Source organism: Brachycentrus maculatus, unplaced genomic scaffold (genome assembly GCF_059751285.1).
Source record: "Brachycentrus maculatus isolate JH-2025_06_01 unplaced genomic scaffold, ASM5975128v1 h1tg000126l, whole genome shotgun sequence".
NCBI classification, from domain to species: domain Eukaryota; kingdom Metazoa; phylum Arthropoda; class Insecta; order Trichoptera; family Brachycentridae; genus Brachycentrus; species Brachycentrus maculatus.
In genome coordinates, this window is record NW_028280879.1 from 290419 (window position 1) to 434597 (window position 144179).

A 144179-nucleotide genomic window follows, 5' to 3' on the forward strand; every position below is an offset into this window, starting at 1 on the left:
CACTATTAAACATTTTTGTATTGTAATTAAAAACCGATGTTATTCCTTCAATAAAATAAAAACAAAAATAATAAATTCTCCGATTGCCTAACGCTTTGGTCGAAATGGATTTTGTGTTCGGACTTTGACATGATATTAATCAATCCTGTGATAGAATAGACTAACGCCTTTGGTTAAACCCCCAAAAATACTTTAATTAAACTGACAAATTCACTGTGTATTTTGAAGCTAGCCGGGAATTTTATTTGAAAACGAGGATGTTTCTGTAAAATGTCAAAAGTAAAATGTCAGACTTTTCTTCTTATCTTATGAATTAGGATCGTAACCAACTAGGGTTGTGTTAACAATACTCATTCGTACCTCTCAGCACCTTGATTCCCGAGATACTCTCTCTTCGACATATTATAGGAAAATAAAGAATACCAAGACCAATACCATTTTTTTATTTATATATTTGCATACCTCATAAAGCTCAATTTATGTAGCTGGGAAGTTCCCTTGTTGAAGTGAAGTGCAATGCAAATTAGAGGCCATTCTCACAGTTTTCAATAAAATGATTTTTTTTTTCTAACGATAGCCTCAATTGGAAACATCGGTAAATAATGATAAGGTGTTTTGTTTAATTAGTATTTTTTTACAAAATACAATCGTGAACCCTCAAGATCAACACTATAAACCGATTACAGGCATTGAAAATATATTTGCTTCATAAAATGCTACGCATTCCATGGACCGATATGTTCAGTAAAGTGAATATGTTCCAGGAATATGTTAATATGCATGTAAGTTAAAAATGGTTTTAAGATACAAAAAAAAATATTAGATTTTAGTGAGTGAATTTGATGTGTCACTTGAGCCTAGTACAAAAAAGAGATTTGAATCTGTATTTAGTCTACAATAATGAGCGTATCGTGACAATAGGTGTCACCTGTCAGGAAAACAATGAATCATGTCGATACGTTCATTATTGTAGACCAAATACAGATCTAAATATTTTTTGTACTGGGCTCAAATAACACATCAAAGTTCAAGTAGCCCCTTTACGGTTCTGAAAATGAAAAAAAAAATGTTGCGCTTCGAATGTTGTAGACAAGGAAAATGTATTTATACGTATTTGGGGCATTAATAATCCCCGAATGGCGCTTTATTCCAAGTTCTGCTTCGCTAAATGCTAGTAGGGGTCTTTCACTTGACTTTAATTTGACACCTCCGTCCGCTTGATTACAATGAAGCTATCTAAGGCAACTAGCAAAGTACCGGCCGGCACTTTTTCTCTCGCTTAAGAAGTGATTGAAAACTTCTTACACAAATTACCGCCCCGGGAAGAAGTTGAGATCGCCGCGCCGGGCCGTCGGTAAATACATGACGTACTTCACTCTATAGGTTTGAAAATAAACAAAAGTTTTTTAATTAAGAAATTTACGAAGCTTTTCAAAGAAGAAAGGCGTCCATTGCGGTCCGCTACATTCCGCGAGTGACTGCCGTGCTCTCAGTCAAGTTGAAAATGGCCTTTGTATTATTACACCTTTTTGAAGACAGACGTTTTTACCAAATTCTCAATTTTGTCCTCAAAATTAATTGTTAAAAATCTAATTTCTTAGCCAGCGATTCGATAATCGATAATTGGACGAGAATTGAGAGTGAAATTTCAAGCACATTTCGTTACATGAAAGAGCAGAAAGATACAAAAGGAGAAACCAAGCTATATATTCCGACGCCACGGTAGTGGAGCAAAATAATGCGATGTATACGCAACGATACAAAGCGGTAAAATAAGATAGTATTGTACGTTAGTGCGTTGTAGATGTACACGTCAGGTGCTATATATGAACATATAAAGTACCATGCGTTGTGTAAGTAATATTGATCATTTTATTTTAACAAACTCAAAAATTGATTTCAAGTCCGAAAATACACCAAATGATTTTTTTCTTGAATGTATCGAATCACGGGCATTCATCTCAAATTTAAGTTATTACAAAACATTAATATTCAGCCAATTGAAACACTAATCAATGACAGTGTAATTATTCAATCAACAGATTTTATCATTTTTTTATTATTTTACTTTTGAGATGCTCTTTCAAAAGTAAAATAATACAAAAGAAGTCTCATTTATTCTTTTTTTTAGTTATTTCAACTTCTATGGCCGGTACGGTACGGCCCTACACGTGCTTTTTTAATCTTGTTTTTATTTTGTACAAATACACTTCAGTAAAACAACTTAGTTAAAAATACAGTAGGTACCTAGAAAAATAAATTCGTGTAAATATCTTTGTTTTTATTTCAAATATCAAAAATGTTTTGTTGCTTTGTAAATTAAACGGAATTATAATTCTGCATAATTTAGGTCCAAAAAAAACTCGATATAATGTACAAGTAGGAAGGAGGGGGTGTCTAATAAAATCGAAATTCCGTATGATGAAAAAAGGTTGAAAATAAATTAAAGGTACAACCTTTTTTTTTAAATATGAACACTTTTGAAATACAAGTAAATGAACAATATAAACCGAAAAACAAAAATTCATTTGATGTCTTCATATAGCTCACATATCGCTCACTCCTTTCAACAACGTCATATATCAAAAAAACTTGATTTTTCAGGAGATCATTTTTAATGTTTAAAAAAATAATGAAATGTATTGAAAATAAATATCAAGCCACTTATTGAACTTTTTACTGTGCAACAGATCTTTTTCGGTAATACTTGAATGTTTTTTCTACATTTGAGAAATATTTAGTATATTTAAAAAAATAATTAAACAATACCTTTTCTAAAAAATGCAAAAACAACACTTTTTGCCCTGTAGCGGGTAAATATTAAGTTAAAAATATGCCACTTTTGCTAGGATATAGTACATTTTCTGGGCGTTTCGAAAACATGCACAACTGAAAAGTGGCGATTTTTGATTTATGACGTTGTTGAAAGGAATCAGCGATACGTACATATCATATAATTTTTACATAACGTTTCGTTTTTATTAAATTTAACCGGATTTTTTGTTCGTTATATCCGAAGTTCGTTAACTAGAGGTTCGTTATATCGAGGTTTTTCTGTATTTGAACATTTATAATTGAAAAGAGAAAAATGAAAAAAAAGTAATTAAAATATAGTAGTCTTTTACATCTTTGGAGTAAAGGAAAAACAAATAATAAATTTATATTTTAAGTGATAAAAAGTACCAGTTACATTATTAAAATGACTTCTAGAACTTTGGAGAAATAACTTATTCATAGAAATACAGTTATTAAAAAAACCTTTAATAATTACTTATTATTTATTCTGTATAATTTAAAGAAAAAAAGCATTGACTCGCCAGAATTTCCCAGTCGAATCACCAGGGCAACTGACACCTTAGCGCTTAGACTCCTTATCCAACCCCATTCAAGTATTTGACCGATCTGATTTTGCCGAGTTTTCTTCGGTCTTCCTCGGCTACTCTTTTCTTTAACAGCATTTACCTGATTAATTTGTTTTATCATTCTTTCTTCGCTCATTCGTTCCACTTGTCCAAACAATCTCAACACATCATTCATAATTTCATCGATAATACTCCCATAATTGCATTCTTCCATTTCTGCTTTCAACAAGCTTTCGCTTGGTGTTTACAGCGGTATTTTCACAAATTTAAAACTGTAAAATATTATTTTTAAAATAAAATAACATAGTTTTAACCACTTTTTTCTAAAAAAGTGGTAAAAACTAAGTTATTTTATTTTATAAAGTTTATAAAATGTGCCACAAAGATCTGCGGAAAACATTCAAGAAAAAAAAGTAAAATATTGTGACTGTAATAGTACAAGTACTTACTTATTTTGTAATACTCGTTTATGTGAATTACTTGAGTATTCTGTAAAATTATAAAATAAAATTAGAAATATAATTAAAAAAATAAGACACCAGTTACAATTATGGTTGTACAATATTAGACTGGGCCACTTTTTTTCTTTCTGTTATGGTGCCTAAAGGAAGTGGCTGCATTAATAAATAGAAGCAGAGGTCTCGAACGTACCTCTAACAACCCCCAGGGTAAGCTTTATTATTACACAACGGGAAATTAAGAAAAAGAATCACTGAGCAGTGACGCTATAATTACCACCCGACAAGATACAAATCGTGAATGTTAATTACGATTTCACGAGAAATGAAATACTTGCCTTGGGTTTTATTAACGTCCAAGAAAGCATAAACACCCCATTTTTATTAAATACAGATCTCGTGTTCTCTTAGTATTAAAACAACTAGGTAATTTTTGGATAATGCCGACTATTATAAGATTTATAGTTCCTTTGGCCCAAAATTTTATACCTGATTCCAACCTGGTATGGAATGGAAGAAAAGCAAGGAGCTGGGGAAAGAAGGTAGAAAGTAGACTGAATGCTGTTGAAACATGATTGTGCAATCCATGGGGTCCAAACAGGGGTTTCTCCATGGATTCGGTTTGATTTTTTTTACAACATTTTAAGTGTGTCCAAATACTTGTTCACAAAATCTGGATTATCTCCAATTACAGGAGTTATTTTCATATTATTTTTTGACATCTCATCAAAGATGAATAAGAAAATGGAAGTCTTGGCATTTACGGGGTTGACGAGCGTCATAGGCTGGATTAAGTGATCACTTTACACACGTGTTCACCAATTCTACCCATTTTTGACAACCACACTGCTCAAATTCTTCGAAGTTCTAAATGCATACATAAAGAACTTCGTATACTAATATAAAAGTTTCTGCTCAATAAAATAAAAAGCTTATTTTCATCTCACCAATAGATGTCTCTATGTAGTGAAGTTCTAGTGATCCAATAAAAATGTTTCTGAATTGGTTCATAAATATAGAAGTTCCAAGAATTTGAGTATTGTGGTTGTCAATAATTGGTGAATGTTACACGTGATTACTTAAACCAGCCTATGACGGTCGTCAGTCCCATAAATGCCCAGAATTCCATATTCTTTTTCATCTTTGATGAGATGATTTTTAAAATTATAAGCTTCACAAAAAATACAAGATTACGTTTTCAAGCGATTCCTAGTACGTAAATATAATCCGTCAATCGCATCTTGCACACATCTAAAGTCTCTGATAAAAAAGCTTCCTCAATCTAATAATCTAACATAGATGGCTGTTGTGAACTCATATTCACTTTGTCATGAGATCGATCACATATATATAGGAGTTCCAAAAATTTCAGAAGTCTGGTTATCAATCGTGAGAAGAGAAGTGAACGTTGCACGAATGCTACGCGCAACATATATACGCATATATTTATATATATATATATATATATATATATATATATATATATATATATATATATATATATATATATATATATATATACGCATTTGTGTATATGAACATCACTGTCAGCACGCATGACGTTATAAATAACCTGTTTGTATCTGGGGTCCTCTACGACCGGTTACACAACATATTATGAGGTTGACATATTTATTGAAAGGGAGCCCTAGAAATGGAATTCAAATAAAACATAGTTCCTTACGCCTTGATTAAAGTTTGTTCGATGGCGCCTATCGTGCGGATATCGCCATTTTCCTGCACAGCTTCCGGGGGAACGGAGTACAATGCAAACTTTACAACGTATAATAGAAAATATTTTTGGGAAATAATGTTACAAACATCGCTAGAATGGAAGATAAAGCGTCATAATATTTTCTCGCTGGAGGGGACTGAACGTATTTTTTTGTCTGTGAATCTCTCGATGTTTGAATAATAATATAACATTACATTGCGAATATAAGGACTAATAATTGATGCTTTAATACTTTTAATATATTATTGCAAGAAAAGCGAGATTACTTAACATTTAAACCAATTTCCTTGCATATTTATTTTGTTGTTCATAAAAAAAAAACAACATAATATTTACAAAAAAAATAACAAAATATAATGAAAATTAAATTCAATTAAAACTAGAACTAGAACATCCAAACTTTTCAGATATCTGTTATCTCAGGATGGTTCGCTAACAATTTTAGTCGTTTTTGATCTGATTGTTTTTTAAATTCAATGATAAATATGACTAACACAACGCTTGGTACCTCAAATATTTATTCAATTGTCATTGATTGATACTTAAATAGATAATACTCATTTAAAAGGTTTGTGATAACTACAAAATGAGATATATTATTATCGTTGTTCACACTACTTGGAAGAAGTTTCATATTTTTGAAGCAGTATAAGCTTAAAAATGCCATTTAAAACACAAAATTTTAAATATTCAAATATACTTGATAATATAATAACTCTTTACGGATATAATTACACAATCATAGGTCACAAACGTAAAAAACGAAAATAAACACAAATCAAAATTATACATATTTCTAACACAACGCATGGTACAACGCTGTTGATATATAGCATCTGAGGTATACATCTACACTATCTTATTTTTTGATATCTCATCAAAGATGAAGAAGAATATGGAAGTCTGGGCATTTACGGGGCTTACGACCGTCATAGGCTGGTTTGAGTGATCACTTTACACACGTGTAACATTCACCAATTCTACCCATTATGGACAACCACACCACTCAAATTCTTGGAAGTTCTATATATATGAACCAATTTAGAAACCTTGTTCATGAATCACTAGAACTTCACTAGAGACATCTATTGGTGAGATGTAAAGAAGCTTTTTATTAAGCAGAACTCTTATATTAGTATGTGAGATCCGAATCCTGGATTATAATCACACACATGAGAAACGCCAGAAAATACCATTTTCGTTTTACACTATCTTATTTTATGGCTTTGTTTATACGTCACTCTCTTTTTCTTCGCTTCCGTGGTATTGAAATGCATTCATCTCGACTGTCCAAATTTAAAACACAGTAAGGGACATTTTTTGTAGTACGTTTTTTTTTGCATCTACTTAGTCCAAAAATACAAAAAAATGTAATTACTTCAAAAATATGTCCCTTACTGTGTTTTGAGTTTGGGCAGCCGATCTCTCCCTCATTCTCTCTACATTATATCTTTCTTCTTTTTCACGTAACGAAATATGCCTAATAAACGTGACGGGTCTTTTTATATATATTTTTTTATTATTATCAAATCGCCGCCTAAATAGTTTCAATTTAAAGCTCCCCCACAATGGGATTGCGAATATACCCAATTCAATTCAATTCATAGAAAAAAGGAAGCTTCCAACTCTTTGTTACAAATTACACAGTGCGGTGGAAATGTAAATCAAACCAACTTGGCCAGCTAGTGTAGATTGTGAGAATTGCACGGCCATGTTTAGTGTAGTGACTCCGTGAACTGGAACTTCCGACAACAAATCCGCCATTCGACAAGTTTGCGAATGCTAATCCGACATCGTTATGTTATGTGAAATCGGCGGACCAGTTGACACGGTATCGATGGATTGATTATTCAATGATTTCATGATCGGCGACCTGAATATTGTCTCTAATATACAGAAGTTAAATATTAATTTAATTTGAAAACTGGTATAATATATATTGATATAATATACTGGTATAACATACTGGTAACTGCTATAATATACTGGTAATCGCGTAAAAAATTGTTTGATCGTTAAATTCGTTCCATCTTTTAAGGAGATATCAACTCTATCAAATAAATATGTTCGAATAAATTCTGTAAATTAAAAGCATTGTTTATTTTGTGGTATGGTTATGAACACTGCCTTTATCATTCATAGTTCGCATCGGACACAAAGTGAACGTTGAGTGATAAGGAGATTATGAATATTTTTCATTTCGTTTATTGATTCGGCAGTCACTTGTGGCTTTGTATTCATTTTAAATTTAAATTTCACTTCGTAAATACCACATTTAAAAAAATATATATTGCGACACGTATTTTTATTATATTTAATAGATAACAACACTTTTTTTTAAATAACGCGGAAATCTTAGAATCATATTTACGAAAAGTTATTAACTGCAAAAAAGACTTGGCAGATCAACCAGAACCTAAAATCTGGTGGTGTCAAAAGTCTGCGTAATTGGAGGGCATGTATAAATAGATATTTGGATGTGAAGGAGGCGAGGAGTGTATGTCAGGACAAAAGAGTGTGGTTTTCCATCCTTTCTGCCTATCCCTGCGGGGAAACGGCGTGATGGTAGTAGTAGTAGTAATAGTTTGAACTGCAACATTTTAAAACGATAAAAATTCATAAAAAATATCAATTTTAACAAACGCATAATTAACAATATGACAATTATTAAAGCCTCCCTTCTTATCATCCGTTTATCTCCTGATGAAAATAAGCAACAGCTCTAACTCTATCTTAATCCTTCAATTCTATAACTTTTAAATTCTTCTAACCATATAATTTACACACGTTGTAAATTTTAAGGTTTTAGGGTTAAATAATAAATACATTGCATTAAAAGGATATATTAAAACGTGCAAAGTGAACTATACGATACAAATTAATAAGCTTATTGATGCTAGATTCTAGGTAAATAAAGGGGAAGTAATAAAGAAGGGAACTGAGATCCTCAATCAGTTGGTAAAAGTTAAACTGAGACAGTTTAATTAAGTAATTCAAATGGCCATCTTCTATAGAATAGAACATCGATTGTAGGATTGATTTAAGCGCATTTTTCCACCTTGACGTCTAATTTCCGGTCCCGTATCAATGGCGCACCGTCCCGTCCAATTTTCGCTACTTGGGAAAATGAGGCGTCCGCCAACATCCGGTCGGATCCGAGAGGGTCCGGGCATTTGAATCCTTTTGGAACCATTTCCGACCATTTTTTCTCGCGTTCATCCTATCCCAAGGAGCCCGTGCATCGTTAATACAAAATTGTGAGAGTCGAAAGAGACTTTATCGCGAACTGAATTATCGAATCTCCATTTTTTTTTTGGATTTGGAAAATTACAGGTAAAATTCAATTTTAAAAAAAAAATTAAAAACATGAGAACTAAAATTTGATGAAAATTATCGGTCTAATAATTATTTCAGGGGGTCCCAATTTTATGAAAACGTATTAAGAAAGTTGGAAGAATGGGTTTGAAATTTAAATTGTTTTTTTTTTATGAATCAAAGTAAAAGAAGTTTTTGAAATAAATAATAAAATATAAAAACAAAATATTAGTAGATAAAGCCTGTAAATAAAATTACGATACCTCATCGAAATTTCAAACTTCAATATCTCAAAATAATTGAAGTTGAATAAGTTTTACTTACAATATTTTGAGTGTTTCTAAATCTCTGATCTCAAACCTGGGTTTGTCCACTAATGAATTATGTTGATTGATATCACAACATAGATGAACTAGACTATAGAAGTCTGGGCGTTTACAGGGCTTACAACCCGAATTATTTAACATACAAGTTAAATACGCTTAAAAACAAGACCCTAATTGAAGACTTTTTAATTTGTCAAAAAAATGTTTCTAATACAATTTTTTGAGTGTTTCGAAATCTTCGTTCTAAAATTTAAGGTTGTGCACTTACGAGTTTTTTTCAATAATATCGCAACATAGTTGAAGATTAGAGAAGAATAATAATCGGGAAGAATCTAACATACATATCATAAAGGCCTCTGCTTAAAAAACATAGATGGTGCCTAAAACTCGCATGTGAAATAAATAGCCTATTGAGGGATAAATTACACTTCCGATTTTCGAGTTGTTTGGTTGTCAGTAATAAGAGAGTGGTGAATGTTACACATGTATAAAGTGATCACTATGACAGGTCGGCAGCCCTGTAAATACGTAGACTACCATATTCTCCTTAATCCATGTTGAGATTTCAATTGTTTCATGTACATATTATTCATTAAGCAAGTATCGAGCCTCCGCTGATGAAAAAATATACACGAAAATCCAAAGCTTATTTCGTTCCGCAAAATTTGCATGATACGCCGGAACGATACCATAAAGTTATCTTTAAAATATTTGTCTTGAAAATTATCGTCAAGTCAGGTAGGTTTTGTTAATTGAATTAATTTGTGATAAAATTCCAAATCTCGCCAAGTTAAAAGTTTAATTTGCATAAATGTTCGCCAACTCCCTCTTCCCGCGGCCGCAGAGACGGGTCTACCCTCCGATAAGCTTTCCCCATACGAAGATGAGCGATTACTTTAATCATCCGATCTATCTCAAAGGAGATTACGCGCCGTTCAGGTGTATATATCTCCATTAGATAATTATTATTCCGCTCGCGCTATGTGACTCGGGGCAAGTTTTTGACTGCTTAACCTGCGATAATTGTCGAACTTTACTGAGCGGTAAGAAACACGCTTCACTTATGACTACATCCGACAATTTACCGCACAGGGCCCCGGGCCGAGTCATACCGATAAAATTATTGCATTTAAACCTCCTAGAACAATACTTTTAATAATATATTTCATTAAGAAATTAAATTACATGCAAATACACACACACTCGTGTATATTTTTAAACATATATGTGTATTGCAATGCTATTTTAATTCTAGCATTGCTGTTTTCAACAAGTCACAGAATATTGATTTTTTTTTAAATGTTGCCCTTATCGCTTTTCATATTTGAAATATATATATATATATATATATATATATATATATATATATATATATATATATATATATATATATATATATATATATATTTATTTATATATATATATATATATATATATATATATATATATATATATATATATATATATATATATATATATATATATATATATATATATATATATATATATATATATATATATATATATATATATATATTTATTTATATATGTTTTTTATTTTTTTTAATTTTTTTTTTTATTAAACTGTTTATACTTTATAAATGTATAATTTATGTAAAATGCTTCTTTTGGCAAAGGACAATACACGATACTTAAAATGATTTATATTAAGCACAATAATGATTAGTCAACAAGTTCTTAGTAGTTAATTGAACCTTCGGTTTCTGATTTAAATGTCTACAACACTTACGCGGAAACGCAACCCAATTAAATATCGTAAAATGGTTTTCGTAAAATTTCAAAATGGATAAAGCACTTCCTGTTTTACAATATTTTAATTATTTTCAAATTTCCGTATGTATACAATACTCTGTTTATAATCGAGGAATAGTTACCAAGATTTAATTAGATGTAGACGGAAAAATAATTTTTCATTGAAATGGAAAGATTTTGAGAATTTAGGCGGATTATGACCTGTCGTCGGCTGTTCTTAGTGATCATTCAGAGTTTCATTTTATGCGCTTACATAGTATTCATTCCCATTCTCATCAAACTCATAATGAATCTTGGCAAATAGATTTCCTTAAGTTATTCACCGATTGATTTGAAATTTCAACACAACTATATATTCAAATGCGTACGTGTTTTCACTTGATCTTTTCTTTCTTTTTCATTTAACATGACTGAGCACACAACAATGCATTGCCGGTTGAAGATTGCCCTTAATTCATCTTTAACTCAAAATTTATGTTTTCAAATACGATTGAAGACCCTTGAAAGGCTGCTTTATTTTATTCCTTGTCTAATTAAAACACAAATCGCTCACTCCTTTCAAGAACGTCATAAATCAAAATACTTGATTTTTCAGGAGAACGTTTTTAAAGTTTAAAAATATAATACAATGTATTAAAAATAAATATCAATCCAATTAGTGAACTTTTTACTATGCAACAGATCTTTTTAGGTAAAATCTGAAGTTTTTTCTCCATTTGAAAAATATTAAGTTTATTGAAAAAATAATTAAACAATGCCTTTTCTTCACAATGCAAAAACAACACTTTCTGCCCTGTAGCGGTTAAATATTAAGTTAAAAATATGCCGCTATTGCTGGGACATTTTCTGGGCATTCCGAAAACATGCACAACTGAAAATTTACAATTTTTGATTTATGACGTTCTTGAAAGGAGTGAGCGATATGTAACTGTTTATATTTTATTAAATATACTATATTATAGTAAATTATTTTTGTTTAATATATTTATCTTTGATACGTTAGGGTTTATTGACATACGTGGTTCCTGACCCAAGGTTATCAATTGATTTAAGGGTAACTATTGATTTGACATTTCAATTTAATTTGACGGTATATCTATATATTCAACAGGAGATCGGTTGATATTTACTTTTCGATTTCATTATTTGAAAATAAATACGTCATACAGTTTAAAGGGCAGGTTTAGGTCCTGGTAAACATACAAATTTCACCCCTCAACTACACAGGAATGAGTTTGAAGCTTTACATGGGGACAGGTTTGATATATACCACTGATGTTAAAACAATATCTCATTTGCCGATCAATAAAAATTAACTTTTTTTATTTCAGTTATATCAATGAAAATTAAGATAATACCATTTTTAACTCTTGTTGGTCTTTTTTCAGTCACACTCATTTATAAATTGCTTTTTTTAAACAATAAAAAATACTTTCACTTATTCATTCGGCAGTCACTTTGTGGTAAAATCTATGTATTTTAAAATAAGTTTTACTTAGTAAATACCACTATTTCTTAAAATCCATTGTGACACGTGCTTCGATGCATTCCACATTATTTTCAAACACCGTATGAAAAAATACGGTTTTTGAAAATAATGTCAAATGCATCGAAAAACGTGTCACAATAGATTTTAAGAAAAATTAATATTTACTTAAAAAAACTGAAATTAAAAACGAATAAAATTTTTTTTTTCCTTTTTTATTTTTAATGTTTGGGGTGGCACAGTAGTAAGTGGTGGTAGTTTTTTGAATACTAAAATGAATAAATTAATGGAACCAGGAATATCAAAAATATATATTGTATTTCACATGTAATATATTTTACAACATTGTTTCGACATGATGGAACAACAAGCCATAGTGCGTGAATTTGCATGACTGTTCTAAAAAACATATTTTTTGATGACTTGAATCCAGGCAAGGTGATTTTAAATAACCGGCAACGTCATCAGATTTAACCAGTCTAGATTTTTTTCGTTAATAGGCCTAGAAGTTTTCGTTAATAGGCCTCAAACGCTACGAGCTTTAAAAGCCAATAATTACTCGAAAAATTTGAGCGACAAACCAGGAGATGCTTCTAAGAGTTATAGATAATTTTTAACCATAACTTCAACAATGTTTAGGATAGCTGGTGGTTTTTTAAATTACCTTTATTTCCACTTTAATGGAAATTGTTGTAAAATTTCATTATATGTGTAATTAAACGTATGATTTTGACCTTGGTCGTTTATTACTATATCCATAATGATACTCTTAAAATTGTCAATCCCCATTTAAAAATTGTAAATCCCCACTCTGTATTTAAAATAAATTTTTTTATGTTTAAATTTTCAAAGAAATATATAAATAAGTCCTTTTATTTTTTTAATTAAATAAATTGTTACACACTGGAACAATTCAAAGAATTCATAAATGGTCGGTTTCGACAAAAAATATATCTATTCAAATTTAATTTTTTATTGAACGGCATAAATATGTATGTTATGTATGATAATAAAATAAAATAAATTACTAAAAAATCTGATCCTAAAAAGTACTTCTAATCACCATTCTTATGCAGATAATATGAACCCGAAAATACTTCAACTTATTTCAACAGTCGAAAAACAGTGTTTTAAATGCTCTATTTTTAAAACAAATGCTTTATTCAACATAGAGATTGACTCTATTTTTAAAATAAATGCGTCATTTAACATGGAAATATACTCTTTTTTAAAAAACAAATGCTTCATTCAACATAGAGATTGACTCTATTTTTAAAACAAATGCTTCATTGAACATGGAAATTTACTTTATTTTGAAAACAAATGTTTCATTCAACATGGAGATTTATTAAATTTTTAAAACAAATGCTTCATTTAACTAGAAGATTTACTCTATTTTTGTTTTTTTATTTAAATGTAAAAGTTACGAGGGAAAACCGTAATTCAAATGAATTAATATGTTCTGTCCGCGAAACCTTTCAGCCGGTTTATACCCTAGAGATGTTTTAAATTGAAGTTTCAGCTGAATTTAAAGCAGGTTAAATACTTACTATTTTTTTTATTTGAATTAAAGACACTCCGATGTGTTTGCATTTGTTTAACCTTTTTTCTAATAATACACTATTTGAAAATTTAGGAAAAGTTTGGAAACTGAAATTTCACGATAATATCGAACAGTGGATTATTCACCCTACAGATAATATGTCAATATTAAATTCTCGTTACACAAGTGTGTAACGTGATCGCAAATGCTAAATCGTAAGTACCAGGATGCTTAAATTTCTTTATTATAATTATTAATATTCGTGTCGGGTTGGGGGTAGTGTCGTAGACTCGAAGTTAGTAAGAAGTCAGAGTTTCTGGTTTCAAACCCACTCTACCACAATTTGATCCCTATTTCTAATAATCAGATGCACAGGCTGGCAGAAAAAGTATGAAATTGAAATATGTGTATAAACAATAAAAACACAAATGCTTTTCTTTTCATTTAAAAAAAATAAAAAAATGAACGACAGATGTTTCATATCAAGTTGAGGCACCTTTGATATTGACATATCTGTAGTATTAATAATCCTGTGTCTGATATAATAAATTATATTGACACTATTGTTTAAATTGAGGATTAATATGTATTTTTGAATTTTTATGGTGTTTTTCGTTTTTTCCATAACGGAATGATATTATTTTTCATTTCTAATTGTCACTATCAAAATAATAATAAATTTAAATAAAATGAAGATATTTTTTTTAACAGGGAGTTCAGTTATACAATAACGTCATGGAGAGTACCCTAATGAGAGAAAAATAAATAAAAAGTAAAAAAAAAATACGAATTTTAATAATCTTTCTAAAAATAACATTTGAATTAAAAAATATATATATATTATCTTTTACTTAGTAAATACCACTGTTTTTTATCAATATGTATTATGTTTCATGTTTCGATGCGTTCAGCATCATTTTCAAGCAGTTAAACTTTAATTCAAAATTTATAGATTTTAACACAAAGTGATTGCTGAAATAATCAATGAAATTAATATTATTTTACTTTATTTATTATTATTTTATATTTGTATGTTAATAATTTTATATCTCAAATTTTAAATTAATACTCGTACTCGTATGTGCTATAAAACAAAGTTTCGTAGAGTTTATTTCTAATGAAGTTGGTCGTAAGGAAGTTGCGACGCGTTTTCGGATTTTAATCTGAAATTAATAAATTTAGACGGTTTTGAGTGACTCGATCCAAGTAGCAACAAGAGCGAAAGACAAAAAACAGTTTCGGGGACTTTCGTTAGTTGGGTGCAAAGTTCTGGCGCTATCCGCAGCGGCGGCTGGCAGCAGGAAGCGGGCAAGATAAAACAATGTTGTTTACTCGCGGGCGGGGGCGGCCGCGGCGGGGGCGGCAGCACGCGTGCGCGGGGCCAGGGGCGGGCGCTGGAGGCTGAGCGACGCATCAGTCTTCGTCGACTTCCCCCGAGCCCTGCACGCGCCCCGATGTCCCCCAGCAGCGAGACCGCCGTGGCGGACTTTTCCCGACTTGCGGGCCTCTCGACGCGCGGCTCGCGAGTGCGTCAACCGGGACATGTCGACAGCCACTTCTTGTCTTCGCTTTGTGGTTGAAACTTCGAACAAACAGTGCCAGTGTTAAAAAAAAACTATTATCGAGTGTTTATAAAGTTATATTTATTCATTGTTTATAATTGTTAGTAACCTACGTAAAATTATAAATAAGTTAACTACGAGTTTAATAGTTGGTGACATTTAATCTGTTTATTCATAGAATATTTATTGTAAACTAAGTTGCTGTTATTACTTTAAGGTAAGAACTTTTTCTGCAATTTTAAAAACTTTTTGCGTTCTTTTTTGTTAAAAAAAACTTTTTCTGTTGTTTCTACAAAAAAAGTTTTATTTAAATTTACCTTTTCAGTCTTTTATTTTAAAATACATTTTGTATTCATTTTTAATTATAAATTCAAACGCATTACATTCTTAAAGGCAATTTTAAAAAAATACCTCTTTGTAATATTTATTTCTTAAAAAGCCCTTTAAATGTAGTGAGTAAGGGAAGATTTTTTATGAGCTATCTCCGAAGTAAAACTTCTGTAAAGGGTTCCGAACCAAATATAAAATACGTACAGCATGCAACATCCTACTTCGAAACTTTGTCAACTTAATAAAAAACAGACATTCGAACAAATAGAAACCATGAACATACACAAAGGTAAGAAAACATGTGAATATATCGTGATATTTACTCGTGTAGACGCATCAAACTGAAAGAAGTGGAAAGCGGAAGAATCATTTGTTAGAATGTGTTATTCTGTTTTATATGTTGCCTTCGCATAGGCGCTAACGTCACACGCTCTATTTATTTTAGGGAAAAACACTCTGTGTTATTAACATAAATAGCTTCATTTGGTTGAATTATTTCTATTTTCGCCGCTCCTAACATGTGCCGTATATTTTCCAAATGAGAAAATGAAATTAGCCTCCGCTAGGAAGTCAAGATCACAAGGATCACACTTAAGGTGTTTTCAAATCACCCCTCTTCTCTCTCGCGCTACCAGACTGGAATTAAGATCTACGATATGATTTTTATGTTCATGCCATATAAGATCTTTATGACTTGGGAGAACTTTTTCTTCATTAACTACACAAACGATGGAATATGGTCGGAGATGATACGAAAAAAATATGAAATCGTTAAAACAGTTAAAAAAACAGAACTTCAAAAAAAACGGTAATTTTAAACCATTTCCTTAATTTTTGTCATTTTATGAAAATGCAAATGAAAAAAAAACATTATATAAAAATTGAATAACTAACCATCGCGCCGCTTCTCCGCAGGGATAAGCCGAGAGAATAGGACGCCACATCAATCTGTCTTTTCAAAACAATCTTCACCTCTTCCACATTCGTGTATCTAACTAAACATCGCCTCACTTTCCCGCAGGGGTATGCAAAGAAAATAAAACGCCCACTAATCTGACTTTGCAAATATCTTTGCCTCTTCCATAATCGTGCATCTCCTCATACAAACTATCTGATTATTCCTACTCCCGCTCTGACCCTATTTAAGTATTTGAAATAATTGATCATATCAAGTTTCTTTGGATTTATTTATTCACATTATTAAGGTACAAAATATTCATGTTTTTATATTCTTTAGAGCATTATAAAGTTACAAAGTATTGGCTTTCACTTTAATATATTTAAATTGACTTGAAAACTGAATACATCGAATATTTCAGATACAATGATACTTTAAATTAATAAATACTTACAGTAAACTACAAACTAAAGGGCTAATTGCGGCCGACATATTTTGATGTGTTTTTAACGGGTTTGTAAAAATAGTACTTAATTATAATTTTTTGGTTATTTCAAACAATTTTCTTAATATTTGATATTTTTATTAACGTGTAGATATAAATGAGATCTTTTTTTAGATACAAAATATTTTTTTGTATCTCAAAAATACAAGGTTTTCTGAATTCTAATATAGATAGCGGTTGTTAACTCAACCACGAAATGTTAAAGATTTATTATATATCTTTGACTTCTAAAAAAAAATTGTGTGAGCTAGTGATTTTGTTTAGAATTTTCACTGATGTTTTATTTAAAATTTTAGTGGCTTTAAACAAAAAGAATAAATCCACTCACGAGTAGGCATAGGGTATAAATTTAAAGCCCAAGTAGGGCTACGATAAGCGGTGTTGCATTAGCCGTAGATAGATTTTGGAGTCACTTGGGGATTAGGTAATTTAGAAAAATAGTCTGGGTTTTAAGCCATTAGGGACAAGGGCTTATAAGAATTGGCATCATAAAGTTAAATTCTCGTTGACAACAAGTTACCAAATAGAACGGCTTATATTGCACTAAAATCGGTTGATTGTAACACTTTTTATAAAGGATTGAAATAAAGCGAAAAACATGAACTTACTTTTTCCCCAACCTATTATATTATAAATATAATATTTTGTTTGTCCAAATACTTGTTCACAAATCTGGATTATCTCCACTTAAGTGTTATTTTTACATTTTTGACATCTCAACGCAGATGGAGAAGAATATGGAAGTCTGGAAATTTACAGGGCTTTTGACATGTCGATGAGGGCTGTTGTGAATTTACTTGTTTTGAAATTGATCAATATATCTAGGAGTTCTATAACATTTTGTAATGTGGTTGTCAATCGTGGGTAGAATGGTAAATATTACACGTGTGTAAAGTAATCACTTAACCAGCCTATGACATGTTGTAAGCCCTGTTAATGCCCGGAATTCTTCATCAATGTTGAGATGTCAAAAATTTAAGGGACTTGAAAACTGGATACTTCGAATTTTGAAGAAACAAAAGAAACTTAAAATTATAGTCACAGTAAAACATGGTCTTACAAACTAAAGGGCTAATTTCGACAGACACAACTGAATGTGTTCCTGACGGGTTTTATCTCAACCATTAAAAATTCCTACTCCAAAAATACTCTTATTTAACAAAATACAATTTTCTGGATAAATCTTATTTTAATTCACAAATGAATATTTATAATATTTGTAAAAAATATCTTATGTAAAAACGATAATAAAATATGATGAACTACAAAATACAGCCTTGTAATGTAGTTAATGTATACGGGAATGTAAAATATAAATGTAATAAAAAAACAAATATTTAAAAACTCGTTATTCATAGTGCTATTTACAATTTGAAATGTGTTGTTTGTTCTGTTACAAAAGAAGTTCACCAGCATTAAATTTGTCAAATTTAACGATAATATCTTGAAATAACAATAATATGAGATAAAATCATAATAAAATGCGAATCACGCTTGGAGCACGAGATCCATTTAAAGAAGCTAGCCATATGAATGTCTTCGTGTAATATCTGTTATGCCATTAATGGGAATGTCGAAGCTATTTTCAAAATGTTTTTCTTCAAAAAGGTCTCTAAAATATCTTCCAATACTGCTCCAAAAAACAAGGCGATTTACTGAATCCGTTTTCTCAGAACGTCAAATATTTTTATAATAGCTAAAATATACGACTTATTTAAAGAAATTTTATCCCATAAATCAAAGATAAGCACCATAAAATGATTCATTACTTAGAATATGCACATCCAGCACCATAAAATACCTATTACTTGCGGAATTAATAGTTATATGAATAATATATTAATTTCGCTTTAAGTTATAGTTACTATTTTTTTTCTTTGTAAATAGTAAAAAAAATCTTAAAACGTTGCTTCAACGTAAATTTGATAAAATGAATTATAAACCTAAGCCAGAAATAACATCGTTATCATGAAACTCTTGCCCGATGGTGCATAGGGCACTGCACCATCCGGTAATATTGAATACATTTTAGAGTGAAAAAAATCACTTATATTTATTTGACTCCCTCTCCTGGGAATCAAACCCGAGACCTGAGCCTGTTGACCATTTCACTGCGGAGGTGGACGAAGCCAGAAAGCCAGAGACTACCATTTTTTTCTTTATAAAATTTAAATAACAGTTACATAAATTAAATTTGTATGAATGTACTTTAAAAATATATATTATTTAGTTGAAACATGCAGAAATCATCTTTACTTATGATTTTTTTTTAATTTACATAAAAAAGATATTGAATGTTGAAAAAGTTTTTTTCCATATTGTAGTCGTACAGGAGAAAGTGATTAACTGATAAAACGTAAAATGTTCAGGAGGGCCATTTAACTCACATTTGGTTGGCAACAAAATAAACATCAATGCAGTAAGTCATTTTAAACAAGTCAATATATTATACTTCCAAGTTTAAAGATTTTTTCAGGACTATATTAAACTCGTAAGGTATCAAATTATCAATGATCACGTTTTTGTAAAACAATGCACTTGGTCACTTTCTCCTGTATGACTGCGTATAAATAAAAACGATAGAACGTTATGAAATTTGATGAATGCAATTTATTTATTTATTTATAATTTTGAATGCGTCCTTTTCAAATCCATTTAATTCTTCGTCTTGCCATCAAATTATTTGTCATTATAAATAAAATTAAGTTTACAACATTTTGAGTGTGTCCAAATACTTGTTCACAAAATCTGGATTATCTCCAATTACAGGAGTTATTTTCATATTATTTTTAACATCTCATCAAAGATGAAGAAGAATATGGAAGTCTGGGCATTTACGGGGCTGACGACCGTCATCGGCTGGTTTAAGTGATCACTTTACACACGTGTAACATTCACCAATTCTACCCATTATTGACAACCACACTACTCAAATTCTAGGAAGTTCTATATATATGAACCAATTCAGAAACCTTGTTCTTGAATCACTAGATCTTCACTAGAGACATCTATTGGTGGGATGTAAAGAAGCTTTTTACTAAGCAGAAACTCTTATATTAGTATGTGAGGTCCGAATCCTGGATTATAATCACACACATGAGAAACGCCAGAAAATACCATTTTCATTTTTATTTAAGCTTATAATTTGACCAGATAATTTATTTACAATATTTTGAGTGTGTCCAAATACTTGTTCACAAATTTGAGTAGTGTGGTTGTCAATAATGGGTAGAATTGGTGAATGTTACACGTGTGTAAAGTGATCACTTAAACCAGCCGATGACGGTCGTCAGCCCCGTAAATGCCCAGACTTCCATATTCTTCTTCATCTTTGATGAGATGTTAAAAATAATATAAAATTAAGTTAGTTAAATTTTAAATAGAATAATAATAAGCGAAGTGCATACAAAGAAAAGTAAAATAATTAGATATTCACCATTCTACTTTCAACACTGCTCAAAATTTGGAAGCATATTTGTATATATTGTATCCTTTAATTGCATAAACGAGTTTTCGGCAGCATGTATGGTTATGTCTATAAAATGTAAATATTTCGATAGGAATCATAAAACGTCCTACGAAAGGTTGTAAGCCCATTCATAGAATATTTTAAGACAAAGACTTGAATACTTCTTTTAAATTATATTAAGATGTGAATATAAAAAGCACACATTAATTGTTTCTTCTTCTTCCTCTTCTTTATACAGGACTAAGTCCTGTCACTCTCCGGTCCGCTCCTGGGAGGTGGAAGACCAGCTATCTCTCCATCGTTTAGGTGGTCTTCCTTCGCCATTTATTGTTTATTGTTGTATAGGGTTTTCCAATAAGAGGTTTCATTTTGAATAGCCCGCTATCTGGACAGCTGTCAATTTTGAAGCTGTCATCTTTTGATATTTGACAAGTAAAAACTACGCGATTAATAAAAATGCAACGATACACGCTTCAACAACGCATTGAAATTGTTAAAATTCACTACAGAAATGGTGAAAATTTTGCAATCACAGTTCACGAAACTAAAGAACTTTTTGGTCGTCGTGAAGCGCCTTCTCGGCCAGCAATAGTGAAACCTGTTAAAATATTTAACAAGTTTATTATTTAAATGACTTTTGAATAAATAAATTTTCTCCACAACACCTTAGCTTACGGTACGAATCCCTTCTTACGTCGTCTTATTTCATTTGTTTCACTAATTATTCCAAGAAGCGAAGTTGTTATATGAACCTGCCTTTCATTCGTAAGTCGCTCACTTCAACAACGTCTTGATGGTCCGAAAAGGAACAAAGCAAATCCTGGTGTTGATTACTTCACAAACCTATTAACGCTTAACGATTGAATAAAACGATAACATGACAATGGAAAATATTTCCGTGTTTCCTTCATAATGTTTAGTTTAAACTGACAGTGAGATAAAAGACAAATGAGATAAAAAATGTTTGCACCGTGGGCTTGATAATCAATAGAAAGTATTAATTTATTTATTTTAATTTCATCAAAAATATGTAAAATAATTATAATTACAAATAATAGCTCACTGAGTTTTCCTGTATAAAGGGGAACATTTTACAAAAATTATGTGAAAGATAATTGGTTATGATATGCAATCAAATACAATATGGATATTATATGAATGTCTGTTCTATTTCAGATCAATTTTATCCATTTTTAATTTACAAATAACCTTTTTATATTTTATCTTTACTTTTAATGACTTTAAATAGATAATGGAAGCAGTTTGTTCAACTTTACTGCATAATAATTTTTTGACCAAAAGATCTATGTGTTAGATTTTGTTTGACGTGTTTCTGTGTTTAGGATCTTGTAGTTCTACGAGTATCTACGTTACCACAAAGTGTGTTAATTGTGATTTATGAACATTGCTGGGATTTCCTTTCTTGTGTTATGTGCGAGTAATTCTTAAATGCATTTGTAAGGATTGTTTAGCATAAAGTTGTTTGACTGTCATAAGTTGTAATTTAATGAATATTTCCTCTGATTAAAGAAAACGCTTGTTTTATACCACTTGAATTAACTCAAGTGGTATAAAACAAGTGTTGTCTTTAATCATTGTAACATGTCATACCACAAAGTTAATGCCGAAACAATAAATAAAATATTTCCTCTGTTGGAGTTCATCTCGTAACATCAAGTCTATTTTATAACGGTTAGTAATGACTTACGTTACTGAAAATGAAAATATTGCTCCGACTGACGGGAGAAACTGAAGGAAATCTTAGTACCGGGGATACGTATTGATGGACATGACCGATTCTTCAGGATAAATGATGGGAAAATTAGAGAGCAGGAAAAGGAAGTCCTGGATCTGTAACGTAAGTGGATCGGGACTTACATCCTGAGAATCTCTCTGCCGGAACAAAGAGCTGTTCATGGTACTCTTGTATAACAGCCTTATCATTGGAGAGGGAACAGATACATTTAGAGTAAATGAAAAATAAATCATTAATTGATTCAGCAGTTACAAAATGAAAACATCAATCTTTGAAGATGTTTGATTGATACCAAAATGATATCCATAAAAACAGAATCAATACAGTATTCACAAAAAAATTTCCGTGTTGTATCATTCGGGCAACATTTTCCATGAAAGTAAAATTATATTCTAACTTTTCTTTCGTAGGGGAATCCTGGAAAATAATGTCAATAGTTTGTGTAGTAGCCTATGTTTTGATATGCGTCTGATAAGACTACAACTCGAAGACGTCAAATATATTCTGTTCTTTCCTTATCAATTATTTGGAAAGAAAGCATACATACAAGGCTATGAAGAACACCAGAGCTTTACCGTAAGTATTATTTTTTTTTTTATTTCGAAAACTTTGGCATAGCTTTACTGATATTCTTTACACCTTAAGTTCGTATCCCCATTTACGAAAATGAGACAAAAAAAAGCAATACTTTAAGTTCCGAAACGGACTCCAACAAATGAAATCTTAAAAAATTCAAACTGATGACAATCTTAAAACTATACGCTAAAAAAATTCTTACATAATGCATTTTAGAATTACTCACACAAATTATGATAAAAATATCAATGAATAATACGCAAAATACATCAATCACCGATAATACACACTTATAAAAATAAACATAGAACCACGAGATCCAGAACACAGAAACACATCGATCAAAATCTAACACATACCTTGCTTGGTCAAAGGAACTCGCGTGTCTCAATAGCTTTTTAGAAATAGTATAAAACTGAAATTAAAAATAAAACAAATATTATCACAAAGTGACTTCTAAACCAATCAGTGAAATTACAACTCATTTATTTTTATATATAAGAAGGGTTTTTTAAACAAAAAGGTCCAGGAACTCAAGAAAAAAAATCAAATATCATTTTAACATTCATTACAATACCAAATATTATCATTTTAACGAATAATGTAAATATCGATTGTAATTACGTACAAACATTTTTTCGTCTAATTGATTTTTAAAATTTAAAAATATATATATCCGTGGAAAAAGTGTGTTTGTGTGAAAAAAATCCGCGTTACATGGAAAAAAGCTCTACATACTCGTAAAAGTATGTATTGTAAAATGTTACTTGTGAAAACTCAGTGATGGCACATTATTAAAAATTATGATTGATATCATGTGTATGTTAAAAAAATATCAGTAAACTCTTTTTAAAAGAATTAAGACACTTTCGTAGTTGTTAAGAATATTTATAGTATTTTGGCAAAGCCATCTAATTTTAGTATTTCGCCTAGCCTTGTAAATTCCCTATCAACTGTTTTTCTGAGCGTCGATTGCTTTTAACGTGTACATTATGTTATGCTGTTTATCAGATCGATGCAGTGTAAACTTGATCATTAATTGTACAAAGCCAAGGCGATCACTCCTTCGGGAATGGAAACTGGGGCCTAAAACTCGATAGCCGAACGCACCAACACTACACCATCGAGGCGTTTAAATTACAGCCCCGTAATTAACGTTTAAGATAACCTGGTTTATTCAGACTACCGACGCTCTAGCGAGGGCGGATACAGGACAAATAAAAAAAATGATTCTGTTTTTTTAAAGTACATTATAACAATATGTACTTCGATGTCAAATATTTGTGGATTTGAAAAACTAAATCAATTGAAGATAAAGAAGAATATGAAATTCCGGGTAACTACAGGGCTTACGATCTGTCGTAAGCTAGTTTAAGTGATCACTTTATACACGTGCAACATTCACTATTCTACCCATGATTGACAACCATACTTCTCAAGTTTCGTAACTTGTGCATATACATTATTAGACACGTTCTTTCACATTTGAGTTGTTGGCACCATTTATGGTTTGGTTAAGTCTTTTTCTTCACGAGTCTATAGCTGTGTGAACATTGGTTTGCTTCTCTCATGGTCAGTCTCAACCCTCTTACCTTCACTCGTTTCTTCAACATAATCAACGCATACCAGAGATAATTTATATAGTAAGAGTCCATATAGTAAGCATAATTTTATATTTTTATCAATCTCATAATTTTACAAGTGCTTTTATTCACAATAGAAAACAAGATATTATGTTTTTTTTAATTGAAATCCAGTTAGATATGAAATATAACAAGAATACCTATAAAACTTGAAGTTTGACAAGTCTCTTTTCATCTTATTCTTCCTAACGAGAAGAAACTTACTTTGGAAACTGTTATTAAATACATGGGCATTTTTGTAATTTGTGATGGCTGCAGGCAACGAGTTGAATATTTTTGCACGAGGAAAGTAAAGTTCTTCTGCACGAAGCTCTTGTGAATGGATGAGCTTTTACCGTTACTTCTTATAGCTGGTTGCTTAAAAACATATCAATTTCTTATCTTTTCTATTATTTTCCAAAAGTACATCAGTATTCATTAATGAATAATTGTCTCAACACAAGAATGACTTCTATTATCTCTATCTCATTCCTCATTACTGAGGGTTATGACTTTTGTGGAAGCAATGACTCTTCTCCAGTTATTCCTTGATTATTACGCTGCACGTAGCGCTCCAACCAGCAAGGTACCTGCTGCTGCCTTATTTTGATCGGTCCGTCGTGTTAGTATCTTCTTCTCCCTTTCTTCCCCTCCAGGCTACTGATCACAACCAGCCCTCCAGGCTATCCTAATTGCCACGTGCAACGTGTCCAAAGAACTAGAAAATCCCTCGTGCAAAGACATTGGCCAGAGTCAAGCCATCCAAGTGAAGTTCCTGGAGAATGGACGCGTCGGACTTTTATTATTTACAGCAAGGGTGGCCAACACGCAGCTCGCGGACCGCGTGCGGTCCGCCGGGTGTCTACATGCGGCCCGCGGAGCATTTCACACATTTTTTCTTCAAGTGTACATAAAACCACCAAAAGAACTTTCCATCGTGCGTAGTTCGTATCATATCCTATATATGGAAGTATCTCACTATCGTGACAATTTCTTGGTATATTCGTGTTGACAAACAATCACAACATTTTGCGAACGACTTTTAAATACACATTCATAAGACTACAAGTTTTAACTGAGTGCTAGAGCGACTCAAAGTCAAAATGCCATGTAAAAGCTAGTTATACAGTAGCCATGATACTAATAAAGCATATTTAATCTCAAATGAGAACAATAATTGCTGACGAGCATTTGGAAAACTGTTTGCGAGTAGCAATAACATCAATCGTTAACTTATTAACATTGATTCACTTAGTTCTGACAAAAAAACAGACATCTCACAAATTAAAAAAAATAATTATTAATTTTTATTACTTGTATTGCCTAACTCTTATCTTATTAATATGTTTGATTAACATTTTTGTTGAATCTTATAAATGAATTCATTTCATGTTTGCTTTGAATAACAAAAGAAATTTTCTTTTACGGCCCGGAAAGAAATCTGATTTCAAAATTTTGGCCCGGTTACTGAAAATGTTGGCCACCCATGATTAACAGATTTTTAGGTAAGATAGTGGATACTAAACTAAACTGTTTTTCCATTAAATTAAATTAATTTACAACAGCAAAAGAAGGAAGAACGAATATTGCGGTAAACTTTATTTCCAATATTAGTGATCTTCTAAATTCTAATATCTCTAAATTCCATCTAAATTTACTGAAATTATAACTGTCTAAACTAACTAACTAACAATCAGGGGTAGGTAGAGAGAATAGGATGCCACATCAATCTGTCATCGCTTATAATTTTCGCCCGTTCCACATATATGAATCTCCTCAAGTAGTGTGGTTGTCAATCGTGGGTAGAATGGTGAGTGTTACACATGTATAAGGTGATCACTAAAATTAGACGATGACAGACCATAAGCCCTGTAAAGTCTCAGGCTTTCATATTCTTCTTACCTTGTGTATGTTGAGATATCAATATTTATACAGTGATGTCAATATTTATCAATGAGTATCAATATTTATTTATCAATATTTATAAAATATCACTAAAAATATTGTGAATATAAAATGTTGGTTATTAATAAGTTAGGCAAATGAATTACATATAATAGAAGTGTGGTTGTAAATAAAGTATGTTAGAATGGCGAATATAACATATCGCTCACTCCTTTCACGAACGTCATAAATCAAAAAACTTGATTTTTCAGGAGAACGTTTTTAAAGTTTAAAATTATAATACAATATATTAAAAATAAATATCAAGCCATTTACTGAACTTTTTACTGAACAACAGATCTTTATAGGTAAAACATGAAGGTTATTTCTCCATTTGAAAAATATTTTGTACATATATTTTAAAAAAATAATTAAACAATACCTTTTTTTCAAAATGCAAAAACAACACTTTCTGCCCTGTAGCGGGTAAATATTAAGTTTAAAAATTTGCCTCTTTTGCTGGGATATACAATAGTACATTTTATGGGCATTCCGAAAACATGCACGACTGAAAATTGACGATTTTTGATTTATGACGTTCTTGAAAGGAGTGAGCGAAATGTGTAACTTAAATAAGCCAATGTCAGTTCATTAGCTCTGTAAATGTCCAGGTTTTCATATTCTTCTACATGTAAGCTGAGACACAATATTATTTTATAAAGTGGAGACAAACCTAGAATTTGTGAACAATGATTTAGACACACCCAAATATTGTGGAGTTCATTTTACACAATGTTATGCCATATATGAGCCCCTGAGGCTTGCACACTTTACCTTATGGTTTGGAATAAAAAATACAGAAAATTAATATTTTGACACAATATAAATATGAATATAATAACAGAAATGTGGGTATCAAATAAGTTGGACGAATGTATTATTTATAATAGAGTTTAGACTGATATTCATAACATCCCCGGATGGTGATATCATCAATCACTGGACCGGCTATGGGTAGGTGAATCACTTGACAAAGATGGATTTGGTCTTTAATCACATCGAGACAATGATAATTAGGTATAATTCGAAATCTATTCAAATATTTGGATATCAAATAATAAATCTTCCATTCGGAACAGTTAAGGGAATACAAACATTTTCATTTTATAACATAAATAAATTATGTAATTCACGACATTTGAGTGTGTCCAGATAAATAAATTATATAATTTACAACGTTTTCAATGTGTCCAGATAAATAAATTACATAATTTACAACGTTTTCAATGTGTCCAGATAAATAAAATATATAATTTACAACGTTTTCAATGTGTCCAGATAAATAAATTATATAATTTACAACGTTTGCAATGTGTCCAGATAAATAAATTATATAATTTACAACGTTTTCCATGTGTCCAGATAAATAAATTACATAATTAACAACGTTTTCAATGTGTCCAGATAAATAAATTATATAATTCACAACATTTTGAGTGTGTCCAGATAAATAAATTATATAATTTACAACGTTTTCAATGTGTCCAGATAAATAAATTACATAATTAACAACGTTTTCAATGTGTCCAGATAAATAAATTATATAATTCACAACATTTTGTGTGTGTCCAGATAAATAAATTATATAATTCACAACATTTTAAGTGTGTCCAGATAAATAAATTATATAATTTACAACATTTTGAGTATGTCCAGATAAATAAATTATAAAATTCACAAATTTTGAATGTGTCCGGATAAATAAAATTTTATAATTCACAACATTTTGAGTGTGTTCTCAAATCCTTGTCGACGAATTTGGGTTTTCTGCACTTTGGAGCTATTTTTACACTTTTGATATCTTAACACAACACTGTACCCTTGAAAAAAGTGAAATTTCTTTAAGAGAATAATATTAGAGATATAGTGAGAGAGAAAGAGAGGGAGAATGAGCATTTCAACAAGAAAAAAAATATTTTTAAAAAAATTATGAAAAAGATATTAACACTGTCATTGAATGGTGTTTCAATTGATCGTACTGATATTAATGTTTTGTGGTTACAAAAATATTAGATATATGTCCGTTATTCCTTTTTTTTAGATAATGTCTCTTACTCCTTCTCTCTACCTTATATCTTTCTTCTTCCACGTGTAACTAAATGTGCCTAATAAACGTGACGCGTCCTTGAAATTCACTCTCAATTTTCATCCAATTATTGATTACCGAATCGCCGCCAAAGAAGTTTCAATCGAAACAAAATGTTTTCCATCTTGATCAGAACGGAAAATAACAATTTGTTTCATTCTCATTCTGCGGGCGTCCATTTATTACCGCCGTAATAAATATTAAATCGCGTATTGGTAATTGATTATCACAATCGCATATCTTGGAAAATTAGCCCCGGCAAGTCCTCCATCCGCCAGTAAAGCTACCCCTTCTGTAATAATAATTATTTGAGACAGTAAGCCGGCTACGTAATAGGTATGAAGCCCTATAAAATATGAACGAACTCCAAATTAGGACGAAGGCTTCTACGTAAAAACAAACGGAATGTATTATTACGCCAGAGCCTCTAAATTCGTGTCCCAAATTAATTCGTATGAACATTAATAAAAATTATCCAATAGAGACTTGTTAATTTTAATTAACATTATTTTTTAAGTGAAATATTGTAGTCCGCTTTTCGCTAATCGATAATTGGACGAGGATTAAGAATGAAATTTCAAGGACGCGTCACGTTTATAAGTCACATTTAGATACATGGGAGAGAAGAAGGATATACCATAAGGTTGAGAGAAAAATAATAAAAAAATATTTTTAATTTAAGCAAAATAATTCGAGAAGAATCTTAAATGCATGTCGTAAAGGTCTCTGCTAATTGAAAAACTACAAAGCTAATCGATGTTGCCATCGATGTTGCCGAAAAAATAGCATGTGAAAGAAGGTATCCATTGAAAATTAAAAATAATACTATCCAAAAGGCACTTATTGATTTTAATAAATATTAATTTTTAAGGGAAATTTAGCAAGCCGAAATTTTCTTATCGATAATTGGATGAAAATTGATTAATTAGTTTCAAGGACGCGTCATGTTTATTAGTCACATTTTGATACATGAAAGAGAAAAAGGATAAAACACAGAGAGAAGAAGAAAAAGAGCCATACATTACGGGAGTGTAATTAGTTAGTCAATTAATTTGTAGTGGTAAAAACCAATATTTCTTCAAATCTATTATGACATGTGTTTCAAATCATTCTTGCAGAATTTTTATACGGTGTTTGAAAATGATGCGGAATGCATCGAAAGACTTGCATCACAATATATTTTAAGAAATAGTAGTATTTACCAAGTAAAACTAAATAAGGTAGATTTTATCGCAAAATGACTGCCGAATCAATTAATCAGATCATTTTACTTTATTTTATGCTATTTGCGCCTTTGAGGCCTACATACTTTACCCTGAGATTTAAAATTAAAAATTAAAATAAATGAAATAATAAGTTTGATTTTTGCCCTGTAAAAATCGCAGGGCCATCTAGCGTTGGAAACTATCTGTTCCTGTGTTCCCATTGGTTAATATGGCCGCCCAAATCTCCTTTGGCGCTCATCCATTCGGACTGTTGCTAACCGAGCGTTCGTCATATTGTTTCTTTCTGGAAACATGCCCCCATTGTCCTCTTCATATGAAAAATTCGAGCTGAAATTGAACACTGACAAAGATCAGTCTATCAGGCACTACCATCGACGCAGTATTCTGTCGTTATTTAGAAAAGTTGCAGTTAAAATTATTTGTATAATACTTCAACTATCAAACTCATAATTTATTTCTTATAGTTTGAATGAAAAAAAACCTGAAGAATAAAATGCATTTTACAAAAATTTTAATGTTTCCAAATACCATACTTCGGACATACTCAATATCCAAGGATAAGATCGCACATACAAATGAAAAAGTTTCTATACAACATTTTGAGTGTGTCCAAATACTTGTTCACAAAATCTGGATTACCTCCAATTATAGGGGTTGTTTCATATTATTTTTTGACATCTCATCAAAGGTGAAGAAGAATTTTACTGAGCAGAAACTCTTTTATTAGTATGTGAGGTCCAAATCCTGGATTATAATCCTGTAGATAAAAACCTTCTTTTCATCTCACCAATAGATGTCTCTAGTGAAATTCTAGTGATTCAAGAATAATGTTTCTAAATCGGTTCATATATATAGAACTTCCAAGAATTGAGTCGTGTGGTTGTTAATAATGGGTAGAATTGGTGAATGTTACACGTGTCTAAAGTGATCACTTAAACCAGCCTATGATGGTGGTCAGCCCGAGTTTCTGCTCAATAAAAAGATTTTTTTCATCTCACCACAGATGTCTCTAGTGAAATTATAGTGATTCAAGTACTATGTTTCGAATTTGAAATAATTTAAAATATTTAATATAAACAGAAAAAAATTAATAATATAAATAGAAGTTCCAAGAATTTGAATGGCGTGATTGTCAATCATGGGTAGAATTGGTGAAAGTTACACTTTTGTAAAGTGATTACTTAAACTAGCCTATGATGGTCGTAAGCCCCGTAAATGCCCAGACTTCCATATTCTTCTCCATCTATGTTGCGATGTCAAAAAATAATATTAATTAATACGTAATTTACTTATGTACGTGACATTTTTTCCATTAAATTCCACATAATTATTTTCTTATCGTTAAATAATAAAATCGTCAACAAATGCAAAGAAAACAATGCATTAAACCAACAGATCCTAAAAACAAATTTTCAAAAGGATATAAACTCTGTGTTTTCAAAATGTATTTTAAAACGTACTATTCTCGATATTCCAATACAATTCAATTTTTTATCTATCATTTTGGATAATTTAGACTAATAATTGTTTAATTTTTGTTAATTTGTTTAATTTTGACTAATATTTGAATAAATATTTTTTTTAAATTTAAATATTTGTATTTTTATAAGCACCTTCCTCTGTAAAACTTTATTACGAAACCAAAATAATAAACTTTACATGGGATAAAAAGCAATACATAGTCACAAATGTACCCTTAATCTGTGAAAGGTCGTATGATACGTCATGTTTGTCATCAATCACAAGAGGCGGCCGTAGGCGTAAGATAATATTTAAATATTTTTAGAATTAATTTTTATATATTTTCGCTTTATCAACAACCTTTATAAATATGCTTTAGCTGAAATCGCTCACACCTTTCAAGAACGTCATAGACCAAAATTCGTCAATTTTCAGTTGTCCATGTTTTCGGAATGCCCAGAAAATGTACTAAATCCCCGCAAAAGCGGCATATTTTTAACTTAATATTTACCCGCTACAGGGCAGAAAGTGTTGTTTTTGTATTTTGAAGAAAAGGTTTTGTTTAATGATTTTTTTTTAAATGTACTAAATATTTTTCAAATGGAGAAAAACCCTTCAAGTTTTACCTAAAAAGATCTGTTGCACAGTAAAAAGTTCAGTGAGTGGCTTGATATTTATTTTTAATGCATTGTATTATATTTTCAAACTTGAAAAACGTTCTCCTGAAAAATCAAGTTTTTTGATTTATGACGTTCTTGAAAGGAGTTAGCAAAATGATGTATATTGTGTATACATAACGTAACCATTTATTTTTGTCCTCGAAACGGGACATCTACCAATTTTTACGTCATAGTATGTATAATCGAGAAAACACGTATTTTTTCATAGTTTTATGTATTAATCAAAAGAAAAGGAATTTCGAAAAAGAAAATAAGTGGAGTAAATAGCAATAAAAAGGAAAATATTTTGTTATTCAGGCTTAAAACGGGACGGTCTCGTTCAAAACAGCACGTATGGTCACTTTTGTATACGGCACCATATACGCTATAGAAGTGAAACTTTAAAATAAGTATAAGAGAGATTTTGTGTGGGAGACAGAGGGAGGGAGCATTCCAAAATAAATACAATACAAAATTTCCATAAAAATATTCCGTTTATTTAATATTTACACTGTCATTAATTGATGCTTAAATTGGTTATACTGATATAAATGGCCTATAATACTTGGATCGTTTTCTAATATTGGTACCAATTAAATAGATTTGTAAGTAATTTTACTGATTGTAGCGCCATCAGTTGAAAATTTTTTGAAGTAGGAATAAAATTGTCGTAAGATGTGGTTACATTACACCACTGCACTTTCGCCACGTCTTAAGTTGAAATCCTGTTTAGATAGACATTTAAAATATTTTAAATTTAGATTGAAATTTAATTTTTTAATCTAGATTTAAATAAAAAAAATATATATCTAGGTTTGATGCTCCTACACTTTAGGATAGAAATGAAGCTGATCTTTAATACTTTAAGTTCCAAGATGAACAGAGGAAATATTTTTAAAAATTACATCTTATAAAAGTCAAACAACTAAGTGCTAAAACGATTCATACACGTGCATTTAAGAATCACTATCCCATAAAACAAGAAAGCACCTCCTAATGAAGCACACGAATTCTAATTAATACAATTTATGGAAGCGTTCAAAGAACTACAAGATCCAAAATATAAACACACACCAAACAAAAAACAAAAACATAATGGTCAAAAGACCATTGATTATTATGCAATGAAGTAGTACATAGCTTCCATAAAGTCATTAAAAATAGAAAATAAATATACAAGAGATAGTCATAATTGGATAATGGAAGTGGATAGATCTGAAGTAGATCACATCATTCGGCCACGTCCTATTTGATTGGATTTCAACAACGAATTTCTTTCGTGTAATTGTATAAATAAATATTGTAAATAGTGCCCTCGGCACGGGAAAACGCAGTGTGGGCACATTATTGTAATTTGTATTTTTTTTTATGTGAATACCAAAAAATACCTTAAATAATTATTGACGATTAATCAAAAAATACCTTAAATAATTATTGACGAATTTTAATTTTATCATAATAAAATTAAAATTCGTCAATAATTATTTAAGGTATTTTTTGACATCTCAACTAAGATGAAGAAGAATTGGCATTTTACTGGATTTACGACCGTTATAAGCTGGTTCAAGTGATCACTTTACACACGTGTAACATGCACCAATTCTACCCATGTTTAACAACTACACTTCTCAAATTCTTGGAACATCTAAATATATTGATTTAATTCTAAACAAACTGTTTGAATTGACTAGAATTTCACTGGAGACCTTTACGATGAAATGAGAGAAGCTTTTTATTGAGCAGAAAGTCTTTCGTTTCGATTAGGAGTTATTTTTACAAATAACCCCTAATAGGAGATAATCCAGATTTGTGAACAAGTATTTGGACACACTCAAAATGTTGTAAAATATTTAAGGTAGTAGATGAACTAATAAAATATTTAAGATTCGCATAATATAACCTCGTCCAACAAACCGTTATATTATATTTAAATACTAATTTTTAACGTGGTGTCATATTACACATTAGCTTATTAATGTATCCTTTATATGGATAATATTTTGGTTGGTTGGAAGATATTGCTTTTTAGCAACTAGCCCGCCAATGCACCTATTTATTTTCTTTACATGAAGTTTAATTAAATAAATAAACAACTGAAGTTATCGCTTACAAAAAGTGTTATATTCTCCTTAACTTTCGTTACAAACATATCATATTAGGTCCTAATACAATAAAAAAAAGCTTGAGGACAATTTATTAGAGGGAGTGGCATAACGGACGTTCATGTATAAAAGATGGACACTTTGTTTTGTTAACAATGAACGAATTCAAGGCGAGTTGAGCACAGAACAACTTGAATTCTTTGTATTTAAATTTCGACACTAAGGAACCTTTTCACCAAATTAATAACAAAAAATCAAAGTCCTATTCATAGCTCCATTAAAATTTTTCCCTGGAATCAAAAACGTAATATTAGCATATTGTAGAATTGAGTTTTGACAAGTGATTTAGAAAAATTGTACTACTTTGAGCGAACGAATTTTAAAACGTCTATTTAAAGAATAATCCAATTAGCAATGTATCCGCAGAAAGGATGAAAAAACGTGGGATAAATTTCAATAAATTTACACCACGATAGATATCGAATTTTGATAGCATGAATTTTAATTTTTTTATTTCTTTCGTTATATTTAAATGAATTTGTGTCACTCTACATTATTTATTTAAAGAAAATATCCAACTTACCTTAATAAATAAAAATGTTAATTTTAGTTTGTTCAAAATCTCAAACCTCCTTAAAAAATTAAGTATTGAAATTTTGACGCAACATTGCATTCGTGGATTCGTGAAGAGATTAAATTATGTTTTTAACCACAATGGCAGCACCATCTGCGGAAATAACAGCAACACACTCAATTCTTAATATTCCTCATGGCGAACAGTTTGTTTACCGACAGCTTGCTTCTTTACAGCTGCTGTCATTGAACATTTTCAATGTTTTAGATAACATTATAATTTAAAAGTTTTTTTTCATCATATTTTCATTGCTTCATCTAGCATTGTGAAATTATGGACATTACAAATAAGTGGGTTTTTTTTTCATTCTTTCCCATTTGACCAGACTGAGCCACAGTAATGCGTGACCGAGTACAGCCTCTATACAGTATACAACCACTCTCAGAAATATTTGACTGCCGGTTTCAAGATGTACCCATCTCTTCGTCGGGATAATCACTACAGCAGCATGCAAACAATACTTTATCGCTCACTCCTTTCAAGAACGTCATAAATAAAAAAACTTGATTTTTCAGGAGAACGTTTTTAAAGTTTGAAAATATAATGCAATGTATTAAAAATAAATATCAAGCCACTTATTGAACTTTTTACTGTGCAACAGATCTTTTTAGGTAAAACCTGAAGGTTATTACTCCATTTGAAAAATATTAAGTATATTTAAAAAATAATTGAACAATATTTTTTCTTCAAAATGCAAAAACAACACTTTTTGCCCTGTGGCGGGTAAATATTAAGTTTAAAATATGCCTCTTTTGCTGGGATATAGTACATTTTCTGGACATTCCGAAAACATGCACAACTGGAAATTGACAATTTTTGATTTTTGACGTTCTTGAATGGAGTGAGTGACATCTTACTACTATAACTCTAATCAATTACTACAACTGGAATTACATAGTTACAATTACACAAAATGTTAATCACATGCGATTTTGGTCGACCCAAAGACCAACATGCACTAAGTGGTTTTATATTAATATTATTAACAATTTATTGAAAAAAAAAGGAAAAATTAATAACCACAGAGTTAATGTTTTAAGTATTAAAAATATTAGTATATAATTTTATAGCACATAAAATACAGGTACAATACTTATAAACAATTTTCCATTTATATTATTCCGAACAAACTTGTTCATCTTTTTATTTATGCTATTTTTTATCTTAAAAATTATAATTAAATTAATAACGAAAAGAAAGTTATTTTCCTTTGCGCATTTCTGTGCGGCATTAAAAGATAAAGTTCCATAATCAAAGTAAATAAATTTCAAACCGAAATAAACAGCACAGATCTTCTGCGGAAAATATTATTTAGTATCCATCTCAATCGTTGAACAAATACCCTTTCTACAAGTTATACCGTCAGGTTCTTCTAAGTTGTTCCTACGCGGCTAAGAAAAAGGTTGTTTTCGCGATATTTTTACATTTATCCCGGCAAGCTGTACTCCCGGTAGCCAAGCATGAGCCCGTTGCACTCGCGGCTGAATCGCTCCAGAGAATAGGTGATCTCCCTCTCCCTCTTCAGCCCTACGACCGCGTGTCTAAGCTTTCCTCACTTCTAGCCAAATGCCCTGAAAGTACTGCAGAAAGCGTGTGCAACACAAGAGTGTCTATAAGACACACTCGGCACTTTCTAAATGGATACATTGGTGCATCTACTATCCACAAAATAAGAAGCAAATTCCCTAGAATTGCATCTGAAAAACATCATCCGACTTTATTCTTTGACTAATTTAAAATTTTAATTTTTCGTCAAATACGTACAAAATCCAGCATTATGTACTTTGAAAAATAAATTATATAATCTTTCAATTATTAGCAGAACGGTGAAAATAACACAGCGTTAATGGTGATCCCTTATATCATTCGATTACATGTGATTATCTAGACTTCCCTGTAATAAAAAATATGTGCCTGTTGAGATATCTGAAAAAATATTCTTTAATTTTTAAATTGCAAAATAAATTTAGTATATAAATTGAATGCCTTTTTGAGATGTTATAAAGTGGAATCGTGTCGTTAAAACAAATATTATCTAAATGTTCAAATACTTTCGTTTATCCTTTTTCATGTTATATTAACACATAAATGGTGCAAAAAGCACAGCAGGTTATAACTGAGTCGATAAAGTTATCTATTCTAGATAAGTATTTTTAAGGTTACGATGAGTTGATTTTATTCTAGTTGAGTATTTTTGAGATTACGATTGCTTGACTTTATTCTATCTAGGTATTTTGAGGTAACGATAACTTGACTTTATTCTATCTAGGTATTTTTGAGGTCACAATTACTTGACTTTATTCTAGCTTAGAATCGGAGAAGTTACAGATGTAAGAGACACTTGAGGTTACAATTGACTAACTTGACATTATTCTAGCTCAGTATTTTTTTCACTACGTTTTCTTTAAATTTACTAGTTTCCTATAAGCTTCGTATTAAAGACAACAATATACTATTAAATCCATTATATCCAATAACGTTCAATTATAAAAGGGATAAAAAAAATATCCTCGGCGTAAAACGTTTCCCCATAATATGGAACATAAATGGGGTTTACGCGTAACACTATGCTTTCAGAATAAATTTTTCCTTGTTTCTGATAGCCGCCTCACCGGAGAACGGTTTAACCTAACACGGCGTAGTAACCGCGTGTGTCATTTTATTATTTACTACGCAAACATATTGTGATTCCGGTCAAAGTAAGGGTAGGGTTTAATAAATCTCATTGGCTGCCAATTTCAAAAAGTATTATAAAATATCGAAAATAATAATTTACTTCGTTTCGAGTGGCTCTAAGATACGGCTCCCCATCGGAGTAAACGATATAAAATGTTGCTTTAACAATAATTTTAGTGTGTCCAAATACTTGTTTACAAATCTGGATTATCTCTAATTAAACGAGTTATTTATCATATTATTTTAGATAGTTATCTGGTTAAATTATAAATGGAAATAATAAAATAAAAAGGTATTATCTGGCGTTTCTCATGTGTGTATGTGATTATAACCCATGATTCAGACCTCACATATAAACATAAGAGTTTCTGCTCAATAAAAAGTTTATTTCATCTTTCCAACAGATGTCTAAAGTAAAATTCTAGTGATTTAAGTACAATGTTTCAAAATTGGATCATACATATAGAACTTTCAAGAATTTTAGTAGTGTGGTCGTCAATCATGGGTAGAATTTATGAATGTTACACGTGTGTTAAGTGACTACGTAAACCGGCCTACGACGGTCGTAAGCCCTGTAAATGCCTTCATCTGTCTAGAGATTCAATTTTTTTTTTTAAATAACTCCTACAATCGGAGATAATCCAGATATTTGAACAAGTATTTACACACACTCAAAATGTTGTTTATGTTATAATTCTCGCAGCAGACTAATAAACACAAATCCAGACATCTATATTCTTCTTCATCTATGTTGAGATGTCAAAAAATAAATGTTGTTTTGTATAAAACCGATAAAGATTTTATTTTTCAATTTTTTATCGCGAAGATATGTAAATATTGTTCAACATTGAATGGCATTGCAAATAACAGCGCTGCGTTTTCATCGAGGAACGATATCTCAGCGTTTATTCACATATTCCTGCTTCTGGCATATTTATTTATATGGTAGATATTTTTTGCGTTTTACAGGCAGCATTTATGGTGGCATCAATAAACCTCCGACGCGCTGAGTCAAGCCTGTCAACCGCCTCCTCGCTCCTCTCCCGGCTCTGCTCTTCACATAAGGGATGATCCTTCCCTTGTTGTCAAACTTGTCACACACTGCTTTAATGGTATCCTTAAAAATATTTGTCATAGCTCAACTTCTGTGTGCTACTTGTCACTCATTTATGAACTTTGGATAAAAATATTTTGCCTTTGACGTGAGACGTAATTTTTTATTAAGCGTGCAATCATACGTTAAATATGATCTGCTCAATGATTAAAGAAAACACTTGTTTTTTACCACTTGAGTACTCAAGTGGTAAAAAACAAGTGTTTTCTTTAATCATTGTAACATGTCTTACCACAAAGCTAATGCCGAAACAATAAATAAAATGATCTACTCAGTTTTAAAATATGGAATCTAAAAAGACCAAAGAAAACGTGGTACAATCAGGTATGTCAAATACTTAAATACGGCTGGGTCAGGAGTCAAAATAATCGTCGGGTATGTATGGGGAGATGCGTGAATGTCGAAGTGGCGAAAAATGTTTGCAAAGACAGAGTGGTATGGTGTTCTATACTCTCTGAGCTCTAGGTGTTAATACACCACCATTCTTCAATTACAATACTTACAAATGGCATGTGATTGAATAATTAATATATCTAGGTGTTTCCAACATTTTAGTAGGTTGTCAATCATGGGTAGGATGGCGAATATTACACATGTGTAAAGTGATTACTTAACCAGCCTACGACAGGTCATGAGCCCTGTAAATACCCAGTTTTTCATATTCTTCTTCATCCATGTTGAGATGTCAGATTATAAAAAAAGAACTTTACTCACACAAGTCTCAAGAAAGCATCTCCAGTAAAACAGCTAAATTACCAATAACACACTACATGAAAGCATTTACAAAGAGCCGCTAGATCAAAAATACAGAGATACATTAAACAAAATCAAACACATACCAGTTTTGGTCAAATGAGCGTTGAATATAACGCAATAAAACTGTTACGTGCTTCCATTATTTATAAAGTCATTTAATAATTTTGTACGTAAAACATGGACGGAACGCAAAATGCGTCGGATTATCAGAAAATACAGAAAATACAGATTTACAGAAGCACAAATAATTTCAGTACTCAAAAATGACTATGTATTGTTCTCTACATCAAAAGCTTTGCAATGAACTGTTATTTTTTATAGAAAAAGGGTAATACAATAATAAATTAGGAAAAAAATTCGGATCAACTGGAGTGGCAGACTAGCCGAGGGCGACGGGGGTCCTACAGTATTAATAATTACATAATGTCGGTGGGAAGATTTCAAATGGATCGCATCATTCGGCCATGTCATACATGACTGAATGCATGTGATACCTTTTTCAAATACTTTTATATCAAAATTATGTAAAAAAATCCCTTTTTATTACAATAATAAAGGAAAATGTAGAGCTAAAGAAATATCTTATATTTATTTATATTTCGTAGTCGTACAGGAGAAAGTGACCAACTGACAAAACGTAAAATGTTCAGGAGGGCCATTTAAACGTTTTTACACTTTTGTTATCAATTAAAAACAAAGAAATAATGTATTCACGATTGTGATTATTTTTGTGTGAAAAGAAATGTTTACCAATATTGAAATGAGTAAAAAATATTTTTGAAAATTTACATCCTAAAGTTTTTAAAATTACTTCAAGCAGTTGGTCACTTTTTTCTGGCAAAAATTTAGGAAAAAATGCAGATAGTCACTTTTGATTCTTAGAATGAGAACGGAAACGTTAGTTACAGATACAAAAGTTTAATTCAAAGCATTTTATTTTATTAATTTAAATTAAGAAAGAAACTTTTTTTTGGAAAATAAACTAGCTGGTTACATAACATTAAATTACACAACTTTTTAAAAATAAATATACAAAAAGTAAAGAAGTATTATTCTGACTCAGATTCAGAATCTAAGTTTGGTACTGGTGCTCTGTCCTCCAGCCCGGGTTCGATTCCCAGGGGGGGTTGAAAATAAATATTAGTGATTTTACACTGTAATATTTATTTCATATTACCCTGGACTGGTCCCTGAAGCGCAGGAGTGATCATCCTGCCTTCATGTAAGTAACGATCAAGATAACATTGCATCAATACGATGCAGTGCCCTATGCACCATTAGTTGCGGATAAGGGTCAGAAGAAGATTTGAGATCTAACATATCGTCAAATCTTAATTCATGTACATTATATGGATCACTCTTTCTTGATTTTTACATATTTTCATCAATAATTTACCTCTACTGGCCATTTGACTTTGAATTTAGTCACTTTGTTTCTCTAGAAACATTTAAATGTCAAATGTTTCATACAGAACTATAAATAACTTCATGGCGTTGAAAATTGTTACAACAGGCAATAATGTCCAAGTGTCACTTGGTCACTTTTGCTTGTAAAGAAAATGAACATCAATGCAGTTAGTCATTTTTAACAAGTCAAAATATTATACTTCCAAGTTAAAAATCGCTCTGGGATTTTTTTCAGGGCAGTATTAAGCTAGTAAGATGTCAAATAGTTAATAATCACGTTTTTGTAAAAACTGCAGTTGGTCACTTTCTCCTGTATGACTACGATTTGTTCATATATATATTTAATGTATATATATATATATATATATATATATATATATATATATATATATATATATATATATATATATATATACATATATATATATATATATATACATATGTGTGTGTGTGTAAATCAGAATTACGCTCAGATTATTTTCCACAGCATTCCCAGATCTAATACAGAAGCATCTAGGTTTCCTGACAGACCTTCTCTTGCAAAACAATATTTTTTAACTAAGTTACGATATTTATTGTGAATTTACATTTAAAAGTTTTCAACGCCACCAAATTTTCTAGGAGTTCCCCGGTAATTATTTTCCTCCAGTCCAGAACATGGTTTCACCAATTGATCGGTTAACTTTGATATTTTTACAAGTTGGCGATTAAAAAGGATCCAGCGCAAAACGATATCAACTTTACGAGTACTCACTCACACCTAAGGCTTGTAATTTTTCCCCCATAACGTAACAACAATTTGTTTTATTTTCCTTAAAATTAACCTTATAACATGGTGATTAGGGATCTTTGTTACCTAAAACGAACACAAGACAAATAAATATGTGAGAATACTCCCCACAAGCTTTTATGTTCTTTTTTTATGCCGACATAATATCTAGTAACTCCTCGGATACCTATAACACATCCACCTAAGTAAATTTTATTCGCCTGTTTTGGTTTTACTGGGGTGCTTTATAAACATAATATTCAATCCAAGCCTGAATAGTACCTTTTTGTCCAGCGGAGGGTTTTTATTACTTAACTACTCTTTAGTATACACACTGCCAATTTCGCAAGCTTTGGTCATGTGTATAATTAAAACTTGGTTTACTGATTTTGTACAATGATATTCCCTGTCATTTTTTGGCCGTCATTATTTTTTATTTAGATACCACGTTCACGATGTGAAATTCGATCATCCTGCGGGGTTTGTGTAAAGGCCAGAGTTATAAAAAAAAGGAAAATGCGATGTTTTCACAAAGGAACTATCCATTCTGATGTGTTTTCAAATCCTTAATTTCACATCTTGACTCTTAACGTATTACTTTATTTGTTAATGAAAAACTTGTAAAATACCTCTTACTGAGTTTTATTTCATTACACATCACTAGTTTTGAAAACTAACTGACATCTTTATCTACAGGTGAAAAGTAAAACCCGTAGATGAAAACGTTTGTTAGTTTTCGAAACTAGTCGTGTATAATAAAATAAAACTCATTAAGTGATATTATACAACTGCTTTAATTTTTAACTAAGTGGTTTTGTGTCTTATATTTTTATGAGACATTTTAATTCATTTATTAATAAAGCAAATTATTTTATGTTTATACATGTATGTATATATATTTATATGTATATAAAAAGGGAGTTGATCAAACTTATCATGCCTTGTGTGGGGAAAGAGATTCATAGTTTGACGCCATGAAGCAATACTGTTTATTTTATTTTTAAGTAGGGCCATAATAATAATAAGAATACCATCATTATTTCGACCATTAACATGATAAACAATTTTGTAAATTAAAAGCATTGTTAACTTTGTGGTATGGTGATATAACAATCTCCTTTTCATTCAACGTTCACTTTGTGTATTACCACATTTTAAAAAACACTTCTCCTTGAACACCTTTGAAAAAAAAAACTTTTTGAAAACAAGAAACTTTGTAGCAAGTAAAGTTTAATATACTATATTTTTTTTTAAATTAAATTGATAAACAAACATAGAATTCATTGAAACTTTTACCACAAGCTACCGAACGCTTTATTATCAACACTTTATGAAACCCTTCTACATAATTATTGAATAGATAGATAGAAAATAATTGGGTTTTTTAATTGGTCTAACAAGACGACAATCATTTTATTTGAAAACAAATTTACATTTCATTACTTTCGACAATTTCAGGAAAACCTTGTTTATTTTAAATCATTTCTAATTAAGATTTCTTCCTCACCATATTTTTATAAGAATATTTTTTCTTGGATTTTCACAAGAATTTTATAAAACATTTTTAAATCATATTTATTTTGAACTCATTTGATCGTTAAATAATCTTATATTGGATTTAACTTGAAATAAACCCACTTTTAATGTGTACTATGTATAATGAAGATAGATTGTTAAATTTAAAATTAAGTTCTTAAGTAAATTACCAATTCAAAATTATAATCGCATTTCAGAGCTGAAAAGTGACATGTACACTTAATTCTATTACAATGGAAATTGACACTTCACTCCAGTATAATACAGCAGATTTATCTCATTTTCCCAACATTAAAAAGCATTTAAAAATATAATCAAGCATTCAGCCTACCTTTAACCATCGTTTAATTTATTTCAAATTCGCAAAAGAGAATAATAGAGGTATTCTTAACGTATTCGTTTCATCAATAATTCGACGAATCATCTACTTTTATAACGTTTCAAAGGGACGAAAAATGAACAAGAGAGAATATAGATACTTTTTACAATTATTAAGCAATTTTATAAATTTTATTCATCACATTAATTGAGAGTTTTGGTAATCAGCGATTAAAAAAACATTGATACAAAATGTTTAAATCAAACACTGATTTATAAGAGTCTACAAAATTATATCTTTTTATATATTTCTAATGTTTTGTAATAATGAAATACAATTTAGTAGACAATTAAAATCAGTGTTTGATTTAATATTTGGCATTTAATATTTAAAAACGAAAATAGAGTTCTACAAATTAAACGCCAAACCTGTAAATAAATAAAAATGAATTCTGACTTGATATGATTGCACCTAGGTTGTCTTTGCGTGTACAGATAGATAATACTTTGCTTATTTAAATAATTTTCTTTATATTTTATAAACCCATTATTAAAGAATGAAGTCACTGACATTTTAATCTCTATAAAACATGCTTTAAAAGTATCGTTCATGCGCCGTAGTAAATAAACACTTCTTGCACCTCTGATACGATATAAGGGTAAATAAAATGAGATATGTTATAGACCGTGTATCGATCCTACATACTGTGTGAGCAACATACCTCGTCTTCGTAGCACCTAGCTGACAAATTTTCAATTTTAGGCCAAACGATATTACCAGACAGATTGCTACTCACATAAACATACTAAAAAGCAATCTCGAATGTTTTCTCACATATTACAGGTCCCGAGCATTTTCCGATCCTAGCATCTTACTATTTCTACGATGCTGTCTTTTACTACCTTGTAAAAACGTCAACACACTGTAACACCAGAATTTTTGAAAACACGATTACATATAATATAATAACTTGACATAAGTGTAACTTAGGATAGTTGTGTTGTATTTTTTCCATATTTTTACATTAATTTAACGATGTTTTCTTTTATTATTTTGTTTTTTATGCTCTAGCAAGAAACGTGCGGTTTATTTCAGATTCATTAAAAAAACATTAAACTATTTTAATAGAAAATTTTAGATATAGCATCGGTGTTAATGATAGCTTACCAACCAGTATCTTATAAAATATGCTTTAATTTTTAATTAAATGTGACAATAATTACGTTGAAAAATGACGTTTCTCGTGACTAATTCCAAATCATAAAAAATGCATTCTGGGATTTTTCAGATATGAACTGTTTACTGTTTTAAACTTTGAATATCACAAATATAAAAACAGATGATATATTCTACAAATTACAACTTTTGAAATTCAAATAACTACAAATATGCTAAAAATATCCTTAAACATGCATTTAAGAATTACTCTCACGTAATACAAGAAAATACCTCCGAGCAAAGCGCACAAATCACGATTAACACACTTCGTGGTAACGTACATAGAGCCACACGATTTTAATCAAAGAAACACATCAAACTAAATTTAACAGATACATATTTTGTTCAAAAGAACTTATGCAAAAAAAGTTTTACAGTCAGATTCATTATCCACTAAGTCATGAAGCAAATTATTTGAAAAAAAAAGCTTTGTAGTATTAGAGTGCAAAAATTATGTGTGAACAATTTTCATTTATTATAATTTTATAAATCAATTTCGTAAATGTGCTATCGGTACAGAAAAAATCGGTAAGGACACATTGTTAATTGTTTTGTATATGAATAAATAAAAAATTACAAAAATTAATATATTAACAAAAAAATATTTTGACTTTAAGTATATGTTTAAGATAATGTTATATAGTTTGAGGAGTCGTTCAGATTTTACGTTGTTTTTATTTGCCAAAGTATGAGCGTTTAGTGTGTACCTGTTCCAGTTTGCAGACTTTTATCTTTTATATGAAAACAGTAGAGCGTACAGGAAAAGTGTTATTCTCGTTCAGTTACTATATCTCTTATAAATCTTTTTCGTTTAGATGTTTTCCTTTCGTACACTTCGTTATGTAAAAAATATTCATAAATTCATTTGTTAAATATGCAAAATGCTACTGTCGAACGTTCTTCTTCCTAATATTTGGCGTCTATTTTAATTCATGAACTTATCAGGGTAGAATTTAAGATATACGTCAAAATGTTTCGTTTTGGATATTGTTTGAAAAACTTTTTTAAACTTAATATCTAATCCTGAGTAAAATCAGCATTAAGAAACCTTATTTTTTTTAATCAAAGGAATGTATAAGAATCGAATAAGTCTAAAACATTGTTATTTTGTCACCTAAATGAGTTGAAAATTATCAAATTTACTAATTAACAAAATAAAAACTTACCATCATGCCGCTTACCCGCACGGTAATCAAGGAGAATAGAAAGCCACACCAAGCTGTCTCTGAAAACAATCTTCGCCTCTTCCACATTCATGCATCTCCTCATACATACCCGCCTATTATTCTGACCCTTGACCTGACCTTACAATGTAAAGGGTTGAAAAAGTAGAGAAATGTGCATAAAAAGAATGATAACAGTGATGACTATATAATTCTGGGCTGCATAGCCTAACTCGAATAAGCTTAACCTAAGATTTACATAAATAATAAAGTACAAAAAATAGTATAATGGATATTTATCATGGGAAGAATGATGAATGTCACGAATGTGATCGCTTAATCACCCTATGACAGATCATAAATGCCCTTCAAATACCCAGGCTTCCGTACTCTTCTTTATCTATGTTGAGATATTAAAATGCAAAAAAACCTCTTTTTTGCGAACAAGGATTTGGACCTACCCAAAATGTGAAGAAAATAAATAAATTCACGTATTTATCACGATTAAGACAAAATAAAATATTTAGGTTACGTTCTGGATATCTTCCTAACCTCGTGATGCATTCATCTTGACATGTATTTCATTAGCACTAGACTACCAGGGGACCAGGAATAGGAATGGGTGATGGGTCGGACTAGTAGCAGTCCACGTAGTAAATCCATTTATCAACATCACACGTGGTGGGCTAGTCGTGATGGCCAATACCTCCTCTCATTTAAACGCTCCTGGCAACAACAATTACATTCAAGGAATTGCGATCAAAATATTAATTTGGAAATAATGCATTAAATACAGTGTAAAACATATTTAATATGAGACTCCGGTTAGTTGAGTTAGTAATATCCATTTTTAATTATAGTTCTTCTTGGTAAATACCACTATATCATAAAATCTATTGTGAGACGTGTTTCCATGCATTCCGAATCGTTTTCAAAACTTTTAATATGATGCGAAACTTTTATTAAAAATGGACAGATATTACCACAAAGTGACAAATGACAAAAAATAATCAAGTAGCCTGTATCATATTTATTTACATATAAATATATATATATATATATATATATATATATATATATATATATATATATATATATATATATATTGTATATATATATATATATATATATATATATATATATATATATATATATATATATATATATATATATATATATATATATATATATATATATATATATATATATATATATATATATATATATATATATATATATATATATATATATATATATATATATATATATATATATATATATATATATATATATATATATATATATATATATATATATATTTATATATTTAAATATATATATGTATATATATATATATATATACATATATATATATATATATATATATATATATATATATATATATATATAGGGTCCGCCATCTAAAGATTTTTTTTTCAACTAGTGCTTATTTCGTGAATGGTAACACTTAGCTCATGTCTGATTTGACAGATAATTAGTTTTATCCTTCCGCTGAGCGAATATGGTTGTGTATACGCTTGAACAACGCTGGGAAATATTGCGACATTACTTTGAAAATCATGGTAATGTTGCAGAATGTGTGCGAAAATTGCGTACGGTTTTTGGAAGAAGAGAAGCACCGTCAGCTCCGTATGTTCGTTATCTTGTGAAAAAAGTGAAAGAAACTGGCATCCTCATCGATAAACCAAAGCGTGAAAAGCCAAAAACAGTGCGTACACCCGAGAATATCGATGTTGTGGCAGAAAGTGTGCGTGAAGCGCCATCAACATCAATTCACCGTCGTTCTCAACAATTGAACATTTCGGAGACATCATTGAGACGAATTTTGCATAAAGACCTTGGTATGACGCCATACAAAGTCCAATTGGTTCAGGAGTTGAAGCCAACTGACCATCCAATGCGTTTTCGCTTCGCTGAGTGGGCCTGCGATCGACTTACAGAAGATGCCGATTTTGCCAAAAAAATCATCTTTTCGGATGAAACTCATTTTGATCTTGGCGGGTATGTAAACAAGCAAAATTGTCGTATTTGGGGCACAGAAAACCCGCACGCATACATTGAAAAGCCGGTACACCCAAAACGAGTCACTGTTTGGTGCGGATTTTGGTCCAGAGGCATAATTGGGCCATTTTTCTTTGAAAATGAGCAAGGAGTGGCCGTTACAGTCAATGGCGATCGTTATCGGGCCATGTTGAACGGATTTTTGTTCACAAAAATTGAAGAGGAGGATATTGGCAACATTTGGTTTCAACAAGACGGCGCTACGTGCCACACAGCCGAAGCTACACTCGATGTTTTGCGCCCTGTTTTTGAAAAAAAAAAGTTATTTGGCGGACCCTTTATATATATATATATATATATATATATATATATATATATATATATATATATATATATATATATATATATATATATATATATATATATATATATATATATATACATAATTATGTAATATGTAATAAAATACCTAGGTACCTACCTATAGATTTTATTAAGTACTAACATATAGTACCTACATAAAACAGATCTACCACCAGATGTCGCATGCGTCGCACTTAATAAACAAAAGACATGAGATAGAAAAAATATAATATTCTGAACTGTCATAATCAGAATAATATTGTAGAGATTAATTAGGAATAAACTTTTATTGTCGTTTCTTTAATTACAAAGCAACACATTGTTTATTTTATTATTAAACACCCACTTAACATATTATTTACACCCAATTTACAATGGAAAATACTACCACGATATATATATATATATATATATATATATATATATATATATATATATATATATATATATATATATATATATATATATATATATATATATATATATATATTTATGTATATATATATATATATATATATATATATATATATATATATATATATATATATATATATATATATATATATATATATATATATAATAAAATAAGGAAAAAATAAGAAAATATGTTATTAGAATAATAACATCCGTATTCAATTGTTCAAGTATTTAGACACACTCAAAATGTGAATAGTTTTCAATCATGGGTGGAAATGGTAAATGTTACTCTGTGTAAAGTGATAACTTATCACCAGCATATGACGGTCGCAAGCCTTGTAAATGCCCATACTTCCATATTCATCCATATTGAAATGTCAAAAAAATATGAATGATATCTGTTATTTAGCTAATATACCACCGCATGGTCGAAACGTTGAATTTAATCAAGTTTTCGTGACGACCTCTCTTTCCGGTTTTTTCATACTTGACGCTTGATCGTTCCTGATCCTGGAGGATAATTTAGGTCGGCCATTCCGAATCGACCATTCCAATCCACCAAGTGGTCCTCGACGTTTCGGGTGAATGCCTCTTAGAGCTATGTAAAGCTGACAGCGAATGGAGGGGCCTGAACGACATTCAAGATTGTTACGGCATTTGGTTAAGCATAGGCGGTATATTGTCTGGAGCCATATAAATCCATCGGCAGAAACCCATTAATCAACAATATTTTTTTGAACGCAAAGAAAGATATAAACTTCTCTCAAGTGCACAGATATACGAGTATTCGCCTATGCGAAAGACTTTTTCAGGGCGGTATTTCAATAAAATTTATGGATGTCCTTCATTTGAGAAAAAAAAGTTTTTTTAAGATAAATTTGTAATAAAAAACGTACACTTGTTGAATAAAAATATAAAAAAGCACGTTTCTATGAAGCAAAAACAATAACTTCCAACAAAATGTCTCGAAAAGGATTCGAATACATTTTTGGGCCATCGGATCCTAGTGTTTATTTAAATCAATGATCCCAATATCAAGAACACATCGATGGTTATAGGAGTGTAAGAACCTTTTGTTCCATCCGCGTGCTAACATAAAGAAGACAAATGTATGGACACGGATATAAAGGCACGGACACATTCAGTGTCGATCGCTTTCACAAGAGGAAAAATAAAGATAAATGGTCGCCATACGAGAGACCCTCCACTTTCCCTCCCCTCCCATACTCGTATATTGGCCATTTTGCTAGAGCGTCCCCTAAAGCAGTGTTCCGCAAAGCGTGTGCCGCGGCACACTGGTGTACCGTGGTGATTAGTTGGTGTGCCGTGGAAAAACAATCTAGTTTTGTGAGGATAACACACCTACAAATAGCTGAAAAGAGAGAAACTCTGAGGACGATCAATGAAGAGATGAGAGCAGCATTATCAACAATTACTCCAAATTGTATCACCTGTGCTCAGCTAAGAAGGCTCGCAATTCCCATTCAACATCATATGTTGTAAATGTTTTCAGACCATATTAATTAGAATAATAAAACAATTTTAGATAAAATTCTGGATTTGGCAGGTGTACCTTAAACAGAAAAAGTTTGCGGAACACTGCCCTTAAGGACGGTACACCAAATTTTACAAACAAATAATATTCTATTCTTCCTGCACGCCCCAGTATTCAATGAAATATAAATTTATTTTAGAATTGACCATTCCAGAGTGTGCTTCGAACCCGAAAACTTACAATATATAATACATTACATGAAAAATAAATATTTTTCTTACCCTAATCTAAGTCCCAAGTTTTTTTCAAATAAATTATTAATATTATATTTTTATCTTCTCGGAGATAAATGAAGTATATATTAAGATATATATTTATATATTTATATATATATATATATATATATATATATATATATATATATATATATATATATATATATATATATATATATATATATATATATATATATATATATATATATATATATATATATATATATATATATATATATATATATATATATATATATATATATATATATATATATATATATATATATATATATATATATATATATATATATATATATATATATATATATATATATATATATATATTTGTGTGTATATATATATATATATATATATATATATATATAAATATATTTATTTATATATATATATATATATATATATATATATATATATATATATATAAATATATGTAAACATCTTTTAATTCTTTATAATAAAAAATAACGAAAGTAGAGTGAATGCAATTGAAAAGCGTTCTCTGAGACGATTGTGCGGCAAAACGATGAATGGTAGATGTAAGAGTACGAATGGTGATGTAAGGAAGAAGATAAGCATTTAAGATCAAATTATGAAAGGTGTGTCTTGAGATGGTTCGGGCATGTGAATCTAATGAGTGAAGAAAAAATTGTAAAACAAAATTATTATGTTAGTGTTGTTGGAAATTGAAGCAGAGGAAAACCGAGGAAAACTAGGGATTGTCAAGTATTTTAAATACTTGAAAGTCAAGAGTCGGAATAACCGGCAGGTATGCATGAGGAGATACGTTAATGTGGAAGGGACGAAATTGTTCACAAAGACAGATTAGTGTGGTGTTCTCTCTGTATATCCCTGCGGAGAAGCAATGTGATGGTTAGTTAGTTAGATAAGTTAGTTAGAATTTCAATAAATTAAGAAGAATTCTAGAGATATTACAATCTAGAACTTAATAAGAAAAAAAACCCTCTTTAAGCACAAGAGATCAGTCTTTTTTGGAGAGCGCAACTAAAATTATATGATTTTATTTAATAGAAATGCATAGAAATTGAATAAAAAATTAATATTTATTGAAAAATAAATAACAAAAAATTGATTTTTTTTAACAAAAAAGACAACAGTATCTTCCGACCAAGCAAAAATAGTATGCGTTCTTCCATTTTCCATGTGCTTTGCTAATATTTTGTATATTTCAGAAGTTTTAGAAATTTAAACAAATAAGTCCCCACGAAAAAAATACACTATCTCCGATGACCGTCAAATAATGCATGATTTTTTTTTAACCATTACTGTTCATACCATGCCATCCCTTCCTTGAATCCTTTCTCCCTTTTTAAACTCTTTACCTCATTCTACTCCCTATGTATTCATAATTTTCATAAATTTTGATAATCGTTTATATAGAATATTGTAATTATTTATCGTTTATTGATGCTACATTTCTTATGCTTTTATTCATGGTACGTATACTATCTGCTGCCCACTAACTTCATATGAATATATAAGATCTGTTGTGGTCGGTCGGATGATATAGCTTCAAAGCAATAAGCCGGGCAATCTAATTTATCCTGTACGTGAAGTTCAGTAAATTATTCGCATTATAGAACAAGTAGTACGAGAGAAATATCTTCTTATTCCTGTCTGGATAATAAAGGTCAATTGGATTAATATATCCCCTCAAAAATCATCCATCTTTTTCGATAATATTAATACACTTTCCTGACCAGGATCGTCCACAGATGAAATCGAGCGAAATCTATTTGCAAGACTCAAACGGAAAATAAATTCTATCTACGGTAAAAAAAACCCCCGAATTCCGGACGGAGATGATGTCTATCGGCAACCCTCTTTGATCGCTGATATTTGTTGGGGGTAATATTAGCCAGCACCGAAATCCAATATAAGGATTAGTGACTGCTCACACGGAATAGGCATTTACATTAAAAAGGAGGTAAGGGATGCTTTGCGACCTGAATTCTTTCCCGATGTTTTCTGTCCGATTCAATTATTTTCCAACCTTTTTACCATGATATGTTACATGATATTTGCTTTCACAGGGATACTTTCGTTTTATGCCTTACTTCTCTTTAATGTTTTAGGACTAATCCAAATTCGTAACATTCGAAATACTATATATAAATTAAATATATAAATTTCCGACATCGATCACTACTTTTTACATATTTTGGATTTTACACATTATAATTTTACAATTCCTAATAATACGTATAGGAAATATACTTTAAGAACAAATTATTATTAGTCATAGCTTTTTCTTCTTTTATTTTATATAACCAGTAACCGGGTTTAGTTGTTACCGACATTATCAGACCGGCGTACACAAAACAGGCAGGGGTTGAGAATCATGATTTCATGTGTTTTTTTACAAAACGAATTTAATCTGAATAAATAAACAAGTAGCATATTCTAATTATAACTTCAAATGAAATATGATAAGAGTTCAAAGCAGAATGTTTCTCTCATTATGGTTGCTAACCCCTGCCTTGTTGTGTATAAAGCTAGAATTTTGTCTAGTCTCCCACGAGTCTGATGATATATATAATCACAAAACTCAGTAACTGGTTAAATGATAAGAAAAGTGGAAAAAGCTGGATGGTTTGATCTTATTATTTTAAATGAAGTTCCACGAAGAAATGTCTGTTTAAAACTGAAATCTTATATTACACATACCTAATAGAAATACGTGAGAATTTAAAAAAAATCACTTTTTAAATCGGAAAAATTAACTGCACCTTATATTTAGTTTCGTCTCAAGATTGCGAGCAGAAAATCAGTTAAAATATTAACGTTGCCCTTTGCTTCGAGAACAGGCTTTTGCAGCGAGATGAACGAACCCTGAGGCGATGCTCTCCAAGAGTATAAGAGGATATTATATTTTTAAATTTTTAATGTAAAATGTAATTTAATTATTACATTTCGCCGTTTTACCAACAAAGATGTTATATCATTACTGTAATATGAACATAGACAATACTTATTAAGTTTAACCTTAATCAAACCCCGCTACTTTAAACAATCGTTTTAAATAACATTATTAATCATATTATTTTATGACATCTCAACAAAGATGAAGAAAAAGATGGAATTCTGGGCATTTACGGGCCTTATAATCGGAGAAAATCCAGCTTTGTGTATTTTGAAACACTCAAAATTATAAGATAAAATAATAAAATAAAAATGATATTATCTGGCGTTTCTCATATTTGTGGTTATAAATCACTAGAATTTCACTAGAGACATCTTTTATGAGATGAGAGAAGCTTTTTATTAAGCAGAAAATCTTTCATCTGTATCTGAGGTCTGAATCCTGGATTTAATTCACATACTCGAGAAACGCTAGAGAATATCCTTTTTCTTTTTTATTCGTTAGTCCTGTAAATGCCCAGACTTCCATATACTTCTTCATCTATAGAAAGTTAAATTGAATTAAAATAAAATATTAAAATACAAATTACCTAAAACTCCATCCCTAGTTTTTATTTACATATCTTCGTGGTTATGATTTAAATCATATTTCATCGACTTTTTTATGGAATTTCATTAAATATTAGCTTGTACTTACTTTACAAGAAATTCCACCCTGGAAATTTAACGTTAGTATGTGGCTGTACTCAAATATAATATTTATTTATTTATTTTATCATACTATAATAATAAATAACAATTTTATGCTCTTACTGAGTTTTCTCGTGCCAAAGGCATATCTTAAATATTAATTTACAAAATTATTATGAAAAGAAAATTGTTTATAGAATCAAATACGACATGGCCAAATGATGCGATCTATTTCAAATCTACCCACATTCATTATCTATCTATAAATAGTCTTTTATATTTAGTATCATTTTTTTGTGGTATAATAGATAATGAAAGCAGGTTACATAAATTCTATGTTTCACGTCCATGCAAAAAGGTTGAATGAAGGAAGTTGTATAATTGTCAACCCGTAATAATATCATTCTAATGATCTGATAATGAAATGATTATTCCAAAACTGACAGTCAGTTTATTAAAATGGTATTACACAAAGTGAACGATGAATGATAAGGAGAGTGTTATAACAAAGTCATTCATATGTAATCTTTGTCCGCCTCCGTAGTGTAATGGTCAGCACGCTTGGCTACCGTTCTGTAGGTCCTGGGTTCTATTCCCTAGGGGGGTAAAATAAATATAAGTGATTTATTCACTGTAATACTACCATGGACTGGTCCTGAAGCGGAGGCCTGATTACCTTTCCTTCGTGTGTAAACGATCAAGATATCAGATTACACAGTACCCTATGCATCATTGAGGTGCGGATAACGGTTTTATTATTATTTATTATGTAATCTTTAAAAAGTATTTTTTTTATGTTTCAGGAAATCTTCAAGATTAAAAATAAATTAGGATAAAATATAAAGTACGAGTAATAATATCTGTGTATTAGATATAAATATTGTTATAACTTTTAATAAAATAAAATTAAAGATATTTATATACATAAAATCCGACTTAAAAACAACCCGAATTTCAAATATTTTATTAATGTCATGAATACCATCCATTTAAAGTACCATAATATATAAAGTTAATTACACGGAGACTTAAAATGTGCTCAACTTTTTAAAAGAAAGCTGTTTATTTCATATAAAATATAGAAACTTTGAACATTGAAGAGATAAGAACATTTATTGATACGTTGGATGAAGTAAAGAGAGTTGAATAATAAAGGGTAATGAATAGTTAGAAGAAAACTTATGATGGCGGTGTTACGAGGAGCTGTGTTGCTGATATCTCTGATCCTGAGAACATCCTTTGCAGTCCTGGATGTCCATGAAATTCACCCGGGAAACAATAGCTTGTGTAAGTACAAAATATTTGACTATTAATTATTTTGTTTCCGAATTTGCGAATCACAAAATATAAAACTAACAACTCTTTCGACTCACATATCGTAGTCGTACAGGAAAAAGTGACCAACTACCAAAACGTAAAATGTTCAGAAGGGCCATTTAAGTCACTATTGCTTGGCAAGAAAATAAATACCAACGCAGTTAGACATTTTTAACTACTTTAAAATCCTTTGGGATTTTTTCAGGGCAATATTAAGCTAGTAAGATATCAAATAGTCAATGATCACGTTTTTGTAAAACAATACACTTGGTCACTTTCTCCTGAATGACTACGATTTATCTAAATTATTACACTCAGTTACAAATAAAGGCCAAGTCATGAACATTTTAGAAAAGTAAGATAAATAAAATAATTAAAAATCTGATAAAACGTTTATTAATAATATGCTGTTTCAAAATACGTCACCATTATAATTTATGATTCCTTTTACAATAAGTACCGTTCCTTAACCCCCCCCCCCCCCGCTATTTATAACCCTCTCAACCTCTATATATACCTTAATATTTTTACTCGTTAGTTTTACTTTTCACCTGTAGATGAAAACATCTATTACTTTTCAAAACTTGTTGTGCGTAATGAAATAAATATTATTTTGTGGTATTATATTAAACAAGAGTTTAATTTAAAAAATACTCTTTTATACTGAGAATATTCAGACAAATTTAATGTATTTTGACGTCTTAACTCTACCCATGATTAACAACTTTAATAGAAAAAAATTGGTTCCATAGTGAACGTTGTAAAAGGAAACAAAATGCCAGGTCGTAAGCCCTAGGATGCTCAGACTTCTATCCTGTTTCTTATGAAAAGAAAGAATGATACATATTTCATATCAAGTTGAGACACTTTCAGATTATATTTTTATGTTTCTAGGATTAGAATTAGAATGTAAGTTAAAGTTTTATAATTTTCCCATAAATAGTTTTAGCATTACTTAATTTTTAATAAAATCTATTTTCCTTTAAATCACTACAACTCTTACTAAATTCCATATTGCTTTGAATCATTACTTAATTGTTAATAAATTCCATATTCCTTTGAATCACCTGCGTCACAGTCGGTATTCGTGTTCAATCGCTTTGAAGGAATGGCAGCCTACGGCTTATTATAATTTTCAAATAACGTTAAATTTGAGCAACGAAACTCTCCTTTATATTAAAATTTCGGAGAACATTTACCCTATCTATTATATTATAATAAATTTATATCAGTCACACAAAGTATCTTTGACTTCAATCGTATTTTCCAATTAATATTCAGTTTTATTGAGGGCGTTGACATACATTCTATACATACCAAACGAATTCAAAATCATGTTGTATTGATAAAATAAATTATTATTTTAGCCTGGTAAAATAGAAAAAAAAACAAGAGATATCACGCATTGTTTGTACGTTGAATTTCAAAAATGCTTATTAGTTTACGATATTTTAACAGCTGTCAAAAAGCACTATCTGCCACGAGAAATGTTATGCATAGGGTATCTTGTCCTTATGTTTAACAAATCGCTCACTCCTTTCAAAAACGTCATATATAAAAAAAACTCGATTTTTCAGGAGAACGTTTTTAAAGTTTAAAAATATAATACAATGTATAAAAAATAAATATCAAGCCACTTGCTGAACTTTTTACTGTGCAACAGATATTTTTAAGTAAAACCTGAAGGTTTTTTCTCCATTTGAAAAATATTTAGTTTATTAAAAAAAAAATAACAATAATATTTCTTCAACATGCAAAAACAACACTTTCTGCCCTGTGACGGGTAAATATTACGTTAAAAATATGCCGCTTCTGCTGGGATATAGTACATTTTCTGGGCATTCCGAAAACATGCACAACTGAAAATTGACGATTTTTTATTTATGACTTTCTTGAAAGGAGTGAGCGAAATGACTTCAAATTTTCCACGGGCGAAAATAATTCTTAATAAACCTTACTTAATTAACAATGTATTGAATTCTGTCAAAATAGTTCAGAGAACAAATGCTAGAGTAATTTTTTAAAAAACATTGTTTTTAAAACTGCATGTTCCCAATTTAGGAATATTTTTTTAGAATAACCTTACTTTAAAATTTTAAAGGTACAACTAAAAATAAGGTACATCAAAATTATTTTAAAATAACAAAACACAAAGCAATATTTAAAATTTGTGAAACGAATATTTTAATGGCTTCCCTACAAAATTAAGAAACTGAAGACATAAAATTACTACAAACCAAAAGAGAAATTAAAAAGCAAAAAATAAACTTTTCAAAATATAACAGCATATTTATTAAAAATAGCGTAAAATATTTCCTTTATTTAGTACAACAAATAATTATTCAGTGTAAGTCTCTTTTTTGGGGGCGAGTGATTTTGTCAGTCTCCACCCTTACAAGTAGAAATTGTTTGTGAAACATATAAATATGGAGCCTTAGTACGACTTCAATAAATGGTGTTGCATAAGCCGTAGCTAGATTTCGGAGTCACTTTGAAGTTAAGTTAATTTAAAAAGAAGGAAAGGCACAGCATAACTAGGAAATAAAATTTAAATAAGAAGTATTTTTACATAAATTTGTTTGGCTGTCACTTTGTGGTAAAATCTATGCAATATTAATTAATGTTTTACTAAGTAAATACCACTGTTCTTTTAAATCTATTGTGACACGTGTTTTGATGCATTCAGCACCATTTTCAAACACGTGTCACAATTGACTTTAAGAAATGGTGGTTTTTACTAAGTTACACTTTAATTTTTTTTAAACAATGTTTAAAAAATGTGAGTTATAATTTTTGTTACAATATTAAGCCAAATAAAAAAATACACAATGATTAAAACACTTTGAAAACAAACACAAGTCATGATAAAGATGGCATTTGAAATTGTTAATAACAAAAATGTGGATGTTGCACTATACATATGTAATTCGTTGTTTGAATGTCTGAGATCATTTTGTTTTTCTATTGCGTACGAATATTAAGACACAACCCTTATTCTTCAACCGTTATTTTTGTTGACAAAAAATATATTAAAAGAATCCTCGCTGATATATAAGTTAATATTCGTCTTTTATACAAAATCAAAATAAAAAAATGTCAAAAAAGCACGTTTTACCAAAACTGTTTAAAAATTTAATCCATCTTTTGAAAGTCCCAGTTTTCAACTCGAAAATGTTATTTTTGTTGATATAAATGAATATGTATTTTTTTTTATTTCTTGTATATGTTTCTTGTTTATAATAAACAGGATGTTGAAAAAAAGCAATATTTTTATTTTTTATTTTGACATTTTATGTATAAAACATTTATAATATTTTTTGCCAAATAAATATATCTTGAATTATTATGTGAGTAGTAAGCTTCAAAATAACTTTTTTATTCGTAGAAAAAATTAACCAATTTCGTTTTAAAACCTTAATATTTTAACAGAATTTGGTCTTCAAATACTTTTTTGGGCAGAATAATCTATCTTATATTTTATTCATCTATATAAACTTCATGTACAGAAAAGAAATACACTGGCGGGCTTATTGCTTAAATACAATATCTTTCAACCAACAAAAAACAGACAAGTGATATTGGTCAGAACGTTTGATATCTTGTATAGCTGTTTGCAATCAGAGGGCTCATGTTGGCAATCAGAGGGCAATCAGTGCTTGAACATAAAAAAAAAACTATGTTTAAATTACTGTCGTATTAATTAAACAACTACTTTATATATTTTTAACACTTTTAAAACTTTTAAATTGTCTACCGTCCACAGTTTAAGATGACCATGAAAATTTATGTTTATAATCAATACAGGTATTCTATAATTGTAACATCGTTTTCCGGGCTTTGTTTTATGGGTGAAGTAATTTTGATTGGCATTGTTAAGAATACCGAGCGTTTCACTGACAGCTATTGGTGTTGGGAAATAAATACAAATATAAAACAATCAAAGAATGATCACTGTAAAAATTAAACAAAACAAATTATTTAAAATAAAACTCCATTAAAATACATTTTTTACATCTCAACAAAGATGAAGAACATGAAAATGTGGGCATTTACGAGGCTTACGACCGTCACAGGATTGGTTAAGTGATCACTTTACACGCGTGTAACATTTACTAATTTAACCCACACTACTTAATTCTCGGATTTGATACATTGATCAATTTCATGACTCAGTTTTTGTGAGTTCACTAGTGCTATCTATATTGGAATCTAGAAAGGTTTTTTTTTAAAGCAAATAATATATTTGTATGTAAGGTCCGAATCTGGAGCCCCGCCTGAAAACATGATTTTTTTATGTAACTTATAATTTTACCAGTTATTTTACTTACAACATTTTTAGTATGTCTAAACACGTGTTATTTTTTGACATATCAACATAGATGAAGAAGAATTGATGGATATTTTCTAGCGTTTCTCAAGTATGTGATTATAATCCAAGATTCGGATAACGCATACAAATATAAAAGTTTCTTCTGAATAAAAAAGCTTCTTCGTCTGACCAAAAGATGTAATTAGAATTTGAGTAGTGTGGTTGAGTATGTGATTGAATTGGACCTAGGAATTCTAGGAATTGGACCTCACATACTAATTAAAGAATTTCTGCATACTGAAAAGCTTTTTTTCTCTCTCTAATAGATGTCTCTTGTGAAGTTCTAGTGATTCAAAAACAGTGTTTTGAAATTAGTTCATATATATAGAACCAAGAATTTGAGTAGTGTGGTTGTCAATCATGGGTAGAATTAGTGGATGTTACACGTGTGTAATGTGATCATTTAAACCAGCCTATGACGTTCGTAAGCCCCGTAAATTTCCAGAATTTCATATTCTTCTTCATCTTTGCTGAGAACTCAAAGAATAAAATGAAAATTAACTCCAATAATAACAGATAATCTTGATTTATAAGTATTTGGACACACTCAAAATAGTATAAATCCATTAAAATAATTTAGATGATAGTGAACGAACAGCCCACTAACATCACTCGAGTGTATGGCGCTATTGTAGCCCGTACAAAAGTGATTATTCAGGAGCAATTTTTCTCTTTGGAGAGTAACACCCCAAATATATAAGCCAGCGTGTTTTGTTTGACCGCACAAATGTTTGCGCAGTTTTCAAACAACTAGACTAATAAGTCAACGGGCATGGAACGAACAAACATACCTGGTAATATATTAGGCCAGCACTGTTCGGCACTTTGAAATACGATAAATCGAACGAGACCACCAATTTGTTTTCTTATACTTATCACTTTCGTACTTAAGTTCCAATAAACAAATTGTGTTTTATGTATAAAACTTTAAGCGAAATTTCATGCTTAATTATTCATATTTCTACCTTAAACTTAAGATTGTACTTGCTTTAAGCTCTGCCGTGAGAAAATAAAAAAAAAACTATTCATATTAAATAATTAAATAATAACTTCGTATTTTTTCCACATGAATTTAATTTGACCAGCAACCGGGTTTCGTCGTAACCGACATCATCAGACTGATGATGTTAGTTACAACGAAACCCGGTTGCTGGTAAAATAAAATTCATGTGGGTAAAATTACATAGTTATTATTTTATTATATAAAATGCAGTTCCACCAAGAAATGTCAGTCCAAAACTTATTTATTCTCACAGATTTTATTGTTTTTATTGTTATGTCAATTTTTTGTTGACTAGGAAGAAAAAATCTGATGTTTAACTTTTATAAATGTGATAAAAATTTCATATCTCGTTAAAAAATTAAGATTTTTTTCGAATAACCTGCAAACCTTTTTTTAGAGGCTTGTAGCTGGAAAAGAATAGGGAAGATAGGGATAGTAGATATGTAAAATACATCACAAACAACACGACCAATTACAAAAAATGTTAAAAAATCTCAAATTCTTTTTGCAATTGGCAGGAATTAAACCCACAACACCAGTTCCACAGTTGAGCATCACGCCACGACGCCTGTGAAGTTATTTGGATATATTACTTAAAAAACTCATTTGCCTTTTACAAGTACGGATATGCGACCTCGGATATCCCAGATATTTCTGATATCTACATTTGCCTTTCCTATTCCTTCTGCGTAGCATTTTTCCTTCATAATCTATGATCAAGATAACACCATTTCAACAATGGGGTGCCCTTTGCACTGGTTGGGTGCAGATAGGAATTCGAAGTTGAAAAAAACAGTCGAAGCGCGAATGATGAGCGTAAGAAAAGTCGCAGTCGGGTTGTGGTCCCGTGCTTAGTGTCGCGGAATCTAAGGTCAGAGTTTCTCGGTTCGACCCCACTCTACCACAATTTGTTAAAAATTTCAAATAATGAGCCGCTTAAGCTCACAGAAATAGTATGAAATTGAAATATTTGTGTAAATAATAAAAACACAAATATTTGTCTTTTTGTTTTAAAATAATAATAAATGTAGTTGTTACTTTTTGTAGATAAAATTAAAATACAACTTTGTTTTAAAATCATTATAAAGCTTACCGCTTTTTTTTCAAGACTTAAAAAAAACGGTTAGCCTCGAAACCAGTAGCTATTATAATCAAGTTATAATAAAATATGTAAAGTCGTTTTAAAACAAAGTTACATTTTAATTATACAATGGAAAATCACAAAGTTATTGCTTCAAATATAAATAATATTTTTTGTAGAGATTAGAACCGAGACGGAAGGGGTAAGAAACTTCGTAGATTCACGGCTTATCGGTTTCCAGTGGCGTCATGTTAATCGAGGGCAACATATTGCTTCAACAATGTTGGTCATATTTTATATCATTTATCACACGGTCGAGCACGATCTTAGATGATTGCTTTGCTCCTCTTCCAGCGGATTGAACACACCAAAATATCAACGCCCCGAGGCGGTGTTTCAGTGGGAGATAACAAAAATCGTGAAAAATCCTGAAAAATCTCAAGATTACCTCTCGCGGGCGTGACATCGCGCCCCGGCTTCTGATTAAGGCCTAAGAAAGAAATCAAGCTCGTAATCTACGTATAAGAGTTTAACGCATCGCGAAATCTTTACAACGACAATTTCACCTCCGCGAGCTTTTTCCATTCGCCAACTCATCGTTTATTGTACTTCCGATGAAAGCGTTTCTACTGCTTTATATAATTAATGATTGAATACATATCGAAAATATTCCCAACAAATTGAGTATATTAAACGTGTACTTCTTCTTAACAACTCTATCGTCTTTTGAAATCCATTCATACAATTATTACATACCTATTTCAACAACCAATCAATAAGAATCATTTGTTTCATAAAACATGACAAAATTGGTAACCGACTAAATTGTCAAATAAAATATTGTTATTACGAAGATCACAGACAAAACCCATTTGGTAGACAAGGTTAAAAAAAAAACTCTTAAACGCTGGATTAGCTCCAATCATAGGATTTTTTTAAAGTAACTCCTATAATTGGAGATAATCCAGATTTGTGGACAAGTATTTGGATACACTCAAAATAATGAAAATAAATTAACTGGTCAAATTATAAGCTAAAATAATAAAAATGAAAATGATTTTTACTGGCGTTTCTCATGTATTTAATTATAATCCAGGATTCGGACCTCACATACTAATTAAAGAGTTTCTGCTCCATAAAAAGCTTTTTTTTCATCTCACCAATAGATGTCTCTTGTGAAGTTCTAGTGATTCAAAAACAGTGTTTCAAAATTAGTTCGTATGTATAGAACTTCCAAGAATTTTAGTAGTTTTGTTGTCAATAATGGGTAGAATTGGTGAATGTTACACGTGTGTAAAGTGATCACTTAAACCAGCCTATGACGGTCGTCAGCCCCGTAAATGCCCAGATATCCATTTTATTCTTCATCTTCGTTGAGATGTGTAACACTCACTAATTCTACCCATTATTGACAACAACACTACTTGAATTCTTGGAAGTTCTATATGAGCATATGAACCAATTTTGAAACGTTGTTCGTTGTGAATTGGTGAATGTTACGCGTGTGTAAAGTGATCACTCAAACCAGCTTATGACGGTCGTCAGCCCCGTAAATTCCCAGACTTCCTTATTCTTCTTCATCTTTGATGAGATGTCAAAAAGAAATATGAATAATAACTGCAATAATTGGAGATTATCCCGATTCCACACTCAAACGTTGTATTTATAAAATATTTAATTATCTTAAATATTCGCAGAAATCACTTCTAGACGATTTCGTTAATATGTATTACACAACTCAAAAATAGCTTCATTCTTCATTTTTCATTTCCCATTTAAACGTAAATTCAACGTCGCTCGCGTTTTCATTATTCCTTATTACGAAATTCGTTGTTTGGTAGGTTTGAAAAATACGAATTTTAGTAATTAAACGTGAGGGAATAAGTAATTGATTGGTTTAATTTACCAGAGTTCAACGCGCCAATGTTTCAAAATTAAATTAGTAATATCAGATATCGTCATAATTAATGTAAACGATATAACGAATATCAACTTTCAGATAATTTGTTTATTGAATTCATCAAAGTTTTAATTTCCTCCTAATTTAATGGAAGGGGGGTGAAGGAGGGAGTATCAAGCACACAAGGGAGAATTATATTATAATCAAAATAAGATTCGATTACAAAATTTAGTAAAACGTAATTTGAGAATTATGGTATTATGAAATGTTTTTAAGTTTTACGATTTCGCCCATTTTTATTTTTAATTAATGAGTCTACACGAACTATTGTTCATAAAGTTTACCTCCAATTATAAAGCTCCACTTATATACATTTCATGAACTACTACTACTACAACGTACTACTATCATCACGCTGTTTTCCTGCAGGCGTACGCAAATAGGATAAAGCGCCACACTCATCTATCCTGACACACACTCCTAGCTAACTTTATATCCATATATCGAGTCGTACATGCCCTCCGGTTACGCATACTTTTAAAACCATCAGATTTTAGGTTCTGATGATAATTTCATGAATGTTTCTACTAATTAAATACTTATTTAAATCAACCGTAAATGTCGACGAAGAAGAAGATGTTTTCAATAGTATTAATACAATTTACAAAGGTTAAGTAGTGTGGTTGTCAATCACGGGCAGAATAGTGAATGCTAAACGATATCACTTTAACCAGTGAAAGGTCGTAAGCACTGTAAATGCCCAAATTTTCATAATCTTCTTCGTCTTTGTTGAGATCTCCGTCCTCACCGTTCTTCACCAACCTGTTTAAATTATATGTTTTTCGTATTTCACCTTAACATAGCAATGGGCACCGTGTTGCTATGACGCAGTTATACAGAAACAGTTGATTCAAATCAAAACCTGTAAACAACGGAGTCCAACTTTTACAACTTTTCTGGTTCCAACTTTTATGTATGGAAGTGAAGCATGGAGTTGGCAAAAGAAGGATGAAAGTAGACTGAATGCAGTGGACAAGCGTTCCCTCCGACAAATGTGCAGCAAAACGATGTATCAAGGATGTTCAAATGCTGGAATGAGGAAAAAATCCCAGGCATTGTCGATAAAATTATGAAAGATGTGTTGAGATGGTTTGGATGGTTTGGATATGTTGAACGAATAAGTGAAAAGTAGTTGCAAAAAAAATCAGAAGAAGACCGAGGAAAATTCGGCATGATAGTATATGTCAAATACTTAAGCGGTAGGGTCAGGAGTCGACCTAATAGGTGGGTATGTATGAGTAGATGCATGAATATGGAAGAGGAGAAGAATATTTGCAAAGACAGAGTAGTGTGACGTTCTATCTCTCTGCCTACCCCTGCGGTGAAGTGGTGTGATAGTTTGTTAGTTAATTAGTTTCAAATATTTTACAAACGCTAAAAAGGAAAACTTAAGTAAATTTTCAACGTAATGAAATTAAACGAAGCATCAAAAGTATGCACATGGAAAATTTCTCAGATTAACTTCAATTCTAGGATGAACTAAGAGGATTGTAGGAAATTTGTTATCTTTATAATCTTCTCGTGAAAGAAACTAACAAAATATTAATTATTTTATTTACAACAAAATTTTATATTCACTGTTATTTTTTCAATGTATGGAAAATGTATGTATGGAAGTGAAACATGGAGTTGGCAAAAGAAGGATGAAAGTTGACTGAATGCAGTCGAAATGCGATCTCTCAGAAGAATGTGCGACAAAACGATAGATGTGCGATGTGCGAATAGTGAAATAAGGAAGGAATGCAAAGCTGAGATAAGCATTATCGATAAAATTAAGAAAGGTGTGTTGTGATGGTTTGGACATGTGGAACGAATGAGTGACGAAAGAACGGTAAAACAAATTTATGAGGCGAATGTTAGTGGGAAAAGAAGCAGAGGAAGACCGAGAAAAACATGGCACGATCAGGTATGCCAAATACTTGAAAGTGGTCAGGTTAGGAGTCGTAACAATCGGCGGGTATGTATGAGGAGATGCATGAACGTGGAAGAGGTGAAGAATGTTTGCAAGGACAGAGTGATGTGACGCTCTATTCTCTCTGCCTACCCCTGCGGGGAAGCGGCGTGATGGTTATTTAGTTTTTTTTTTGTTATTTTTTCATTTCTTTTTTATTTAACATTTGTTTTTTTAGTTGTTATAAACATAATTCAGATGATTTATTCAACTCACTAGAAGCAATTCATTATAAAAGTTGTTTTTTTCACACATTCAGATAAAATATTTATCATGTTTTTTAAAAAAATCAGTTCATTTTTTAAAAGAAAATAATTGTTAAAAATAACTCTTTTTTATTTATTTTTTAGTATTACATAGACTTTTGTTACTAGGCCTTTTTGTAGGGTCCGTTAGAAAAATAGGGATCACATTGTAACTAACTAACCATCACACCGCTTCCCCGCAGGGGTAGGCAGAGATTCGCCTCTTCCACGTTCATGCATCTCCTCATACATACCCGCCGATTGTTACGACTCCTAACCTGACCACTTTCAAGTATTTGGCATAACCGATCGTGCCATGTTTTTATTGCGTGCCAATAACATTCGCCTCATAAATTTGTTTTACCGTTCTTTCCTCACTCATTCGTTCTACATGTCCAAACCATCTCAACACATCTTTCTTAATTTTTTCGATAATGCTTATCTCAGCTTTGCATTCCTTCCTTATTTCACTATTCGCACATCAATCATACATCGTTTTGTCGCACATTCTTCTGAGAGATCGCATTTCGACTGCATTCAGTCTACTTTCATACTTCTTTTGCCAACTCCATGTTTCACTGCCATACATTAGAGTTGGAACCTGGACTCCGTTGTGCACTGCCAGTTTGGCTTCCGCTGATAGGTTTTTATTTGCTATAAATGATTTCAGTGCACCATTCACTTTGTTCCCAGCATCACATAATGGTATAGTTGAAATCACGTTGTAGGTGAAGTGGGTGTCATAGTTTTGTACTAGAGAATTTTTATACTTTTTACTAGTTTTTTGCTTAACTATGATATCCGTCTACAATATTCCACGTACTGGAAGTAACTTGATTTATTTGTGAACAATAAGAACTATTTAAAAAAATACAAACACTCGTCATTATTTTTACTATACTTCAGCTTGCAGAAACCCATAATTACTTTCTTATAGTATGAATTTATGAAAAATGACGAAAAAAAATCATTAAATTAAAAGTTTTTCATTTCAATTGAATTCCACAAAACCATTTTCTTATCCTGATATCTTAATTATTTTATAATATATTCCTATTTGAAATTTATATTTCTTATCTTAATTATTTTCACTATACTTTAGCTACCATAAACCCATAATTACTTTCTTACACTCAGTATGAATTTATGAAAAATGATTAAAAAATAAAATTTACAAACAATCAAAAGTTTTTTTAAATTGAATTTTCTTATCTTAAGATAATAAAGAGAGCTATGCATAAAATAAGCTTTTTCTAGAACCTACGAAAATTCACTTCTAACGAGGAAGAATGTCACTCATATTTTGTATACTTTTTTTCAAATTCTTTTTAAAAAAAACGTAATCTCTTTTACGAATATTCTTTTGATGTAATAAAAAACGTCTATTAGTATTTATGTACATATACCTAAAAGACACAGTAAGTAATCTTCTAACACCTTTTACTTTTCACCGCACTCCCTTTCCGGAGTTAATACAGTAAAATATGCTTTTGTTCCGTAATATCAAAGATGATAGGGATTTGGGAAAAAGTCCCGGTACAGCCTACCTCGGTACATTTGAAGCTCTATTGAGCGAGTCAACAGTTATATTTTCAATGATAATATTTTTTATATTTTATTCAACGTGACAAAGAATACACCTATGCACATAACGCCCCCGAGTATTAGGGAACAAATTTTCTCGGGCAGATTTTCGCGGCTTAGCGTTAAACAAAAAAGAAATTATCATTTTTCGCAGCGAGTTTTGTTACCAATGTCTTTTATGAATGCCATTTCTTCAATCCGATATAGCTACTTCGCCGTAAATACGAATAAACGAAATTGGGAATTCTCAATGCCGTTGGAGTGAAACACTGAACCTCTATAAAGCTGGCACCGCGGGAAGGGCGGCATAAACAGTCGGGCACATTTAAGTCGATTACAGTCCCCGAGTTTTTTTCCGAGCCTCCCTTTCGGAAAATAAAACCTAACGAAAACGATCTTAGTCATCAACACCGAGAACGTTTCTAGCCAATAACGGTGTTAGGAGACTTTTACAGGGGCACTTGTGCGCGGTGTGGAGTCGTTAATTACGGACGACACTCATTGGTCACCTGAGGAAGCAATGAGACACCTCGGTATTTTTGGAAATTCTAGCCTGATCTTAATTAACATTATGGACCTTTATCCAATAAAGTATTTGTAATTCTTTCTTATTTTACAGCGGTTCTGTTTTTGCCATCGTAATAAACAGTTACAAGCACTGCAAGGTAAATACAAATACATTTTTTGACATCTCTACATAGATGAAGAAGAATATGGATGTCAGGGTATTTACAGGGCTTACGATCTATCAAAGGCTGGGAAGCATAATATTACTTCCAAAATTTGAGAATTCATTGATAGAATGGTGAATGTTTTACGTGTGTAAAGTGATTACTTAAAACTAGTCTATGACAGGTCTTAAGCCCTGTAAATACCCAGACTTCCAGTTGTTCTTCTGCTTTGTTGAGAGGAATGAATATTAATAACTCCTGAGACAAATCCAGAATTCGTGATCAAATATTTTTGGACACTCAAAATATTGTAATACATTTTTAAATATTATTGTACTTCCATTTGCTGAAAAGCTCTAACGTTATATTTAAGCTAGCTTTCAAGTCCTTAAAAAACTTTCTCGAGTTCTAGGAAAAACCGAAGAGCATTTTTATTAAATTTGAAGTTTTCTCCCCAACAACAAGTGTTTTTATTATAATTTAATACCTAATGTTCTGTTCCTGGCTCAGTTAATGCCGAAACGAGGGCGTTTATTTGCAACGGAAGTGGATACAACAATTTGTAGCAAAATACGACGCAGTACCAAGTATATCTGGCCAGTTCAGGCTTTTTCCTCGCTGCATGTATTCCAAGGGAAGGAATCTTTGCCAAATCGGTCCATGGCTTGTGTGTGATGTGTGTACTTCCTGTCGGTCTAACGTTATTTACTTTATACTCTCTGTGTGCGATGTTTTCACAATGTTTCGAGTTTTCTTGTGCCCGGTTTTAGATACGTATCGCTACACTTTAAATTAGTTACGACCTCCGTTAGAACGGTATGAAGTAGATGCTTAAGGGAAATCCCCATGTAATTTCTGCCATAAACCAATGTAGTTTTAGAACACTTCTCTTTTCATGGCGTTTGGAGCCTACGGGTTTCGCGCTGATGAATTTTAAATATATATATACTTATATAAATAAAGTTGTAAGTGGTTGTTTGTTAAAAAAAAAAACAAAAATCTCCTTACATAATTCACGGATTCCTTTGGAATTTTGACGCTACGTAAACATTTTTATATTCACCAATACAGGAAAAAACATGTTTTCTTTACACCATTTCTTATCGCAATGGCAGCGACATCTGTTAAAAGTAATAGCAACGTATGTAATACTAAACACTGATCATGACAAGTAGCGTGCTTTTTGTCTTCTGATGTTATTATATCGCTCACTCCTTTCAACAACGTCAAATATTAAAAAAAACATGATTTTTCAAGAGATCGTTTTTAATGTTTAATGTTTAAAAATATAATAAAATGTTTTGAAAATAAATATAAATACACTTATTGAATTTTTACTATCTAACAGATATTTTTAGGTTTCACCAGAATGTTTTTTTTCCATTTGAAAAATATTTGATATATTTAAAAAATAATTAAACAATACCTTTTCTTTGAAATGCAAAAACAGCACTCTACCTTGTAGCGAGTAAAAATTAAGTTAAAAATGTGCCGCTTTTGTCGGGATTTAGTAAATTTTCTGGGCATTCCGAAAACATGCACAACTGAAAATTGATTACATTGTACATATGTGATTATTGAAAGGAGTGAGCGATATGTCATAGGCTAAGTAATTACTTTACACACGTGTACCAATTACCATTCTACCCATTATTGGCCACTACACTACTCGAATTATCGTAACTCCTACATATGTATGTGTATCATAAATCTTATGACGCTTTATGTTTAAGTTTACTACAGCCATTTAAAATTGGTTTGAGAATTTTTTTATATGGTAGAGACCCTTTTATTTAGGTGTACGCAAGATTGGATAGTTTTACATAGAAAATTATGCAGATTAAAATTTTACCAGATTGATGTGAATAATTATCTTTATGGCACAGAAAGTACAAAGATGACTTTGTATAGCTACGTTATGTTGAAGAATAATATTGCTTCCGAAAATTAAGTACTAAAATTTATCACGTTCAAGCTATAACATTATAACGTGTAACGTCCCTGCACTTACTAGAGTGTAATTGCGATACACCCGCTATAATACTATAATACTATAATACTGAGCTTTAATACGATCAAGTCGGTAACATTTATTCAATATTACCCTGGACTGGTACCTGAAGCGGAGGGCTGATCACCGTTATTTCATGTGTAAACGATCAAGATAACACTGCGTTTATATGACGCAGTAACCTATTCACGATAAGGGTTTTATTATTTATTTATTTACTATTCTTCTTCTTATAAATCTTATCCGTACCCAACGGTGCATAAGGAACTACATCCTATCGACACACACAGTAATCGTTATAGTAAATCACAAATAAGAAAGGTGATCGGTACTTCACATTATATATCATTCCATCTCCATTATTTTTATTACGAAGAAATCATATTGTCATATTATTTATTTTTGCAATCTTAATAAACGTGAAAAAGAATACGGAAGTCTGGACATTTACGGGGCTGACGACTGTCATACGCTGGTTTTAGTATGATCACTTTACACACGTGTAACATTCATCAATTCTACCCATTATTGACAACCACAATACTCAAATTCTTGGAAGTTCTATATACTTATATGTATCAATTTCGAAACATTGTTCTTGAATCACCAGAACTTCACTAGAGACATCTGTTGGTGAGATGAAACGAAACTTTTTATTGAGCAGAAACTCTTATATTAGTGTGTGAGGTCCGAATCCTGGATTATAATCACATACATGAGAAACGTATGAAAATATCATTTTCATTTTTATTATTTTAGCTTATAATTTGACCAGATAATTTACTTACAATATTTTGAGTGTGTCACAAATTGTTCACAAATTTGGATTATCTCCAATTATAGGAAGTATTTTTCATATAAATTCGTATTTGTGTGTGTGTATTTGTGTGTATTTTAGCGTAACAACGTAATCAATATTTTTTAACGTTTGTTACAACTGTTATTAAATTTATAATTCAACCAGGTGCACAGAAATTCACGGAGTAATTTTCAGTTGTGCATGTTTTCGGATTGCCCAGAAAATGTACTATATTCGAGCAAAAGCGACCTATTTTAAACATTATATTTACCCGCTATAGGGCAGAAAGTGTAGTTTTTGCATTTTAAAGAAAAGGTATTGTTAAATATTTTTTTTTTAAAAAACCAAATATTTTTCAAATGGAGAAAAAACCTTTAGGTTTTACCTAAAAAGATCTGTTGCACAGTAAAAAGTTTAATAAGTGGCTTTATATGAATTTTTAATACATTGTATTATATTTTTAAACTTTCAAAACGTTCTCCTGAAATATCAAGTTTTTTTTGACGTTCTTAAAAGGAGTGAGCGATATGTTATACATTATATTACTTATAATTTATTTTTTTTGTCATTCATTTATATTATTTTTTAGATAAAAACAAAACAATAAAAAAGAGATATGTTAAGGAGAGACGTCGTTAGCGATGTATTATCAGACTGCAGATAAAATTTCTAAATCGGAAAAGTCTTTAAAGGCAGTGGAAAAAAATATATATTCAGGATATTATGCAAAACTTTCCCAGTTGCCTCAAACAAGAAAATACCATAAAAGAAATATAGAAACAGCGTTAACGTTGTTCGTCTTAGCTAGTGGGTTTCAATAACGCGTCTTCCCTATGCGAAAGAAAAACATGTTGAAAATTCAGGCATTACCTGAAATGTGCGATTGTTTGCTGTAACAAGTCATAATTATAAATGCTTAGTGATTTCAATAAAAAAAAACCAAAGTCAACAGGTTTTTATATAATTAAAATGCATTGTTAATAAGTACAACATTATTTTATGTTTGACTTTTAAACAACTTTTACAAATAAAATAAAAAAAACAATAAATATAGTTTGTTAAAGAAATAATTTAGTATTTATTTATTGATTTGGCGTTTAATTTGTAGAACTCCATTTTAATTAATGTATTTATTTTTAAATCAAACACAGATTTTTTGAGTCTACTAAGTTGTATTTTATCAACAAAAACACATAAAAAATAATATTGTGACAATTGTTTTGCCTTATTATGAATAGTCAATTAGAATTGTATAGCTACATAAGGACCGTCAATCCATTTGATCTTCACATTCTTTTAAAAAAGGCCATAGCTAGGCGAAACAATTGTCACAATATTAATGTTTTATTTGTTTTTGTTAATAAAATACAACTCAGTAGACTCAAAAATCTGTGTTTGATTTAAAAATTAATACATAAATTAAAATGGAGTTTTACAAATTAAATGCCAAATCAATAAATAAATAATACATCATGTCTTTAACAAACTTTATTTGTTGTTTTTATTTATTTATTTGTATATTTTGAATAATATAAACCTCTCCTTATTTATAAATGAAATAACATTAATACGACTACAGGAAAACCGAATTTTAATACAGGGTTTGCAAAGAAGAGACGGGAAAAACTATGCATTAAGGATTCATAACAAAGCATCAATACGTCAAGCGTTAAGGATTTTTTGCACGAGTTCTAAGAACGTGATAAAAAAAATTAAACAATGCATGTGTCTCCACAGAAAGTGTCATCTTAAATAAAATTACTAATAAATAATTTAGGGGTGGGTGAAAAAAAATATTTTAATATTTATTAAAAGGGGAAATTAAGATTAAGGATAGAAAGATTGATAAAGATACAGAAAAGAGAGTGAATTCTGGGAACAGAGTGGATAGTGCGCTGAAATCAGTAGTATATAAAAAAACATAAAAACTAAACTGGCAGTGCACAACAGAGTCGCGGTTCCAACCTTAATGTATGTAAAATAAAGCATGGAGTTGGCAAAATAAGAATAAAAGTAGATTGAAAGTTGTCAAAGGCGATCCCTTAGACGAATGTGCGACAAAACTATTTATGATTGATGTTTGAATTGTGAAACAAGGAAAAATTAAAAGATGGGATAAACATCATCGATAAAATTAAAAAAGGTGTGTGGAGATGGTTTGGACGGTTAAACAAAATTAGTTAAAAAAATTAGTAGAGGAAGTCCGAGTAAAACTTGGCATGATATCAAATACTTGAAAAAGGTCATGCCAGGAGTCGAAATAATCTTCGGGTATATATCGCTCACTCCTTTCAAGAACGTCATAAATCAAAATACTTGATTTTTCAGGAGAACGTTTTTGAAGTTTAAAAATATAACACAATGTGTTAAAAATAAATATCAAGCCACTTATTGCACTTTTTACTGAGCAACAGATCTTTTTAGGTTAAACCTGAAGGTTTTTACTCCATTTGAAAAATAACTACTTTATTTAAAAAAATAATTAAACCAAACCTTTTCTTCAAAATGCAAAAACAACACTTTCTGCCCTGTAGCGGGTAAATATTAAATTAAAAATATGCCTCTTTTGCTGGGATATAGTACATTTTCTGGACATTCCGAAAACATGCACAACTGAAAGTTGACGATTTTAGATTTATGACGTTCTTGAAAGGAGTGAGCGATATGCTTTAATTTGGAAGAGGCGAAGAATTTTTGCAAAGACAGAGTGGTGTAGCGTTTTGTTCTCTCTGCTTACCTCTGCGGAGAGCTGCGTGATGATTTAAATAAATACATATATTTTTTTTTTCATCCACTTTATGTTTTAGCCAATCGATCCGAGTATGCTTCTTCCACTTGATTACACATTATATCAATAAAATATCTCCAAATCAATTCATCCCCTAATCTATAAACACTTTAATTTATATGATAATGTTAAAACGTTTTCAAAGTATTCTTATATACACTTATTAATACACTTCAATGTTATAAATACTGTTCAATAATATATTATAAATAAAAACGTAGAAGTTTTTATAAAATCTTTACTTATTTCATAATTAAATTAAATCTTTTGAACGATTTTAAGTATGTTATATTAATGGGCTTATTTTAAAAATCATTCGATCAAATATACTTAGTTACCATGAAGTTCTTTACATTTAAAAAAACATATAAGTATTCGATCAATAACTCAAGAAATAATATTTTTTTACGAACGATACCTTAAGTACGTCAAATTCAAAAAGTTTTACGATTCCTTTAATAATGACTTCTATTGAAGATAATTGATACGTATAATTTCAAATTCATCCTCCATATTTAATATAAATACATATATACTGGAAAAAAAGGTTTTTTCTTTTAGTTAAACTAATGTTGTCAATTACGTTTTATATACAGTCGTGTGCCTTATTAATAGACCCAAGACAGTAATTGTTTTCATTTTCACTTTTTTGTTAAAAAAAACACAATAACAGCATTATTTAATGTTTTTTTTAATTACATTAATAGATAGTACTTCTGACAACGTTATGAGTTTTTACACCTGGAAATACGGAATTACGAATTCGACAGCGGAAATCAGTTGTCAAGACGGCGCCGTATGAGTAACGCGCGGTTTTTCGTCTAGTGTTTGCGGAATAATTTTTGAAAACAGGTATTAAATTAATTGATTTTTCTATTGAATGTTTATTTAATATGATTGCTCGTGTCTATTGTTAAATATTGTGTAGTAAATATCATGCTTAAGTACAAAATTTTAACAATATATATGTTTTTTAGAATGGGGAACGTTTTTGTGAACTGAAGTTGGTATTAAGGTGCGCAAACCTGCCCGCAAGCCAATGTTAACGGAGGCTATAATTAAAAAAACGTTTGAAATAGGCATAAAAGTACAACTTTTTTAAAGTTGAAGATTGGAGAAGGGTGAATATCTTAAGTGCTTTAATTTTTTCAGTTAAAAACGATATCTTCAATATATAATACAATTTCACTATTTCCTTCGCTCTTGATTGTAAAAATTATAATACAAAACAATGGAAATAAAACAGTTATCTCGAATGTTTTTGATTTTTCCCATTATCGCTAAAATTACTATTTTTGCTACGGATTGAACTTGCACCTACATACAAACTTAGTTCAGCGCATATCTTTTAACAAATCTAAATTACATTACGTAAGATCCTATTCTTCTTACTTAAGGAAAGCACGAGCCTGAAGTGCGATAAATAAAGGATAAAATTTGTTTATGAAACGTGGAAATTTTTCTGGTAGCGTGCCAGGCGAATTGAATGCAATTTTTTTGTTGCGTACATATTTTCTTTTATGTTTCATACTCTCTTAGACATAACCGCCCTTTGGGTGAGTTCTAACTCGTATCATCCCCTGGTATGAAAGCACGCCGTATTCATTTATCACACATACCGCCCTACAAAGGTTATTGTGCATACTCATTCGTTCTTAAATATTAGGTACGTTTATTTGCGGATTGTGTGAAACTCGTGAACGGTCTTTATTTCTAGGGTTTTGGGAGTAGCGTGAACTCACACAAAATTAAAAATTTAAATTAAGCTCGACGTGAAAGGTTCCAATGGTGTATGAAAATAAAATATTTAAACGCTACCTTTTCTCAAAATTAAATTCTGATATTTATAAAAAAAGGCGATAGCTACTGAAACAAAATAAATCGAGTCTTGAGGTATATTTTAGGTGGATTAATGCAGATCAATTCTCCTGTAAAAATATTTGAATACTATTTTTTTTTTAAATAAAGCTCTTTTCACGATTCAGTCCAAAAAGCTATATTATTGTTGTCTTATGATACGAGTATGAACGTATAAAATGCAGTTGTAGAAAGAAATATCAAAAGTACAAAACATAAATTGAAAATGAATACAATATGCAATTGCATACAACAAGTGTGTGTTTTATATATTTTGATGATATAAAGATATAATTGTGCATGTAGTTCTGGAAGAAATAATACAAATACCTGGAGCTTTTCTACTACAGAATTTTTGTTAACGTTCTTGAATATTTAGTTAGCATGTGCATATTAGTACAAAATTAAAGTTTTTTGCACTCAAATTAAACTCAGACTTTTGATAAGACTAAAACAAAACCGGTGACAAAACCGTTCACTGTTCCGACTGCAATTATATACTTTTAATTCGGTTTTATTATTTTTATTGTAGATGAATAATAGAATTAAAGTGCAGAGTTGGACAATGAACCTGATAAAAATAAGTAATACCGCGTATCCTCGAGCACTTCCAGAGGGGTTTACCCCCGAATCTAACTTCTGCAAAAATAAACCGCCCAGGAAGCCACGCGGCGAGAAGCTGCGAACTCATTAAAAAACACTTAGGCATTCACTTATAGCCCTCGTCTGCCCAAATTTCAAACGTCTTTTACGTCGACATTGTCTTTGAACGGCGTGAGCGAATTATTTTCATACTCAGCGGGAGTCGCCATGATTTTATGGCTCCCTCCCGCTTTCCTATCCTCGGCCACCCCTCGCTGAGGAAATGGAATTAATATTTATCCATCATCAGAACATACAATTAATTGAAGTGAATAGCTTGACAGTAAAGGAAAGATGTAAAAAAAAACTATAAAACTGAGTTTAGTAATGTTTCATCGGAAAATACTATATAACAATCGTACAAAATTATACCGAGTTTACTAAAACATCCACTCAACCAAATGTAATAAAATAGACTTTAATGATTATAATTGAAAGCTTTGCCAAAATATGTACTTAAATATTATATGTGCAATTTGAAAAGTTTGTGAAATCTCAAATTATATAACTGCTTTACTACTGATATTCAAACACTTCAACGTTTTTAATTCAAAGGTAAGAAAGAATTCTGATTTACCATTCTATTTATTCACTCATTATTGTTACTAGCAAAGAAGAAAGAGAATGAATTTTATAAAAAGTTTAAATTTTTGCCCGTGTAAGTTAAGGAAACGATAAAATACTCGAATTCATATTTATAAGGGACTTGTATCAATTCCATTAAAAATACCGGTAAGTATCATGCAGATTTTAACAGAAAAAATAAGGTTTACGACACATATAAACAACTCCATTATTTCTATAAGATAGTAACCGAAACTCCATCAAAGTGAATAATTTAAGTAATCCAGAAAATCTAGTTAACCTATTTTACATTCCAGCTTGGTGAACTACCCGAATATATTTTTTTCAATAACTTTTATTTTTACATTCAGGTGTTTCATTGCTCTTAGTATTACAGTGACTACCAAACATTTATTCGTTCGACGTCGTCGACTGAATTCTGAAAGAAAACAGTGGTTTTCCGATTTCCATAAATTTGATTTAAATGATGACGACGGGATTTACAGGCCAAATAAATTTTATTGTTTTTCCCCTCTCCATCTATAATTTTGATTTTGAGGCTTTTCTACGTACTCCGTTCCTTCGTTCCATCATCTTTATTACTTAAGTGTTGACTTGTAATGGTGGCTGGCGTGGAAAAGTTATAGAGATTTAATCCTCGGAAATTATTTTACATAAAACTTAGTTTCTAAAATAATGACGAACCGCTTTTTATCAGCGTTCAATCACATTTAAATGTAGTATTTTGTCGCTATCTACAACGTTTATTTTATAGCTATACAGAGGATTTGCACGACTTACAATTCGGGATGAGGAATCTCGAGTAGATAGAACAATAGATATGGAAGATTATTTTTCCAAGTTCTCGTATTCGAACACGAATCTAATAACAAAATTTTACCGAAACATAAAAATCCTTTTTTGAAAATGAAAAATGTCTTCCTCATATTACATCTTTTATTGATGGGGTACGAGGCTATTATTTAAACGTCTTCAGCGCGATAATATTCCAGTCGTTATAGTTTGAATGATTTCGACATCCGCGATCACGTAGGCTTCATAAACGAGGGGTTGTTCGGTAGGATCTAGTGCGGGGGAAGCAATATTTTCTCTGCAAATTACCCGGACATATAAGATAGACATTTTTATCAAAGCCTCGAATAACGTCTCGGAATGTTTACAAATTGCCTATCGCTCTCTCGAATCATCTGTTCTTTCGTTCGAACTTCCTCTGTTTCGATCGTATTGCGATTTATCAAACCGGTAATACTTCTTCGGAGTGAGTCATTTGTCGCCTTACAGCATCTATACTTTTACGATCCTTCAAATTGCTATATAACCCTTTTTCTAAAGAGAATGATAAAAGCCAGTCAAAATAAAATATTTTATATCCCGCTCTTAAAATACATCATTTATGTGAGAATTCTCCTTCAAAATCTTAGTAAAAATGACGTTTCAATTTCATCTTTAAATTAAAATTTAAACCGAGCTTGTATTAAAAATTGCCATTTAGTATTTATATACCCCATAATAAAAATTTGTATTTAACAAGGCAATCAAATTCGACCAATAAAACTGTTTTATAAATTCTCCTTACTACCCTTAAACCACATCTACATACTTACATCTGTAGATTGAGTATGGCAAACTATGGAAAGCGTTACTACATTACCAACCATAGTTGTAAAGTATACTACAAAGTTAATTTATAGTGTCACTTGAATTTAATTTCACCAGAAGCGGTGACAAACCGGTCTTTTACAATTGTATTACATTAAACTCAAATGAATGCGACGTAATTATGAACACTCCGGCCCTCAATAAAATACATGTATATGGGTCTGAAATTCCTGAAATTCTTAGGTCTGAAAAACTTATGTATTATTTGCGTTTGGATATGAAAGATATAAAACAAAAGGTATCTTGTATCATTACTTAATGGAATTACTAAGAACAAATTATAACTTGATATTTCTTGTCCCAACCAAACGGATAACATTTTTATATTCACATATCGCTCACTCCTTTCAAGAACGTCATAAATCAAAAAACTTGATTTTTCAGGAGAACGTTTTTAAAGTTTAAAAATAAAACACAATGTATTAAAAATAAATATCAAGCCACTTATTGAACTTTTTACTGTGCAACAGATCTTTTTAGGTAAAACCTGAAGGTTTTTTCTTCATTTGAAAAATATTTAGTTTATTTAAAAAACAATATTAAACAATACCTTTTCTTCAAAATGCAAAAACAACACTTTCTGCCCTATAGCGCGTAAATATTAAGTTAAAAATTTGCCGCTTTTGCTGGGATATAGTACATTTTCTGAGCATTCCGAAAACATGCACAACTAAAAATTGATGATTTTTGATTTATGACGTTCTTGAAAGGAGTGAGCGATATGTAAATGTACATATTACCATTAGTTAAGTATTTGGGTACGTACGTTATACTTTTTTCTTAAGTGAACATGCAAATCCAAGACGTATTTATAAGAATTTTGACACATATATAAAGGTTTAAAAATACAAAATAAAATGATATGCCTCAATGTATGAAGAATGAAGAGACTCTAAAAGAATTTAAAAAGATGTATAAAAAATTAGGAGTTTGTATTAAATATAAAATAAGCTTTTTTCTATATTAAAAGCAATGAAGATAAAGAAGAAAATTGAATCATTCTGGTGTTTATAAATTAAATAGTTTCAATTGTCCAGCCCTTTACATTGGAAAAACATCGCGTAAATTCAATATAAGAGTCAAAGAACATCTCATGTGCCTTAATAATAATACTTTTTCAGAATTTGCTTATCACCCTATATCTTAAGACCGTAATTTTAATATATCAACGGGTATAGAAATTTTACATGTTAAAAAAACTTTTCATTGTTCAGATAATCTAGAAAAATTAAATTAATCTTAGTTATTTATAAAATTTATTTTTTCATACAATATAGGTATAAAAATTCAATAAACGATCAATGTCGGGTACCTATTTGTTATGAATTAAATTAATCTTAGTTATTTATAAAATTTATTATTTTCATACAATATAGGTATAAAAATTCAATAAGCGATTAATATCGGGTACCTATTTGTATTGAATTAAATTAATCTTAGTTATTTATAAAATTTATTATTTTCATACAATATAGGTGCAAAAATTCAATAAGCGATTAATATCGGGTACCTATTTGTTTTGAATTAAATTAATCTTAGTTATTTTATTGTTACCAACAATGCTTCGGTCTAATAGAATGTTCCTGGGGGGAAAAGCCATAAATAATAAAAGGTCCAGGTCTAGTGGGATTACAAAGCTCCTGCAGAAATATCGTCAAACAATACACCGTATTAAATACTGGTTTCACATAAACTATCGATAAATATACAAATGAAAAAATATTTTAATATCTTTGTTATTATTTACTTAAAAATTAAAATTTGTTTTTTACATTTTTTTATATTACATTTATTTTTCTATTTTTAATTTATTTTTTTGTTTGGCAAAAATACTATTTCTTTATATCGACTGTGATACTACGATACTCTGTTGTACGGAATGCATCAAAACACAAACCACAATAGATTTTGAGAAATAGTGGTATTTACCAAGTGAAACAAAAATAAAAAATGGATACATTTTACCACAAAATGACTGTCAAATCAATAAAAGAATAAATTATTTATATTTATATAATCCATGATTTTTTAACTTCTTTAATTCTTTAAAGTAATCGGCGTGTATGTATGAGGAAATGCATAAGTGTGGGAGAGGCGAAGATTGTATGCAAAGACAGATTGGTGTGGCGTTCTACTCTCTGCCTTTCCCTGCGGAGAAGCGGCGTGATGGTTACTGAGTTTTAAGTTAAAATCTTTCTGCACTCAAATGATGCAGTCGATGTAATAATATATTTTAATTTTTGTGTGATAATTTCAATTTAATTATCACACAATAATTAAATTGAAATTACTATTTTGAAAAAAAAACTCTTAGTATTCTAAAATAGTATTCTAGCACAATCAATTAAGATACCCTTGAGTGTTATCCAACATTATGTTTACTAAATAAAGCTATCTTGTAGATAAAATAGCTTGAGTTTATTACCGTAATTTAATTTGGTTTATTTAGAGCTGGTTTGATAATATTAATTAAATTTGTTAATTTTATTACAATATACTCGTATAGGTACGTGACCATTTATTTATGGAACGATCCAGAATAATTAATTAATGGGTTTCGGGAGAAATTCTGGAATTCGGATATAATTATTTAGTAATGAGACGTTGATTATTTAAACAAGCGTAAAATACAATCAGAAAAATTTTATAAATAGTCAACAGTTTTAAAATTTAGGAAAAAATATTAATCATTCCGTAAAAACATAAAACTGTTCGTGGTATATTCAGGTTTATTATTTTAAAATAGGAATCTAAAATTAGTAAATAAAAATATTTACCATTTCATAAAATCATAGAACTGTTACTTTTATGAGTATTCTTGGTGTTTTCACAATAAATTGAGTTTTATTATTTTTATATTTTCATCTTAATTTTAAAAAAAAACATTTTCCATTTCATAAAATCATAGAACTGTTACTGTTTCATAGAGTATTGTTAATGGTTTCACGATAAATTAAGGTTTATTATTTAAAATAAAAACAAAAATTAGGAAAAACCTGTTACCACTTTCTATAAATAAAAAACTGTTACTGTTTTAAATATTGACGATGCTTTGAAAATATTTCTAGATATTGAAAGACTTGTTGAATTGCGCTCTCTCAGACGAATGTGTCAAAAATCGTGTATGACAGAATTAAAAACGAAGATTAGGAATGTAAGGCTGAACGAGGAATAATTGAAAAGATAAGGAAGAGTTCTATAAGGTAGTATGGACATGTAGAGAAAATGACTATGAAAATATGTGTGGCAAATGTGAGCAGGAAAATAGAACGAAGATGGCCGAAAAAGACTTGGCACGATCAGATCAATCAGAACCTAAAATCTTGTGGTGTCAAAAGTCTGCGTAATCGGAGGGCATGTGTGACTAGATGTATGGATGTGAATAAGGTGAGGAGTGTATGTCAAGACAGAAGAGTGTGGCGTTCCATCCTTACTGCCTACCCCTGAGAGGAAACGGCGTGATAGTAGTATCAGTACATAGTAGTAGTTGGAAGACTTTAAGTTTATTTGAAGATTTTCCAGAACGGACATGTTATTTTCAAAAAAAAAATTACTGTATTAAGACACACATTCTAGATTTTGGTAGATAGTTCTTATGTATGCTTCGTATATGCTCAACATATGACCTGAATTGTTTAAGAAATAAGAATTTAAAATATTCCACATCGGTATTTCAAGAACTTTCCCATCATTTTAACATAACTTATGCATTTTTATATTTTGATATTCTTTAATTGTACATGTAAATAAAACTGGCCTCCGTTCAGATAATCTAGAAAAATCAGAAGTAAGTAAAGCAATCCATATAGACTTACCCACAATAAATAACTAACTAAATTAGACTTCAAGCCTACTTCTAAAAATATTCCAATTGCGAATCATTTATCTTCTTTCTCTCATTCAAAATTTTATTTTTGTACTTATGTCAGACTGTAATAATTTTATTTTCATGACCCGATGATGAAATGAGTATTCCTAAACCAGTAGTCACGAATTATTGTTTATTAAAGTTGTATTACACAAAGTGAACTATGAATTATAAGAAGAGTGTTGAGCTATAAGTAGTTTTCTATGGCTTTCTGTTCGGCAAATCAATCGTTACTATATGTTAATTTTCAAAAATATTTGTAACATTTTGAATGATCTGCCATCAAAATTGATTGCGTCTGGATTTGGCGGGACATGCACGCTTCTATTACACCATTACTGGCTTATGACAATATAATTATGTAAATTTCAGTATATCAGGTCAAAAGCCAAAGTTTAACGTATACTCGAATTCTCGGAACCACATACTTGTAATGCATTTTCACACATTTGAATATTTATATTTAAAAAAATTAACGTTATTTATCTGATATAAAAATGATTTTGTCTGTTTGTTTCCATGTTTTTTTTGTTTTTTAACCCTTTCCACTCTGGCTATTTTTTCTCATAACTGATCAGCTACTCCGATCAAAAAGATGCGACGTTTTTCTACAATCAAAATAAATATTTTGGTTCCATAATTTTGGGACACTCTTTGTGGCAATTCGTATGACCATGTTAATTAAAATTAACTGTATTTATATGAAATATTTTTTGGTATAATGTACTTGGGTGATAGAGAAATCAGTGATGAAAGTTATACCTGCGCCGGGCCAGACATTGTGGCCTAGGGAGCTAAATAAATATTTAAATAAATATTAGAAATAAATATTTTTTTGTATGATATAAGTATTTTTTTAGTAACTTTGAACAAAAAGAAGTACTTTAATTCTTAAGTTCATATGTACCAATTTCTATTGTATTTGATTGAATAATAAATCATTGTTTTGCAATAATGTTAACTCACTGCAATAAATAATACAATAATAAATATTACTAAGCAGACAATCAACATTTTAAAAGATAAAAATAAGGAGGATTTTTTTTATATTATATTTAACCATAATATTTCCATATTTTGGTTAAAAATGTTATTTTTCGCAATAATACAATAGAATTCATTAAACGATCAGCTGCGCTAAAAGCCGGTCGTCACATCACGCCCAATTTTATAATATATATACTTATTTTTAATTAGTTTATTTTTTTAAATACATATTAAAAAAATAAATACATATATTTTTTTTACTCCTTACCTTTCAATAGCTCTTTTCTTTTCAAAAACGGTGTTTAAGAAAAAAAAAACAATTACGTCAAATGTTACCTGGGTTTAAAGAAAATTAAGTTACTATCTAACGTATGTTGGGCCATAACGATATATTCAAAATGTATTCCTTGTACGAGATCTTCCATACTAGATAAACTTTATCATATAAGTGTAATTTAATTCATAATAACTTGTGAAATATTATGTAAATACAATATGTGATTAATAAGTTTAAGTCATCATCTCAAAGCCTGCTCTGAAACAGTAAGATTGTTATTGGTATATTATAGGTATCTATAACATATATTTACTTGTTGGGTAATATATCCAAAGAAAACAAGGGTTTCGTTGGATTGAATTCTACATATGTTTTTGTATATCTTAGTGTTTGATAATGTCCTAAGAAGACGAAACGCGTCACGTATTGAGATATACATAAATAAATGTAGAATTCAATCCAACAAAACCCTTGTTTAATTTTGGATATATTACCCAACAATTCAATATGGAATTCTACCAACTCTCTGCAGTTACAATAAATACATATATTATATTTACATACGAAAGAAATTTATCTCGAGTTGAGGTACTTATAATATTGAATAATCCACTTTCTGATGGTATGAATTGTTTCTAGTATCCCACTGTTGTAATCAAGCATAAAATATATTTTACCTAAATGAACAAAATAAAACTAGTTTAAACAGTTCATATGCAATGTATGGCGATAATTGGAAAATTAGATAAATGATCCGGATTTGTACAAAAGCCCCAGGCGTATTGTAAGTGCAGTTCGAAGGTGAATACACTCTCATATTTCATTGTTTGATAACACGGCGAAACTCGACAACTTTTACTACTATTTCACCTGTTTGCATAGCCATCAATGGATTAAACTATATATAATATACCACTGTCTTAGTTCTGTTCCAAAACACTAACGACGATAACTCTCTTCCCCACTATCGCATCGCCACCCTAGGAGGTTAGTATATGGAAGCAAACTTCGATAAATAACTCAGCAGAACGCAAGGCGCTTTTAGCGATATCGATGATTTAAGTTCTGCTCCTACTTATTGATACCCGTATTTATACTATTAATGAACAACTAAAGCTTAGCGAATAGCGAATGATGATAATTTAAGGATTATCGAGTAAGGGGTGTGACGTAAACCCTTAATTAACAGTCAAAAATACTCAAACAATACTCGTACAGTGAAAACTAATACAAATATTCCTCATGAATAACATGTATAATGTTAAGGCCCAACATACGTTTAATCGCATCTTAATTTTCTTTAAACTCAGGTTATATTTTACTCAGTTGATTTTTTTTAAAACGTCGTTTTTGTATTGAGAAAATAGGTTTTCGTTAGGCTCCCGCAACGTTGGCGATCACTTTGGCAAAGGCTTTACGATCCTGCGCCGTCTGGAACCAATCATCCACTCCTGTCATCCCGGTCCAGTCGCGAATGTTGCTAAGCGACTGCATCTCTTTTCTGCCAGCTCCTCACAGTCCTTATATCTTTCCTATTATGATGATTTGTATAATGTGGCATTTATCTGCACGATTTCTCAAATACGTGACAAGAGTTGTCTGTGTGATCCAGCGCTTCTGAGTACTTCTTTATTTGTGACCCTGTCCACCCAGGGAATACGAAGCATCTTGCGATGAAGCCACATTTCAAACGCTTCAATCCGATTTATCGTATTCACCTTCAGGGTCCAGGTCGAGCCATATAGCAGTACGGACCACACATAGCATTTTATGAGACTGTCCAAGTGTAAGGTTAAGAAGAGCACTCTCATTTTATTAAATGCAACTCGAGCCGCTTCAAATCTCCATTTTACTTCAGTATCTAGGTCAAGAGTCTGTGTCACCATACTGCCAAGGTATCTAAATTTGATGGCGTTTTCAATGTAAGTGCCCTTTACCTGAAGGCATTATCAACTAATATAAGTTCAGTAATATATATTTTTTAAATATGTTAAGAGCATTTACTTTGTCTTTACATTATCTTTTTTTTACAAAAATCTCAGTAATGTTAGCACAAGTAAATAACAACTCACCTCATGTATAAATCAATACACAATATGGCTCCAGAGTATCTTAAGGAGCTGTGTATTCCAGATGAATTGGTTGATAGACGTCTCACGCTTCGATCGGCTACAACATCTGCAATGGACAAAGTTATCTTACCAGCTCGCAAGCAACGCACTAAATTTGGCGAGCGTGCCTTTGCTGTTGCAGGACCGACGGCGTGGAATGCTCTTCCACCAATGGTTAGAAATAGTGAGAGTGAGATGATCTTTAGAAAAAGACTAAAAACACATTTGTTTTCTAAATCATTTCCACCATAATATTTTCCCCAATTCATTCACCGTGAAGCGCCCTTGAGGTATTTTTTTACGAAAATGGCGCTATATAAGTTATCCAATTTTATTATTATTATTATTATTATCACCTAGATTTTTGTTTAACGGTTTCGAGGCGCACCGTAACGACGATTGTAAAAATCCCAGTTAGTAAAAAGTGGTTATACGGTATACTAACATTACTAACATTTTTGGAAAAAAAAAGTTAATTCAATAAGTTCATCGTCTTACCCATTATTGAACCGTTTGTTAATAAGATTCTCAGACTTCCATCGTCTTTGATGTATAAACGATGTATTTTATCTCAAGCTAAGACATCTTTAATATTGATGCATCATCCGTAGGGTGAAAATCCAATGTCTGATAGGTGGTTAAAATCTTGAATTTCTAAATCATCAAAAAACACAATCCCAACAATGGCAGTTAGGTTTTAAAATTATTTGATTTCACTTCAATATTCAAATTCAGCTCCAATATAATAAAAAAAATGCACTTGAAAATTTACGAAACTGTTGTACGTTCTCCTTGCTAAATATATGTTTTCCTCTCTTGAATAATTAATGAAACGTTTTCATAAGCGTTAACACCATTCCGTTTTTTTCTTCTTCTCTTCAATTCAAAATATCAAGTTTTTATCATTTCTGAAAAGAAAAACTCTCAAAGACACATTTCAAGACCTTTTCAACTACATCAAATAGTTATTAAAAACATTTATCATTTTCTTAAATATAAGTTTTTATCTTCGTTCTAGTTTCATCCTGATGTTTCAATTGTCAAATAGTGTGTTTGCGAAACAATCTATACTCAGTTCCTTTTCACTGTAAAATAACTGTCGTAAATCTTATGTTGAATGAAAGAATGATATAGTGTAGTTTCAATAAAATCAACAATGAAATAAAGGCAGAGAAAAGAGGAAAAATAAGCGTTTCATAAAAAAGTCACAAGCCTCTACAAATCATGCCTCCGACAGCGCAAATTAAATACTAACACATACGTGTTCGCATACGAGTGTGTACTTACGAATATGTATACCTTCTTCTGTATTTGAATTACATATTTGACATCAAAGATATGATTGCTTAATTTTTTGTAATGGTCCCAATGTCTTTACACACAAATAAAGCTGCGCCCAATTTTCCCTCATAATTAAACATCATTTTTGGTTAAAATGCCTTTTATTTCCTTCTGCAATGAGAACGGTCCCTATATGTAATGATATCCCAAAACTTCAGTAATACGTTCTAACCCAAATAAAAAACATTTCTATGACCGTGAATGCACGTTTATATGTATTTAGATGTCTGATGCTACAGTAATTAAATCTAAGATAAGGTTGATTTAAGCATTATGGATAAATTAAGAAGGGTGTGTGGAGATGGGTTGGGCACGAGTGAAAAAATAATAGTAAAACATGCGATGAGTGTATTCTTAATAGAAGCAGAAGGCCGAGAAAAACTTGGTATGATCAATTATTTCAACCACGTGATTAAGCCAAGTTTAGAAAAAAATCTAATTTATGAATATTTTTAAATAAATTGTTTAAAAATATCACATCTATTTGCCCACTTCGGAGGAAAATGACTTCCGATATGCGTGTATATGGATATAGATTTTAGAGTATTTCTGAAACATTTTTCTATTCTCCTGAATTATATTTTAAATAACCAATGATTTATTCTATCATTCAAATACTGATATATGTACATATGTATAAACAAAACTTATAAAAAAACGTAACTAACTAACTAACCATCACGCTGCTTCCCCGAAGGGATAGGTAGAGGGAATACTGTCTGTCTTTGCAAACATTCATGAATCTCCTCATACATACCCGTCGATTATTTCAACTCCTTTGTAAAACGTTATTTCCCTATATTAAACATTATTTTCCAAATAGCTCAAAAGATTCGTCGACCCTGTTTAATGCTGGATTTGTAGACACCCTCTTCCAAATCCTCGTTGTACAATGAAGGTTAATCCCATAACCCCAGTTTAAACTACTGAACTCGCAATTTACTACATTTAGTTAGTTTAGTTGTATTCTACATCACATGCGAATGATGTACTTCGTGTTAGAAATGTGTTTTTATGTTTTAATGTTGAAATCCTCATAGCAGACTGATAAACACGGAACCAGACTGTCTAAACAGACGGGGTTTATATTTTATTCAATATCTACATACCTGAGAACCAGAAATATATAAAATACACAAAGTACATATCTTAAGTGATTGACCGCCACAAATTCTAGCGATTTATTTCTATTCGAAATATAATCTAATAATATTCTCTTACTATTTTGAGTGTGTATGTGTGTGTGCGAAATTGTTCATTTCTTCAATACCTTCTTAGTTTTTGAACAAACGAATCATTATACGTTTTTTTCTAACCAGTTGTTTCAAATTTTGACACAAAGTTCAATACAAATATCTTAGTCATACAGGAGAAAGTGACCAACTGCAGTTTTTACAAAAACGTGATTATTAACTATTTGACATCTTACTAGCTTAATACTGCCATGAAAAAAAATCCCAGAGCGATTTTTAACTTGGAAGTATAATATTTTGACTTGTTAAAAATGACTAACTGCATTGATGTTCATTTTCTTTACAAGCAAAAGTGACCAAGTGACACTTGGACATTATTGCCTGTTGTAACAATTTTCAACGCCATGAAGTTATTTATAGTTCTGTATGAAACATTTGACATTTAAATGTTTCTAGAGAAACAAAGTGACTAAATTCAAAGTCAAATGGCCAGTAGAGGTAAATTATTGATGAAAATATGTAAAAATCAAGAAAGAGTGATCCATATAATGTACATGAATTAAGATTTGACGATATGTTAGATCTCAAATCTTCTTCTGACCCTTATCCGCAACTAATGGTGCATAGGGCACTGCATCGTATTGATGCAATGTTATCTTGATCGTTACTTACATGAAGGCAGGATGATCACTCCTGCGCTTCAGGGACCAGTCCAGGGTAATATGAAATAAATATTACAGTGTAAAATCACTAATATTTATTTTCAACCCCCCCTGGGAATCGAACCCGGGCTGGAGGACAGAGCACCAGTACCAAACTTAGATTCTGAATCTGAGTCAGAATAATACTTCTTTACTTTTTGTATATTTATTTTTAAAAAGTTGTGTAATTTAATGTTATGTTACCAGCTAGTTTATTTTCCAAAAAAAAGTTTCTTTCTTAATTTAAATTAATAAAATAAAATGCTTTGAATTAAACTTTTGTATCTGTAACTAACGTTTCCGTTCTCATTCTAAGAATCAAAAGTGACTATCTGCATTTTTTCCTAAATTTTTGCCAGAAAAAAGTGACCAACTGCTTGAAGTAATTTTAAAAACTTTAGGATGTAAATTTTCAAAAATATTTTTTACTCATTTCAATATTGGTAAACATTTCTTTTCACACAAAAATAATCACAATCGTGAATACATTATTTCTTTGTTTTTAATTGATAACAAAAGTGTAAAAACGTTTAAATGGCCCTCCTGAACATTTTACGTTTTGTCAGTTGGTCACTTTCTCCTGTACGACTACGATATGCGTTTAAGGGAGATGTTTTAATCTGTCATAAGTAAAAATATGTTTTATTTAAAAAAAAAAGAGCGTTTCTGCAACGCACGTCATACTAAAAAAATTCACATGCCGGAAAGCGTGCTTCTTGATAGGTTCTGTCAATTAGCATTTTCGTTGTTTTTAATTGTATTGTTTCATTGAATTTCAATATTTTCTTTGATTTATTATAAAAAATAACACATTTAAAATAATAAGTTTCCTATTTTCTTTCTTTTCTATTTAACCAGACTGAGATGCAGCAACGCGATGCTGGGTACGAGTAGTTTTAAAAATATATGACATTTTCAAGTATAAGATTTTATCTGCAGCATATAATTTTGTTAAAGGACCCAATAACTTAATTTACAGTATCCGTGAGTGCTATCTCTTACCTTTTAAGTTTGCTTTGCTCTCCCCTAACTTTGATAACTTTCATATTGTAAAAAGGATGCGTTATTTCCTGCAAAAGCTTTAAAAATTATATTTTGAAGTAGAAGGATATGCTGCAATGTTGCTCTTGCATTTATGGGCAAAAGTCTTTTTAATGAAATTATTATTACAATATATATTTTTTTAAAGATTAATATTTGTGTTTTATTTTTATTATTTACAAAAAAACTTCAATTTTATACTATTTCTTTGTCCTTTAGTGTCTCAATATTCGAAATATGTAGGTATCAAATTGTGGTAGAGTGGGATCGAACCCAGAAACTCTGACTCAAGAGTCCGCGACACTAACCACGAGACCACAACCCGACATATTTCATAACGGTAAATTAATTTGGATCGTATTACATAGAAATTAAACAATTTATTTGAATTAATCGATTTGGCGTTTAATTTGTAGAACTTCATTTTAATTTAGGTATTAATTGTTTAATCAAACACAGATTTTTTTAAGCCTACTAAGCTGTATTTAATTTTTTTTTTAAAACACATAAAAATTAGTATAGTGACAATTGTTTCCCCTAGTTATGGCATTTTCGTTGGATGGACATTCGTTTGAAAATGCCAAAACTAGGCGAAACAATTGTCACAATATTATTTTTTGTGTGGTTTTAAATAATAAAATACAACTTAGTCAACTCAAAAAATCTTTGTTTGATTTACAATTAATAAATAAATTTACTGAAAACCATTTTGATTTTTAACATAAAATACATATTTTGCTAACGAGTTACGTATTTTGTGATTGTATTAAATAAATTTGATACAAAACTAATTTTTTCATTACAAATATTATTAAAAATTAACATACAATATTTTTTAAGGTTTTGTAACTTTTGTAACTTGTGTTAAATACATTTTCATACCTGTTTAGATTAATTAAAATAAAAATTGAACACGCATTTATAAAAATGTTTTTGAAATATACTTTATCAAGATATATTAAATATTTTTCAAATAAAACACATAAAATTAAATATTTATTCAAAAAAATAACACGTTAACCAAATTTATACTTGTTTCAATCCATAAACTTAACATTTCGTTAAAATTCTCGCACTTATTGTCAGAATTGTAATAAATAAACAACCTGTGAACTAAAAAAAACATTCAAGCATTCGTTGCCTCAATATTTTTTGTTATAATAAGTCTTGAATTTTTCACAAATTCTACATAGAGAGACATCTGTGTTTTCATTTCTCACATAAGCTTAAAGTTTTAAGGTTGTGAGCTTTGCTTACGATAACAGGGAAAGCTTTCTCAATTTCCGTTGAATTCCATGGAATTAAGCTTTTCTGTGACGCATTATGATTTGTTATCTTTTAAGATCAAAAGATTCTGTTATTTCAGGGTTTTATTTAAAAATCTTATATTACGAAACGTTTTCTTATTATCACGATTTCCTGGTAGAAATACATTGTAATTTATAATCAATTAACAAATTGATCACTTGACTTTCGGTAATGTTTTTTTTTATTACAAGTAGTTTAAAATAATAAAAATTATATTTTTGAAGGTTTTAAAAATAATTCTGCATGATGATGCCGAGAGAGTAAGAACGATAAAATAAAGGGATAAATGCTTCATCCTATCACTAAAATCACTTTTTGTTAAACTTCGTATTTCATTATATTATTTTATACTGAAAGAAAACACTTGTTTTATACCACTCGAGTTGTATTAAAGACTACATGTTTCAGAAGTTAAACTTCCATCATTCAGGTCTGTATAATAACTAAAATATAAAATTGTTATATAAATAAGGAGAGGGAAAAGTTAGGGGGAGGGGGTTAGTCAAGGGGCGGAGTTTGAAAACAAAGGAAAAATGGAAAGCAAAGATGAAGAATTTTGAAACTATATATTATTTAATAAATTATTATCAGAATTTTATTTTTTTTGGATTTCAAAATTTTCAAAATAATTCATAATTTGGCCTTTATGTGTAACAAGGTGTAATAATTTTAATTTATGAGAGTGGAATGAGTGATTTGTATCGTTTTTATTACAATGAAAACATGTTTTCCCCTTTTAACAGCTTCGACAACAGAGGTGATCCTTGGAGGATCAGCAAAGCTACCCTGTGACGTCACAACTACCCTTCCCGGCGATAGAGTGTCACTGGTTATTTGGTACAGAGAAGGTCGGCTTTCACCAATTTACAGGTAAAAAGAAATCCTTTTTACTTAATTAGACATTTTTGTTTGCAAAAAATACTCTTTTCAGCAGGAATCGATATCGAATCGCATATAATACTGTTTTATTTATTTTACCTTTCTTCCAAACATTGAGGCCAAGTTTGCAAGCCTATAAGGTTCATATATGTTAAACCCCCTTACCCACATCCCAATGGTGCATAGGGCACTGCATCATATAAAGGCAGTGTTATGTTGATCGTTAACACATGAAGGAAAGGTGAGCAGCCCTCCACTTCAGGTACCAGTCCAGGGTAATATTGAATAAATATTTGAGTGAAAAAAACACCTTTATTTATTTAATCCCCCCCCTGGGAATCGAACCCGGGACCTCCAGAACAAAGCCGAGCCTGCTGACCATTACACTACGGAGGCGGACATTGTAACATTGCGTTATTTATAATATTATTGGAAAATTAAAGTCTGTAACGTTTAGAATACTGTTATTTCTTTTATTAAAACAATATTGTAATATAATGAATAAAAATCGTATAAGGCAGTAGAAAGCAGAAATTTAAAGGGAATCTTAATTATCTCATCCATTGGGTTTCACCGGGGACTGCATCCATCCTGCTGTGACTCTAGTGGTCTCGTTTGTAGAGTCTCGCGTGAACTGCCAAAGACACTATGATCGATGGCGTAGTAGGGAGGGAAAAGAATCCAGACGTGAAGTCATAAACATTTCCGGGGCGATGCAGTCGGATCGGTAAAATAATACGGAAGTAAGCGGATCTGTTTTAGTCGAACCAAAAGTTTAAGTACAAAAACTTAAATTGTTCCCATTCTGAGTATTCCAGAACGGAAACCGAAACTGTGTGGTAGAAAAGTTTCAACTATTTTGTTATTTCTTCTTGAACTACATATATCCACAGTTCAATCTTTACAGCATCACATCACTCACCTACTCGTACCTACTCGTAAATATGATTTTTTAATTTCTCGTATTCGATTTTCGTTTGAGTATTATTGTACTTACTGTGTCCGCCTCTATGATACAGTGGTTAGCGCGTTCGGCTACTATGCTGGAGGCCCCGATAACAATCCCAAGCGGGGACATAATAATTAGTATTTTTTTCACTCTAGTATTTGATATCATAATGCAGTGGAGGACTGAACATCTTGACTTCATGTTTTGACGACAAAGATAACACTGCTTTGATACTCAGCAGTACCCTTCGCGCCATTGGGTTTATTAGGCATTAAAAGGAAAAAAAAAGAACAATTATATCCTTATAATTGTTGCATTTTTTAAAAATATTTTCTCCTTTACTTACAACATTTTGAGTGTGTCCAAATACTTGTTCATAAAATCTGGATTATCTCCAATTACAAAAAAAAAAAAAAAAATTAAAAAATCTACTTTAATGTTACAAAATAATGAAGTTTTGTGGATGGGGTAAATTTTTTAAAAAAACTAGACAACACGTTAATTTGATCGGCTTTAATAAGGAACCTGAGAACTCTTGTGTTTTAAGAATGTTATAATCATCAGTCACTATTTTCTCAGTGATAGTTTTTCTTCTTTTTCCTAACAGTTATGACGCTCGAGATTCAAAGATAACGAAAGGTAGTCATTGGGCCGACCAGGAGGCTTTGGGAGGCAGGGGAGCGTTCAGAGTTGGGACTAAACCAACCGCGCTCCTCACTATAGACCAAGCCAAGTCCACTGACGGCGGAACCTACAGGTGTAGAATAGACTTTCAAAAGTCACCAACCCGGAATCACATGGTCAACCTCACAGTAATACGTAAGAATCTTCATAGCTTTGAGCATATGCATATAAATATAGCATAGTAGTATAAATGGAAAACTTTAAGATTTGTGGACGTCCTCACCAAAAAGTTACATTTCCTATATAGCACAAAAAATCCTTTAAATGCAAATCTGTTCAGTTTACTGTATTTTATCTACATCTTAATTAAAGTTGGCACAAAACATGATCAATTGCGTTAAACCAATATGAAATCATGAAATCACACCAAAACGTAACAATTTTACAAGCTAGAATTCCTGATTACTTAAAATATTTTTTTATAGAAATGTAATTTTTTTGGTAAGGCCCTCCATATTTGGACTTGCATAATCTTATTAGTACTGAGAGAATTTGTCTAATTTTTAACCATAATTTTAATCGTGTAGCTGAAAATTTTTGTTCAGTTACGAATTTAACTTTAGACTCTTTGTAGTTAAACTTCTTCACCAGTTTCTTTAGTTTTATTTATAGGACACGTAGAGGCATACGTAATAAAATCGTCTTTATTCGTTTTTTAGTCCCAGTCGAAAAATTATCGATAATTGATGAACAAGGTTCTCACATACCTCATTACATCCTTGGTCCTTACAATGAAGGCGCTGCAGTTAATATCGTCTGCGTGGCAACAGGAGGTAAGTAACTTTCCAGATTGTACTATACACGATCCGGCAAAACGACCTCATACGCAATGAAGAATATCCTCACACAGAGAGTTTCTAAGTCTGTTTTAGTTAATTATTGGGTAACCATTATTTTTAAGGGTATATATGAAGACCGTAGAGAAAAAGAGACGGTCGGTCACGTGTTAAGACAGGAGCGTTTCTTGCACCAGATAATAGAGGGAACGATCGATGGAACAAACGCCAGAGGACGCTCACTCCGCAAATATCTTTGTGACTTATACGAGGATACGGGGTATTCAACGTATGAGGAGTTGAAGAGGGTTTCGCATAATAGACTGAAGTAGATGTCATTTATTACTGCAGACCAATATACAGGATTGAGAACACAGAAAAAGAAGTGACGATCTCAGTACAGTATTCTTATTATTGTATATGTGCCCTCCTACCAGGTGATACCAGTACAACTGCCTGTTTAAGTGTTGAACGTTTTGGAGATTGCTGGATAGATGTTCTCACACGCGCATATTTTCCGGCGTTGGTATGGTCCGAGGTCGAACACTCAATTATGTTTTCAGGACCAAGTGTTATAATCGTGTTTGATACCCAATCATGTCCATCACAACTTGCATAGCATCCTCTTTAAATGCGAGAGGTCTTTTTGCCGGACTGTATATGTAAAAAGTTGTTGTAGCTGTCTGTAATCTTGTATTTAATTGTCGTTGTCTTTAAATTAGGACGTCCTCCTCCCAAAGTGACGTGGTGGCGGGACAATGCTCTCCTAGATGATAGTTATGGCCTGCTCCCTGAAAGAAGAACCCAAAACATTCTGAAAATTGATTCCCTTCGAAGGCACCACTTGAATGCAGTTCTGACTTGCCAGGCAAAGAACTCTGACCTGAGCCCTGCCATTTCCAGTTCTGTGGCCCTTGACATGAATTGTAAGTCTGCATTTGAAACCTCAACTTATATCAACCAGGAAAGTCTTCATAAAATATTGAAATATTTTACTTATTAATAAACATCGAAACACCTTATTTTATTTATTGTTTCGGCATTAACTTTGTGGTAAGACATGTTACAATGATTAAAGAAAATACTTCGTTTTTTACCACTTGAGTTTTATTATAGACTACATGTTTCAGAACTTGACTAACCCCTTCCCCTTACTTTCCCCTCTCCTTATTTATAGAACAATTTTATATTTTATATTTAAGTTATTATACAGACCTGAATGATGGAAGTTTAACTTCTGAAACATGTAGTCTATAATAAAATTCAAGTGGTAAAAAACGAAGTGTTTTCTTTAATCATCGAAAAACCTTATTAAAAATACGCACATAGGTATACCTTATAGGATTAAACTACTATTCTTGAATACTATACCGAGATAACGTTAAGATTTTTTTATTTTTAAATTGAAACAAATTCGTTTGATATTGTGTGTATTTATTTTCAAGTGTTAAAGAACTAAATGTTCCGGTTGAATTTATTAAAATGTTACATGATATTTTAAAATTACTACCTTGTCAATACATAATTTTCACAATTAAAACTTTTCCTCGTTTGGAGAACATGGAGATATTATTACGGCACGGTTTGTAATGGGAAAAGTAGTAAGTGGTAAATACAAACCCGACCGGAAATAAACATACATATTTGCCATTTGTTACAATTAAATAAAGTGTGTATATTTAGTTTACATACATACTTAAATATGTGCATTTTGAATATTGCGATAAAAATCAATATCCTTTTATTGAATTTAAAATAACTTACATATACTAAGAGGCGAATCATTAATAGCTTTTAAACGTAAAAGATGATAGATGCCTGAGCATCCGAGAGCTTACGAAAATGTTAGGTCATAAGCCATAAGATGGTCAGATATAAAAGATGCTACTTCTCAAATTAAGACGCTTTGTATTTATTGATGTGTGTATCATTCCTAGGGCGGAAATTCAGTTGTCTGAATAAATAATTATATTAAATTGAAATCGTTTCATCCCTCAAAAGATGATTTTCAAAATAGGAAAAAAAACGTTCAGTTATAAATAAATTTTTAAAATATTTAAATATAAATACATAAATATATTTTTATTTACATATGTAAGTATGTATACATACATATGTATATATATAATAAATATGATTCAATTTGGAGTCATTTAAATTGCTTTGTATCTTCACAGTGAGGCCGCTCTGGGTAAGGCTAAGGGGTGAAAATAGACCCCTATCGGCTGACAACACCTACGAATTAGAATGCGAGGTCGTTGGTTCAAGACCACCCCCGACTATTACATGGTGGAAGGGAAGTGTAGCAATGAAAAATTCACGAGATACGGTAAGATTTTTTTCCATTAAAAATATATGTATAAAACGGCAACAGGAAATTAAAAAAAACTTATAACTTAAACGATAGTTGGCACAGAAGTTATTCACACAAAGTAAATTTTATTTTTTCATTAAAATAATATTTATTGTTATCTGTACATATATATATATATATATATATATATATATATATATATATATATATATATATATATATATATATATATATATATATATATATATATATATATATATATATATATATATATATATAAATATATATATATATATATATATACATATATAATATATATATATATATATATATATATATATATATATATATATATATATATATATATATATATATATATATATATATATATATATATATATATATATATATATATACATATATATCGACGGCCCCTACGTAAAGTACTCTAACTACAAATCTGTTACAGGAGAAAGCTTGGAAGATTTTCAACGTATTTTTTTTTATTAATGAACGGTTTCATCTGAAATTTCAAACTAGTATTATACATTAAAAACACGATAAAATAGTGTTTTATATAGTTTTAAAACTTTATGCTTTGTCAAAATTAAGTAGTTAGCGTTTTGGGAGTTCAGTTCATTTCGAAAATTCGAGGTAGATAGCGTCTTATACGCCTGAAAACTAGGCGTATTTTTTTTGTTGTTGTTTATTTATATTTGTAAATAACGGTCAGTTGATGACGTACACCAAATATCTCAAAATTAACAAAAATGTAGTTAGAGCACTTTACGTAGGGCACGTCGATATATACACGAATATGAACTAGGGATAATTGAAAAGATTAAGAAGAGATCTTTAAGGTGGTATAGACATGTAGGGATATTGGATAGTGAGAGAATGACAAGACAACGAAAGTTAATTGGGCGAATGTGAACGGGGAACAGAACGAGGACGGCCGAAAGACTTCAGAATTTAAAAAATGCACGATCAAATCAATCAGAACAAAAAATCTGGTGGTTTCGAAAGTCTACGTAATCAGAGGGCATGTATGACTACATGTGTGTATGCCTGGAGAGAAGAGCATCCTCTCTGCCTTGCCCTGCTGAAAACATTTCATTCTCATTGTCATTCTTATTTACACTTTAATCTTAACTTACTGTTATATCTATTTTATATTACATACATTAAAACACGAAATGTAAAAGATTGGGTTTTTTTCATCGGTGAGAATACATGAATTTAACGTTATTTTAACGTACATACATAAAAATGACAATTCCATAAGAATAAAAGACAAAGCGTTAACGATCATTTTCGTGCTAACATACATACATACCGCCAGCCTTTTGTGTATCTCCAGTGGCAGCGGTATGTTTGGTTTCGTTTTTTGGATAGGTATACAGCCAAACAAAAGTACTCGACACAGGATATATGTCCCTGGAGCGTCGTTTGGCTGGTGAACAATAGGTCAATTATAGTTTTACTGCCGCGAAGTTGAAAGTTCTTTAGGCGTCGTATCGTAAATATTTACTTACATAAACAGCATTAATAAATCTGGAATGTTATATTAACACGATTTTAACACTTACCTCAAAAATATAATAAATACATTAAATAAATGCAAAAGACATTGAAAGAAGATTAAATACTGGGAACAGAGTGAACCGTGTATTGAAATTAGTTTTTAGCTATTATAAATCTGGAATGTTATATTAACACGATTTTAACACTAACCTCGTAATTCATGCATTTAATAAATGCAAAAGACATTGAAAGAAGATTCAATACTGGGAACAGAGTGAACCGCACATTGAAATTAGCTTTTAGCTGTTATAAATCTGGAATGTTATATTAACACGATTTTAACACTTACCTCGTAATTCATACATTTAATAAATGCAAAAGACATTGAAAGAAGATTAAATACTGGGAACAGAGTGAACCGTGCATTGAAATTAGCTTTTAGCTATTATAAATCTGGAATGTTATATTAACACGATTTTAACACTTACCTCGTAAATACATACATTTAATAAATGCAAAAGAAATTGAAAGAAGATTATATACTGGGAACAGAGTGAACCGTGTATTGAAATTAGCTATTAGCTACTATAAATCTGGAATGTTATATTAACATGATTTTTACACTTACCTCATAAAAACGTACTTTCGCTGAATGCAAAAGATATTGAAAGTAGAGTAAATAAGAAGAAAGAGTGTTGACCAATATCACTAATCTGTTTTTGGTTGGTTGGAAGATATTGCTTTTTAGCAATAAGCCCGGCAATGTGCTTATTTATTTTCTTTACATGAAATTTAAATAAATAAATAAATGCTGGGAACACAGTCAATCATCCTTTCAGCGAATGCTAAACCAGTCCTGGTTCCAACCTTAATGTACGCAAGTGAAGCATGGAGTTGGTAAAAACAGGATAAAAGTAGATTAAATTCAGTCGAAATGTGATCCCTTATATGAATGTGTGGCAAAACTATGAATGTAAGATGTTCGAATGCAAGGCATTATCGATAAAATTGAGAAATGTGTTGAGTTGGTTTGGACATACGGAAAGAATCAGCGAAGAAAGAACAGTAAAACACATTTATGAATCGAATGTAGCTAGATAAAGGAGTAGAAAAAGACCGAACAAAACTTGGCATGATCAAGTATGTGAAATATTTGTAAGTGGTAAGGTCGGGAGTTGGAATAATCGGTAGATATGTATGAGGAGATGCATGAATGTGGAATAGGCGTAGATTGTCTGCGAAGATAGAGTGGTGTGGCTTTCTATTCTCTCTGCCTATCCCTGCTGTTAGTTTGTTATTTATTGAATGTAATACAAATTACCGTTATTATCTGTTTTGGGGAACGATGTAGCCAGATATAAATGATATTAAAGAACATATGTAACTTTGATTAATACAAATAATAGGAAAAAATCGCGGATGATAATTGGATAATAATTTTATATTACGACTTTTCCCCGTGATGAAATAAAGTCAATGGAAGAAAAAAAATAGTTTTTTGTATTTTTTTAATTTGATTCAGGATGATGTCCTTTTGTATTTCATTAATAAATTTACTAACTTACATCTAGTAACTTAAAATATAATAATTTGATTTTTATTTTCGACATTATAGTCAAGTGCTGATGGAAACATAACCATAAGCGTGCTGACGTTTTCCCCAACCATTGCTGATGGTGGGAAATTTCTCTCATGTCGAGGAGAACAAAGCCACATACCAGATAGTGGACTTGAAGATGGTTGGAAATTGGACATTCACCGTAAGTAAAACAACAAAAAACGACTCTCGGTTTTCTCTCATGCTGGTATTGTTTGTTATTTTATTTTGTTGTATTTTTTTTTATTCCTTATATTAATTGTTTTTTTTTAACCTTTTTTTAAGTTCGCCTTTAAAACAATCTATATAAATCAAACAAATTACATTCAACTACAGAAAGAGCATTAGATTACAAGACGATAAAGGCAAAGGTATTGTCTTTTTTTTTTCGTTTTATTTAAATTTAACTATATTTTCTGTGAATTTGAATCCTTCTTTAGATCTTTACATTTTTTTATGGTATTTTAAAAATTTTAATTACCTACATATAGGAGTACGTATATTTTATATTATTTATTTTAAACTTACAGTACTTCAGAACTTAAGTATTGTATATTTATTACTGCTTTTTTTATCATTTAAAACATACTAGAAAGAGAAGAACACTCATACTATTATTATTTCTGAACAACAGTGTTGTTTTTTTTTCTATTTGCGAGTTTAAGTTCGCAAATTTTGTATTTTTTTATCTTAAAACTTAATACAAAAACATTGAAAGCATGAAATGATTGATTGATAAAACGTAATACGTTATATTCGTAGATGTCCCTCTGGTGTATTCTGAATTGGGGAGCAGCCTCAACTTGTCAATGATCAAAGAATCTGCAGACGTATATTTCGAATGTAACATCAAATCGAACCCCTGGATTTATCAAATTCGCTGGATGCACAATGTAAGTAATAATCAATGCATATTAATATAATAAGTTTTGAAAATCATTTGGTATTAAGAAAAAATATTACACGCCCAATACGTATATGTATATATTATATTTAACGCACTCACAACGTTACATCCGATTTTTTTGGAAACACCCTTATCCTTTCATATTTGACGGATGTTTGAAAATCAAACATAATTAAATTCTTTTTTCTACTTTCTGTTATCTGCGCCCAATGGTGCGTAAGACACTGGATGTATAAGTATTGTTATCTCGATCGTTAAATACTCGAGGCTAGGTGATCAACACTGTCCTAGGCGATCGGGATAATATTAAATAAATATAATTAAAAAAAACACATATTTATTTTAACCCTTATGGCAATCGAAACTAGAACCCTCAGAACAGTGCCCAAACAGTGTATCCACAGCAAAATTTGTTGGACTGAGTATTACGTATAAAATAACATTTTTGCCAACACAATTACTTAATCGGCTTTCAGTTTAACGATGAAGATAAGTATAAATAAGTAAATAAATAATACGGATAATAATTAATTATTAATGAGTTATACGATATCCCCAAACTTGGGTATTATTGTCTCTTCCATCTCATTAATCATTAATGAATATTGCTAGTAAAAGATACTCCGATAGGATTATACTTTTATTCAAAATAATTCAATTTGCTCCAAACAAAAATGAAATTGTTTTTTGCCCTTCGATATAAGTTTATCCTATTTGACCATTTAAAAACAAATAAATCAATTTCAAATATTATTTCACATAAATATGCCGTACAAATCAGACACCATAATGAAAATATTAGAGTTTAAATTTCACAGTATTGTGTATTATGCCAGACCTTTATTAATTCACTTGTCACTGGCGCCAGAAAAGGGGAAGGGGAATAATGTACAAAAATAAATTTGTATTAATTTACAATTTTGTACATTCCCATACCTTTTCCAGTAAGTGTGTACATCCATGTGTATATATCAGTGTCCGAGCGATAGTAAAAATACTGATGTCATATAATAAATACATGATAAACATGCAATTGTGTCGCCTACTTTCAAAACCCGCCAGATACAATTTTATAACATTTTAAAATAAATACTCTATCGGAATCTCAATTGTGGGTTTTATTGTTCAAAATATTTATTTACTTGAAAACCCTGCTAAAAATACTAAAAAACAGCGTTGTATTTCAAATTCCCATCTATTCATGAAATTTGCCTTCTGACCCATATCGGCCAGTCAAAGAGCGGGGATAGGTCAAAAATTAAGATGACGTCATTATCGGTTTGTGTTTCATGTTTTTTTTTAAACTGAAAAATTTCTTAAAAAATGGGAACATTCTCTATTTTATAACATTTTATTTAAAGATAGACGAGTCTTTTTAACATAAATGTTTCCCGGAGAATTTTGCATTTTTTGGAAAATCGACTTACATGGATCTGGAAAAAGAAGGCGACACAATTCATAGTTTTAATTCTTTACTAACCGTTAAAAACTTTATATGTAATACGAAACGAATGTTTGAAATCTGTTCTGACGAAAATTATCAAACCCCATTAGATTTTAAAGTAATCATAATGAATTTAAACATTTTTTTCTTCCACATTTGCAGTTTCAAAGCATGTAATAGCTTTTTAAAGGTCTATTTAAGCTTACATATTTATAGTATACTGATACAAAATTAATTATTTTTTTAATTACTTAAAAATGTAAAAAATATGTAAAGTATGTTTATTTACTCCTTTTAATTAAAATATGAATATGTTGTTATATGCCTTTATTCATATTTTGGGGTAATCATTTTTATCCCCTTATTTTATTTTTCTCATAACATGTATGTATTTAAGAAAAAACAAATATTAATCACAACTTCATTTCTGCGAAATTAAAAAATGTATTTATAATATTTAGCGCGTCACATTTACTTATTTATTCCCATAAACTCGTATTTTCTTTCATCCACTCTACTCATATTGACATGTGAGTAGGAATGGATGAAAGAAACGATTGAGTACTATATGGGTGATCAATATATGCAAAAAACATTTCACTCAGAATATTTTGAACACTCAATTGGTCATCAGTATTCATGAAGTTCAATGTCACGTTAATGCTGCATTCTTGCAAAGAATAACCCATATTCTGTAGAACTGGATAAAGGACAACTTTTTATACAAAAAATGTGTGTTATTAAAATGAAAATTTTATTGCGATCTTCAAACTGTGCGATAATTTTGTTGGAGAGCGAGACTGAAAATTAATAAAATGACCGATATTATAGGTGTCTTTACTTGAAATGAATCATTTATAGTTATTTTTATATGAAAAAATATGGAATTCTGAGTATCCTAGGGTTTACGACTAGAAATTTGGCTGGCTTTAATCACTTGTCTTACGTTGACCATTCTGCTCATTCTCGATCATCCATATTGCATTATTTTTTAAACCTGTAAATATACAATGAACTCGATGAATGAATAGATTTGAAAGTATTGCTAATGTGGCGCCAACAGTCGAGAAGTTTTCAACCATACTTACTAATTTATCAAAAATTGTACCCGCATTTGGAATGTAACAGAGACCGTTTCATTAACTAACGCAAAATGTATGTTCAATAATGGGCAGAATGGTGAACGTTACACAAATGTATAAAGTGATTGCTTAAGCTGGACGAAATCCAAGTTGGAAGCTCTGGGACATGCTCAGACTTTCTTTTTTCATATAAAATGTTTCATATCAAGTTGAGATACCTATAGTATTGAAATATCATCCGTGGGGTGAATAATCCAGTATTTCATATAATAAATTATAATAATATATTTTGGATATTAAAAGCATTGATAACTTTGTGGTATGGTAATAAAACACTCTCCTTACCATCCATTTTTTACTTTGTGCGATACCACTTTTTTTATTTATTAAAAAGTGGTATTGCACAAAGTAAACAATGGATGGTAAGATGAGTGTTATAATAAATTATCACAACTGAGCGAGTTTAATATGTGCCATATTTTTGAAATTTTCTGATGTTTTTCGTTAAATCCTGAAAGATGTAGTATTATTGATTTTTTTTCCAACTGTAATCATCAAAATAACAATGAAGGTGTGCTATTGAACAGGGGGTCCAGTTGTACAATAACGTCATGGATGGCACCCTGGTCAGCAATCAGAGTCTCGTCCTGCAGAACGTGAACAGAAGCCGATCGGGACTGTACACGTGTGTCGCCAGCAACAGGGAAGGAGACGGGGAGAGCAACCCAGTACAGCTGGATATCAAATGTACGGACACTTTTCTATATAATAATTACTTTATCTTACATATTACATGCTACTTCTCCCAATTGTAACCTAACCTAACTTATCATTACCTAACCTAACCTACCGCATATTTCCTAATATTTTCTCCCGATCTCATTTTCTGTTAACTTAGATGAACCTAAGAGGGGGATTTAAAATCCCCTTAACGCAACATTTCACTAGCTAACTTGATAATCATTAGAGCAATTTTATTCATATTTTTGTGCTCCTTATTTTACTTTTGTTTACTTGGGAAAATCGGAGCATTTTTTTGTTTTTTAAATACTCAAATCTTTAATTTATTGATTTTTAAAGGCGTTTCAACTTGATATGAAACATGTTTGATTTTTACCTTTTTTATAAAAGAAGATGGAAATCTGAGCATCCTAGAGCTTACAACCTGACATTTGGCTGGCGTAAGCGTCAACTTTACACTTTTGTGTAACGTTCACTAGTTTGCCCATTTTTGAACATTAATGCTTAAAATCAGGTCGTAAGCCCTGGGATGCTCATACTTCCATCTTTTTCATAAAAAGGGAAGAATGATATGTTTTATATCAATTCGAGATACTTTTAAAATTCAGTATCCGATGTAATAATAATATAATAATTGTTAATTTATTTCATTTAATCCATCGATACTTGGTCGAACGATTCTCGACCTCATGCGCTGTTTTTGTTTACTCTTTACATTTTTTTTTATTTGCACTCTAACTCTCACGCGTTACAATTACGTAGAATCGAGACAGCAATTATTATCTGCATTATTCCAATCATTCAGGCTAAGATATGCGCAGTTCATCTGCAAACATGCCACTAACTGGACGTCGGCGTCGTTTATTTCAAGCTCCGTTATTACATACAATATTTTTATGAATACCGTTGGGGTCTTTGGAATACACCTTTCGGAGCATGCCTAATTTTTATATCTGAAGTGTGAAGAAGGTTAATAGCTAATTTTTCAATCTATTTTCGTAATTCTTTTATGGCAATGTTTTATCTAACAAAACATCATGTCATATTTCATAATATTTCCATCCAATCTTATCTGTTCGCTTACATTTAATAATCTGCTCTTGTATAATAAATAATTGTTGTATAATTAATAGAAAATATTTTTCATCGACGTTGTGCTTGAACCTAGTCTAATCCAACATGCCATCCGACCCAGACTTACGAAATATAACCATGAATATATGAGAAAGTAATCAAATATAACATAACAAAATAACATTACTGACCTTTAGGTCAGTAAAGGAAACTATTGAAATTTCAGGTGAATGTAATACTGACAACTTTTATTTTATAAATGTTTTGTATTAATCATATGGTTATTTCACAAATACTTTGTTTTTTGTAAATTCAAGACACAAAACTAACTAACACATATAAAATATTAGTAAATATCAATCAAATAAAAATAATACACCTTAAAAATGAAACTTGAAAGATTAGGCTTGTCTGTTAAGGATTTTTCGTGTGCGCACGCTACTTGCCAGATGTCCAAACTATAACTGATATTTCAAATATGAAAAATCAAAATATTGACAGTAAAACATTGTCATCACATAACACAAGCATTGCTGCAGTGTTGGCTATATTAAAAATTAGTAATAATTGAACCAGTGTCTTATTATTTGTTGTTACTTTGAAATAGGTCAGTAATAGGGGCTAGGTCAGTATTATGGCCACAAAACCTTATTCTAAATCTTTAACCTTTAATAACAAATCCTTGCCTCGTCAAACTAATTCCTTTATATCTTATTTATTCATAATGTCTTATTTTCAGTAAAACTTTCTGCATATCATTGTGCCAACCCAATACTAATCAATCCGCAACCATTTGACGCAGAAAATCAAGTGCTATTATAACGACCCAACAGAATCATGTTTATCGTAAACAAAATTTCTAAGCCTCTTAAAAAACATACATTTCATATTTATATTCAACTATTCATACCTTAATTCAATTAACAGATTGGTGCACAAACAAATAAAATCTCGTGCAGCACAGTACACGTGATAAAAGTGAGAAATTTACAGCATGTTTACTAACACAACGCGTTGTCCTCACTGTTCATATATAGCGTCAGACGTGTGCACCTACTATACGCCCATGCGTGAAATTTCTCATTCTATCGCTTGCATATTTGTGTATACGTAGCTCTCTTTTGCTGCACTCCCGTAGCATCGGAAAGTAATCCTATCTTTCTCTTTCTCTCTACGGTATATCTTGATTTTCTCTCACGTAACGAAATGTACCTAACAAATATGACGTGTCCTTGAAAGTTCACTCTCAATTCTTGTCAAATAAAAAAAAATATCTACCAATTCAAAAAGATTTCTTTACCCGCCAAAACAACTGATAGTAAACCTTCCATCGTTCTATCAAGCTATTATGTATACCTTTAAAACTAGCCAGGACCCTTCTCCCCGAGTCTTCTAGCATCTAACCGAGTGTTGCATCAAACTAACTTATGCGTTTATATAGGCTGATCCTAAAAAAAATGACGAAACACTAACGTCAAAGTGAAGTTTTACCCTTGTAAAGTAAAGTGAGTGTCTTTGTGACGAAGGCGGTGTTTTTAAAGTGTATGTTTTGCTTTTATATAAAACTAAGTACAAACACACATTTTGACTCACTTTGTCCATCGAACTTTACGAAATCTTACATACAATCGACTGACCTAACTGAACAAACTTATTCAACCTTAGCCAACCTTACTTAACCTATAGTGGATATTCCATATTTAAGAAAATACCATAAGTGAATTATGAACTAATTATATGTCGAATAGTAACAGTTATCCAAAATTACTTAAATGACTTTGGAAAAAATGGCTTATTTACAAATTTTAAATATTGATGTACGGATATGTTCAGATAATAAAAATGTTAGCCCCAGTCAGGCTGAACTGTTTTGACTGCACATTAATAACCGTTGGTTTTCTGTACGTAAAACAAACATGATTCACAGTATTATAATATACAATATAATACAATAAACTTTATTGGGAAACTAACATTTTTCATAATTACGTATAAAACAAACATTCCCCACCGATGAAATTGAATTTTATGAAACTTTAAAGATATAAAGAAAAGTTGAAATAAAAGTTAAACTCACGACATTTCATTCATGGTCATATTGAAATACCATGCAGTTTTTATTAAATTTAAGAGATGCTATATTTGGAAACTTTATATATTTATATGTATATATATATATATATATATATATATATATATATATATATATATATAATATATATATATATATATATATATATATATATATATATATATATATATATATATATATATATATAATGTTTCCCATTTGGGGGTTACTTGTGAACACAAAGAAACAAAGCAGGAAGTGTCCGTATATCCTTAATACAGACACAAACACGTCAGAGCGTGCCAAGATGCCAATCAGTCATTTGTGTACCGAACTGGAATGTAGGGCTTACTAAAGCCACACTTAACCAGTCGTTAGTCGCCCCTGTATAAAATTAAGCGATTGAGCCCCAGAGTGAGAATTCGCTCTATTAGTTAAATTTTAAAGAAATATTCGGACATGATTTGATTTTCAGTGGAATACAGGTCTCATAAATATGATAAACAAGATTTAATATCATCGATAATTCAGTAATTATGAGTGGCTTAGATAACATTTACAATTCTACTTTATATGTAGTTGGCAACAACATTTGTCAAATTTCAAAAAGATTGACGTATATTCGCTACAATTGAAATTAGTCAATTAGCAGAAACCGATAATTTTATGCCTGTGAGATTATTTGAATGATTTTTAGAGAAATGAAAAAAAAATTAGAAAAATTTATGAAGACTCTAAGAAGCATATCAGGCAAGAGTCTTCGAGAGAGAATAAGAAACGCCAGAATCAGGGAAATATGCGAGATCGAAGTTGTCGTTAGGTGGAGAAGGCAACGAAGGAGATATCCATACTTTCGTGTTCCCATCTCAAAAAAGACCTTGTAGTCGTTGAAATATCGATATCATGATAAAACTAAGAACGCTAGAAAAATGTATTTGCTCACACTTCCGAGCAATTCAATATTTTTCATATTATTTTTTTGACATCTCAACAAAGATGAAGAATAATATGAGAGTATGGGCATTTGCGGGGCTTACGACCGTCATAGGCTGCTCTAAGTGATTACCTTATACACGTGTAACATTCACCTATTCTACCCATGATCGACAACTATATTATTTAAATTCTTGAAAGTTCCATAAATATATATGATCCAATTACGAAACATCAATCTTGAATCACTAGAATTTCACTACAGACATCTATTGGTGAGAGGAAAAGAAAAAGCTTTTTTTAATATATAATGGCGTTTCATATAAAATATATTGCTTTTGCCAATGTTAAGTTAATTAAATAATATTACTTAATTATAAAATATGATAGACTTATTAATAATCTACAATATAAATTAATTCCGTTCAATTTTAAAAAAATAACTAAAAGTTTGTAGATAATTGGGATCCTGCCCGCCAGGATGAGATGGATATCTGTAGGGAGGGGAATACGCGGGGCCAGAGTTTTAAAAAAAGTTGGCATTTGGTCATTTATTGGGCAAACAAAGAATATATGGTTAAGCTTTTTATTGAGCAGAAACTCTTTAATTAGTATGTGAGGTCCGAATCCTGGATTATAATCACATACATGAGAAACGCCAGAAAATATGATTTTTGTTTTTTATTATTTTGAATTATAATTATTTAAAGTGAAAAAAAACTCCTATAACTTCTCGTGGTTGCTATGTTGTATTAACCTGGGGCTAGTCGCCATATGAGCAATTTGCTCAAATAAATCCAATTTATTGAAGATAATCCAGATTTGTGAACGAGTATTTGGACGCACTCAAAATGTTGTAATTATGTAAATAATTTATTTGTCTTGAGCAAATCGCTCATACGGCGACTAACTCCAGGTTAATACAACATCGCAACTATGAGAAGGAATTAATTTGTACGTGATAAATAGTTCAATGCGCGCTCATTTTAACTTACGCCTATTAGATGTTGACGTTATGTTTCTCTTTCCCCACACTAAGTAGTATTATTTTAGCGACTCTCTTATCCCTCTATTTTGTAGTGATAAGATCGTTGTTCATTTCATAACACAATTATTTGAACCTCTTCATTTATCACTCTCTCCATTCTTCTCCAACATCACAACTCTAGTGAGTACTATATTCCAGGCATGTCGCTCACTCCTTTCAAGAACGTCATATTTCATAAATCGTCAATATTCAGTTGTGCATGTTTTCGGAATGCCTAGAAAATGTACTATATCCCAGCAAAAGCGGCATATTTTTAACTTAATATTTACCCGGTACAGGGCAGAAAGTGTTGTTTTTGCATTTGAAGAAAAGGTATTGTTTAATTCAGGTTTTACCTAAAAAGATCAGTTGCACAGTGAAAAATTCAACAAGTGGCTTTATATTTATTTTTAAAACATTGTTTATTATATTTTTAAACTTTGAAAACGATCTCCTATAAAATCTTTTTTTTTATATATGACGTTGTTGAAAGCAGTGAGCGATGTGTCACTAAGGTTTTCTTCCTTATTTATTTATGTTTTATATGCCTATTTATCCATTCCTATTCTGAACCTTGTTATTCCAGTGCATCTGCAGTCCTCAGTCATTGTGCTGTGTAGATGCTTCACATTATGTTATTCTTAGACAACTTATACTGATCTTTTTTACTGTTACCTATATATGTTTCATTGTTTATTTGTGTAATTTTCCTGTGACTGATTTGGTATCTTATTTATAAATATTAAAATGACGTTTGCATCCACCAAGAGATGTCACAGTAAAAACTCTTAATATTTCAATTGACTTATTTTCATGCCATGCGTCTTTGCATTCATTTATGCGACTTGGGTTTTCTTTTCTCCGTTTTAGGGATATCTGGTTTACATTTTTTATTCAAAGTTAAGTTAACTTGTTTGTACGGTTCAATTTATTTTCACAACAGGTTGTGGATAGCGGAATGCGAGATGTAAATATTTCAAGCGACTTTTTTACTGTTTTAACCCGCGCTTACCCACATCTCTCATTCGAGTGATCGCTTTTATGGCGACCCTCTATCTTATTATCTTACAATGCGAATGTATCGTTTACCGCCCGAAAATAACGAGAGTAGACCTCTTTCTCTCACCAGATAAGTGTTCCTTTGTTTACAGTCGCTCCCGTTTGTCGTCCTGGTCAAGCGAAGGTGATAGGGGCGGCGAAGAACGAGCCGGCCAAGATCGCGTGTGAGCTGGAGGCCAACCCGACGGCGGTGAACTTCACTTGGAAGTTCAACACGAGCGAGTCGGAGCTGTCGGACATACCGCCCTCGCACGTCGCGGTAGATAGAGCTAGAAGCGTGGCTCAGTACATCCCGAGGACGGAGGCAGATTTCGGAACTTTGCTCTGCTGGGGAGAAAATGAAATCGGACTTCAAAAAGATCCGTGCGTATACTCGCTCACACCTGCCGGTAATATATCCCATTTTCTATCTGCACTCCCTCGTTTCTAATATCTCTTTTCCTTACTATAAATATTTCTTAATTATTTCTAGGTAAACCAGACACGCCATTAAACTGTAGCATTACCAATGAAACGGCCAACTCGCTCCAAGTGGAATGTGTGGAAGGATTCGACGGAGGACTTTCTCAAGAGTTCTCCGTAAAAGTGCTTAGCCTTTCCGGCAACAGAAAAGTCGTGAGTGAAATCACCGACAAAAAACCACGATTCTTTATCAAAGACCTCGAGAGTGGAAGCGGATACGAGGTCGTCGTTGCAGCTTTCAACAAAAAGGGAAACAGCGACCCCTGCACTCTTAACGCTCTCACTCTGAAATCTGCTGAAAAGCACATTGGTACGTTGACTACTTGCGCTATTTAAAGAAATCAGTAAACACGAGTAGTACCTTTATAGTACAACAACACACTTGTCGGAAAAACAGAATTCAATTCTTTACCACAAGAAATGAGGACGGAGAAAGATTACGATAAATTAAACGGAAATTGTTACAATAAAATATTTAACTTTTGTTACAATAATTTACCAATTTGATTCCTTTCCATTTTTGCTACACCCATTGAATAATTTTCAAAAATCGTTTTTACTTTAAGTTTTACTCGGTAAATACCGCTATTTCTTAAAATGTATTGTGACACTTGTTTCTATGCTTCTGCATCATTTTCAAAGATCGTATGGGAAGCTAAGTCTAAAAAAGTTGTTTCCTTGATTGACTGAAGTATATATTTAGACACACAGCTATATATTTGATCATTAAGTTTTATTAATCTTTTTATTTTGCTTTTTTTAATCGTACTAGCTTCAATAATTTCATTAATTGATTCGACAGTCACTTTGTGGTAAAATCTATCCATTTTTAACTTAACTTTTTTTCTCTCTTAATAATATATTACTTCTCTCTTAAAATATATTACATGTTGTATACTTGATGATAGAATAATAAAATTTAGTTTTAACAATTTTCAAATAATTAAAACTAAATATAATAATTAACCCATTTTCGATTAATTGGTTATTGTTGTAATTTCAGTAGTAGTTACCTACATATTTCCTTTGAACAACTGAATGAATACGTTGAACCAATCTACGAGTAGATGTCAACAATATTTCAAGGGTTTCGAACCAATAATAGTTTTTCTCTTTTAAATATGTTACTGGTTCGAAAAGTACTTACCTAAACATTAAATTATTATTAATTATCCGTTATTTCTTAAAACAAAATGGATTTTAGTACAGTGAAATTTTTATTAAGGTGAGGCCCCATTAGTGCGATGCGCTGCGTTGCGTCGTCGCAGCGTCCACTGCATAGGGTTGACGCGGTGTTAATTTGATTATTAATCGTGTGATTGCAAAGTGATCAGAATCTGGAACTCAAAAGCTCCAGATTGTCGGATTTAGGAATAGAATTAAGAAGGCGTAAAGGTTACAGGGTCGACGCTGCGACTACGCAACGCAGCGCATAGCGCTAATGGGGCCTCACCCTTAAAGTCGAAGTCTACTGTCACGCGTTTATCAAATGCATAAATATGTTCGGCCTACACAGGCATGTTTTTTTCAGCGTACCTTCCTGCAATACTGCAGTTCACACCGGTGATGGGGGCCGTCGTGGGTGCTGCGGCCTCCGTGCTCGTGTGCGTCGCCATCGTCATGGGGGCCCTCAGGAACAGGTCGGGCAGGGGGGCGGCCAAGGGGGGCGCCACCGGAGCCGAGGCGGTCTCGGTCTCCGCCGAACCGGGCATGCCCCTCGCGCGACAGGAGTACGACGCCAGACCCCTGCAGGCCCTGCATAGCCGAGACGATACCCTCGAGAGCGTCGAAGAGAAAAACCCGGACATAATTCCTCAAGGTAACAATACTTTCAAACTAACTTATGGCGGGTTGTGGTCCCGTGGTTAGTGTCGCGGACTCTTAAGACAGAGTTTCTCGGCTTGAACCCACTCTACCACATTTTGATACCCAATTCTTTAGTGAAATAGTAAGAAATTGAAATAAGTGTGTAAATAATTCAAACACAAATATTTCTCTTTATTTTAAAAAGAAAACTAACTGTAGAGGTCCTCACCAAAAAGTTACAAAAAAACATAATAATATTAATAAAATATCTTGAATGATTATCAAGTTAGCGAGTGAAATGTTGTTTTAGGGGGATTTTAAATCCCCTTCTTAGGTTCAACTAGGTTAACAGAAAAGGTGGAGGTCCTCAACAAAAAGTTACATTTCTAATATTGCACAAAAAATCCTTTAAATGCAAATCTGTTATGTTTACTTACTTCTATCGAAATCTAAATTAAAGTTGTGACGAAACGTGACCAATCCTATGTTAAACCATATGAAGTCATTAAATTGCACCAAAACGTAACAATTTAACAAGCTAGAATTCCTAATTGCTTACTAACGTAAGTGTATATGGTTCAATTTCGAAACATAATAAGTAAAATTAAGTGTAATTAAAATAGCGTGTAAAATTATGAATGAAAATTAAATCACATTTTTATTCGCAAATGTTGTGTTTTATCTCCACTAAGGAGTTGATTACATAAATAAATCAAATTACCGGTTTCCCGACATAGAGTCCCGGTTGCAACCCTAATGAATGGAAGTCAAGCGTGGAGTTGGCCAAAGAAGGATGAAATGATATGAAAAATAACTGCGAAAATTGGAGATAATCCAAGTTTGTGAACAAGTGTTTGGACACACTCGAAATGTTGTCAAAAAATATTATTAGCTTTGTGTATTTGTTTACTCAGGTGGCGACGACGAATATTCAGAGGAAGAAAGAGCCTTCGAGTACTTGAACCGCGCACCGCCTCGAATGTACACCGTGTCCGGCGGCCCGCGCCCGAGAGCTCGCGACATGCCTCTACCGCAACAACTCATTCCCATGGCCAGATACTCTTATACTTGCGACAGGACAGTAAGTTCAAATAATTCCCATACTTTACGAATCACATTCATCACAGCATCGATACTCAACCCGCGGCCCCCCGAGCTTTTATGTGCGGCCTTAAACATATTTATTTTCAGAAAGATTTTAAAAACTCTGGCATTTTAAATTCCGTACATTCGTTTCAACTTTGATTGTCATTATGGTCCACATCAGGTCTGGTATAAGAGTGTTGCTATTGCACACGCTAGATTAATTCCACAAGTACCTACGCGTGCACAGACAAATATTGATGTGGAACAGTTTGCTGATAAACGATATGTACTATAATTTTTTGGTTTTCGTTTTATTTAATTCTTTTAGTTTATTTTTAAATCTCAGAATTGTTTTCTAACGGGAAGGGGGGTTGGGGCCCGCGTAACTTTAATAGTAGGTACAGGAAACCTCTATCTATCGTTTTTAAAGGGACCTATCGAAATAAACTATGAATGCGGGAAAACAATAAATGCGGGAAAACAATGAATGCGAGATTAAGAGGTCGCTACGCAATGAGATACGATCGAGTAATGATACCGTCCTCTCAATCTACATTACAATTGTTAGGTCAAAATTCTAAGAAGAATACAAATTTTAGATGCAAATAAATGTACTTATTTAAAAAAAATACATAGCTGAAGAGAACCAAAAAAATATTTAAGTTTATGGCCCTGTAAACAATTTATGATCGACATTACTTATTTCACTGTTTTATTTCCATAAGTCAACAGTATATTTTCAGCTTTGTATATAATTTTTTTTTGGTATAAGTTATTCAATGTGCGTAGTGGAAATTTTTCAATCTTTCAAGAAGTGTGCATGCTTCTGAAAATGAAGGTACAGGCAGAGGCTCATCTTCATCAATATCGACCTCTTCTGTTGTATCCGTCAAATGTAACAAAATTGGAAAGATTGTAAATAACAGAAACAAAAATATGAAATTTGGAGCGTAATTCAAACGATGAATGCGATAAAATGATAATAGAGAAACGATCAATGTGATCCATTTTTGTATAAAATTAATCTGGGGTAGAAGAAATAAACGACACATCCGGGAAAACGATTATTCGAGGAACGATAGATAGAGGTTTCACTGTATATGTATGTGGCCCGAAGAACAAAAAGGTTGAGTAACATTGCATTATCTACAGCAAAACCTCGATATTACGGACGAATGGGGGGAGTGGGTGTCCGTTAAAGCCAAAAGCCTGGTATATAAAAATAGGTTTAAAATAAATCAATCGATCTTCGTTTTCATGATGCTCTATACCTTTGATTTGAGTTGTAGAGTACTAACAGCTATTTTTTTGTTAAAGCAACAGATGATGATGATGCAGCCAGTAGTGGACTTCCGCTTCCGCCAGGCTCCAGCAACAATAGAACCCGAACGCTTCTGACAAGAAAACTTCTACCCCGGAAGTTTTAACTGAGAATTAAGACCCCCGTCATCATTGACAAAAAAAAGGGTTCAATTCGCGGCAGACTGTGTTTCTCACAATTCTGAATAAAGAATACCCGGATAAAACAAAACTTATTTTACTGAAAGGGCAAAGAAAGACTTTAAAGTTTTAATTTTTTTCAAAACCTAATCATTGTCGACTTATAAAATGAAGTGTAGTAACGACACCCAGACTTTTGATTAACAATATTATTACCGTGTGTAGGGTAATTATTTATAGGATTAACGTGTAATATTCAATTGCTTGAAATATGGACTCTGTGCTAAAATAGGAAATGTACTTTAACGTGTGACCCAATAAAATACCCCTCACATACTTCATATTATTGTACAGGTAATGTAGTTATTTATATTAAGGTACTGGAATAAAACATTAAAATACATGCATACTTGCTGTACATTCATTTATTATTTAGAAACCCCTTGTCCCATTTCTCAAATGTATCCTGTACAAAGGCAATAATACTTTCTGGTTAATTGTTGTTACTGAAGCCATTGTTAGGGAACATACTGATGTTATACATATCGACTGTCACTCACACCATCGATCAATTTTACACTGCTTTCATGACACGCGATAAATACCATCAATGCATACGTATTGATTGATGGTATAAGACACAATTTGTACACAAATATATAATTTTCCCAATACAAAACATTTACTTGAAATTGAATATAAGTGATTTTACACCCCAATTTTATTTAATATTCAACTGTACTGGTCCCTGAAGCGCAGGAGTGATCGATCACCTTGCCTTCATGTAAGTAACGATTAAGATAACACTGCGTCAATACGATGCAGTGCCTATGCACTATTGTTAAGTGTTAGTAGATACATTTACTGAAGAAATTATACGTCTAACAGGTCTGGAAAAATTTCTTTCATTAAAATATTACTAATTGTACCCGGTATTGCTGTAGCTGTCTGGTTTAATGAAAAAGAAAGAAAATTGAAAGCACATACTACTAAAATGATTAAGTTTACATTGCTTGTAAAGCAATGAAAATATAAAAAATTCTAGAAACCAACAGTGCAACCGGAATGATTCAAAATACTTAGTGACACCAGCTGTCAAGAAGCAATCTGAGACAACACATTTTAACAACCACCTCTATGAAACCATCATTTCTTTTATTCCAACAACCCATAGCAGCACACTGCCACGAAGGTATTAAAACGGGCCAGTGAGAGTTAAACTGAAAAAGAGTAAATACAACAAGACTGAAGAAATGATAAGGGCGTTCATTAAAATAAAAAAACACGTTTTTTGAAAAAAATATTTAATAAGTAAAAGTGTTTAGCAAATACATATACAGAAATGCATTACATATAATATTACCTAACTTATTCAAAGAATAATAAAAAAATACTTAATCAATTGACTAGCCAGTACTAGTATGGGTATGCGTTCCCTAAATTATTATTAACATTCTTATTTAACCAATCAAATAAAATAACCTTTAACAAATCAATAAACTCTAATGTTTTAGTTAATATAAGTATTTAGTAATAAAATTTCTGGATACAAATAATATATATAAAGAAGTTGAACATTAAATATAAATTTACTTATTATTAACTAACATATTCAAACAATAAAATAGAATATCCTTTAACGAATCAATTAACTAGCTAGTACCAGTATGCGTTCCCTAATTTATTATTAACATTCTTATTTAAACAATAAATTAAATAAACTTATCAAATCAATTAACTAGCTTGTACTAGTATGGGTATGCATGGTGGAATTCCCGGGCCGGGATGTATAATCAAGTAAGTCACAAAATGGTAAAAATGAGATTTAGTGAGTGGTCCGTCCGTCCTAAAGTGAGTCCTAAGATTCGATATAAGAAATGTGCGTAACATAGTCATGACAAATTTTTCATCTTATGGGGTGTGTACACAGATAAGTCCCGTGCGTAATGAGATAAGTCTTCTCTGGAAGGGCCTACCTTACTACTCGCGGCAGTGACAGGAGCTTCCAATGTACCTTTTTGTGATTTTGTGACAAAGTGTGAAAATTATTGTTAAATGATGTCTAAGGGACAAAGACTTGTGGATATGGTGCCAAAAAGCCAAGGATATTGTTACATACCGCACGAGGCTCTTGCAAACAGAGAGGCTAATGATATCGCATCATGCCTGTTTAGGTACATAACAACCGTTGACGTATTAAAGTATTAAGAATGATAGTATTAAGCGCATTATTATGTATTCTGATACATGTGCAGGTCACAATAGAAATAACAATAGGCATGTAGCTGTAACGTGCATGATGGCATCGGTATGTTCGGCCAATTTACAGACTAATTTTTGTTCTAACATCCTCACGATAGTACGAAATAAATTTGTGATGTCGCGAAGAAAAATCCATTTAAGGTTACGGGAATGACGTGCGCAGAATCTTTCAACTACTCGGAACTCTTAAAAGGGCCATTGCAAGTCAAAAAAATAGATTCAGATGAAAATAAGTTTGTTTGGAGAGACATAAAGTGGCTGCGATTTAACAAGAATGAACCGAGGATTATTCAGTTTAATGCAACTCTGGATAAGGCAGCTGCTATAAAAAAATATCATATTTACGTCGAGGCATGATACTAGATTTGGAAGCCAAGAAATCATACACAAGACCAGTAGCGATTACTATCATACATATCCCCATATTACAGGGAATTCCATAAGGCACTCGAGACTGATCCGAAACAGTAAGGGATATTTTACCCGATACCATCGAAGAACCTCACGGTGAAGGTTAACATTTTATTATTTAAGTAAAATTAAGTATGGTAATGTAATAACAAATGCATGTTCTTTTGTTTAAAAATAAATATTTTTAATGAATGTTTTACTTAGTAAATACCACTATTTATTAAAATCGACTGTGACACGTGTTTCGATGCATTCCGCATCATTTTCAAACACCGTATGTGAAGCTAATTCTAAATTTTAGAGTTGGGTCCTTGGGACGTTGACATTTTCATAAATAACTTAGAGAATGAAATCTTTAAGTCTAAGCATCCCCTACTCGAATTTGTAAAAAACTGGTTCAGGTACGTAGATGATATATTGGTAATTTGGAAAGGAACAACAAGACAATCGGATTCCTTTCTCAATTTTATCAATATATTTTAACGATAAAATACAATTTACATTAGAAAATAACGGAGGTAAACAAATCAATTTCTTAGACCTCAGTTTAGAAATGATAGATAAAAAAATTACTTTTGATGTTTACCGTAAGCCCACACATACAGATACTGTAATTTCCTCTTGTTCAGCCCATCCACTTAATCAAAAACTAGCTAGCTTCAACTCCATGATCCATAGAGCACTACGATTCCCATTAACCGGATCCACGCGGCTCGCATAACCGTATGTGTTTTAACAAAACATGCCCCATACGCGGCTGACATAAGCGTTTGTGTTTTTACATTGCTCCAAGTTTCCAACCTCAGTTTAACTTAGAGGGATTTTTTCATGGTGTGGAAATTTGGATAAAATAATACGTCAATCCTTGGCCTTATGACATCTGTTGAAATATCTGACTAATAACTTGTAACATCACAAGGATAAATAAAAGAAGAGATCCCTGATTTTTCTTGCGGTCGGTAATTATTCCGCGCCATAATCATGCCCTATATCTGTCTCACTCTCGATGCTACGCATCGCCAGTGGGTAAGAGTGACACACGATGCGCACCATAATCATGCCGTTAAGATCTAATTTGTTTATATTACGATATATTTCAAGAATAATGTGACACACGTGTATTATAGAGTACCAAAAAGGCACAATAATCCCATTGAACGTTTTTGTTTAGGAAAATAAATCGTTTCTTAACTAAATACATGATAAAAGTAATCATTTAAAAAACGGCAAAATACCGCCGCGCACGGGCGTCTCTTAGGAACAAAGTTAACGCGGTTAAAAGGTTAAATGATAATAAGTTCAAAAGAGAAATAAATACAAATAAACAAATTGCTTACAATAACGGTCATAAACCAAATATAATAGACGCGATATTGGCGCGTAAAAATAAACAGAATTTAACAAAAACATTTCTCTACTCAGCCGATACGTATAATGAAAAAGTAAAAACCAACTGGAAAAGAATCATTTACATAAATAAAACATCACATAAAATTACCAAAAAATTCCCAAATAATTTAAAACCAGCATTTTACACAAAAAATAATTTAACTAAGATTTTTAAAACACAAAATAATGATGAAAATATATTGGACAATAGTGGCATATATAAATTAAACTGCGACTGTGGAAGTTCGTATATTGGTATGACTTCCCGAAAATTCAAAACAAGAATCAGGGAACATGAATTATGTTTGAGAAATAATGATTTTTCGGAATTCGCTAACCATTTAGTATATAATGATCACAAATTTAACCACAATAACATAGAAATCCTAAAAATAATCAATACGAAAAGCCATAAACTGCAGCATTTTGAAACAATAGAAATTCATAAGAATATAAATAACAATAAACCCATAATTAACAATATAACAATGACTAAAGCCTCCCCCTTTTGTCCATGTTCCCACTGATAAGAAATAAAAATAAAAAATAAAAATTAAATTAATAAATAAAAATGAGAAACAGCTACTACCCCCTCTTCAACCTTCAACGTCCCGAGGACCCAACTCTAAAATTTAGAATTAGCTTCACATACGGTGTTTGAAAATGATGCGGAATGCATCGAAACACGTGTCACAGTAGATTTTAAGAAATAGTGGTATTTACTAAGTCAAACATTAATTAAAAATGGATAGATTTTGTGTCTGCCGAATCAATTAATGAAATTAAAAATAAATAATTATCCGAAAAATGTATTTTGTTGTTAACATTTTTTTGTATTTAAGTGAATAAAAATAATAAATCTATTACGTGTACGGTAAGGTTAGTCCAGTAAATGAGTCGTGTTTTGTGCAAATTCAGACAAGTCCATCTGCTTTTTCTAAATCATATAATGTGAAATAAAATAAAGGGATTAGCCACAAAATTAAAAGTTCATAAGACAAATCGTTATTTTTTGCTCACGAACTAACATAATTATAATTATTCACACCCCGACCCGGGAATTTATCATTGACTTTCTTATTTGAGCAATAAAAAATAAAAATCAAACTTCAACAAATCAATTAACTTGCGTTCCCTAATTCATTATTAACCTTCTTATTATTAACTATATGGGTTTAGTTAATATTAAGTAATAAAATTTCAGGACATTTTATTATACAATAGGGATTAATAAAAAACTGGAATAATGATACAAAATTATATAGGCAAGGATATAAAGAAGTTAAACATTACATGAACATTTATTATCAACTAACATATTTAACCAATTAAATAAAATAGCCTTCAAGAAATCAATAAAATTAAATAAACTTTAACAAATCAATAAACTATATATATTTAAATTAATTAGTTAATAGGTAGTAATAAAAATTCTGGACATTTATTATACAATAAGCGTTGACTCTGGCCGATATCTGTACCCGACGGATTCTCCAGTTTTTGGACACGTTGCACGTGGCAACGAGGATAGCCTGGAACGACTAGTTGTGATCGGTAGCCTGGAGGGAAAGAGAGGGAGAGGAAGATCCCCACACGATGGACCGATCAAATTAAGGCAGCAGCAGGCACCTCAGTGGTTGGAGCGCTACGTGCAGCGCAGTCAAGGGATAACTGGAGAAGAGTCATTGCTTCTGCAAGGGTCACAACCCTCAGCAATGAGGATTAAGACGGAGAAGAAGCGTTCAATCTTCGAAAGCATCGGTCTTCCTCTCCAGTCTTCTGGCTTCATAGAAAGCCTGCAGCAGGCGGCCAGCCGGCTTCTTGACCCGATAGAAATGATGCTCTGAAATAATGAAAGTAAATTAATTAGGAATAGCATCCGGATCGCATAATTTCTTGTTTGATTTACCATTTCGAATGTTGATAACTAATTTTGGTGTACCTACCTTACCGTATGAACAATTTCTATTTGATTCTACTTTTAGATATTATATCGAGATTCAAACTCTGATTGTTTAAATTTAGAAATGGAACTAAGCGATTTTTACTAGTCAACTGTGCACTTTACACTTAATGCGGTCTCGACAATCTTTATTACCTCTTGTGAAAATGCACATCAGCCTCGGGTCAGCCCAAGCGTACAGCGCCTCCTGAAAGAAAATCACCACTTGGTGGCGCTCGGAGGGCCGCCTTCCCAGCACCGCAGGCTTGAGCTCCAGGGGCAGTAAGTAGGCTGGCCACCACCTGTAGAACGGCATTGCATACCACACGATGCTTCCGAACGGTATCAGGCAGCCTTCGCTGCATTGCCGACAGGGTACGTCTGCAAACATTTGTCTCTGTCAACTTTGTCAATTCATAACTCTGTAGAATTTAAGAATCTGCGACTGTGAATAGAAAAATACGGTTCCATGACGACCGCGCAAAACACAAATACTCACTTTACAACTGTCCGCATTTCAAGTGTTCGGCAATGAAACTCAAATGCCAATTACGAACAAACAAATTTACTATCAACATTTCTGTCATAACAGCGGTGAATCGAATACTCCCGACAAAAACAATATTATTCAAGTTAAAAGTGATCATGAAATCTTGAAAAGAGTGTTAATATAAAGCCCTGTTGTGTGTTCCTACTTCTAATTTTCTGTTTTTTTTCAATTATTCAACTTTTAATCTGAATCAAATTTCTGCAGATGTCTCTATAGTAATATATTTAAGTATTAATAAGTAATATTTTTGACATTTAACTGAGATCTCAACCTTTCCGATTTAAGCGCTAGCCAAGCTCACAATCGAGTAAATGTTTTTTAATAATTTCCAATAGATACCGCTAAATTATAAAGTGTTTAAAAATAAAATTAACTTAAATAAATAATAATAATCTCAACCCGAGCATCTTCAGAAACAAAATTTTTCGAGTGTATGGACAAAAAATTTCTAGAATTTAAAAAGGATGAAGAAAAATTGATCAAAAAAATTAGTAACGAAATGAAAGAATTCTAAAAAATGAGTTGACCTAAATGAGAAAATCAATTAAATTCTTCTCAAAAAATATCGATGACTGATACAAGCGAGAAATAAAAATGGGATGAATCCAAACTGAAAGAGACCCAAAAAGAAGTTAGAGATCTAAAAACTATGCTAAATAAAATGGAACAAAAGTCACTAGAAACGACAATAGAAATTCGAGGATTATCAAAAGTAAAAAAAAATAAAACTCCAAATCTGCGGTCAAGTTATTACTGAATAAACTTGATTGCAGCGATATTACGAATGACAATAATTTTATAAACATCTATTCAAACCCCGCCATGAAAACTGTAACTGTGAAATTCAACACAAAGGAGGCGAAAGAAAAAATGATGACTCAAAAAAAATTAAGGGGAATTTTTCTCCAAAAGATTTAAACATTTCTGCATCCTTGGAAAAAATATATACTAATGAAAAATTAACGACCACCAACAAGCACCCTCTTTGGTTAGCAAAAACCACCAAACCCCTTGCGTATAAATATGTCTGGACAAAGAATGGGAATGTCCGGTTGAGGAAAACTTCAGACTCGCCCATTCTAAATATTAAGCACCAACAAACATTAACTGATTCATTACAATATGAAACGTGGAATTCTGTGTTTTTACATAACGATCCTAACCTTTCTCTCAACATTTTTTTACAAAATATTTACTTATAACACATTTGAGAACAGTAGCCAACTTATACTTGGATATCCCGTGAACTAATAATTAATAACCCAGACACAGGCTACGCCTTTGTGGGATCTTCTTTTGTACTATATTATTATTTTTTTATATCGTTCAATGCAAAAGAATTTAAAATAATTAAAAAATCAAAACTGTTTTAACAAAGCACGTATCGGCTGCGTCGTATTTTTATTTTATTTTTTTAATTCTGGTCATAAACAAACTATAAGATCTTTAAATATTATGTGATGTGCCAATTTTACGCAAAAGAGGATGATTTATTGAATTACTTCCCTCGTGTGAACGGGATCCTAACATACAAACAACACACAAGTGTAGAAAGAGATCACTCGAGCCCTGGGATGCTCAGTCTTCCACCTTCTTTCATATAAAAAAAAGTAGATGTTTCATCTCAAGTTCAGAAACCATAATAATGTTATATTTACCGACTGTATAAGGGCAGTCCTCGTGGTAGGATCCAGAACAGTCCGGACACGCAATTAAGTTTCCCCGCTGTCCGCACTCTAGGCACCAGGGTATGTTTCTTTTGTTGCGTCGTTCCTTCTATAACAGAAAATTTAACAAAATCCAGAATATTTTATTAAAATTAAACACTCTAATGAGTTTTATTTATATATACGACTACTCAAATTCTTGTAAACTCGGGTCAAATTCTCGGAAACTCAAAATCAAAAGTAAACATACTAGATAGAAGCGGTATTTATGAAATTTCTTGCGGTGACTGCGATGAAAAATATGCTGACTAAACTGCGAGCCAGACTCGCGCAAAGGCACTCATTTTTCATAGCTTCAAAACGGTTTGATTCATTCCACAAAGAATATACTCATATTTGTATGTAGCACATACTTATTGTTGACTGTTTTAATTTTCCTTTTTCGTTTTCTGTTCAAATCAAATTTTCGTAGTTTATATTAGCACTTTTAATTTACTTATATTTTTGATAGCCATAGTATTCTTTCCAGTAGGTACCCTTTATTATAACCTAAAATAAAATGTATACCCTTTGTGGGATATCTTTTTGTATTAACATCATCAAATCATCATGAAAACCTTATCTGCACCCCAATGGTGCATAGGGAACTGCATCATATAAAGTTGTTATCTTGATCGATAACACGTGAAGGAAAGGTGCTCAGCCCTCCGCTTCAGGTACCAGTCCAGGGTAATATTGAATAAATATTAGAGAGAAAAAAATCACTTAAATTTTTTTGCCCCCCCCTGGGAATCGAACCCGGGACCTCCAGAATGGTAACCGAGCGTTCTGACCATTACACTACGGAGGCGGACATAGTATTTTTGGAATTGTAATTATATTATATTGTGAAATGGAAGAAAAAAAAATATATGTATATATATATATATATATATATATATATATATATATATATATATATATATATATATATATATATATATATATATATATATATATATATATATATATATATATATATATATATATATATATATATATATATATATATATATATATATATATATATATATATATATATATAAACGCCTGCCTCCCAAGTCCGTACATCAGAAAGATGTTCGTAAGAGACGTCATCTTGACAATATTTTGCCATTTACTCTTTATTAACTGATGATTTACGAATCAAATTACTTTTTGTATGTATTGTATATTGTAAAATAAATATTGACAATACTTCGTTGCGATTTTATCAACAAAATAATGAAAAATCCATCACCAACCTTCGTTATTGCCGCCCCCTCATATTTCGTCTTTACCACTAGCTGCTCTTCGGGCAGGCTGAGGGTGAAGTTTCTTGCCAGTATGTCTTTCGTCTTGTCGAATAAGTCAGTAAATAACTGACATCGATCATTGCACGAGTCGCCCTCTACATGGTTCAGGTTCACGCAGTTGACCATTTTAACTTAAACAAAACAAAGTAGAATTATCTGTCATGAAAACAGTTTTACAACTTGTTCTCATTCGGAAAAGAACGGGCATATTATAAAACGAACTGTGCACCGATTCTTTACTTATAATACCATACTTAAATCGCAGTTTACAGAATTATATTACAAATTATAATTACCTTTCGTTTGCAAACCAAAAATCTGCTGCTTCAGCGCTCGCGATCAAACCAAAGACTAAATCATTTATCTATGTAAATGATCTATTTTTCCAAAGATTATATACATTTATCTATATCAATTTTTTTCCGGGGCTGTCAGATTGAATTCTTCTTTTTGAAGATCCTAAGAATCCGATAGAATTAATATATACAAACAGACGAAAACAAATACCTACCTTTTTAAAATTAAATTTATTGTTTTTATTCGTAAAATATATAATTCCGGTGAAATCAATGGACACATTTTGAACAAAAATTTTTCAGAAAACAAAAGTTTTTTAAAGAAAATAGTGGATTTTTGTGCCGGGCACATTAAATCCTCGATTTGGTCCCGTTTTTCAATATTCGATCAATTTAAATTTATAGCCATAGTAATGTAGAGAAAAATAAACATGTTTTAGGTCAACTTAAAAGATTGTTCTAGTTTTCGTGAACAGGTGTTCCTTAGGACCCTAGAAGTCTTGCCTCGAAAGTCACAATTCCTCGGGAGTCCGCTAACCCTCCCCAGTCTGCCTCCTTAATGTGTCACCCATCGTGTTTTCTTTTTTAATTTCCACAAAAACAATTATATCTAACAAAAAGGTGCGAGACAAAAGTTATCGCCACTAAATTATCTAAAAAATATATTTATTTCACTTTGATGGTTAACTTTACTTTACTTTTCACAAAGAGGTTTTGATAAACGTGTAACTACATTACTTACTTACATTGCTTATAAAAGTAATAGAAAGCATGTCTATCTGTACCTCTAGGATTAAGAAATGTTTGATAGGGTTGTTTTAGTAGCTTAGGTTTGCTTGGCATTCCTCCATAGACTTTTTCGTAGGTTCAAAGGGTGAGTACAGAGCGCGGGAGGTTGGCCAGTCGGTGCGGGTAGTTTCCTAATAGGGCCCGGGTCCCCAGTAGGGTTACTAACTTTCCTGCCGCTGTCACTTTGGCTATTAGAACATGGTGCTGGATTGTACACACTGATTTACATGCCCCCTAAAGGAGAGGACTGACCGGAGTCATTTCGTCGAAACGTAACACGTTACGGTGTGACATACTTATCAAATATTTCCCTTCTCTTTACACAATTTTTCTATTTTATTGACTACTCGATTTAACTATCCAGAATAAATATTTTAGTACTGAGAATCTAAGACCCTCATACTTAAGGACTGCTGTTTATTGGTAAGTCTGTACTAAATCATGATCCGACGGTGCAATTTGGCCTGTAAACTGTCATTCTGCATGCTGCTTCCTTTGCTGGTGAAGGGCCGGCGAAGATTTCCTTCTGTATGGGCGCTCTCATTACCTTTAAGTGTTTTTTAATACAAATACATGGTATCAAGTCTGACATGCCCTATGGCAAATTGTTTTACGTCTGCAGCTCATTTGCTATTTACTTTGTGAAAATAAATCATTAGGAGTGAAAATATTAGTACCTACGTACTACTGGTACTACTACTATTAGGAGATTTCGACATACTCTCGGCATCCTGAAATAAACTCCATCTAATCCATATATGCCCTCCGGTAACGCAGCCTTTTTAATTGGCTATATTTTTAGGTTCTGATTGATCTCAAGTTGATGCCAAGTCTTCATTGACCGTTCATTCTGCTCACATTTTCCAAATATATGTATGTAATTCCTCAATCATTCTCTCACTAGCACACTAGCACACGTCCATACCAGCTTAAGCTATTTCAATTATACCTAGTTCAGCCTTTATTGTTTTCTTACATCTTCATTTTTAATTGTCATTCAACGACTTCCCGCACATTTGTCTGAGAGGGCGCTTTTCACTCTGCTTTCATTCTTCTTTTGCTAATTCCACGTTTCGCTTCCATACACGAGTGTCGGTACTAGTACTCCATTGTGAACCGCCAGTTTAGCTTTAGAGGTCATGTTTTTATTTGCAATCACTTCATTCAACACATCATTTATTCTATTCACTGCATTCACCCTTTTCTCAATACTTTCATCCGCTTTTCCGTCCCTTGAGAACATGCTTCCATGGTATAAAATTTCTTGCACTCGTTTCAGGCATCGGAATGTACTTTTTTCTTAACACACTAAAGAAGGGTGTTCGCTGGCGACGGGAATTGATAAGTATGCACATTAAGACCTCAACAAAGAGATTGATACACATAATATTCATGTCAAAACATTAATTCCTTCCATATGTTATTCCTTCATATCTGACTTTGAAATGCGTAGAATGTTAAAATACCCTTAATGTGTGAATTGACTTTTGAACAAAAAATGTTGAGGTTTTAAACTTTTTTCACATTCAATTTTGGCCGATATTCAATTTATTTAAATATAATATTCAGCAATAAATATCTTTTAAACGCTGTATTAATAGTTTTGTTTAATATTTTGTTCAATAAACAAAACAAAACAAATTTATTAATATATATTTGTCTACATCCGTGATGTAGTGGTCAGCGCGCTTAGCTACCGTACTGGAGGTTCCGGGTTCGATCCACGGGGAGGGGGGTCAAATAAATATAAGTGATTTCTTTACTCTAATATTTATTCAGTATTACCCTGTACTGTTACCTGAAGCTAAGGGTTGATCACCTTCGAGATAACACTGCGTTTGTATGATGCAGTGCCCTATGCAACATCGGGTGCGGATAAGGATTTGAAAAAGAACATGCAGATAGTAATAAGGGCACACTGTTTAAAGTAGAATTAAAAATGAAACATATTTATAACCCAACTTTGTATTGTTTGAATCTTATTGGGAGGTATTACATAAACCCAAGAGGTTGGCGTGAATGACAACAGAGTGAACATATAAGTTGGCATACAAATATTCAACAGGCAAAATACATAAAACTAGAAGATAAGACAAAACGTGGTCTAGAGAGGCAAGGAATTGCCATCCATATATATTTTGATGTGGGTATAAAGGTGAAAATAAAATAGTTTCCTACAGCTGATAAAGTGTTGATGCAATGAGAACCATTGGCGCTGATTTGTTAAAGAAAGACATGCACATCTTATATTACTTAATATAGTTTTTGAAAGAAAAATCAATGGAGCTAAAACTGTAAATGAAGAGATTATTTGAATCGTTATGGGTAACTATTTTTAGAATTTCCATTCAACGGTTACAATTTGCAACATGGGTTTATTTCATAATATTAATATCCAATTTGTTGTGTTAGGGGACCATATGTAATATAGAGTGGATTTCTTTTAAACTTACTCAACTAACCATCATGCCGCTTTCAAGATACATTCCAATAATACAAAATCAACAATCTTTTTCAAAAACCATAATTTTGGATTTGACAACATTCGTTGGTGAAAAAACACTTACCTTGCACACGTTTGTCTTCTTTGCTATCAACAAGATGAACAGCATCGACAGCGTACAAAAGGCAACACACAGTCAAATTGTTCATTCTAGTTCCAACGTTTAAACCTTTCAGTTCTTCTATGCGATTATTTGTGCATATATCAAACAGCCGAGGCGGACATTACACACCTCGTGAGATGTTAAACCAGGATGAAAGCAGACATCATCGTTTAAACTTACTCAAGTTACTGATTTCATTTTGCCGATAGTAATTGGTATATAACTAGGCTTTACAATGGTTTCGTATGCATAGAATGAATCTGCAGGTTTTAGAAGATCTTTGGGTTATCCTCAATATGATTACCGTGTTTTATTTCAAATCGAGTGTGCTGCTATAAACTTATTTTGTAATATATGGGATTAATTATCAACGTATTGTTCTTGTGCTGTGCAATTTCAACGTAATGTTGATAGTTATATTAGTTTATTCCCATTATGTCGTCATATCGTCGCTCTCAAGTTCTTGCTGGTACATAGTCCTGACAGCGTAAGGATCTATAAAGAAAAACAATGTTTTATGAAGAAATATGTTACTTCCTGTACATTCAAATAGTATCGATCAAACTTTATGGAGCCTCGACTCGTATGTGTATTGTGCATACAAGTACTAGTACATAATGACAGGTAGAACAGTAAATTATTTACTAAATTAAGAGTAAACTTTATTATACCGATGAAAATGGTGACATTGTCATCGTTGGTGTAGTACGAACTTGAATCATATGAATAGCAAATAAGATACCCTATCTCTCTTCATCGGACTTGCCAAGATCGCAAAAGCTTGGCGGTTAAACTTCGCTTCTGTGTTAAGATATGACCCCTTACATTAATAAATTAATATGAAAAATCAGGTAGCATTCTTATTGAAATGTATTATGTAGAGAAATAAGGGATATATTATATGAAGGTTTAAACTTTAGATATTTTTATAAAACGAAAAACGTGCGTTCGCATACGTCATCAAATTTCCGTCATCTAACGTTTTATGACGTCATATGGTTTATAGAGCTGTAATAGTAGTAGTGTGGATTGTTTGTTTACCACTACACTACCATTTGTGTTATACAAATATGAAGGGAGGTTGGACCATAGACATCATCAAATAGAGCCGCCAATAATTTAGCAATACTAAAACAAGACCATCGTTCCTGTGACGTCATTCATTGCCAACTTACGAAAATAACGTTTTTCGAAGGCGGATTTTCGAAAAGAAAACGATGAATGAACAAATTGATTATATTGGCTGTTTTAAACACTTCACGAGTCTAATACAATCCTTTGTACAGAATGTGGCTGCGATCGCGGTATGTAAAAAAGAGAAAAGCAGGGAAAAGGAGAGGTAGAAATGTCGAGAAAAATACTACAGGAAGCAACAGAAAGAAAACCAAAAAGATACGAAGGAATAAACCTTCTGATGAGGGCATGTCTGATAATGACCCAACTCTAGTTTTTACTGACAAAGAAGATAGTGGACAGTGATCCAATTTTGTTTTTTTGAGAATCCAAATTACTTAATGTATACCAATGATAAACAAAAGTCCGAGTAGATACTGTTATTATGATTACTAGTAGTTACTGATAAAAATGCTATTACTGATTATTGTGATCTCAATATCGTCCCCGTATCATCCGACGTAATTAGGAGCCCAAAATATATTTTAACAATTGCTACTTTTTTGCCAAAACTGTTTTTGTAAAAATAGTAACTATTTAAATGAATAAAGGAATGTTCGACCTAAACTTTGACGTTTTATTTATTATTTTTTGTTTATATTTTACAAAATAGGGACGTCATTTGGCGACTTTACGTAGCAGCTGGCACGAGCCGAGAATAGCCAAACTGTTGCAGGTGCAGGCGACACAAGATTAGCCATCTCTTATTGCCTTCAGTACAGGCTTCTGGTTCCAGCAAAATGGCTTATATTTTTGACTTAAAGGTTTAAAAATGTAACTCTTACCATTAATTAGTAGTTTGGTACACATATGGCATTTTGTATGGAATTTAGCAGGCAGCTTTATTGACGTGAACTTGAGCTACATGAAAGCGCTACAATCGTCTTTACACAGATCTTTATGATTATTATCTCTTTACTCTTCCGTCAGACTGTCATCTCAGTTAGTCTGTGCTGTCATCGACGAGTTTTATGCATACTATATGAGTTATTATTGAAAAAATGAAGATTTGAATAAGTTTTCTTACGTATTCATACGTCATAATGAGTTCGGAAACGGCCGAATCAATTTATAATGGAAAGGTGAGCGCTTTAAATTTTATTTAAAAAAAAGACATGATACTATGTACTGCCGATTTAAAAATATCGCAAACTGTTAATTTACATAAAAGGAAGTTTAATCGGACAGTTTACAAAACGCGTTGGATTGCCGGTTGCTCTCATCTTGTTGGTATTGCGTGCTTTTTCTAACGATAAATATTATATTTGAACAAAAAAGAACTTTTCTAATGGTAAATATTATGTTTGAACAAAAAAAGAATCTAATTGACTTATTAACTGAGATAGCTGATAATCATCAGCAATGGGAAGGCGATACAAATTTGTCGGTGGAATCGTTTTATAATTGTTTGAAATATTTTAATTTAAATTTGTCTTAGAAAGTATTTTACGTAATATTTGAAAAAACCGTTAGCAAAAATCGCAAATCGACGTGGGTTACCGCAGCAATAAGATAAAAGAATTTCATAACTGGTCGAGTACTGATTTTCAATCGCAATTAGATAAAATATTATATCGTTGCATCGCAAAACAATTCTGCCCCTCGCTTGAGACGAAATGTTTAGTGGAAAAATCAACTTCATTTTTATGAATTGCTCAACAACAAGCTCTACGAAAGATATAAACTGAATTTTCCAAATGACCAATTTCAATCTTCGGAACAATCATTCAAAAATCAATCAACATGCCTGTACTCTTCTTGCGAATGGATGGATTTTAATGTATTTCAGCTTTGAGATTTTATTTTTTTATTTTTTTTTGCGTTAATATTTTTTTAAATCCCATCTTCTTTCCACAAAATTGATGCAAATAGCCGAACCCGTAAAAAATAGAGCTAAGATATTGATTACGTTTATTCCAACACATTTTCCAATTTTATGCTTTAAACGCAAAGCTACATGTATACTTTACACGAATGAAACTCTAATTTTGACGTAAACAAGTGAAGAAATTTTGGACTTTCTAGGTTCATAAGTATCTATTAATTGTTCCTAGAAGTGATAATACCGTGACTCAAACCTAGGTTTAATTATTTTGAGCTAAGTGCTGAATGGGAATTTTTGTACTTAATTAGTCATTCTATGCATGACATTATATTGGCGATGGCACTTATCGGTGGTGGTTGATATCTGAGAAACATTTGGTGGACATTTTCTTTATTTCAAGGTGATGGCTATACCTCAGAAAAGTTACATTTGTGCATATTTTTACAATACATTGTTTATCTGTATAATAGTTTCTGCGTGCTCACTGTACTCACTGTACTCACTGCACTGGGAATGGTATGAAGTGAAGAAATTATAGGTATAAGTACAGTGTATTCTTGTAATTATAGGTATATAATGTATCTGACAACGAGGAGGAGCAATGGAATCAACCAATCTCAACTGCTGCCACCGAGGACATCCTGCTCAAACGGAGAGAGATTGGGGAGCTCTCTATGTAGCAATGTGACACCCTTGCCCGTTGTTTCCGGCAGGTGTTGAAGAAGAGGAAGAAACAGACAAACTCGGAAAGGTTTGTCAAGAAGCCAGCAGCCAATTTGACCCTGCAAGCCTCGGTGGACTCGTCTAAATCAGAGTGCGACTAAGAAATAAATAAAAATTTAAGTTCATAAAGAACTTGCTCGTGGAACGAATTTTCGATGGAATTTTAGACAAATTCAAAAATTTTGCAATTACGATTATGGCGTTCTTCTCTATCTGCCCACGGCGTGTCGGTTAGTTTGTCATAGACGTTCAAATGAGGTTTAATCCGTCGGAACCTCATCCGAGTGCAATTCTACCGCGAACGACCAAGATGTCAAATCCAAACGGCTAGCGCGTTATCTTTCTTCTTCTTCTTAATGAGCCCTCTGACCTCCACTGCTGGATACAGGCTTCTTCCCCTTCTTTCCTCCGGTCGGTTGCTGCTTGCAGCCAGTTTTTACCCCCCACCATCTCTTTTGGGGTCTTGCGACACCTCATTTGTTCTCCCGAGGTCTCCATCGTAGAATTATTGGGAGGCGTGGATCTTTCCGCGGATCGCAGTGCGCACTTGAGCTTCTCCGCATTCGCTATAGTCTCTAGTGCATATGCATATGTGTTCACTGGCAGTATGCAGGATTCGTACACTTTTCTTTTTAGACAGGTCGGAATCTCCTTATTTTGCAGAATCTGTTTGAGTTTTTTCGTTTCAGTTTTTTTTTTTCAGTTTTATCTTTTGTCCAAGATATATGTACTCGTCTACTATTTGTAGGATTTCATTATTGACAGAGATGATCTGGTATTCGGGACTCGTGATTTTTGTTTTTGTGAAGTTCATATTTAGACTGATTTTACTAGAAGCCTCGTGCGATTCTTAATTTATCATTAGACTTAGTTGATCGATGCTTTCATTTATAGCTAATATATCATCAGCTGTCAAGCAGTCGAGGTGATTCAGATATGTGCCATCTATCTTCAGCCCCTCGCTATCCCAGTTGAGGGTTATAAATACATCTTCCAGGGCTAAAGTGAATAGCTTTGGTGAAATTGTGTCGCATGGTCGCACACCTTTTTGTATATTTATTTTTTTAAATTTTAGTGTTTTCATCAATTAAAACAGTCATAGTTACATTATCATACATACAATTTATTGATTGCATACATATCTAGAGTCTATTCTTGCATTTTGGAGTGCCTCGATGATTGCCCACTTTTCAACTGAATCAAACGCTCTTTGCTAACAAGAAAAGCTATTCACTTGTTGTTTTCTGTAATAGCATTTGTTTAATAATACTTTTATGGTTTCCCCCAGCTTAAGCATATCACTTGTTAAAAGATCTTCACTTGAAGCTTTGTTATGTTTCATTTGTTTTAGAGCATTTTTCTATTTCGTTTATTTCAACTTTTGGCAAATCTTTTGTTCTGTATGTATTTTTTGTTTTCCGACTTTCATATTTTTATTACTTCCCATCGTTCCTTTCATGAGCTCTCTATTATATCTTCTAATGCCTTTTCTTATCCCATTCCTGATAATTTAGTTCAAGAGTCTATACTGTTTTGAATCCCTATCGAGAGTTTTGCGTTCTTCGAGTAACTGGAGAGTGTCATTTGATATTAAAGTCACCGGTTATAATAACTAGCTTTGTTTTTTCAGATTTTTTAGCTTTGGCAATATCTTCGTAAAGTTGCTCCACTTCTTCATCTTCAGAGGCACTTGTAGGAGAATATGCTTGGATGATTTGTATAGTAAATATTCCATTTAGTTTAATTAAGACATATGCTATTCATTTTTTTTAGCGCGTTTAGCGAGTTATGCCAAGTCATAATTTTAATTCAGTGGTTGCCATAATCAGTAAGCGACCGGCTGCGCGAGGGGCCAGACGTGTCTCCGCACACACGAATTTTTTTTTTAGAATACATATTGGAGTTTGTTTTTTTGTGGATATTTATTGAAAAATGAGAACAATTTTTTAAGCCTCCACTCGTTTACCAGTGATTTTGGTTAAATGTTACGTGGATTTTAAGAAAATTAAGTTGCGGGCCGTCTTAATCGATTTCTCAGTAATGAATTTATACCCTTTTCTATTTTTTACTTTTAAAAAAATATTTAATATTTATTTTAATTTAATTTTTTTTTAATAAGACTTAATTTCTAATCACTTATCTATGGCAGGTCTCTCCAGTACGCCATTACTACGATAAATTTCCTACTGCACGGTTGACTATTTCAAAGTTGTTACAAACATGGACCCCAAGGATGTTCAAGTATTGTAAATGGTTTTTTTAAATATTTTATAGTCTTTCACTGGCTGAATTAAGTTTTTTTTATTAAGTAATGCTGTTTTGTTCGAAATATTCCATCTCAATGACATTGTCAAAAATGCATATTTTCTAAATCGATTATCGATGTTCGATCCTTGTAGATAGATGGATCATTCATTGTAAATGCTTTTTTATTCTCTTTCACTGTCTGAATTACTTTTTTTTTTAAATGCGTTTTTTTTCGAAATATTTCATATGAATGACATTTTGATGTTATTGTCACAACTTTATAGATTCTTTATGGATTCTTTTTAAAATGCACTTTATCTAACTTTATAATAGCCACAGATATGAAATACTATATTCTAATAAGAATAATAGTTTACTTTAACGAATTACGTTTTTTTTTTTAAATGCGTTTTTTTTCGAAATATTTCATATGAATGACATTTTGATGTTATTGTCACAACTTTATAGATTCTTTATGGATTCTTTTTAAAATGCACTTTATCTAACTTTATAATAGCCACAGATATGAAATACTATATTCTAATAAGAATAATAGTTTACTTTAACGAATTACGTTTTTTTTTTTAAATGCGTTTTTTTTCGAAATATTTCATATGAATGACATTTTGATGTTATTGTCACAACTTTATAGATTCTTCATGGATTCTTTTTCAAATGCACTTTATCTAACTTTATAATAGCCACAGATATGAAATACTATATTCTAATAAGTATTTCATATCTGTGGCTATTATTTGTCACATTTTCGTGTCATTTATAACCCTGAACATTTTGTTTTCCTAATGATGTCTTTACTTTGCTCATTCCTTTTTTGTCACTTATTCGTAACCACCGGTGCACAAACCGCACATCTGAATCGATGCAGTATCATCTTGGTCGTTATGGAATTACAATAAGTTTATGTAATCATGTTTTAACGATCAAGGTTCATAGTAAAAATAATTCTGACACTAAATTGATAATATTAATTTGAACAAAGCCACTGGTTTTTTTTACAAATTATTTTTAAAATGTTTACTCGATTTAATTGTACGCTTGCATATTTTGACATCTCTACGTAGATGAAGCTGGTATATGTGATGATATTGATTTGTAGATTTGATTTAATTTATGTATTGAATGTTAAATCAAACACTGATTTTTTGAGTCTACTAAGTTGTATTTTACTGTTAAAAGGTCAATTTTGTGACAGTTGTTCCGCCTAGTTATGGCATATTCAAACGAATGTGAAGATTAAACGGACTGACGGTCCATATATAGCTATACACTTCTGGGTACTCGGGTAACAGTTTTAACATGTGCAGCAATCATTTACGGGAGGGAGACGACTATAGTTAACGGGGCATGTAGGTACGTATACTTGTATTCATTTTCAGGGAAAGGAACAATTCATAGACACGGTATTATGAGACCATTAATGTTTTTTTATAGCTTAAGACAAATGTTGATGATACTATAATACTATAGTGTCATTTGACTCCAATGCGTGACTCGAGTATTCAACGGGTAATGGGACATGCAGGTTCATATGTATAATTAATTCTATTTATTTCCTGGGAAGGGAAGAATCTATTGACGATGATGGCAATTGTGAGAGAATTAATGTTTTAAAGCTAAAGACTTTGTTGGTAATATTATAAAAGGTTATTTTTATTTGATTCCAATATGTGACTGAAGTATTATCAAGGATTTATACAAACACAGATGTGTGTATTATTATTAACTATTTTTAAGAATTTGCATACGTAGATGTAAATGTGGTTAAAAATTCTTTGTTTCTCAATTATGCATCATGAAAGCTTTTACATAAAGAGAAATGATGTACAATGACAGTATATAACAGTGGTGAAGATATTAGGCTGATTGGTTCATTAATAATTTTAAAATTAGGATTATTTACATACTTATCGACAACCCACCAACCTTTTTGTACTTTTATTATTTCAGTTCTAGTGTGGTCATCAATTTAAGCAGGCATAGTTGCATTATCATGTATAAAATTGATCAATTGTACATATCCAGAGTCTATTCTTGCATTTCGGAGTGCCTCGATAATTCTCTACTGAATCAAACGCTGTTTGATAATCAATAAAAGCTATTCACTTGTTGTTTTCTCTATGAGCAGTCTTAATGTCTGGATGTGCTCGAGCCAGTTCGTTCTAGAGGTTGATGAGTATAACATTTTAGGGTTGAGTGATTTGTTATGATCTTTGTTGGCAACTTGTACAGATGAGAAAGCAAACCAACGGGTCGATAGTTTTCTAGATTGTCGCTGTCTCCTTTTTTAAATAAAACTTTTACCTCAGCCTTTTTGCCAGCCACTAGGTATCCTGCCTCGTTCCGGACATTTGTCCAATAGTACTTTTATGGCTTCTATTAACTCGTTACCTCGTCTTCACCTAGAGCTTTGTTATTTTTCATTTCTTTTAAAGCCGTTTTCTATTTCGTTTATTTCAACTTCTGGCAAATCTTCTGTTCTACTGTATTTTTTGTTTTTTGTTAATATGTGATGTGTAAAGTTTTGCATTAAGAATGTTTCCCTCTTCAGACAATTCCATTTCGATCTTTTATTTCAGTCATGTTGCAGTTTCCTCGAGATCATATTCGTTTCGAGACATTCATATTTTTATTACTTTCTATCGTTTCTTCTATGAGCTCTGTTTTATATCTTCTAATGTCTCTCCTTATCTCTTTTCTGATAGTTTTGTTCGAGAGTTTTTACTGGTTTGAATGGTAGTAAATATTCCATTTAGTTTAATTAAGACGAATATAACTCTATTATTTTTTTAGCGAGTTGCGCCAAGTCATAATTAGTGGAACGGTTAGTCGGATTGATTTAGGTAAATTATTAGTTGTATCTTTAATTCAGTGGTTACCATAATCAGTAAGCGGCCGGTTGCGCGAGGGGCCAGACGTGTCTCGGCCCAAAATATTTTTTTTATTTAGAATACATTTAATATTTTTTCGAATATTTATTGAAAAAAATTTATCAATATTTTGAAACTCCTAACCTTCATTTTATTAAGCCTCCACTCGTTTACCAGTGATTTTGGTTAAATGGTAAGTACCATTATAACCAAGGTATTTTTGACCAAGTGGTTTAAAAAGAAAATTAAATTGCGGGCTATCGAATGTCCCGCCTTTTTAAATTTCTCATTAATGAATTTATACCCTTTTCTGTTTTTTTTTTTTTTTTGATTAAAAATTCAATACGACTTAATTTCTAATCATTTATCTATGGTAGTCTCTCCAGTACGCCATTACTACGATAAATTTCCTACTGGACGGTCTACTTTTTTAAAGTTGCTACTAACATGGACCCCAAGGATGTTCAAGTATTGTAAATGTTTTTTTTTTATATTTTATAGTCTTTCACTGGCTGAATTAAGTTTTTTTTTATTAATTAATGCGGTTTTGTTCGAAATATTCCATCTCAATGACATTGTCAAAAATGCATATTTTCTAAATCGATTATCGATGTTCGATCCTTGTAGATAGATGGATCATTCATTGTGAATGCTTTTTTATTCTCTCTCACTGTCTGAATTACGTTTTTTTTTAATGCGTTTTTTTTCGAAATATTTCATATGAATGACATTTTGATGTTATTGTCACAACTTGATAGATTCTTTATGGATTCTTTTTAAAATGCACTTTATCTAACTTTATAATAGCCACAGATATGAAATACTATATTCTAATAAGAATAATAGAATATGTCTCGCGAAATGTCACATTTTCGTGTCATTTATAACCCTGAACATTTTGTTTTCCTAATGATGTCTTTACTTTGCTCATTCCTTTTTGTCACTTATTCGTAACCACCGGTGCATAAACCGCACATCTGAATCGATGCAGTATCATCTTGGTCGTTATGGAATTACAATAAGTTTATGTAATCATGTTTTAACGATCAAGGTTCATAGTAAAAATAATTCTGACACTAAATTGATAATATTAATTTGAACAAAGCCACTGGTTTTTTTTACAAATTATTTTTAAAATGTTTACTCGAGTTAATTGTACGCTTGCATATTTTGACATCTCTACGTAGATGAAGCTGGTATATGTGATGATATTGATTTGTAGATTTGATTTAATTTATGTGTTGAATGTTAAATCAAACACTGATTTTTTGAGTCTACTCAGTTGTATTTTACTGTTAAAAGTTCAATATTTGTGACAGTTGTTCCGCCTAGTTATGGCATATTCAAACGAATGTGAAGATTAAACGGACTGATGGTCCATATATAGCTATACACTTCTGGGTACTCGGGTAATAGTTTTAACATGTGCAGTAATCATTTACGGGAGGGAGACGACTATAGTTAACGGGGCATGTAGGTACGTATACTTGTATTCATTTTCAGGGAAAGGAACAATTCATAGACACGGTATTGAGACCATTAATGTTTTTTTATAGCTTAAGACAAATGTTGATGATACTATAATACTATAGTGTCATTTGACTCCAATGCGTGACTCGAGTGTTCAACTGGTAATGGGACATGCAGGTTCATATGTATAATTAATCCTATTTATTTCCTGGAAAAGGAAGAATCTATTGACGATGATGGCAATTGTGAGAGAATTAATGTTTTAAAGCTAAAGACTTAGTTGGTAATATTATAAAAGGTTATTTTTATTTGATTCCAATATGTGACTGAAGTATTATCAGGGATTTATATAAACACAGATGTGTGTATTATTATTAACTATTTTTAAGAATTTGCATATGTAGATGTAAATGTGGTTAAAAATTCTTTGTTTCTCAATTATGCATCATGAAAGCTTTTACATAAAGAGAAATGATGTACAATGACAGTATATAACAGTGGTGAAGATATTAGGCTGATTTGTTCATTAATAATTTTAAAATTAGGATTATTTACACACTTATCGACAACCCACCAACCTTTTTGTACTTTTATTATTTCAGTTCTAGTGTCGTCATCAATTTAAGCAGGCATAGTTGCATTATCATGTATAAAATTGATCAATTGTACATATCCAGAGTCTATTCTTGCATTTCGGAGTGCCTCGATAATTCTCTACTGAATCAAACGCTGTTTGATAATCAATAAAAGCTATTCACTTGTTGTTTTCTCTATGAGCAGTCTTAATGTCTGGATGTGCTCGAGCCAGCTCGTTCTACAGGTCGATGAGTATAACATTTTAGGGTTGAGCGTTTTGTTATGATCTTTGTTAGCAACTTGTACAGATGAGAAAGCAAACCAACGGGTCGACAATTTTCTAGATTGTCGCTGTATCCTTTTTTAAATAAAACTTTTACCTCAGCATTTTGCCAGCCACTAGGTATCCTGCCTCGTTCCGGACATTTGTCCGATAGTACTTTTATGGCTTCTATTAACTTCTTATTAGCTATTGGCTTCTATTTACCCCGTCTTCACCTAGAGCTTTGTTATTTTTCATTTAGTAAATATTGCATTTAGTTTAATTAAGACGAATATAACTCTATTAATTTTTTAGCGAGTTGCGCCAAGTCATAATTAGTGGAACGGTAAGTCGGATTGATTTAGGTAAATTATTAGTTGTAACTTTAATTCAGTGGTTACCATAGTCAGTAAGCGACCGGTTGCGCGAGGGGCCAGACGTGTTTCGGCCCAAAATTTTTTTTTTAGAATACCTTTGATATTTTTTTGGATATTTATTGAAAAAAAATTATCAATATTTTAAAACTCCTAACCTTCATTTTATTAAGCCTCCACTCGTTTACCAGTGATTTTGGTTAAATGGTACTTGGTTTTAAAGAAAATTAAGTTGCGGGCTATCGAATATCCCGCCTTTATAATTATCTCATTAATGAATTTATACCCTTTTTTATATTAAAAATTCAATGCGACTTCATTTCTAATCACTAATCTATGGTAGGTCTCTCCAGTACGCCATTATTACGAGAAATTTCCGACTGGACTGTCGACATATTGACATGGACATTTTTTCAAATATAGTCTTTCACTATCTGAATTAAGTTTTTTTTATAATGCGTTTTGTTTCGAAATATTTCATATGAATGACGTTTTGATGTTATTGTCAAAACTTCATAGATTCTTTTCAAAATGCACTTTTTCTAACTTTATAAATAGCCACAGATATGAAATACTATATTCTAATAAGAATAATAGATTTTGACTCGCGTTTTGTCACATTTTCGTGTCATTTATAACCCTGACCATTTTGTTTTCCTAATGATGTCTTTTCTTTGTTCATTCCTTTTATGTCACTTATTCGTAACCACCGGTGCATAAAACGCACATCTAAATTGATGCAGTATCATCTTGGTCGTTATGTAATTTCAATAAGTTTATGTAATCATGTTTTAACGATCAAGGTTCGTAGTAAAAATAATTCTGACACTAAATCGGTAATATTAATTTAAACAAAGTCACTGTTTTTTTATTACAAGTTATTTTAAAAATTTGATCTTGAGTTAAATTGTATGTTTGCATTTTTTGACATCTCTTGATAATACTCAAGTCGCGTATTGGAGTCAAATAACAAAAACCTCTTATAATATAACCTAATAATTTTCTTTAGCTTTAAAACATTAATTCTCTCACAATTGCCATGTCAATAGATTCTTCCTTTCCCAGGAAATAAATAGAATTAATTATACATATGTACCTACATGTCACATTACCCGTTGAACACTCGAGTCACGCATTGGAGTCAAATGACACTATAATATTATAGTATCATCGACATTTGTCTTAAGCTATAAAAACATTAATGGTCTCACAATACCTTGTCGATGAATTGTTCCTTTCCCTGAAAATGAATACAAGTATACGTACCTACGTGCCCCGTTAACTATTGTCTCCATCCCGTAAATGATTACTGCACGTGTTAAAACTATTAAACCTAGAAGCGTATAGCTATATAAAGTTCATTTAATCTTCACATTCGTTTGAAAATGCCATATCTAGGCGAAACAATTGATTTTTTCATGTGCCTTTTTTTTCTTAACAATAAAATACAACTTAGTAGACTCAAAACAACGAGTGTTTGATTTAACATTAAATACATAAATTATATTATGATATACTAACTAACCAGCCTATGAGAGGTCGCAAGCCCTGTAAATACCCAGACCTCCATATTCTTTCGTCAACTTTGTGCGAAATTTAAGAAATATTGGTATCTATCAAGTAAAACTTAAATTAAAAACGCCATATTCTTCTTCATCTATGTCGATATGTAAAAAAATGTAACAATAACTCCCGAGTGGAGAAAACTCAGATTTATACACCAATATTTGATTTTAAAATGATGCGGAATTTCAGAAACGGTAGTGCTTATCGAGTAAAAGTTAAATCGAAAGCTTTCTTAAAACTTAATTTAAATTCTTCTCCATCTATTGTATATTGAGATATCTATATGTCCTCAATAGGTGAGTTGTTTCCAGGAAGGTGTCGTCCCTTTGCCTGAGGGCTCTAGACTTCGACCCCGACAATGCGGCGCTGCACTGCGGGCTGGGCAACGCGTACTACGGGGAGGGGCTCACGGACCCGGCCATCGCCGCGTACCGGCGCGCCATCGAGCTGCAGCCCGACTTCCCGGACGCGCACTGCAACCTCGGCAACGCGCTCAGGCGGAAGGGGCAGTTCGGGGAGGCGGAGGACTGCTACAACGCGGCGCTGCGCCTGTGCCCCGCGCACCCCGGCTCGCTCCACATGCTCGCCACCACCAAGCGCGAGCAGGGCCTCCTCGGGCAGGCCGCGCGCCTCTACCTCGAGGCGCTGCGCGTGATGCCCGCGCCTTCCTCCGCCGTCGCGCACAACGGCCTGGCCCTCGTGCTGCAGCGGCGAGGTCGGTCAACCGAACTGAACTACTAACGGGTCACCTTAGGCAAATTGCAAATTATTGTACATTTGCATATTGCATATTCGCAATATGGGTGTGATATCACCCGAGGGTGGCACGGAGGAGTGCTTCCGGACCGATCAGCGGTCAGGAGGCAGGGTGCTTCCTCTTTCGGCCTTCCTTATCCGAACGAGACCTCGCCTATACGAGGAGTAGATCAGTTTTTATCTCTCTCGTGTCAGTTCTCTCTTTGCTTTTTTATCCATCGGTGCTAATAAGGAATCACTTGTCCGCGAGAGAGTTTCACATAAAGCCACAACAAATCAAATAGGGGTCGCGGTATTAAAATGAATTTTCTCCCTCGTTTTCTTTGCGCAAGTGAGTGCCGTGAGTCCCGAGGGGATGCCGTATCCTCGGATAGTTACGTTCATCTTTCGACAGGTTCTTAGTTCGATTCGTAAACTAAATTAAAATTAAAATTTCTAACATATATATTACATTGTATTGACGTAGTGTTATTTTTAACAGTAAACTTGTTAAATATTAGACTTATTAATGTTGTTAAAATCCGATTTTTCATTTGTTTTTGAAATTCTGTTGATGCTGTTTTTGCAATTAGTCACTTTAACCTGAATCTGTTAAGTAAAATGTCGCCCATTTCACGGTGATACCTCAGATTCTGTAAATACAAAGGTTAAAAATGAATTTTGAGTGTATTTTGTTACAGAATCTGATTTATGTTTATTGTTTTATAAGTAATTTAAGAGAATTTTCACAGCGTGAAATATCTACAAAAACTCATACATCACACATTTTGCAAACAACCCGAACACTTTTTTATTGCGATATTTATTTCTCAACATTTTGTATTTCGTATATTTCTATCGATCGTTATTTTCTACCCGGATATAAAATGGAGTATTTTTTTGGGCGTTTAAAAAGTAATATGTATTTTTCCTCTTCTTCGTCCAAAGTCGTCGGTCCTCGACCATATTTATCCCGATCAATTTAAAAGCATTATGCGCAATAGAATCATAACCGAATATCTCCAAACTCAAAATTGTCAGAGTAAAAGTTCTTTAAAAGAAAACCCCTAAGATTTGATGTACTTCAATTTGGACTTAATTTTATACCGCTTTGTAAGAAGCAATCTGTACAATTACTCTCCACTTGCAGGGAAGTTGGCCGAAGCCCTGGCCCATTTGGTGGAAGCGACCAAAATTCAGCCGTTGTTCCCGGATGCCTTTGTCAATGCGGGCAATATTCTGAAGGAGATGGGAAACGCAACCCAAGCATTCGATTGCTACACGACCGCCATCTTAATGAAGCCGACGCTTGCGGACGCTCACTGCAACCTCGCCAGCGTCCACAAGGGCTGGGGGAATATGCCCGAAGCCATCCGATCCTACCGGACCGCTCTCGAGCTGAAGCCCGACTTCCCCGACGCCTATTGCGATCTCGCCTACTGCTTGCAATATGTCGGCGACTGGAGCGACTACGACGCCCGCATGGGGAAGGTCGTCAGCATCGTGACCGAGCAGCTGCAGATGGGCAGCCTGCCGTCCGTCCACCCCCACCCCTCCGTGGTGTATCCCCTGCCCGACGAGTTGAGGAAGCTGATTGCGGTTCGGCACGCCAGCCTGTGCGAGAGAAAGGTGCGCATGCTGAACAAGCCCCCGTACGAGTTCAGCCGCGAGCTCGAGGGCAGGATCCGCATCGGCTACGTCAGCGCCTGCTTCCGAGACTGCTCCACATCCCATCTCATGCAATCCATCCCCGGCATGCACGACCGATCCAAGTTTGAGATTTTCTGTTACGCTCTATTGCCCGACGATGGAACCAGTTTCAGGGCTAAAGTTGTCCGAGAGTGCGATAATTTCGTGGACCTCTCCGCGATCCCGTGCGACGGCAAGGCCGCCGATATGATCCACAACGACAAAATCCACATTTTGGTGAACCTGAACGGC

The 144179-nt window shown here is 31.6% G+C and overlaps 2 protein-coding genes across 4 annotated transcripts in view; both read left to right on the plus strand.

Moving 5' to 3' along the window:
* Positions 1-15453: 15453 nt before the first annotated feature.
* LOC148309360 (neural cell adhesion molecule 2-like) lies at positions 15454-115562 on the plus strand. 3 transcript variants are annotated; one of them, XM_088260178.1, is made up of 15 exons: positions 15454-15777; positions 54753-55236; positions 92042-92168; positions 93734-93945; positions 94470-94583; positions 95309-95512; positions 96764-96915; positions 100040-100184; positions 100784-100914; positions 104042-104201; positions 110452-110748; positions 110832-111131; positions 112338-112640; positions 113542-113708; positions 115031-115562. In XM_088260178.1, the coding sequence occupies exons 2-15, from the start codon at positions 55131-55133 to the stop codon at positions 115109-115111; spliced, it is 2499 nt and encodes an 832-aa protein (XP_088116304.1). In that variant the 5' UTR covers positions 15454-15777; positions 54753-55130; the 3' UTR covers positions 115112-115562. The 3 variants fall into 3 exon arrangements, with proteins under 3 accessions (XP_088116304.1, XP_088116305.1, XP_088116306.1); XM_088260179.1 differs by having other exon boundaries at positions 115037-115562; XM_088260180.1 differs by having other exon boundaries at positions 112353-112640.
* Positions 115563-131315: 15753 nt separating this feature from the next.
* LOC148309361 (UDP-N-acetylglucosamine--peptide N-acetylglucosaminyltransferase 110 kDa subunit-like) overlaps positions 131316-144179 on the plus strand; it is a 14688-nt gene continuing 1824 nt past the window's right edge. The window contains exons 1-4 of the mRNA XM_088260190.1: positions 131316-131321; positions 132111-132211; positions 141815-142218; positions 143389-144179. The exon at positions 143389-144179 is cut by the window's right edge and continues 438 nt beyond it. Of these exons, the coding sequence (XP_088116316.1) occupies positions 131316-131321; positions 132111-132211; positions 141815-142218; positions 143389-144179 (1302 nt within the window). The remainder of the gene's footprint in view (positions 131322-132110; positions 132212-141814; positions 142219-143388) is intronic.

Excerpts from the sequence above, each read along its gene's own strand:
- LOC148309360 (XM_088260178.1), top strand. The coding sequence starts at position 55,131 with ATGATGGCGGTGTTACGAGGAGCTGTGTTGCTGATATCTCTGATCCTG. Across the intron at positions 104,202-110,451 it reads AGTACAGCTGGATATCAAAT|TCGCTCCCGTTTGTCGTCCT; the intron begins GTACGGACACTT and ends CTTTGTTTACAG. Across the intron at positions 113,709-115,030 it reads CTTATACTTGCGACAGGACA|CAACAGATGATGATGATGCA; the intron begins GTAAGTTCAAAT and ends TTTTTGTTAAAG.